At 48.7% G+C, this 144,179-nt stretch overlaps 1 long non-coding RNA gene across 1 annotated transcript; it reads right to left on the minus strand.

Annotated features, from left to right (window-relative positions):
• Positions 1 to 55,704: 55,704 nt before the first annotated feature.
• LOC115832373 lies at positions 55,705 to 93,499 on the minus strand. Its single transcript, XR_004027861.1, has 3 exons — positions 92,298 to 93,499; positions 89,246 to 89,382; positions 55,705 to 56,934 (listed from the first exon to the last, which is right to left on the minus strand). It is a non-coding gene; the product is annotated as an uncharacterized LOC115832373 (long non-coding RNA).
• Between the last annotated feature and the right edge of the window lie 50,680 nt (positions 93,500 to 144,179).

The following is a 144,179-nucleotide window of genomic DNA, read 5'->3' on the forward strand; positions in this document are numbered from 1 at the left end:
TAACTCCAAGGAAAACAGGTAGGAAAGAAAAAATTACCACAGTAATACTACTATATAATTTAGTTATGAATAGTATTGATATAGTCCTAAAATATAAGCACTGAACAGTAACCATATTATGATACAAGCCTATTAGGAGAATGGAGGGCGGGAGGAGGACTGATGGGGGGTGTGTGCGAGCAAAAGCTGAATAATCGTCATTTCCCTGGGGAGAGATGAAGAGAAAATGCCCAGTGTTGAAAAGCATTTCGCCCCTGATTGAGTGCCAGAGAGCACACCTGGGCAGAAAGCATACCCATGAGAGGCATGTGGGAGAGGCTTTGGCTTCTGTTTAAATCAGCCCAGAGGCAGCACAGCAGAGAGAAACACTGCAGTAGGGCCGAGGGCAGGGCCTTGTGGAAAGCTGTGGAGTCCCCACATTGTGGAAGCCCTTAGTGTGAGGCAAGGATGGGACCCAGCACTGGCCTCTTCAGCAGCAGGCCATCACGGTGAGGGGAGCCACACAGGAGCACCGAAGATGGGGGAACCTTTCACCTGGAAAGTATGGCGTGTGAGGGGGCCATGAGCTGCAAATGCACAGTTCAGCACCAGAGAACCTGAGGACGGGGAACCCAGTGCTGGAGAAAGGTCTCATGAGTGCAGTGAGTGTGGGAAGTTTCTTAGCCACAACTCTAGCTGCAAGCTGCATTGAATACCGGAGAGTCCACTGTGGTGCTGAGCCTTATGAGTGCAGCTGATGTGGGAAAGCATTCAGTAAAGGACTCACCTTTCTTTGGTGCCAGAAGGTTCACAACAGAAAGGCCTCATTAATGCAGTAAAGGTTGGAAAACCTGTAGCCATATTGCTAAGTTCATTCAGCATCAGAGAGTTCACACTATAGAAAGTCCTTACAAATGCACAGAAAGTGTTCCGCCAAAGGTCTGCTCTGATTTAGCCCTGGAGGATTTTCAGCTTTAAAATGGCGGTATAGAATCAAGCTGGCTTCACGCCCCCAACAGAAAACCAAAATAAATATACAGTGTGAGATTTTCACCAGCAACAACCCGGGACTCAAATAAGGGGATGAGACAGATTCTGGGGCCACAGAGAAGTGAAAAAATTCCAGGCAGATGGTAGGAGAACCAGACTTCCGCATCCATGATGCCCCTTCCCCAGATTCTGCCTAGCAACAATTGAGTGGAGAATCTTTCCCCTACAGTATTAGTACACTGCTATGAAGACTTGAGACTGGGTAATTTATAAAGAAAAGAGCTTTAATTGACTCACGGTTCTGCATGGTTGGGGAGGCCTCAGGAAACTTAACAGTCATGGTGGAAGGGGAAGCAGGTGCCTTCTTCACAAGGTGGCAGGAGAGAGTGTGTGTGTGTGTGAAGGAGGAACTGTCAAACACTTGTAAAACCATCAGATCTCGTGAGAACTCACTGTCACGAGGACAGCATGGGGAAACCACCCCCATGATCCAATCATCTCCCACCTGGTGCCCTCCTTCGACACCTGGGGATTATGGGGATTATAATTCAAGATGAGATTTGGCTGGGGACACAGAGCCAAACCATATCACCAGCTCACCGGTTTTTACACTGGGAAGAGTGAGACTGAGGTGGTCAACCAGCTTTCCCACCATGCTAGAATCCCTGGCAGGAGACCTGTCCTTGCATTAACCCACAGGCAGCAGCATGACTGCCTGAAGAGAGAAATCTCTGAGGACAGGCAGTGACAAAAGGGGGAGGGGGAACTACCATCCCCAGCCCTGGAGAGACTGCTCTGTAACAGCCACAGGAGATGCCAAATCAGAGTGGCTGTTCAGCAACAGCCACTGGAGGAGGTATGTTTCCCAGCTCACTTGGGCACAAACCCCCCACCAGCCTTTTCACACTGCTGGGATAATGCCTTTGGGACCTTCCCAGTTCAGGACATGCAAAGCTCCCATCATGTACTGGAGTTGAGGTGAGCCTGGGCTTAACGTGCCACATGGAGCTGAAAAGGAGGCAGTGACCTAGTGGTAAAGACTTGCTAAGCAAAAATATCCAATAAAACCCAAAACAAGCCAGACAGAGAAAACTGGAATAAATAATCCTTCAATGCAAGGACAGATGTGTACTCACAAGAAGCAACAGCAAACAGGGAACTGTGACCTCTTCAAAAAGGACAAAGCAAAAATCTAGTGACCCTAACGAGAAGACAGTTTGTGAGCTCTCTGACCAAGAATTCAAAATGGCAGTTTTACAGAGACTCAGGGGTCACCAAGAACACAGAAAATCACTTCTGAAATTTATCAGAGAAATTTAACAAAGATGGAAATAATCCAACAGAAATCTTGGAACTAAGAAATACATTTGCTGAACTGAAGAACTCATTAGAGGCTCTTAACAGCAGAATGGACCAAGCAGAGGAAAGAATCAGTGAGCTTGAAGACTGTCTCTTTGAAAATACACAGAGGAGAAAGAAGTGAGAAGAAATGAAGATCGCCTACAAGAGATAGAAAATTACCTCAAAAGACCAAATCTGAGAATCATGAGTGTTTAGGAGGGAGCTGAGCAAGGGCAAGGGGTAGAAAGCAGATTCAAAGAAATAATAACAGAGAACTTCCCAAAGCTTGAGAAGAAGTTAAACATCCAGGCATGGGAAGGTCTAGGACACCAAACAGATTCCACCCAAATAAGACTATCCCAAGGCATACACTACTCAAACTCTCAAATGTCAAGGACAAAGAGAGGATCCTAAAAGCAGCAAATAACATAAATTAATGGAGCTCTGATTCATCTCACAGCAGAATTCTCAATGGAGAACCATACCCTAACCCTAACCACCTTTAACTTGGGGGGTTTTGGCAGGAGGGAATGGAATGGAACTTTCAAAATGCTTGATGACTTAGCCCTGGAATGTGCATCACCCAGAATGTTGCTTGGAGTGCAATGAACGGAAGGAACCTCCTGCCAAATCCCAGGCTTGTGCTGCATAAAGCCATTCAGTACAGCCTGTTTGGAAGAGCTTTAAGTTGCAGGCCCAGCCTCTCACCCTCGGCAAACTCCCACCCAAAGAAGACCTCATGAATGCAGATACAGGGGAAGGCCTTCTACCACAGAGACCTCCTCATTCAGCACCGGAATGTTCACCAGAGACCCAGTCCTTATGAGTGCAGCCAGTGTGAGGAAACCTACAGCCAAGGGTCCCACCTCACTCTGCACTAGAAAATTCTGGCTGGAGGAGGACCTTAGGTGTGCAGGGAATGTGCACTGTCCTTGTTTGACTTAACAGTGCATGCCAGAGAGGAGATCTGAGAGCAGCCTTTGTGGGGGTGGTCTTAGCCAGAAGTTGAACTTCTATTCACACATCCACACTGGGTGCTGCTCATGCATGGTGCTGGGTCTGTGGGAAGCTTGCAGGAGCTACATGGCATATTCCAGCCTGCCCAGAGCCCTTGCCAGAGTCATGTCACTGTCCTCCTCTACCAGCTGCTGGGGACTCCTGAGCCACCCCACTATGCTCTTTCCAGTCCCTTGAGGGAAACCCACGTAGCCTGAGCCCCCATTCCCTTCTCCCTGATTGGATGGATGGGGCATGGACCTTAGCCAGGGTCTTTTGTGGCTCACAGGGATGGTTTATCTTTTTTCATGGATGTTGCTGGCCTCATGACTCTGGGTGGATTTGTGTGGCTTCCAACTCAAACTTCTAAGGGAACTGCCTGCCTCATTAGGCTACCTTTAACTTGGGGGTTTTTGTTTATTCTGTGGAGTGGCTGAGAACAGAACTGGGGTCTGCCATCATTGGAGGTAGGGGTGGGGTGTGGAGGCAGTAGGATACAGGGAAGAGCTCTCAGTCCATTTGGCTGAAGTTTTGTTGCGTAAGACCTGGGAATGACTGAAGGGCTCTGTGTGTAGCTCAGTGCTGTGGCCTGGATGGATGTCAGGATTGTTTCTGGGCCCAGGCCACCCTGAGGAGAGAGTGGTTGGTAGGACAGTCTCAGCACGTCTTGGGGCATCCTGAGCTTGGTCCCTTGTATCCAGGGATGTGTCTCACACGTTCCAGTTCCGTGTGGAGAAGCTTTTCCCTGGGACTGTCAGGAGCCAGGTGCCCTGAAGTGCAGAACCTGGTGGGTGGTGTCATTGATGGTAAGACCTGCTGGGGCCACGTAGGAGTCATAGTGCAGAAATACTAGGTCTGAATTGTCGGGAGTGGGGGAGACTGCAGCAATCCTAGGGGAGGTGCCCCTTCTAACCAGGCATTCACACATGTTCGGTAGCCGCTCTGTGAGATGACAGTGCACAGAAATGCTGAGGAACTCCAGACCTGTGTCCCACAGCCACTCTCATGGGCAGAGCGAATAATCGAAAGCAGCCTAGTCCAGGGTGGAGAAGTTCACTGGGTTCCCCTGGGCCAGGGCTTCATATTCGATAGGGTAAAGCTGTGGGCAGGAAATTACTTGCTGGGATGCCAAAGAAATTTGCGGGATAGCTGCTTGCAGGGGATGCTTTTGGACTTGCTGGGAAGCTGGAGCAGGTTGGGCTCCCGGGCAATGCTGGGCGGCTGCCTGTGGGAGGTGAACTTTTTGGAAGGCCACCTGGGACAGCCGCAGAACTCAGCCAGGATGCTCCCTGTTGGGTGCTGCTGAAACCTGCTGGAGGTAAGCTCCACTGGCATCCCACATACCCGCGAGTGCCAAGGGAGTCGGAAGGAAGGAAAGCACAGTGGAACTAGGAAGAGAAACCTCTTCCTCTTACCAGTGTACCTCCAGAGCCGCCCACCGACAGGCTCATCAGCCCTGTGCCGGCTGGCAAGGAAGGCGTGCTCCCGAATCCCAGTAGAGCACTGGGGAATGATCTGCAGGCTGGAGGAGGAGGCATGTCATGTGCTTGAAGCAGTGTTGCAGGCTTCTTCCTCAGGGGACCCAGCCTTCCTTTCAAGAATCTTGGCCTGTGAATTGAGTTAGGTCTGAGAACTGGGAGAGAGGCTGTTGCTATCCACAGTTGTGACTCAAGTCAGATTTTTGGCTCCCAGACCTAAGGTTTTCTGCTTTTTTCCGTCAATCAGTCCTCTTGTATTCCTAGGGATACCAAGTTCAATTAGCCACTGGCAAAGAGCCCCGCGGACCAAGGTGTTTTGATCCCCAGCGTGTGTCTGCTACCTCCCTTGGCAGACGCAGCCCCCTGGTCTTTGCTGCTGAAGTCCTGGCATTTGGCCTCTGCTCCTCTGGAACCCTGTCATCCCCACTGAAATCAGAGAGCCCAGCTCAGTGGCACCGTCTCCACCATCGCACCTGCCTGCCAAAGAGAGCAGTTGCAAAGCTTCTCAGGGATGCAGGTGCTCCCAGGCATTTCTCAGTGCCCAAGTGAAAGCGACAGTGCTTTGGAGCCTTCCTGCAATGTGTAGTTGAGAGAGAGGTGTGCGGGTCACACATGTTAAACCCAGTCCAATGTTCCCATCTCCCTACGCCTCTGGAATCCCTCCTCCATGCTGGGAAAACTCTAGCATCTCAACCTTGTTAAGTGTAGGTCATTTCTGAGTTCAAGTTTCAGTCAAACAATCAAATAAGCAGTTAGAGCCATGTGGCTTGTTCCTGGGGCGTGCCTCATTGATGGATCCAGTACCTGGAGTGGTGTGAACCTTCTGCTTCAAGGCGAGAGACCACAATTCGTGGTAATGTCAGGTCACGGGATTTTTTTTTTTTTTTTTTTTTTTTTTGAGACAGGGTCTCACTCTGTCACCCAGGTTGGAGTGCAGTGGCACAATCTCAGCTCACTGCAGCCTCTGCCTCCCGGATTCAAGTGATACTCAGCCTCCTGAGTAGCTGGGATTACAGACGTGAGCCACCACGCCCGGCCAATTTTTATATTTTTAGTAGAGATGAGGTTTCACCACGTTGGCCAGGCTGGTCTCAAACTCCTGGCCTCAAGTGATCCACCTGCCTTAGCCTCCCAAAGTGCTGGGATTACAGGTGTGAGCCACCACGCCTGGCTAGTACCGGGATTTCTTACAAGGGCTCTTTCCAACCCACTGCCTTTTTGGAGAAATTGATGTTGTCGGCATATTTTTTAAATCATGTCCAAATGCGGCTACAGAACATGAAGAAAATATTTTTTAGAGTGAAGTGCTACAAAGAGTGAACAAGGAATCCATCTGCTGCCATTCCCCTGATCCGCTCTGTCCCAGTCTCCAGGCTGCGAGGCGGGCCACTGTGGTGTCTGATGACGCTGTAAGTCATCCTCAGGGACGAGAGCGCCAAAGGTTTAGCATCCACGTTTGATCCAAATGGTCAGAACGTCTCACAGATGGGTGTCATTTCTGAAAACCTGTAATTGTAGGCTAAAATTTTCTGATTTAGTTTAAAAAGGGAATAAAAAAGGGTAAGCAAAGAAACTGCCTGGAAGTGAGACCTGTGCTTTAGCTGGACTTAGCCATCACTGAACCAGACACAGATGCTTTGGTGAAGGGTGCAAAGTCCCTCTCAGATATGAAAGTGAGGTAGTTGACAATAACGAAAAAACGTTTTATTTATAAAAATGGGTGATCATTAACAATGTCTATTTAAAATGAGCAGTCTGTGTTTGTGGATGCTGAAAGCTGAGGAATATTACCGTTGGTCAGTGGTTCTTAATTCTGGCTGCGCAGTGACTGAGGTGTGTTAAAAAGCTCCCGATGCCTGGGCATCGTCTGGATCAACTGTGTGTTAGTTTCCTATTGTTACTAACAGGTGATACAAGCTTTGTGGCTTAAAACAAGACAGATTTGTTATCTTACAGTTCTGTAGGTCAGAAGCCCCACCCGAGCCTCACTGGGCCAAAATCAAGATGTGGGCAGAGCTGTGTGTTTTCTGGAAACGCCAGGGAGACTCCATTTCTTTGCCTTCTCCAGCTTCTACAGTCTGCCCACATTTTTGCCTTATAGCCCCCTCCTCCATCTTCATAGCCAGCAACAAACTCCTGGCTGGGGGTCCTCACCACATCACTCTGACCTCCACTCTGCTGCCCTCCTACACTTTTTAGGACCCTGTGATGTCACTGGACCAACCAGATCATCCAGGATGATCTCCCTCTCTTAAGGGCAACTGAATAGCCACACTAATTCCATCGACAACCCAGTTAGCACAGCATATTCACAGCTTCTGTGAATTAGGATGTGGACATCCCTGGGGGCCTCTTATCTGCTGACCACAGCCGTAAAATCAGAATTTCTGGGAGTTGAGCTTGAGCCTCAATAGTTTTAGAAACCGTCCCAGTGGATTCTAATATGAGGCTGTTTAACTAGGACTGGTTATGGGGAACAGCTGGAGGGTTTCAAGAAAGGGAGTAATGCGGCCCAATCAGTATTTTAGAAATACTGCTCCAGTTACACTGTCAGGGGTGGGCTGGTGGGGGAGGGAGGACTGTGATGGGACTTGAGTCAGTGGACAAGCGACAGCTGTGGGGATCAAGGCAGTCTTGGTTTTGCTAGCCACTCCTTAAAAGGATCAGTGTTCACTACGTGAGAACTGCCCCGGGGTAAAGGAGATACACAAATATTTTGAGGAGTCTTGGACAAGACCAAGCCACAGTACAAGACACACAGTACAGCACCTCCCACCCCCAGAGGTTTTTTTTTTTTTGAGTCAGGGTCTTACTCTACCACCCAGGCTGGAATGCAGTGGCACGATCATAGCTCACTGCAGCCTTGAACTTCTGGCTCAAACGATCCTCTTGCTTCAGCTTCCTGGAAAGCTAGGACAGTAGTTGCTCACCACCACATCTGGCTAATTTTTAATTTTTTTGTTTCTAGTAGAGACAGGGTCTTACTATGTTGCTCAGGCTTGTCTCAAACTCCTGGCCTCAAGGGATCTTCCTGCCTCGGCCTCCCAAAGTGCTGGGATTACAGGTGTGAGCCACCGTGCCTGGACCTCCTCTAGAGTTCTTGAGCAAGGCCATGCCATCGGCAGCAAAGAATTACATGCCTTTGTGGAGATATAATCACACACCATAAAGTTCACCATTTTAAAGTATGCTATTTTAAAGTGTAACAGTTTTTAGCATATCCACAAAGTTGTGTGTTGACCACCACTGTCTAATTCCAGAACATTTCCATCACCCCCAACAAAAAACTTCATACCTATTTGCACTCACTCCCTAGTTCTGTCCCTGCCAGACCCTGGCTACAACTAATTTGCTTTCAGTGTTTATGGATTTACCTATCCCATTTATACTTACGTAAATAGAATCATATAATATGTGGCCTTTTGTGAGTGGCGTCTTTCACTTAGCATGATGTTTTTAAGGTTCACCTATGTTGTAGCATGTGTCAGAATTTCCTTCCTTTTCATGGCCAGATAGTATTCTGTTCTATGGATGCACCACATTTTGTTTATCCATTTATCTGTCCATGAACATTTGTGTTGTTTCTATTTTTTGGCTATTGCAAATAAGGCTGCTATGAACATTTGGGTACAAAGTTTTACATAGATACACGTTTTCAGTTTTCTTCAGTATATACCTGGGAATGGAATTGCTGGGTCATACTTTAACTCAATGTTTAATTTTTGAGGAACTGCTGAACTGGTTTTCTCAGTGGCTGAACTATTTTACATTCCCACTGTCAATGCACAAGGGTCTTGATTGCCCTACATTCTTGCTAACACTTGTTATTGTCTGTCTTTTTGATTTTAGTCCCCCTAGTGGGGATGAATTGGCATCTCACTGTGGTTTTGATTTGCATTTCCCTAGTGAGTGATAACTACCACACATCTTTTCATGTGCTCTTTGGCTGTTTACATATGTTCTTTGAGAAATGTATGTTTAGATCCTTTGCACATTTTAAAATTGAGTTGTCTTTTTATTGTTACTTAGAAGAGGTCTTCATATATTTTGGATACGATTCTCTTATCAGGTATTTGATTTGCAAATATTTTCTCCCATTCTGTAGGTTTTCTTTTAACTTTCTTCATGATGTTCTTTGAAGCACAAAAGCATTTAATTTTGAAGAAGTCCAATTTGTCTATTTTTCTTTTTTACTTGTGCTTTTGGTGTCAGATCTAAGAATCCATTGCTCAATCCAAGATCATGAAGGTTTACTCCCATGCTTTCTTCCAAGACTTATAGTCTCTTAGTTGTTACATTTTATGTGTTTGATCCACTCTGAGTTAATGTGTATATACGGTGTAAGGTGGGGGGCCTAACTTCATTCTTTTGTATGTAGATATCCAGTTGTCCCAGCAACTATTTTTGTTCAATAGTCTATTCTTTCCCCCATTGAATTGTCTTGGCACCCTTGTCAAGAATCAGTTGACCATGGCTGGGTGTGGTGGCTCAAGCATGTAATCCCAGCACTTTGGGAGGCCGAGCCAGGTGGATCACCTGAGGTCGGGAGTTTGAGACCAGCCTGGCCAACATGGTGAAACCCCGTCTCTACTAAAAATACAAAAATTAGCCGGGGGTGGTGATGGGTGCCTGTAAGCCCAGCTACTCGGGAGACTGAGGCAGGAGAATTGCTTGAACCCAGGAGGTGGAGGTTGTAGTGAGCCAAGAGTGCACTCCAGCCTGGGTGACAGAGGAACACTCCATTTAAAAAAAAAAAAAAAAATCAATTGACCATTAATATAAGGTTTTATTTTGGACTCTCAATTCTATTGATATATTTCTAACCTTATGGCAATACAACACTGTCTTGATTACGGTTGTTTTGTAATAAGTTTTGAAATCATGAAGTATGAGTACTATAAGTTTGTTGTTTTTCAAGATCGTTTTGGCTATTCTGGGTTTCTTACATTTCCATATGAATTTTAGGATCAGCTTGTCAATTTCTTCAAAAAAGGCAGCTGTGGTTTTTATAGTAATTGTGTTGAATCCATTGAGTATTAGGGGGAATATTTCCATCTTAACAATATTAAGTCTAATAATTCATTATCCCAAGATATCTTCCAATTTATTTAGGTCTTCTTTAATTTCTTTCAGTAATGTTTTATAGTTTTGGGGGTGCTTGTCTTGCTCTTTTTTGTTAAATTTATTTCTAAGTATTTTATTCCTTTTAATGCTATTGTAAATAGGATTGTTTTCTTAATTTCATTTCAATATGGGGAGCATAACACAGTGCCCACCTGGTAGGGTTGTTAGGACAGCTGGATGGGCCAGCAGGCAGGCGCCTTACGATGCCTGTCTTTTGAGAGATGCTCAGTGAGCACTGGCTGCCGTGGCTGCTCCACCTCTCTCCCCGCTCCCCGCCACACTGAGGACCCTGAATGAGGGTGGTGCTGTGGCATGCTAGTTAGAGCTTGAGGCTTTGGAGCCAGCAGGGCTAAGATTATGGCGCTAATATGCCCTAGCTGAGGGGCCTTGGGAGCGTTGTGTAGCTGACTGAGCTTCTGTTTCCTTATCTGCAAAGTGGGGCTGCCAATGCAATGTCATTTGTGGGATGTTGTGAGGGATAAACGATGCAGTGCAGCTCAGACGTGGAGCATCATGTCTGGCCCACGCTTCACTGCATCCAGGATACCAGTGTTGATAAATGACATCACTGACTATGCCAATCACAGCTGACACTGCCATTGCTGGTGTGACGCACCCTGGCATCAGAGGTGGTAAAATGTGGACCCCGTGTCTCTTGGCATTGCAGAAATGCAGGATTTCTATCATGCAGTTGCCTCTTCCACACGGTGCATGGCCTGGAGAATCCCAGCAGGCTTTTCCTATGTGACTCACTTTCATGTACACTTAAAACAATTAGGAGAGAAGCATCCTGTGACCCTCAGGTACTCCAGCTTCTGTTGGTGGAGGTCAGGAGATGTTACAGGCCTAATGGAATCAAGGCCTCAGGTATTTAAGCTATTCTTTGATTGTTTCCTACAGGAAAGAGAACTTTATACACAAGGTGGGTCTCCTGAAGATTAGATTATCAATTGGAAACCTGAGTTCCAATGTATTCCCACTGTTGGATCTCTGAATGCTGTGCTTTTAACCAGGGTCTCCTGGGCCCCATATTCTAATGCTCAGTTTCAGGCTCCTCTTCTTTCACCTCTCCCTGTGGAGGTAGGAGGCATGCAGTGATCATCACCCTCCTTCTTCCAGTGTTTTCAGTCTCTGCTCTCCAGGGACCAGTCTTGTGCATATCATGTCTCCTGGTTCCATCACAGCCATGTGAAAGCACAGTCACCCTGGAGAGGAACAGAAGGCAGAGTCAGCCCCTGCCTGTCTTACGTGCGCCAGGGAAGAACGGACTCCTGGCCCTTCTGAGACTTCAACCTGAGGGTCGGTGAATGTCAGAACGGCAGCTACAGCGAGAGCTGACTCCGGCTTTGACCTTCAGACCCTGACTCCGGCTTTGATCTTTGACCTTCAGACTTCAGCCAGTGGAGTCTAGCTCAGTCTCGGCTTTCACTGTGGACACTGAGGCTTGGGGAGGTGAGGAGACACAGCTGGCTGTGGTGGCCCCCTGCCCTGGCGGTGCCAGGACCAAGCCCAGGGCCTGTCTCATGCCATGCCCTATGTCTTCTGAGCGGAAGAGGAGCCTGTTCGTTGAGGAACTAAGAGTGGATTAGAAGAGTAACGGATGCTTTCTACAGAAGCAAGCGGCCTGGGTTTGGAACGAGGCAGCCTGTTCATTTGCTGTGCGTCCTTGTCCCTCTCAGAACCTTCCTATAGTAGGTGCTTTATCAATGCTGGTCAGTGAAGGAATGAGTGAATGATGTTTTTCAACAAAAATGAATTCATTTTGTAGACTAACATAGCCTCTGGGGAGCCCATTGCAGAGACCCTGCCATCTGCGCGCCCCGGGCTGCCTGTGGCTCTCCCAGGCTGCTTTCCCTTCAGGTCTTGTATCTGGGAGTCTGGCCATCCAGCATCCCTGGGAAGGGGTTTTTGGAAAATGTGCATTTATGGATTTGAAATCCCAAATGGGATATCCACACTGCGTTAGAAGGCACAGTTGGGCTCTGAGCCAAGCTGTGGTGAGCCCTGGGCTCCAGGGCGGCTCTAGAGGACCGAGGGGCCCGGGCGGGAGAGGTCGTGCTGCGCTGAGAGCTCACATTTCACGGCTTGTAAAACCCAATCGGAATTCCAGGTGTGCAAACCACATTTGACGTCCCAGTAACCAGGTAACATCAGGATGGAGGACTTGGGGAGAGATTTGAAAAGCTTCCTGAGAAGGGTTGCTAATCCGCTGGCCCTCGCCTTCCCAACCCATTGCTGTGGCCACCCAGCCCTGTGCCCTCTCTCCTGGCCCCAGCCATAGAGAGCTGTGCACTTCCCCTGACCACATGGCCTGCTCGTTGCACAGCTGTGCAGGGCCCTTCCTCTCTCTTGGATGCCCCACTTCAGATGTTGCTTCTGCCGGGAAGCCTTTCCCTCCCCTCCCAGCTGAGTGGTGACCCCACCCCAATCTCTCAGCAGAGGCCTGTAATCTTAGACATGCCTAGCAACAAACATTTGTGGGAAGAGTCTGAGTACAGGTTTGTCATCTTCATGCCTGGAGGAGCTGGCAGAGGTGATCAGTGAACAAGTACAGGTCAACAGCCAGGGTAGGGAGGTGTGCTGGGGTGGGGGTGGCGGGTCCTTCTTGTGTAGAGACTTGTAGCTGATATCTACCTGAGTAGCTCTAAAGCCTTCTAGTTCTTAAGGCCACTAGGAGCAGATAAGTTTTACCCTTCTGAGTTAAAACTTTAAAAAAGCCCCCAGAATGTCCTAATCTATGCGTCTTAGTCCATTCCTGCTGCTGTAGCACAGTCCCTGAGACTGGGTAATTAAAACTCATACAAAGCTATTTTTCATAGTCCTGGAGGCTGGGGAGTTCAAGATCAAGGCACTGGCAGGTTCAGTGTCTGGTGAGGGCCTGGCCTCTGCTTCTACGATGGTACCTCGTTTCTGTGTCCTCACATGGCAGAGCGGGGAGGAAGGGCAAAGGGCTTAACTAGTTCGCTGGAACCGCCCCTCCCATTTTTTTTTTTTTTCTGGAGACAGAGTCTCACTCTGTCACCCAGGCTGGAGTGCAGTGGTGCAGTCACAGCTCACTGCAGCCTTGACTTCCCAGGCTGAAGTGATCCCCACCACCTCCGCCCCCCCTGAGTTGGTATTACAGCCATGTGCCTCAACACCAGGATAATTAAAAATAAATTTTTTTATGTGGATATGGGGTCTCACTATGTTGCCAAGGCTGGTCTCAAACTCCTGGGCTCAAGCAATCCTCCTGCCTCAGCCTCCCAGCCCCTTGGCTGAGATTACAGGCATGAGCCACTGTGCCCAGCCCTGGAGCCCTTTTATAAGGGAACAAATCCATTCTTGAGGGAGGAGACCTCAAGACTGAATCACCTTCTAAAGACCCCACCTCTTAATACCATCATTTTGGGTCTTAGGTTCCAATATATATGAATTTTTGGTGGGGAGGCACATACACTCAAACCATAGGATCATGGCAATGAGGCATTTCTGAAGATGGACTTTTATTTATTGTCCGACACTGATGATAGTAGGATGGGTGGTCCCTTAGCAGGTCTTGTTGGGAGAGGAGGAGGTTCCAGAAGAGTTGTTCTGTCTAATCAGGAAGAGCTTCTGTTCTGTAGATGCTGATGACTTAAATCCTACAGGAAATCCTGTAGGATTAAATGATGCCCACTTACATTTGACTTTCAGATAAGCCATACATTTTATTATAATTATGTCCCATGCAATATTTAAATTTAACTGGGCCTCCTGTATTTTTTATTTGCTAAATCTGGAAACTGTATTTGGAATAAGCTCAGGAATAAAATTCAAATTTTTATGAGTATGTAATGTTCTCCTTGAGAAATTTGACTCATAAATAAGGACGATGATATTTTGAAAAGCAAACAAAGTAATCAGAAAGACATTTTTTCTTTACAAAACGTAAATAAGCCCCTTCTAAATTAGCTTTTTCAAACAACCTAAAAAGAATTAGTGATTTCCCAAGTACTCATTATCCGTGCATCTGTTGACAGTAACCATTGCAAGGGCCTGAAAAAACATACATGTTTTGTAAAATGTTTTCCTAAAGCCTGATTTCTTGTATTTACCCATTTTTTTTTACTCTTCTTATTGTTCTGTTTTCATTCCTGATGTTTCAAGATTCCTTCTTTTATCATTTCCTTTCCATTTCAAGAGCTTCGTTAAGCATTCTTTTAGGATAGGTCTTCTGGTGCCAAATTTTCTTAGTTTTTTTTGAATCCAAGAGGGTCTTGATTACTCCCTTCATTTCTGAAGGGTATCTTCATTGACAGTTCTTTTCTTTCAGAATTTGAAAAATTTTGTGCCATTTCCTTCTGGCTTCCATGGTTTCTCATGAGCAATCTGCTGTCATTTGAATTGTTTCTTTCACATAGGTAAGGTGTTGATTATCTCTCTCTCTTTTTTTTTTGTTTTTTGAGATGGAGTTTTGCTCTTGTTTCCCAGGCTGGAGTGCAATGACACGATCTCGGCTCACTGCAACCTCCACCTCAAGCGATTCACCTGCCTCAGCCTCCCCAGTAGCTGGGATTACAGGCATGTGCCACCATGCCCAGGTAATTTTGTATTTTTAGTAGAGACAGGGTTGCTCCATGTTGGTCAGGCTGGTCTCGAACTCCCGACCTCAGGTGATCCACCCGCCTTGGCCTCCCAAAGTGCTAGGATTACAGGCATGAGCCACCGTGCCCAGCTGATTATCTCCTATTTCTTTCATGATTTTTCTTTGTTCATATTTCTCAGGAGTTTCATTATGATGTATCTTTGATGTGAGTGTCTTTGAGGTTATCCTATTTAGCATTTGCTCAGCTTCTTGTATCTATAAGTTTGTGTTTTTTGCCAAATTTGAGAAATTTCAGCCATTATTTCTTTGAGTACTTTTTCAGTCCCTCTCTTTTTCTCTTCTTTTCCCAGGACTCTCATGACATAAATGTTACATCTTTTGTTATAATCCCACAGGTCCCTGAGGCTCTGTTCATTTGTTTTTCAGTCTATTTTTTTCTCTGTTGTTTAGATTGATTGTATTGTTCTCTCTTTCAGTTCACAGATTCCTTCCTCTGTCTTACCTATTCTGTTGTGGAATCTATTCAGTTTTTGTCTTTGTTTTGGTTATTGTATTCTTTAGTTCTGATATTTCCATTTGTTTCTTTTTCATATTTGTATTTCTTTGCCAGGGTTTTCTATTTAAAAAAAGTTTATGTCCAGTATGTTTCCAATTCCTTGTTGAAGCATTTTTATGATGGCTGCTTTAAAATCTTCATCAAGATATTGAATATTATTAACACAGAAAAATGATAAGCATTTGATGGGTATGTTATTTACTCAAATCTGATCACATTATATGTATTGAAACATCACTATGTACCCCATGAATATGTGCAATTATTATTTGTCAATTAAAAAATAAAATTAATTGGGTGGGCACAGTGGCTCATGCCTGTAATCCCAACACTTAGGGAGGCTGAGGCAGGCAGATGATACGAGGTCAGGAGATTGACACCATCCTGGCTAACATGGTGAAACCCTGTCTCTTCTAAAAATACAAAAAAAAAAAAAATTAGCTGGGTGTGGTGGTGGCAGGCACCCATAGTCCCAGCTACTCAGGAGGCAGAGGCAGGAGAATCGCTTGAACCCAGGAGGCAGGTTGCAGTGAGCTGAGATCGTGCCACTGCACTCCAGCCTGGCGACAGAGCGAAACTCTGTCTCAAATAAATAAATAAAATAAATAAATAAATAAATAAATAAAATTAACAAAAAAACCCTCATCATGTAATTCCCATGTGTGTGTGTCATCTTGATATTGGTGTCTATTTACTGTTTTTTTTTTTCATTCAAGTTGATTATTTTCCTGGTTCTTGGTATGACAAGTGAATTTCAGTTGTATCCTGGACATTTTGGGTATTCAGGATCTTATTTAAATCTCCTGTCTTTTCAAGCTTGCTCTACACTTTGTCACCTAAGAAAGTGTCAGGAGGAGTGGAAGTCCGAATTCCCCTCTCAGCCTCTACTGCCACCCAAAAGGATGAAGAAGGATGTTTTACTACTCCTGGGTATGGGTGGTGGTAGACATTTAGGCTTTACTGTGCTTCCTTTGACACAAACCCAGTGGGGAGGGGAAGGGCCCCCTTTTACTGCCAGGTAGGGATGAAGATTTGACCTACTCATGTGGCCTTCTCTGATGCTCTGCGGAGTTGGAGGCATTGCTTTTCTTGATCTTAGTTTGGGAGATGTCATCTCAGGGGAAGCCCGACATCCAATGTTGCCTTGTCACTGATGCTAAAAAGTACCTTGGATTTCAAGCATTATCTTTTAGACTCCATAGAGATTGCCTTTTATTTCTTTTTCTTGCCTAATTGCTTTGCCTAGGACTTCCAGTCCTATGTGGAATAGGAGTGGTGAAAATAGGCATCCTTATTTTTCCTGATCTTAGAGGCAAAGCTTTTATCTTTTCCCCATTCGGTATGATGTTAACTGTAGATTTGTCATATATGGTATTTATTGTTTCAAGGTATATATATCTTCTATACCTAATTTGCTAAGAGTGTTTATCATAAAGGAATGTTGGATTTTCAAATGCTCTGTGTTTATTGAAATGATCATTTTGTTGCCTTTTTTTGTTAATGTGGTATGTCACATGTGTGGATTTGCATATGTTGAACCATCCTCATGTTCCTGGGTTGAATCCCACTTGATCATAATGATCTTTTAAATGTGACTTTCAATTTAGTTTGCTAGTATCTTGTTGAGAATTTTTGCATCTATGTTCCTCAGAGATATTGGCTTATAGTTTTCTTTTTTGTTGTGTTCTTATCTGGTTTTGGAATCAGAGTAATGCTGGCCTCATAAAATTAGTTTGCAAGTTTTCCCCCCCTCTTCAGAATTTTCTGGATGGTCTCGATCTCCTGACCTTGTGATCCTCCCACCTCGGCCTCCCAAAGTGCTGGGATTACAAGCATGAGCCACTGCGCCCGGCCTGATTCAATTTTCTTACTTGTTATTGGTCTGTTAAAATTTCCTATTCTTCATAATTTAATCTTGATAGGTTATATCCAGGAATGTATTCATTTCCTTTTTGTTTACAAATTTTTTGTTGTATATGTGTTCATAATAGTCTCTTATGATCCTTTATATTTCTGTGATATTATTTGTAATGTCTCCTTTTTCATTTCTGATTTTATATATTTGTATCTATCCTCTTTTATTCTTAGCCTAGCTAAAGGTTTGTTGATATGGTTTATCTTTTCAAAGAAACTAACTTTTTGTTTCATTGATCTTTTGAATTGGTCCTTTTTTTCACGCTCTGTTTTGTTTCTTTTCTAAACTTTATTATTTCCTTCCTTCTAACAATCTTGGGTTTAGTTTTTTCTTATTTCTCTAGTTCCTAGATGTTCATGGCAGGTCATTTATTAGAAATATTTCTTCTTTTTTGATGTACAGATTTAATCACTATGAACTTCCCTCTTAGAACTGCTTTTGCTGTGTGCCATAGGTTTTGGAATGATGCGTTTCTATTCTCGTTTGTCTTAAGGAATTTTAATTATTATAATTTGTTTTTATTTTTTACAGACAGGGTTTTGCTCTGTTGCCCATGCTGGAGTGCAGTGGCACAATCATAGCTCTCTGTAACCTTGAACTCCTGGGCTCAAGTGATCCTCCTGCCTCAGTCTCCCATGTGCTACCATGCCCAGCTATTTTTTTAAAATTGCTTATAGAGACAATGTCTCACTATGTTGCCTAAGCTGGTCTCAAACTCCTGACCTTAAGTGATCCTCCCACCTTGGATCTCAGGGAATTTTAAAATTTTCCTTTTCATTTATTTATTAACTCATTGGTTATTTAGGAGCATGTTGTTAAATTTCCATGTACTTTTAAGACTTCTGAAATTTTTCTTTTTGTTGACTTCTAGTTTTCCTCGTCATTGACTTCTATTATGGTCTGAAGAAATACTTGATATGATCTCTATCTTGTTAAGTTTAAGATTTATTTTGTGGCCTAACATATGATCTATCCTGAAGAACATTCCATGTACAGTTGAAAAGAAGGTGTATTTTGTAGATGTTGGATGGAATGTTTTGTAAATGTCTGTTATGTTTATTTGGTCTGTGGTATAAGTTCAGTTTTTTGTTGTTGCTGATTTTCTGTCTAGATGATCTGTGTTCACTGCTGAAAGTAGAACCCTGAAGTTCCCTACTATTTTTGTGTGGTAGGCTATCTCTCCCTTTAGATCTAATAATCTTTGCTTTGTATATTTGGATGCTGTGATATTGAGTGCATATATATTTATGGTTGTTATATCCTCTTAATGAATTGCTTCCTTTATTATTTTATAATGACCTTCTTTTGCTCTTTTTACAGTTTTTGACCTAAAGTCTATTTTGTCTGATATCGATATGGCTATTCCTGTTTGTTTTTGGTTTATGTTTGCATGGAATATCTTTTTCCATGTCTTCACTTTCAGTCTGTTTGTCTTTAGCAGTGAGGGGAGTCTCTTGTAGGCAGCATATAGATGGGTCTGTTTTAAAAAAATCAATTCAACCATTTTATATCTTTTAGCTATAGAATTAATCTGTTTACATTCAAGGTTATTATTGGTAGAAAAAGACTTCCATTTTATTAATTGTTTCCTGGTTGTTTTGTAGACCTTTGTTCTTCTTCTTCTCTTTTTGTTTACGTCTGTGGTTTGGTGGGTTTTTTGGTGTTAAGGTTTCTTTCTCTTTCTCATCTGTGTATCTGCTGTAATTTTTTTCTTTGTAATTACCATGGGTCTAACATAAAGAGTCTTGTAGTTACAGTACACTATTTTTTTTTTTTTTTGAGACAAGGTCTTGCTCTGTTGCCCCAGTTGATCTCCTAGGGCTCAAGCGATCCTCCTGTTTCAGCCTCCTGAGTAGCTGGGACTATGGGTCCGTGCCACCATGCCTGGCTTATTTTTTGTAAAGGTAGAGTCTCACTTTGTTTCCCAGGCTGTTCTTGAGCTCCTGGGCCCAAGTGATCCTCCTGCCTCATCCTCCCAAGATGCTGTGATTACAGGTATGAGCTACTGTGCCTCATGATATAATACACTATTTTAAGCTGCTAACAATTTAAGTTTGGTTACATAAAAATATAGACTTTCTCCTCTCCGCCTACAATTTGTATTTTAGTTGCCTTAATTTACATCTTTATCTTTTGTAGTTGATGTTTTTGACCTTTTTGATTTTTAAATATCAAACTAGAGGATTGAAAGATTTACATAGCACCATTACAGCACTGGGCTGTTCTAAGTATGATAGATTTACCTACACTGGTGGGTTTTATAATTTCATGTGTTTTAATGATAGTAATTATTGTCTCTTTGTTTCTAGCTATAGCATTCCCTTAAACGTTCCTTGTAAGGCCAGTCAGGTGGTGAAGAATTCCCTCAGTTTTTGCTTGTCAGGGAAGATTTTATTTCTCCTTCATTACTGAAAGACAGCTTTTATAGATGTAGTATTCTTGGCTGACAGTTTTTTTTTCTTTTAACACATTGAATATATTATCCCATTCTCTCCTAGCTTGAAAGGTTTCTGCTGAGAAATCTGCTGATAATCTAATGGAAATTTCCTTATTTGTGAATTGATGTTTCTCTCTTGTAACTTTTAGAATTCTCTCTTTGTCTTTGACTATAACATGCCTCAAAGAGGATAATTTTTAGTTGAGTTTTATTGGGAATCTTTGAGCTTCTCAGATCTGGATATCTATGTCTCTCTCAAGACTTGGGAGGTTTTCAGCTATAATTTTGTTAAATAGGATTTCTGTGCTTTTTTTCTCCATTTCTTCTCCCCATAGCATTCCTATAATGTGAATATTTGTTCATTTAATGGTGTCTCATAAGTCTTGTAAGTTTCTTCTTTTTTTTATATTGTTTCTTTTTTCCCCCTCTGATTGGATTATTTCAAAAGACCTGTCTTCAAGTTCAGAAATTCTTTTCTGCTTGATCTAGTCTGTTGTTGAAGCTCTCAACTGTATTTTTTTGTTACATTAATTGAATTTTTGAGTTCCAAGATTTTTGGGGGTTATTTTTTATGATATCTATTTGTTAGTTGAATTTTATTTTTCAGATTGTGAATTATTTTCCCGATCTTATTGAATTGTTTGTCTATACTCTCTTGTATGTTACTGAGTTTCCTTAACGTCATTATTTTGAATTTCTTTTTAGGTATTTTATAAATATCCTTTTCTTTGTGGTCTGTTACTGTATACTTATTGTGTTTCTTTGGGGATATCATGTTTCCTTGCTTTTTCATGTTTCATGTTTCTCATGTCCCTACATTCATACCTGCATATCTAAAGGAACAGTTGCTTTTTTGAATTTTATAAGGCAGCTTTTGTAGGAACACATCGTTGTAGATGGGTTCTAGGGTATTGGTTGGGAATGGTGCATTGGCTTTGGTTCTAAGAAGTCCCTCAACTCTGAGCAGATCCTGGTGGGGGAGACAGTGTGGCAGAGGCAGGATACCTCACTCACCTCTCTATGGTACTGTCCTGGGCTTCTGCGCCCCACAGGGATTTCACCACTCCCCTGGTGCTCTCCAGTGTACCGCCTCAGTCACTGGAGTGGAAATAAGGTATCTGTTGCTTTGTTCCCTTTATAGGTGGGTGGGGGTGAGTGCCAGGAAACTCTAGCTGGCCATCTTGCTGATGTCTGATACTTGCACTGTCTTCTAACATCGTAAAAGTCCAGGGGAAAAAGTTTGCTGGTCATTGATGGAGCAACAAAGTGCAAATTGGTGTTTGGAGAGAAGGGAGATTTTCAGGTACTTTGGGAGAGGAGTCTTTGAGTCCTTTCACCTAAGTAAGAAAGTTTTTTAAAAAGCTACCAACCAGAAGCATAAGTCAGACCTGCTCTGATGAAAGACACAGTGATGAGAAAGGCCCTGGACACCAGCCTTGTCCCTAGGTGTGAGATGTCTAGACCTGCAGGCTCTGCCTGGACTGACACTGTCAAGTGGGGACTGGCCCAGTGCTGCCTGGCCTCCCAGAATTTGGCAGTGCTGCTGGCCTGAGCTGGCCTGTTTGGGGTGTGTGTGGTTACAAACCTCTGTTTAGTCTAGCAGGTACATGGTACCTACAGGACAGCCAGGAAAGGGATTGCTTCTACACCCCTACAGATATCAGGGCCTAAGGGCATCTGTCTTCTGATGGAGGAACTCTGAGCAGGAACAATGCAGGCTTTTAATTCTAGCACAAGAGGACAATTTTTCAATAATCAACTGAGAACTGATGGAAGTTCATCAGAGCCTCTGCAAGGTTTGTATAATTCTGGCCGTAGTGGGGACTGGGTAACGGAGGAGGTTGGGAAGGGGCCCGGCGGATTTTTGCCCCATGTATGAAAGTCCTTGGAGAATGACAACTTTAGCTCCAGCCCCCCACTCCATTTAATCCAGACCTTAACCAGGATTCCAGCAAGTTAAAGGTGACTTTCATCCTGAGTTTTATTGTTCAGATGTTGGGCCTTTATTATGTAATTTGGCCTGATGTAGGGCTGAGAAAATGCATTGTCTTATTTCACCCTTGACATTTTTATTGCAGGGCATTTCCAAATCTGTGGGAAAGGCTGTTCAGGCTGCTTCCTTGGGAAGTATTTAAAGGGATACAAGTCAGCTACTGAATACAGGGAAAGGAGAAAAATTAGGGAGAAGAAAGAAAGAGAAAATACAAGGGGAAAAGAATTAAACAAGAAGGAACCCAGTCACAGCATTTTATTTCTCCATTTGTTCTTTGTAATGTATCATAAGTTTCGAAGTAAGATATACTTTCCCAATAGTTTTGTTTTTTTTTTTCTGTTTGTTAATCAGAAGTGAATTGGACTTTCTGCTCCTTTTCAGTGAGAGGGACCTGTCCCTAGCTCTGTGATCTTGACCATTTCTCTTTACTTTTCTGGGCCTGTCTCTTTATCTACAGAGAGAGATCAAGAATGTCCACTGCTTAAGTTTATTTCAAGGGTTAAGTGAGATTCACTGTCATTCAACAAGCATTTATTGTCTGTATGTACCTGCCCCTGTGTTAGGAGCTGGCTCCTGATTTCCTGGGGCTTATCAAGGGGCACCCCAAGCAAAGGATGCTGTTTAATGAGGCAAGCATCAAAGTGAGGGTGGGAGGGCTCCTTGTGGGAAGCTGCATTTAGCCAAAATCTGATGTCAGGGAGGAGTTTACTAGGAGAGGGGGCAAGTTGGACAGTGGAGGAAGAGGGGTAGCTTGTACAGAGGCCTGTGGTGGGAAGTCACCCAGCCCACTCAAGGGGCTGAGAGGAGGCCGGCCAGTGAGGCTGGAGGGCAGAGGGCTGGAGAGAGAGGAGCAAAATGAGTCTGGAGAGGCTGGAAGATAGAGACCATGGAGCCTTGCTGGGTCAGGTTTAAAGCACGGAAAGTCACATGGGATTTGCATTTTGGAAAGAGCCTTCTGACTGCAGGAACTGGCCTTGATGTCTGAGGGAGGCTAAAAATCTGGCCATTGCTGGAGTTCAGCCTTGATACTGGCAGCCTGGACTGTGGTGGTGGTGAATGGTGGAGGGGAAGGAGTAGAAGGAGGCTTATGTAAGAATTAAGAGCCTCTGGGCCGGGCGTGGTGGCTCATGCCTGTAATCCCAGCACTTTGGGAGGCCGAGGTGGGTGGATCACGAGGTCAGGAGATGGAGACCATCCTGGCTAACAAGGTGAAACCCTGTCTCTATTAAAAATACAAAAAAATTAGCCAGGTGTGGTGGCGGGTGCCTGTAGTCCCAGGTACTAGGAGGCTGAGGCAGGAGAATGGCATGAACCTGGGAGGCGGAGCTTGCAGTGAGCTGAGATGGCACCACTGCACTCCAGCCTGGGTGACAGAGCAAGACTCCATCTCAAAAAAAAAAAAACAAAAAAAAAGAGCTTCTGAACTTGGTGACTGACTGGATAATAAGTAGTGGGGAAAAGGCAGCTGTCAGGACGAGGTCTAGATTTCTGCCTCAAACACTGGATACAGTCTTCTTGTTGACTGAGATGCAAGTTATCATGGGAGGCCTGGTCTTGGACATGCTGAATTTGAGGTACCTTTGAGATACTCAGTGAAAAATACGGACTAGGTTAGCAGGATGTACCATTTTGGAGTTCAGAGATGAGGTTTGGCCCCATTTTTTCATCTTTCCTGTATCCATACTGACTGCCATAATAGCTTTTCTTTTCTTTTTTTTCTTTTTGAGACGGAGTCTCGCTCTGTTGCCCAGGCTGGAGTGCAGTGGTATGATCTCAGCTCACTGCAACCTCTGCCTCCTGGGTTCAAGCGATTCTCCTGCCTCAGCCTCCCTAGAAGCTGGGATTACAGGTACATGCCACCACACCTGGCTAATTTTTGTATTTTTAGTAGAGGTGGGGTTTCATCATGTTGGCCAGGCAGGTCTCGAACTCCTGGCCTCAAGTAATCTGCCTGCTTTAGCCTCCCGAAGTGCTGGGATTACAGGCTCGAGCCACTGTGCCTGGCCATAATAGCTTTTCAGTTCCTCCCTTGAGAGGCAGAGTGAACTTTCCTCTTCTTTGACTATAGATTCAACTATCTTCCATAAAAAGGACCCCAAATCTTCCTGACCCCAAATCCCTTTTGCTATGGTCTGAATGTTTGTGTCACTCCAAAATTCATATGTTGAAATCATAACCCACAAGGCAATGGTATTAGGAGGTAGGCTTTTGGGAGGAGACTAAGTCATGAGGGCTTAGCGCCCTTATAAAAGAGGCCCCAGATAGCTAGCTCACCCCTTCCACCATGTGAGGACACAGAAAGAAGGTACTGTCTATGAACCAGAAAGTGGGCCCTCCTCAGACACCAAATCTGCTAGTACCTTGATCTCGGACTTCCTAGCCTCCTGAACTGCAAGAAGTAAATTTCTGTTGTTTTTAAGCTATCCAGTTTATGGTATTTTGTTATAGAAGCCCAAACAGTCTAAAACACTCCTGTAGCTATATTCACCTTATCTCTCCTCCCATGCATGGTTCAAATGCCTCCAAGTTTGCTGTCTTTGGGATAAAGCTCTTCGAGTACAGTTCCTGCTGTACAGTGCCTCTCCATCTTCAGTCCTGTGAAACTGAAGAGACAAATTATCTGCCCCCTGCCTAATATACCACAGTGGGACAGGCATAGTATAGCCATTATAGATATTCCTTTTGTAAAAGGGAAAAATGAGAGATAAAAAGTGGTCATTGGTCCATAACAATTCTGAAATCCAGCTGGGGAAATGTTAGAAGTTCCTTGATTAGGTCTCGAGGCCTGGAAATGACTCTTCCTAGCACTTCCTTCTGCTCTCTGAGCTCTTAGTTCTACCCCCTGAGTCATCTTTTCTTTTCTTGGTAAAATGTAGTGTGTGTTTGCAGTGGAGTAGTTTACACAGCCTTCTTGTCAGCAGATTTTTTGGGGTCAAACTGCCTCCTTTCATTGAGTTCTATCTCTATCCTCTTCAGTTTAAGCTGGCAGCATTTTTACGAAATAAATCTCTCCAAAACATTGTGGGTTACAGTGAATTTCATTGCAGGTATACCCCATTAGACAGAAGCCTCAGCACCACAGGAAAGGTAATACAAAAAAATAGACAGAAGTTACATTCACATATGTCTTCTGGATAAGCCCTTAAGCTTTGTTTTTTCCTTTTTGTGTTTAGTTTGCTGTTTTTGTCTATTTTCATAAAACGGAGACTTTGATAATTGGTTTTAAGCCTTTCCTCTTTTCTCTTATGTGTATTTAAATTGATATAAATTTCCCTCTAAGCATGGCTTCAGCTTTAATTTCACATGTTTATATGTTTTGGTATGTTATATTTTCATGTCCATTCATTTCAAAATATTTCTAATTTCCATTATTGTTTCTTTTTTGAATCACAGGTTGTTTAAAAGAGTATTTGGGAATTTTAATTTCCCCACAATTGTAGCTTAATTCCACTGTAGTCAGAAAATAGAGAACATAATCAGTATTCTTGGAAATTGAAAATTCTTTGAAATTGTTGAGATTTCAACATGTTGCTCAAATCTTCTATGTGTTTACTGATATTTTTGTCTGCTTATTCTGTCCATTTTGGAGAGATATTTGTTAAAATATCCCATTTTGGTTGTGTATTCATCTAGTTTTCTTTTTGTGTGAATATTTGATTTGCATATTTTAGGCCTATATTATTAGGTGCATATAAGTTTGGAATTGCCATGGCTTTCTGGTGGGTTGACTCTTTTATTATTATGAAATATCCCTCTTTATCTCTATTCATGTTTCTTTCTTTTCTTTTCTTTCTTTTTTTTTTTTTGACAGAGTCTTGCTCTGTTTCCCAGGCTGGAGTGCAGTGGTGCGATCTCAGCTCACTGCAACCTCTGCCTCCTGGGTTCAAGTGATTCTTTTGCCTCAGCCTCCTGAGTAGCTGGGATTACAGGCACCCACCACCATGCCCAGCTAATTTTTTTGTACTTTTAGTAGAGACACGGTTTACTATGTTGGCCAGGCTGGTCATGATGTTTCTTTCTTTGAGTTTAATTTGATATTATTGTAGCTTTGCTGGGTTTCCATTGGTTAGTGATTGCATGGTATATCTTTTCTTTTTTTAATCCTTTTACTTTCACATTCTCTGTATCCTTGTATTTAAGATCTGTCTCTTATAAAAATATAATAGAGTTGGACTTCTTATTTTTATCCATCTGTCCTTTAATTAATATATTTAATAAATTTATATTTATTATAGTTACTTTATGTTTTCTTTGCTCACATGTTAAATATTTCTTGCTCCAAATTTCTCTTAAAATGATTTTCTGTATTTTTATTTGTATTTCTCTTTCTGTATTTAATTTTCTATGGACTTATCTTCTAGTTCTCTAATTCTCTCTTCAACTATGTCTAATCTGCTTTGAAAGTCATGTATTGGACCTATTTATTTATTTAGAATGATTAGTTCTCACTTTTCTTTTTTTATGAGGTATAACATATACAGTAATCCTAAGTATTTAGCCTGATGAATTGTTACACACACACACAAACACACACGTGCATATCTGTATCCATATCTATTATATCTCCATATCCAAATAATTATCACCCAGATGAAGATGTTTTAAGTTTCTAGCACCCCAGAGTCTCCATCATGTCCCTTGTATCTGATATAAAGATAAGCAATTTTTTGACCTCTATCACCATGGATTGGTTTTGTCTGTATTTGGATTTTCTGTAAATATATCCCATACTATTAACTCTTTTGTGTCTGACTTTGTTAACTCAGCATCATGCCTGAGATTTATCCATGCTGTTCTCTGCAGCAGTTTTTTATTGCTATCTATCAACCCATTATATGAATATACTATATTTTATTTATTCATTCTGTTGTTGAAGGACATTTGAATTGTTTCCACAATAGTATTCTCTTGTGGCTTTTTTATCTCGGTGCTGTGTCCAGTGTGTCTAGTAACTTTCGACTGAATGCTGGACACTGTGATCATAAATTGTGCAGTCCTGAATGATGTTATCTTCCTCTAGAGAAGGTTTACTTTTGCTTATGCCAGGCAGTTAGATTAGGGGCAAGTAGTGGGCTGCCTTGAGGTGATTTTCAGGCTTTGTAAGGCCAAGTCTATTTCTGGATCATTGTTATTCACATGTGATGCTCCAACTCCAACTTTGCCACAGCGTAGTGAGAGTGCCCCAAGCTCTGCTTGGCTTTTCAGGCACTTGACTTTTGCTTTCTCTCAGCCTTTGGGCTACTGTTTGCAAATCAGCAGTGATTTTGAGGAGATAAGTGATACAGAGGGTTGGGCTCACTTTCCTTCATTTCCCTCCCTTGTTGCTTAAGGTTCTCAGCACATAGCTGACTTGATAATCTTGAACTCCATTCTTACTCCTCAGTCCTGTGAGACTAATGCAACTGCTTAACTTCTCTCACTTATAGTAGCCAGTTTCTGCTTGGGTTCTAATCCTCTCAACTCCATGCTGTTTAGGAATTTTCAAGTACCTGGAGGGTGAAAGCAGCACATAATGTCAGGCTCACTTCAGTGCAGTTTCCTTCTTCCAGGGACCTTTGTCTTTTTTTTTTTTTTGAGATGGAATCTCGCTCTGTCACCCAGGCTGGAGTGCAGTGGCGCGATCTAGGCTCACTGCAAGCTCTACCTCCCGGGTTCACGCCATTTTCCTGCCTCAGCCTCCCAAGTAGCTGGGACCACAGGCACCCGCCACCATGCCCATCTAATTTTTTTGGTATTTTTAGTAGAGACAGGGTTTCACCGTGTTAGCCAGGATGGTCTCGATCTCCTGACCTCGTGATCCGCTTGCCTTGGCGTCCCAAAGTGCTAGGATTACAGGCGTGAGCCACTGCGCCCTGCCAACCTTTGCCCTTTATGCAGTGTTTCTTCTTATTTTGGGCAGGGAGTTTGGTCTGATAAAAGTGACTCTGTCATACCAGAAGCAGATTGATGAAATAATTCCAGGCCACTTGTTTTAGTAGTGGTTTGCCTTAGTGTAATTGTCAATGATGTTAAAATGCGAGTATCATAATAGCTTGTGAGGTAGTTAGCAGAGTTATTGTCCCCACTTTACAGATGGGGACACCGAGGTTCAGAGGGGGTTAAGTGGTTGGTGGAGTTTGCATAGCGAATACATGGTAGACCACCTTCTTGACCCTTACTCTACGCTGAAATTCCCTTGCACTGTACCTGATGCCATCTAGTGGCACCCAAACTGTACTCAGGGAACAGGAAACAGCACTAACTGAATTGACACTTTCAGGCGTTATATGTGCTTCTGGCGACTTGAGCAATGATTTTTGATAATATTTCAACCTACCTTTGTAAATGATAGGTGTTTAATATTAGTTAGAAGACCTGTAAGTATTAGTATTTTTATTTGGTTATTAAACCTTGCTTCTATTTTCCTGTCTATTAATTTTCATAATAAACATAAATCGAGTTGCTTATCTATTATTATTTTTTAAAATTCCAGCATATGGCTTCTACAATGTCTCAAAAGAAAACAACCCCCTCCCCCCAAAATAAAAAATACAGATGAGGGAAGATTGTTCAATGAAAAGTGGACAGATGAGTACTTTTTTGTCAAGGCAAATAGTAAGGCACTCTGCTTCATTTGTAGGGAGTTTGTGCCAGTTTTAAAAGACTATAATTTGAAAAGGCATTATATGCAAAGATATGCTGCCAAATTTGGTGCGTGTCAAGGAATGTGTCGTAAGGACAAAAATAGCAGAACTGAAAAAATGTCTGTCTTCACAAAAGATTTTTTTTTTAAAGTTGCAACTCAAACGGAGTCTATTGTAAAAGCTAGTTATATGATAGCAAATTTAATAGCAAAAAGCAAAACTATTTAGTGATGGTGAGTTTATTAAGCAATGTATGGGAGGCATGGCATATATCATTTGCCCTGATAAAAAAGAAGATATTTCTAAAATCAGTTTGTCTTGCCAGAATATAGCCAGGGCGAACTGGAGAAATTGGAAAGTCTATGAAAAGAGCATAAAACTGCTAATTTTAAACTTTGTGCTGTGGCAGTGGGTGAAAGCACTGATGCTACACATGTAGCACAACTTGCCATTTTTATCAGAGGCATTGATGACGAATATAATGTCATCATTTTATAAAGCCATATCGTGAGGAAATAATAAACCCATATAATGAAGAAATGGCTTTTTTAGTGCCATTAAAAAACAGAGTAAATCAAGAGATTTATACGAAGCAGTAAAAGATGCATTAAAGCAATTTTCTTTGTCCGTTGTGAACATACCTGGTATAGTTACTGATGGTGCCCCAGCGATGGTATGTAAAAGAGAGGGACTTGTAAAATTAATAGAAAATGATGCAGTTGCTGTCCGAAACTCACGTTTGATGAAGTGTGATTGTATAGTACATCAAGAAAATTTATGCACAAAAGCTTTAAAAATGGATAACATCGTGCAAATTGTCATCAAAGCTGTGAATTTCATAGGGGCCAAGAGATTGAATCGTTGCCAATTCCAGGAATTCCTTAAAAGTATGGATGCTGACGATAGCAACATCATTTACTTTTTGGAAGTAAAGTTGAGACAAATGTTGAAAAGATTTTATGATTTGCGACATGAAATCAAGTTATTTATGGTATCAAAAACAAAATTTGTGCCAGAACTTGATGACGAAAACTGGCTTACAGATTTAGCATTTTTAGTGGATTTGACCACTCATTTAAATGAGTTAAACATGAATCTTCAAGGTGAAAACCAACTTATCAATACAATGTTTCAAACCATAACAGTGTTCCAAATAAAATTGAAATTATGGCAAGCTCAAATTAAGGCAAACAATTTTACGTATTTCAACACATTTGCTAAACACGGGCTTGTCAACAGCGAAAAGTATTCTGCCTTGCTTTTTGATTTGATAAAGGAATTTGGAAACAGGTTTTAAGATTTCTGGAAAAATAATCAATATTTTGGTATAGTTGCAACTCCATTTTCAGCCGACATAAATATGTTACCTGCAAATGCATAGAGCTGCAATGTGACATTCAACTTAAAGAAAAATCTCATCATGCTTCTTTACTGGACTTTTATAAGACCTATCTTCCCGGAGACAAATATCCCTGGCTTCACAATCATGCCTCATTCATGTCGTTGCTTTTTGGCAGCACCATAGTGTGTTTGTGGTGTATGCTGTGTGTGGTGTGTGTTTATGAGCAACTGTTTTCAAGGATGAAGCACATAAGGAGTAAAATTAGAACCAAAATATCTGAGGAGCACCTTGAGAACCCTCTGAGAATTGCAACTACTTCCATTGAACCGGATATTGATGCGTTAGTTTCTCAAAAACAATGTCAAATATCCCACTAGTTTTATGTTGTCCTGTTTTCTTTTACTTTTATAATAAAAATTATCAAAAAATTAATGACGTTTTATTACTTAGATACATACATTTTCTATGTCAGTGACTGCGAAGTTGGGACCTGCTTGACGATTTTAAAAGACCCTCCGAAAGGGGCAGCACATGGTTAGGACTGTGACATGAGGACTGTTTTGCTCATCTATGGTGGCGGATATCACGAAAATTATGCAGGGACCTTTTTTTTTAAGCTCATCAGCTATTGTTAATGTTTGTGTATTCTGTGTGTTGTACAAGACAATTCTTCTTCCAGTGTGGTCCAGGGAAGCCGAAAGATTGGACACCCTTCTTTAAAATAGCAATGCAAGAATGGACTGACATAGGCAGCGAGCCCCTTTAGCTGGGTAACATTGTTATGGACTGAATTGTGTCCCCCCAAATTCATATGTTGAGTTTCTAACCTTTCATGTGACTGTATTGGAGATGGGGCCTGTGAGGAGGTTATAAAGTAAGTTCATAAAGGCAGGGCCCTGATCCAACAGGATTCGTGCCCTTCTAAGAAGAGGAGGAGATGGGGGAGGTCTTTGTCTCCGTATGTGCCTCTCCGTGTGCTCACAAAGGAAAGGCCATGGGAAGACGCACAGCAAGGCAGCCACCTGCAAGCCGGGAAGAGGTTGTCATCGGAACCAGCCTGATGGCACCTGGGGCTCGGACTTCCCACTCCCAGAACTGTGAGAAAATGCACTTCTGCGTGTCAGCCACCCAGGCTGGGGCACTTGGTCATGGGAGGCCGAGCTGACTAATCCACCTCTCCTTCAGGACCCACCGAATCCCGAAAAATAGAGCTCTTCCTTCCCCTGCTCGTGCTGGGGAAACTACCTGCTATTTTCTGGTTCATCTTATAAAACCCAGCACGTCCACTGACTGCAAACTTCTCCCCTAGTGAGCAGAATACAGCAGAACTTCAGCTTTCATGCCTGCACACACTCCACACACAGCATAACCTACACACACTGCACCCCACACACTGTACACCACGCACACTGCACACTATACAAACACACCACACACACTGCACACCACACACACTGCACACTATGCACCACACATACTGCACACCACACACACTGCACACTACACAAACACACCACACACTGCACACCATGCACCACACACACTGCACACCACACACTGCACACTATACAAACACACCACACACACTGCACACCACACACTGCACACTATGCACCACACATACTGCACACCACACACACTGCACACTACACACACCACACACACTGCACACCACACACGCTGCACACTACACACACCACACACTGCACACTACACAAACACACCACACTGCACACCACGTACCACACATACTGCACACCACACACACTGCACACCACACACACTGCACACTACACACACCACACACACTGCACGCCACACACCACACAGCACACACCACACACCACACACTGCACACCACGCACACTGCACACTATACAAACACACCACACACACTGCACACCACACACACTGCACACTATGCACCACACATACTGCACACCACACACACTGCACACTACACAAACACACCACACACACTGCACACCATGCACCACACACTGCACACCACACACACTGCACACTATACAAACACACCACACACACTGCACACCACACACTGCACACTATGCACCACACATACTGCACACCACACACACTGCACACTACACAAACACACCACACACACTGCACACCACACACGCTGCACACTACACACACCACACACTGCACACTACACAAACACACCACACACTGCACACCACGTACCACACATACTGCACACCACACACACTGCACACCACACACACTGCACACTACACACACCACACACACTGCACGCCACACACCACACACAGCACACACCACACACCACACACACTGCACAGCACACACTGCACACCACATACCACACACATTGCACACCACACACTGCACACCACATCACACACACTGCACACTACACATGCACACTGCACACCTCACACCACACATAGCACACACCACACACAGAACACACCACACACTGCACACCACACACTGCACACTGCACACCACACACCACACAGCACACACCACACACCAAACTGCACACTACACACACACTACATACAGCACTGCACACCACACACCACACACACTGCACACTACATACACGCACACACTGCACACCGCATACCACACACACTACACACGCACACTGCACACCACACACCACATACAGCACACACCACACTGCACACCACACACTGCACAGTATACACACACACTACAGCACACACACTGTACACCCCACACATCCCACAGACTGCACACCACACACAGCACACACCACACACTGCACACTACACACACACCACAGCACACACACTGCACACTACACACCACACAGCAAACAGCACACGCACTGCACATTACACACACACCACCACACCACCCACACACCACACACCACACACACACATCACACCCCATGCACACACCTCTATGTACCCACTCCTCACAGGCATGTCCAACCCCTCGCATGTATTCCCACACTGTGGGACGCGGTCATGGATAGTGACCAAGCGCTTCCTTCCATTGCTTGAGTCCTGGTGCAGAGAGTGGACAGACGGGGAGTGGACGGACGCTCGGGGAAGGCCCTCTGCAGCCTCCTCAGCCCCGCCTCTGCGCTCATTCTTCCTGCGCAGGAGCCACTGGGGGCGGCCTTGGCAAGGTCCAGGGAGGCTGAGCACCTGAGAAGATTCCTCCTGGGGCTGGGACCACGTTCCTTCCTTCAGTCGATCGTGTAGGGGGTTGAATTGTGGCCCCCACGGGGGTATGTTGAAGTCCCAGCCCAGGTTACCCGTGAGTGTGACCTTATTTGGGAATAGGGTCTTGGCAGATGTGAGTAAGTTAAGCTAGAGTCATGCTGGAGTAGGGTGAGCCATAAGTCCAGTGTCTGTGTCCTTAAAAGGGAAAGGAGAGGGAGACCTGGAGACACAAGGGAAGAGACCCTGTGAGGATGAGGCCGAGGTTGGTACCCCGAGGGCTGCTGGCAGCCCCCAGATGTCGGAGCGGCCAGAGCAGGCTCTCCCTCAGGGCCTCCGGGAGGAAGCAGGCCTGCTGCCACCTGGGTTTTGGACCTGGCCTCCAGAACTGTGAGAGGGTGTTGTTTGGAGCCCCTTGGTGTGTGGCAACCTGTAATGGCAGTTCCAGGAAGCTAGCACAACCCCATGTGCACCTCCTGAGCGCCAGCCACAGCGGAAGGCTTTGGGCAAAAGGGACAGCCTTGATCCTGCCCTCCTGGAACTTTCCCTCCAGGGACCCACGGAGAGATAAGGAGATGTAACGTGCAGGTGTCTTGCTGGGCTGTCCTGTAGGCCCCTGAGCAGGGCTCGGCCCTGGGCTGGGGATTCTGGTTCCCTTGGTGAGGTGTCAGTGTCCTGGGGCCCACAGCCCTCATGAGGAGACTGGGCCAGGTCAAGGATGTACCTTTGGATGCTGGAATTTTTCTAGAACAGTCTAGGGCGCCAGGGATGGGAAGGATAGACAGATGGCTCCCTGCACAAAGGCTCCTGGCGTACGGTTGAACACTAGCATCCCGCACATGGTCTGAGTCAACTCGGAGGACAGGGGCGCCTCGTGCACTCCAGGCGGCTGGTTTCTGTTTGCAGGGGCCTCCCTCGCCACCGCTGCTTGGTCCAAAAGTTGCTTCTAATTGGCTGCACCCTTGGCCTACATGGCACAGGCCTGAGGTGGAGTCCACATTCTTACCAAGTGTCTAGAATTATGGAAAGGCGAGAGAGGCCGCACTTTGACCACAATTTGAGGGTTACTGGCTCTGGCCATCGTCAGTCTTGACAAACTTCTCCTTCCTGCTAACTCCCTCCCTCCCCCAGGGCCCAAGGGCCGCCTCTCAGAAAGCCCTGGAGGAAGGCAGTGACCCGGGCAGTTGTTCCTCCTGGGCGCCCTTGGCCCACGTGGCTCCTGTCACAGCCTCGCACCAGTCAGCATCCAGATGTTTCCCAAAGAATATGGACCTGGGAGAGTACGGACGCCCACTGCACTACTGCCCCCTTGGCAGGACCTGCCTGCTGATACATTGCCTGCAGCATTTTGTAGGAGGATTTGAAATGGGGAATTCGTCTGTCCCAGGGTTGACCCCCATCTGAAGGGGGGATGCGGGTGTGACTCCCATTCCAGCGGCTGATCCAGCCATGGGAACTGGGTAGATGCTGGAGCCCCGGAAGGTCCTCTGATTCGAAGGGGTGTGAATAAATGAAAGAATGAATGAATGACTGGTGGATGGGAAATAAATCAAATCGATTTTTTCTTCATGACTTTGACCGCGATGCCTGGGGTCCTCACAGACTTGAGCTTAGCGCCTTCACTGCATTTTCCCAGCCTGGAGGAAGTTGCTTGCTTTGAAGGAAGTTCTCTAGATGTCTCAGTCCCCTCCATGTGCACAGGGAGATTTTAAAAACATGTGGTCTTGTGGGACCAAAAATGAAGTGGCTATGATGTGCTCAGGTGCTCAGAGCTGTGCTGTCTGCAGGGGGCTGGCTGGACTCCCTGCATCCACAGGAAATAGGAACAACCAACTCCGGGATTCCTGGGCCCTCTTTCTTTTGGGCAAGGTTTTTCTCCATCTTCTGCCTCCTCCTCTCTCTGCAGTGACCTACTCTGTTTGTGGTTGGATGGGCATCTCTGTGTGCCAAGCCTTGCTCTAGACACTGTGCTTGTGGCCGGGCTCTCACAGACTGCTGGAGACCCTGAGGTGGAAAACGTGCCCCTACCCTGCGTCTGACGTCCGGGATCTAATGCCACGCTTCTGCAGGAGGGTGAGAGCCCCTCAACCTGCCGGGCCACCCCAGGCTTACACTGGGGCCTGGATGGTTCTTTGGCCTGTTAGGAGAGAGAGCATGAGAGCCCCCCAGCTGCTCCAGGGCCTCTCCAAGGAATCTGCGGGGTGAAGGCCGAGCTCAGGGGCACCTTGGGCCACCACGATGAGCCTCTTGGCGCGGAGATGGTCCTGCTCAGCCTGGGCTTGCAGACCTCCACGTGGAGGTAAAGTCCTCTCTGACGCCCGCCATCCCTGTGCATTGGGCATGGCGGGGGCTCCGCACTGCCTTGAGCTCTGGTCCATTGCAGATCTGCCCAGCTGAAGCTCCTTGGCTGCATTCTGGGGTATTTATCCATTTGTACCTCTTGGAAGTTGGCTTTTATGGTGCATGTGTGTGTGCATGTACCACTCTGATAAAGAAAACAAAAGTAGATTTAAAGAAATGAAAATGGCTAGACACAAACAATTGCTTAAATGCTTCTACAGCAGTGGTTCTCAAGCCCTCTCAGCCCTATTTCCCTCTGCAGCCTCAGGTTCCCCTGCAGGCCCAGGATTCTGAGCAGGGTGAGTCCTTGCTGTAGAGGGGCCCATCGGAGGAGGCCGGTCCTGGATGAATGAGTGGGCAACACATGTGACCTCTCAGCAAGTGACATTGGGGGCAGCCAGAGGAATTGCTTCTACACTGACAGAGCTTGGCCACTCTAGGACCTCATAAACCAGCTCTGAGTAGAGGGGGCCTCCAAGACCGTCCTCATGCTCAGTGATTTACCAGAAAGGCTCACAGGACTCAGGAAAAGCTGGATGCTCACAGTTATTGTTTATTACAATGAAAAGATACAGATTTAAATCAGCAAGGGGAAAAGGTACGTGGGGTGAAGTCCAGGAGAAACCAGGCTCAAGCTTCCAGGCGTGCTCTCCCAGCACAATGGGGTCATACAGACGGATCCGCTGTTCCACGCCATATTTCTTCCTGCTCTCATCCCCCTGCCTCTGAAATATTGTCTTCAGACCTGTTATCAAACCAGGGATGCTTCAAGCTTTAGTATCCTCTCTCAGCTCACCTCTTAAAAATTCAGATGCATTTTGTCCCCATGGCCCCTATTTTTTAAAATTTTATTTTGGAGACAGGGTCTGGCTCTGTCACCCTGGCTGGAATGCAATGGCACAATCATGGTTCACTGCAGCCTAGAACTCCTGAGCTCAAGACATCTTCCTGCCTCAGCCTCCGGAGCAGCTGGGAATATAGGCGTGCACCACCACACCTAGCTAATTTAAAAATTTCTTTTTGTATAGACAGGGTTTTGCTGCATTGCCCAGGCTGGTCCTGAACTCCTGGGCTCAAGCAATTCTCCCACCTCGGCTTCCCAGAGTGCTGGGATTACATGCATGAGCCACTGTGCCTGGCCTATTTTAAAAGAGAATTTGCTGTCTGAACACCAGATTCTTTGAAACTGATCCCGCCTTACCCCTATTCCCATAGGGGAAGAGTGGGAGTTCAGAAATCACCTCTCTGATGCAAGGTAGCCATCTTGTTTTGTACACAAGCCAGCTGGTGGCTGGGGAACCACTGACTGGGCTCACCCAAGATTCTGCACCCTTTCCCTTCCCCTTCAGCTACTCACTTGCCAAGACCCCTCTCCATACAATTACTCTGAATCCCTTTAGGACATTCATGCCTCACATGTCCTCTTTCCTACTCATGACTATGGGGCACTGACTCTTGCTTATTCTCATATTCTTGTTCTTCATTTGGACTATGATTCTGCTTCCCGCCACAGCAGTACCTGCACAGGGAACTCTCAGACTGACCATACCCTGAGCCCATACCTTGGCCTCAGCTTAGGGGCCCATGAATCCATGGTATCAGGATAGCCTCAGTGAGGCCAGTGAGGAGCTAATAGTAGTGACTGGCTAATACAAAGCCTAGGCAGGTGGAGATGACTCTTTTACATGGTTCCCCAGTCATTCCCCAGACAGACTCAACCTGTTGGATTCAGGGGGCAATTTCAGGCTGCCCTAGTTTCTTGTTTCCCAGGCGATGTTCAGCAAGAGGCATATGGCTTTCCCCCTGATTTGAAGAGGTGGTAGAAAGCCCTCTGCCAGGAAAAGGGATTCTACCCAGCAATGTGGGCTCTGCTCCCTCTGGTGGAGGGGGGCCTCATGAGCCCCTAGGATGGAGATTTTGACCCTTAGTAGTATGTGAGTGGGGCCACTGCCATCCTGGCACTGGATGCCAAGTTCAGACACGGTTGAACAGCTTTCTCTCTGCTAAACTGAATGAAGGGTAGAAGCCTTACTTCTCTGTATTTTCCTTTACCACTCTCCATTTTTTATAGAATTGCTTTAAAATATTTCCTTCAAATCTATTTAGAACCATATTATGCAGTGTTATAATTTCATTTCAATGATCAAACATAATTTAGAAAACTCAAGAGGAGAAGGAAAGCCTATTGTATTTATTCATGTATTTTCTTATGTGTGTTTTTATTCCTTCCTGATATTCTCAGTTTCCTTCTTTTATTAATTTCTTTCTGATTAGAGCATTTTCTTTAGCCGTTCTTCTAGGTAGATCTGCTGATGACATATTCTCCTTATTTTCGATTTTTCCTTCCTTCCTGAAGGGTAGTTTCCTTGAGTATCAGATTCTGGGCAGACAGTTTGTTTTTCCCCCAGCACTTGAAAAATATTTTGCTACTTCCTTCTGGCCTCCTTGGTTTCTTACGAGAAATCTGTTACAATTTTAATTGTCTTTTTTTTTCCTATGGTAAGATGTTATTTTTCTTCTGTTATTTTCAAGATTTTTTTCTTTGTCCTTAGTTTTCAGAACTATGATGTATCTTGGCATGTATTTCTTTGGGTTTATCCAGTTTGAGGTTTTCTCAGTTTCTTGAATCTGTTGGTTTATGTGTTTTTCCAAATTGGGGGTGTTTTTGGCCATTATATTTTCGAAAAATACGTATGTTTAGCCTCTCCCTTTTTCTCTTCTCCCTCCAGGACTTCAGTGACATGAATAGGAGGTCTTTTGTTACTGTTCCACAGGCCCCTGAGACTCTGCCTCTCTGTCTGTCTCTTTTCAGTTCATTTTCTCTCCACTGTTTAACGTGGGTGATTTCTGTTGTGCTGTCTTTCCGTTCACTGACCTTTTTCTCTGGCTTCTCCCTTCTGCTGTTGAGTTTACCCACTGAGCTTTATATTCAGTTATTACTTTTTAATTCATAAATTTCCATTTAGAAGGTATATTCTGTTTCTTTGCTGAAGCTTTCAATTTTTATCTGTTTCAATCATGTTTGTAATTGCTCCTTGAAGCATTTTTATCATGGTTGCTTTAAAATCTTTGTCAATTCTAGCATCTCTGTTGCCTCAGAGTCTGCATCTACAGGCTGTCTTTTCCTGTTTAGTTTGAGATCTTCCTGGTTCTTGGTATGATGAGGGATTTTACTTGCAATCTGGACAGTTTCATCTTATGCTATGAGGGTCTGGATCTTGTCTAACCTTTCTTCTTAGCTGGCCCTTTTTGACACTGCCCTAGCACCACTGATACTAGGGTGGGGCGGCCTTGTTTTCCCCGGGTTGTGTTAAAGATCTCCCCTTCCTGGTTGGGGAGGGAGAGGTGTGCCTCGTTAAAGCTTCTTGAGGGTGGAAGTCTGGGGCTCCCCACTCGGCCCTTGCTCTCAGTATGAGGTGGGTCCACAGTCTTCCCTGCAGCGTTTGGCTGGAGAGCAGTTATCGTCTCAGTTTTCTGCCCTGTGAGGCTGCACCTTTCTTGATTCTTTGGCTAAAGAGAGCAAGCTTTTGTTGGAGTTTTTGTGGTCTATGCCTGATGATATTTATGGGTGGCAGACTTCTTTATCTCTAAGTCTGGGATATATAAGACGAAAAGAAAAGCCAGGGAACCCACCATTGGGTCCTTCCTTGGATCCTAAGGTTCCTAGCTGGTCCACCTTCTTCTCTCTACCTTTCGGAGCCCTTCCCTCCCCTTCCCCTCCCCTCCCCTTCCCCTCCCCTCCCCTCCCCTCCCCTTCCTTTCCCTTCCTTTCATCTTTTTCTTTTTCTTCTTTTCTTGAGATGGGTTCTTGCTCTGTCACCTAGGCTGGAGTTCAGTGGCATGATCATAGCTCACTACAGCCTGGAACTCCTGGACTCAAGTGATCTCCTGCCTCAGTTCCTAAGTAGCTTGGACTACAGGAGTGCACCACCATGCCTGGCTAATTTTTTATTTGTTATTTGTAAAGATGGGGTCTTGCTGTGTTGCCCAGGCTGGTCTCAAACTCCTGGGCTCAGGCGATCCCCTTGCCTCACCCTCCCAAAGTACTGGGATTCCAGGCGTGAGCCACCGCACCCTACCCAGGGTGTTATCATGTTTGGTTTATATATAATGTCCAGGGCTTTTAGTTGTACTTAGCAGAGGAAAAGGGAAAGTAGGTCTGCTTCACCTTCCTGGAAGCTAATATCCACATACATTTCCTTGATAATCAGAAAAATTAAAATGCAATCGTGTTTCACCAAGTGCTACAGAGTAGTTAGGTTGAAGAAATTAGAGAATGAGCAGAAGGCTGAAATGCATCTGAGCAAGGACTCAATGGGCCAGTGGCAACAGATCTGAGCCACAGCACGGCTCTTTTGCTCATAAACCTCTATGTAAATATTTTGGCCAGAATTTCCCATGCAGCTTTGTATGTTTACATTCATTCAGCCCTAGGAGGGGATGCGAGGAAGGGAACAGAACAATCGCAACCCTGTGTATTTCACACAATTAATACCCGAGAAATGGAACCTGCGCGTCCCCCTTCCTATTTGGCTCTGGCTTTGAGCTGGTCCAGTGACTGTTTTTCGTACCAGAAGTCCCTCCCAGAAGGTCTGCTTAAGTGTTCAAGCAGACAGGGAAAGCGCAGGAGGTGAGTGTGCAGGTGGGCGAGGTGCAGGCTCTGCTCTCCCGGCAGCCCGTGCAGGCCACAGACTTCCTGTCTCTGCTCACCTAACCTGAACCATCCTAGGAAGGGAGGCAGCGATGAGGTTTCCAGACGCAGAAGGAAGCTGAAAACGACCTTAGCCCTTTTTATTGCACTTCCTTTTCTGGGCCACACAGGAGGGTGGCTGGGTCAGTGTATTCTGAAGATGAGATGTGGAGGTGGCAAGACCTGCGGAGTCCCCGCACCCTTGGCCCTCTCTCTGCACGCCTGCGTTTCTGCTCCTGAGTGCTTGTCTGTCTGTGACACAGGCCGCGGCCACATGGCTGAAGAGAGGGGATCCCTATTTGCTCTCCTGTCATTATTGCTGTCACAAAGACAATCCATGCCATTTGCCTCTGGGGAACAATGATGTCATTTGGGTTCCTGGATGCTCTCACGCCATTCATTCACGCATCAAACATGTGCAAGGTGCTGACTCGCAGACAAACTCTGTGTGCTCAGCATGCTGCTCTCACAAGATTCTCGGTTCTTCTCTGTGCCTCTAGTGACATTCTCATGGGAAAACATACAGTTGCCCACCTCATATTCACAGAGAGGGTCTTTTCCATTGCCTCGTGGTCAAAGGGAGGCAGAGACTGTGTGATGGCACAGAAAGGCCAAGCAAGCCCTTCCCCAGACTGGGCCACTCCAGGGAACACTGGTTTTGATTCATGCATGGTGGAGTCTCCACATCCCAGGTCATTGTCCTACCACCTTTTTCAAAACTGGGGGAAAAATATGTGCCTGGATATTACCCCTACCACATATCCACACAAATGAAGGAACCGGGTTCTATTTTGCCTGCATGTCCATGTCCGCTTCCTCCTCCGCGGCGTCTTCCTCCTTTCCCTGCTCCAAGCTGAGCAAAAGCAGATCAGTATTACGTTCCAGTTTCTTCCATTCTGCTTCCACCTATGTTACTAAAAAAAAATAAAATAGAGGAAAAAAGGGAATCACCCTCAAACTCCAGCTTTAATCCGATTCTGCCACTAGGCAGCTGTACTGGCTTGGGAAAGCCAGCCACCCTTTCTGAACCTCAGTTTCCTAATCGTTACGATTAAAGGGTTGGACCTTCCAGGCAGCCCATCCTAAGGGCTCCCACGCTGGGCCTCAGTCCAGATCTTGTTCTCTTCACCAGGACTTGGAATGAACACTTAGAAGACCCTTTCTTGTGCATAGAATATCTTTCAATCACTCAGATTCTCTTCACACAGGTTTTAAGAACATTGCCCTCCACTGCTCCTAAGAAAGGTGGTGGGCGTTAGTCTGTGCAATTTGGCATAAGTAGCCAAGCGTCTACTTGGAGGACGGTGTCTGGATGGAAGGTGCTGGAGCTGATGCCTTGGGCCTTTTCTTATCACGGGTTCCTTGCAGAGAACTTCTTTTCTCCACGGATGTATCTCATTCCTGGGGCAATCTGAGCTTACTTAGCAAGGAGGACGTTCAAGGAGGACAAAGTGGTTTTTTTTTTTAATTATACTTTAAGTTCTAGGGCACATAGATTCATAGTAAATTCCTGACTGGAGATACTGAGAGACTTGTTTCTTTTTCAAAAACTAACTAAACATTTGGACTTTTATCCTGTGGGTGAATGGGAGCTCACAGGATGGTATAACCCCCAAAGCGCCAGGTCCTGTTAACCTAAATAACAGACAGAGACTCTGAAGGAAAATGGACCGTATCTGGGAATGGAGCACTGCAGTGGGAGTACGTGTGCCAGAGTAAGCCATGTGCGCACTCAGGGAGGGAAAAGACACTGGTTACTAAAACGAGGAGGATTATGTCATTGCTTTGGGATGATTATCCATGCTACAAAGATCAGTCACAAAGGTGATGCCAGTCCAAGGCTGGTCAGGCAGTTGCTGGGCAGATGTCCTCACAGAATTATTTTTTTGTGCCACAGCCTTTGTGCAAGGTGGTGGGTTTCTTTTCTTTCTTTTTTTTTTTTTGAGACAGAATCTCACTCTGTCGCCCAGGCTGAAGTGCAGTGGCACGATCTCGGCTCCCTGCAGCCTCCACCTCCTGGATTCAAGCTATTCTCCTACCTCAGCCTCCCAAGTAGCTGGGATTACAGGCGTGCACCACCATGCCTAAGTTTTTGTATTTTTAGTAAAGACAGGGTTTTGCCATGTTGCCCAGGATGGTCTTGAACTCCTGACCTCAAGTGATCCACCCTCCTGAGCCTCCCAAACTGCTGGGATTACAGGTGTGAGCCACCGCGCCCGGCCTGGGTGGTGGTTTTCGCTGTCTTTTGTGATAGTTTCTGTTATCAGGCATTTGTGCAAGAGAACTCTCTCTCCGTGCCCTTCTCTGGTTCTATTTGTCAGGGTTATTTTAAACACAAGCAACTCCATTTTGCTTCTGACAACTTTCACGGTGCTTTACCATGGACATAGGTCTCTGTGAGGACCCTTTGGGGAGGAGGCTCTGAAAAGGAGCGAGAGATGGGGAGAGGCTGCCACAGTCATGGTGAGATGCCAGGTTTGGGTTAGGGCAGGGCAAGGAGGGCTGGGTGGGGGATCCCGGAAATACATAGGAGCTAAGTGAGCAGGGCTGGAGACCTGCTGGCTGAGGGTTGAGAGGTGCTGAAGATGAGAAGGTTCTGGACTGGACGGCAAAGCAGACAGAAGAGTGGGTGTTGCTGAGGATCAGATTTAGGGTGTGATGGAGGATGGCATGCGGGTCCCTGGCATGGGACATCTGGGTGCCTCTGCTCCAGAGGACCAGGCTGGTTCTGAACAATGGGGGGCAGCGAGGCTAGTGTGTGATTTTTTTGTGTGGCATCGAGAACCGGTTGGGCTTATTGACCTTGTGTGTGCCCACTGGCATCTTGGGAACAGGTGAGTTGCTTCTCCACACAGCTGGAAGGAAGAGGGTGTCAAGGAGGTGGCAGATCCCACGTGCTTCCCTTCCTGGCACCATAACCACCAGCATCCCACAGAAAGGCAGGGGCATTTATGGAGAGAAGGAGGCAGTGAGCCTGTCCCCACCCTTCCCCTGGCTCTCCAAGGGTCTCATGTGGCCATCGGTCCGGAGTAGACTCCTGGCTTCTTGTGAGGGTGGTGCTGGCCCAGGCACCCTTGAGGCAGCTGGTACCCTGATGGGTGAGGACCGCAGCTTTTGGAGAGCTGTCGCTACCTGTCCAGGCGGGAGCAGCCACGGCCCGGGCAGGGTTTGAAATACCTGCTGACTTCAGCCTGTCCCGTAAGCTCATGATAATGTGTCCACCCCAATCCAGTTTAATATCCCCTCAAAAACTCTCCTCAGGATCCCAGGGGGCTCAACTGTGGACATCACCGAGCTCCCTGGAGAGAGCACGCAGGGAATGGGTGGACCCTGGGGACACTGCCACTTAGGCAGCTCCACTCAGAAGACAAGAGGCTGGAGGAGAAGGCAGCAGAGGCAGACACAGCGAGAGGGCTGAGACCCTGAGTGGGCCGAGACCCTGAGTGGGCTGGGGGAGAGACCCAGGACGGGGAAGCATGGAGACGGGAAGGGGAGTGGATGGAACTTAGGGAGACTGGTGAGTGTGGGTGGAGGCTTGCGACAGAACAGCCCCTCAGCCTCTGAGACACAGGCACCTTTGCACATGGGGATGGACATGGGACACGTGGGGCTCTCACTGTCCGACTTCCAGGCTGTGAGGGGCAGTGAAAGTCTGGGCCTGCAGGGAGCTTATATTTTACTGGAAGGACAGAGGCTTCACGGAAAATAAGTGAAGATTGACTATCAGATGGGATTAAGAGCTAGGAAGCAGGGTACAGGGTAGAGATGGAGCGAGCGGGGTGCTGAATGGAGGCGTGGTGGAGGAAGCCCCTCCGAGTTCTGCCCTCAGAGAGGGGCAGCCCTACAGAGGCCCGGGCAGTTCCAGGCAAGGCCAAGTCCTCAAGGGGCCACTCGGGAAGGCGGTCCAGCGGAGGCTCCTGTTTCTGTGATGAAGGGGAGGCAGGGGGTTGGGGAGGAACATGGCAGCATGGGGACTGGGGGAAATGTGAGTCCTTAAGGGCGCCAGGAGAGGGGCCAACCAAGGAGGTCTCGGGACTGTTCCAGGGAGGAGGCCGGCTGGACACGAGGCCTGCGATCCAGGCTCCCTGAGGCCACTCTTCACTTCAGGGAGTTTCTGACCTTCTGGACCCAGTTACCAGCAGGGGCAGGTGCTCTGTGCCAAGCAGGGGGGTGAATATGGAGCTGAGTGTGGCGGGGACAGTCTAGGGCAATGGTGGACACTGCACATAAATGCAGGCCACATCTGTTAATGGCACCTGCTGTGGCTCCTTCTTCCTGTGTCTATGCTGTATTAAAACAGTACAAAGAAACGGGCCATCCACTCTAACAACGTATTTTATTAAACCCTCTGTTTAAAATGCTATCTCAATCTATGATAATATAAAATTGTGAATGTCATACTGTGCTTCCTTGTCGTCCCGAGTCTTTGACATGTGGTGTGCTTTTGACATTGGTAGCCTGTGACAGCTTCCTTGTCTCGTGCCTGGTGGCCTCCTGTGGCTGGCGGCCGCTGTGTGGGACGTGCAGGTCTGAGGGTGAGATGGGGCTGGGCGAGAGGCAGCAATGCTCAGGTGGCTCCTGGGAGGGTGTGGTCCCGATGAAGAGAAGCAAGGCCAGCCTCCATCGGGCGGGCCCCCTCCCTCTGAGGGTCAGAGGGCACTGTGTTCCAGCTGGATGAGTGGCCTCCTCCTGGGTGAGCTAGCTATGGGGCCGTGTTTCCTGGAATAAGCCGTCATCTCTGGGGACAGCGGAAGAACTCGAGGGAGCCACCTCAGCCTCCCCAGAGCCCACAGCCGCACAGGAAGCCCCTTCCCACTGGGCTCTGGGCTCCTGCACGAGGGTTCTTGCCTCAGGAAGAAAGCGGGTCTCCCTTCGTCCTGTGGGGCAGAGAGATGGGGCTGTGAGAAGTGAGTTGTGGAGGTGGGTGAGGCTGGAGGCCCATGCAGCTGTAGGGGCATAAGCTCCACGTCCCCAGATAAAGAAACCTGGACACTTCCTGTAAGTCTCTCTGACTCCTGCAATACTGGGTGTAGGAATGTTTGCTTTGACTGTCCAGGTAGGAGAATCATGTTAAAAATGGCCATTTTTCTACCAAAAAGCAGGAACAGACCTGCTGTAAACTTGATAGCTGTGGGATCTTGTCTGTGTCTCATCTCTTTTTTTGAGATGGAGTCTCGTTCTGTCGCCTAGGCTAGAGTGCAGTGGTGCCATCTCGGCTCACTGCAACCTCCGCCTCCTGAGTTCAAGCGATTCTCCTGCCTCAGCCTCCTGAGTAGCTAGGATTACAGGTGCCCACCATGCCCGGCTAATTTTTGTATTTTTAGTAGAGACGGGGTTTTGCCATGTTGGTCAGGCTGGTCTTGAACTCCTGACCTTGTGATCCGCCCGCCTCGGCCTCCCAAAGTGCTGGGATTACAGATGTGAGCCACTGTGCCCGGCCTATGTCTCATCTTTAAATACCTGGTGTATGTTTCCTGGTGCGCCGTCTTTCTCCAGCTTGACCCTCCTGCAAACCTTACTTGTGAGTAAGATTCCTTTTCTCGGTGCGTGGTCTGTGTCCTCCTTTGACATCATTAGGGGCTGGGCAAGGCGGAAGCAGCCCAGCCCAATGGTGCCATTGGCACAGCCAGGACACACTTAGGGGACCTGACCACACGCATGTGCCCAGTCCTGGGACCCGGTACAGGGGTGGCCTCGTTTCCTTCCTGTGGAATGGGGGTCCTGCAGTGCCATCCATAATGGCTGTTTTCTGTGACTGGAAGGTCGGCCACTTAGAACAGACGGAAAAGAGGTTTGATGCCAGGATGCGGCCGCTGCAGCCAGGCTCACTATAGGGACCCCCAGGCTGGCTCCCCTGGGGTGAGGACTGTGGCTGGAGGGCCAGGCTGGGAGGTAGGAGTCATCCTCCAGCGGCCCCTGGGGCACAGTGAATGGACCGTTTGTGTTTTATGAACAGCCCAGTATCACAGGAATGCAGCCCAGCCCCACTTTGAGGGCAAGAAGGAGCTGAGAGCTGAGAAATCATAATAAAACACCCCTCCCGGGAAGCACTCGCATGAATCATGGTTCAGGTAATAATAACCCTTTTGGCAAAAGCGTTTTCTCTGCCCCAAGCCAAAGTATGTGCAGTCACACAAAGGGCCCTGTGACCGGTGCGGCTGCTCCGCCAAGTGCACGCTCTTGTGGTTCTTGAATTCTGCTCTTTTCACAGGGCTGGGGCTGGCGAGGAATTTAGAGGACTCTGAAGCTTCATGAAATAATACTCCGGGGCTGCATTTATTTAACAGATACATATAGTTATTGGGGTCCTAGTCAGAGCAAAATAAACTTTAAAAATCTTTATATTAATCTCATTTGTAGTTTCATATTAAGCGATTCCTCTCTCTTTTTTTTTTGACTAAGGGAATGGAAACTGCCCTGCAGAATGCGATGTTGGCAGCCTGAGTGGGTTTAGGGTATTGAAAGAGCTATTGACCGTTTCCTTCATATCGAACCCCATTCCCTGCAATATGGTAACTACTGGGTGGCGGAAACCTGCCCAGGCGGTACAAGATCCGCTGCCTCTATTTGCATGTGCCAAGCTCGGACTGGAGACATTCGTCTCACTCCTGGGCTGCTGAGTTCCTGGAGTGGGTGCCATGCTCTTCCTTCTTTCTCCACTCAAACCAACGTGGGCTCACCTTCAGGATCTCACTTTTCTCTCCGGGCCTCAGTTTTCTTATCTCTAAAATTAGAAGGGCTATCTGGGCTGGCATAGGTGAAGCCCTCTCTTGCCTTGGCCACCTCCCACACCAGAATAGTCACCATAGCCCATCAGTGACCCCACGGCCACCTCCGATACCCAGGACGGATACCACCAGCCTGTCAGCGACCCCACGGCCACCTCCCATGCCAAGAGAGATACCACTAGCCCATCAGCGACCCCATGGCCACCTCCCATGCCAGAACAGACCCTGTCAGCCTGTCAACAACCCCGCAGCCACCTCCACACCAGGACAGAGACCACCAGCCCATCAATGACCCAACAGCCACCTCTCACACCAGGACAGACACCATCAGCCTGTCAGCAACCCCTCTTCATGGAGGACAGACTCAGCCTCAGGAACACCCTCTACAGAGCTCCAAGCTGGTGTGGAGACAAATCCTATTGGCTATGAGGACACCACGCCATTCACTCATTCATTCACTCATTCATTGGCACAACCACTTTTCTGACGCCTTTACTGTATGCTCAGTTCTGTGGGGGCTTTAGAGGTCGCTCATCTCTGAGCATACAGTAAATGTCCTGTGGACAGCTTCTGGCCTCGGGTTGTTGGTTAAGTTAGACTGTATTAGAAATAAAACAAAAATATGTATGTTAAGTCTCAGATTAGTAAAGGATGCAATTACAAAGCAGGACAAGAGTAGAATCTCCTGGGGACTTAACAGATGGAAGAAAATCATGATGTAAAGAGTGTATTATTCATTTATTTATTTAAGAAATATCTGTTTCCTGCCTGTGATCTTCAAGGCCCACGTTTGGGCTTTGTAAGAAACACAAGTGTAGAGTATGGATTGTGTTCACTGAGAGGGTGTGTGTGTGCACACATGTCTGCACACATCTCTGCATGTGTGTGTGCATGTGTGTGTGCATAGTGTGTGCATGTGCCTGTGTGTGTGCATGTGTGTGTGCATAGTGTGTGCGTGTGCATGTGTGTGTGCATGTGCGTGTGTGTACATGAGTGTCCGTGTGTGCGCATGTGTGCATGAGTGTGTGCATGTATGTGTGTGCATGAGTGTGTGCGCATGTGTGTGCATGCATGAGTGTGTATGCATGAGTGCGTGCATGAATGTGTGTGCATGAGTGTGTGTGCACGCATGAGTGTGTGTTTGTGTGTGAGTGTATGTGTGTGCAGCCAAGCACAGTTGTGCATGCAGGTGCAGGAGAGGGGCAAGTCGCTCCAGAGGCCTGTGAGGTATCAGCTGGGTGCTGGGCCAGGCTCTTCACATGCATCATCCCATTGACACAGAGAGTCTGTCCCCTCTGTTTTTTTGGTGAGAAAACCGAGGCACAGAGAGGTTAAGAAACTCACTGTAGTCACTCAGCAAGTGACTAGCAGAGCCTGGATGCAGCTGGACTTCTCTCACTGTGTGTCTATAAAGAATTCGGGCCAGGCGCAGTGGCTCATGCCTATAATCCCAACACTTTGGGAGGCCAAGGTGGGTGGATCACCTGAGGTCAGGAGTTCAAGACCAGCCTGACCAATATGGTGAAACCGTGTCTCCACTAAAAATACAAAAATTAGCTGGGTTGTGGTGGCATGCGTGCATGAGTGCATAATTCCAGCTACTCAGGAGGCTGAGGGAGAATCGCTTGAACCTGGGAGGCAGAGGTTGCAGTGAGCCAAGATTGTGCCACCTGCACTGCAGCCTGGGTGAGAGAGGGAGACCCTGTGTCAAAAAAACAAAAACAAAAACAAACAAACAAAACAACAAGAAAAGAATTCAATGTGCACCATCTCATCACAGTGAGTGCCACGAAGGGGTGCAATGCAGTGCTGTGCAGCTCGGGGTGGAGACAGGGATGTGAATGGTCTGGGTGGGGTGTCTTGTAGGTTTTCTCGGTGGCCCTTCTCTGGGCCTGCTTGGATGGGAGGGCTGTTTCCAAGCGCAGGGGACTCTGGGCTGAGGTGGCAGAGGCCAAGCTGGGCTTTGTAGACGTGTCCCGAGGCCGGGGCTTGCTTGGATTTTTATGGCTGTTTCCAAGTGCAAGGGCCTCTGGGCTGGGTGGCAGACCCTCTCCCCACCCCCGCAGCAGAGCTGCGCAAATGCATGGCCCACACAGGAGCCCGGCCTACCTTGTGACTTGGCACTCAGGGTGGGAGGCGGGCTGTGTGCGCCTGACCCTGACCCTCCCGCCCAGGTGCTGGGTGAGGGCAGAGCACACATCCTGTGGGGGTGGGGCTGCTGGGAGCTGCGAGCTCCACTGTCCCACCAGACTTTATTTACGAAACACATTCAAAGAAAATTATGAAGAATCTCAAGACGGTGACCACAGAGCTGTGGCCACCACGTGCGGAGCCCCTTCCAAGCATGGGTACTGCGGGGCCGTGTGGTCGCCCGCCCAGGCAGCTGGCCCTGTGGCTGAGGTGTGGACACAACGCCCCGGAACTCAGGCCATTGGGGTGGCTGGAGTGCGCTCAGCTCTCAAACCTGGAGAGGTGACCGCTGAGGCCCCCCCACTGAGGCAAGCTTCTGTCACGGGCCTGAAGCAAGGCCCCCCATCAAAGGAAGCCTAGAGAGAAGCAACTTCCCTAAAATACCTGGGTTTACCTACTGGACCATTTTATTTTGCTATTCTGTTCTTTTACTACCTTTACAAAAACCACTTTTGCAAAACTGTAGAGAAAGTGCACATTCTAGAGTGAGGGAGGGGTGGATTGAGGAGCAGATTGCCCACTCTGTCCACAGATCTTCATGGTATTCCGCATCTACCGTGAGTGGGAAAAGCTTGGGGGCTGCCACCCCTGAGGATCAGATATTTATGTGACAGAGGAACCCTCCTGCTAACCCTGCTGTATTTAAAAGTCCCAAGAAAGAGCAGTCCCAAAGGGAGTCCAGCTGGGCGCTGGGACCTGCACTGATCCCAAAGCTGCCTGAAAGAAAACGCCTGGGGTGCACCTATAGCTCCAGGAGGAAAATGGCCAACGGCGTGCAGCAGACTGCCGACGGGAAAAACCTGTCCTCTGGGCTCGTGGGGCTGGCCAGGCATTGTTCTCTATTTGCATGTTTTCCTTTCAGCTCATTCAAACTCAATATAGTGGTGAAATTAAGTACATCATCAACCTAAAGCTACCAAACCAAATACATAAATGGAAGGATTTGAAAAATCTGTAATAGCTGGGGTGAGGCTGGCCTCGGGCCAGCTGGGCTGCCCGGACAATGGAGGCAGTGTGAGCGCTTGGGCCACAGCGGGAGGGCGAGTTTCCACCCCGGGGTGGCCTGGGGAGCTGATCCAGCCTGAGGAAGGGCTTGGGTGGAGCCCCGAGGGGGCTGGAGGGCTGCCGGGGTTGGGGGGGCTCTAACCTGCAGACGTGAGCCCCCAAAGCGGGCTGTCATCAGGCGGGCCGCGGGGGGAGTCGCACTGTGTGGGAAGCAGGGGCGGCGGGATCCGGAGGGGGAAGGTGTGGAAATTTGACACAAACGCAAATGTTTTACCTTCTAAATCACCTTGGTCTTGCAGTTGAAATTCTCCCTGAACTTCCCACCCCAAATGTCTCATGGAGGGGGAATCCGGGCAGCTTCTCACTTTCCAAAGTCACAAGTCATAATTCTTTCTTCCTGTTGCAGCCGGCGCAGGCTGAGTTCTGAATGTGCTGCTGAGATGGCGTGAAAATCTCCGAGAATATCTGGGGACCTTGCACCTCCACCCCCGCCCAGACCCTGCAGTGACTGGGTGGACTTTCCAAGGTGGTTCCGTTTGGGGTTCTGTGCTCCTAAGGAACTCTGTTAGCCAGGAGGGCCCAAGGCCCCTGCGCCTTCAGATGTGATTCACTGACCACCTTCAGCCTAAAATGACTTTTGAGAGCCCAAGGCCAGGTAGTGTGTTGACCGAGGCCACACTGAGCGCCCCTCACATCTCCCCTCTGTGCAATGCCTGTGCACGCTGGTCACTGTGGCTTCCAAGGAGCCGGCCTCCTTTCGCTGCCAGGTGTCCCGGATGCCTGGATGCTCCTGGTGGACTCAGGGACTGGGAAACGTGACCCTGCTTGGCACCCAGAGCCACCCCTGCACTCAGGAGCCAGAACCACCCACAGGCACAGCCCAGCCTGTCTCCTGGTTCCTTCTCGGTTCTCAGGCCCCTTAGTGCCCCAAGGCAGCTGCAGGAAGGCGCTATCCGAAGGCCACATCGCTTCCCAGGGTTGTGGCCACAAATTACCACACAGCCAGTGGCTTAAAACACACTCATTTTCTCTATTACGCCTCTGGGGTCAGGAGTCCACAGTGGATCCTTCTGGGGGCTCTAAAGGGAAAATACATTTCTTTGCCTTTTCTGGCTTCTGCAGACACCTTCCTTCATCCGTGGCCCTCCCCCTCCATGAGTCACTCTAACCTCTGGCTTCTGTTGCCATGTCACCAACTGCAGGGCTGTGGTGGGCTGTGTGGCCACCTTCAGAGATATTCTCACCCTAATCTCCGGATCCTGTGACCGTAACTTTAGATGGCAAAAGGATGTCTTAGTCCAGTGGTCTCCAACCTTTTTGGCACCGGGGACCGGTTTCGTGGAAGACAATTTTTCCACAGACCCGAGGGGAGTGGGGATGTTTTGGGATGAAACTGTTCCACTTCAGATCATCAGGCGTTAGATTCTCATAGGGAGAATAAGGCAACCTAGATCCCGAGCACGTGCAGTTCACAGTAGGGTTCATGCTCCTGTAAGAATCTAATGATCTGACAGGAGGCAGAGCTCAGGCAGCTCAGGCGGTAATGCTGGCTCACCTACCGCTCACCTCTTGCTGTGTGGCCTGGTTCCTAACAGGCCACAGTCGGGTACCGGTCCACGGCCGGGGGGTTGGGGACCCCTGTCTTAGTCCATTCTGGCTGCTCCAACAAAACGCTGTAGGTTGAGTGGCTTAGAAACAACAGAAATGTATTTCTCACAGTTCTGGAGCCTGGCAAGTCTAAGATCAAGGAACTGGCAGAGGTGGTGTCTGGAGAGGACCCCAATTCTGGTTCGCAGGCTAGTTACACACCTTCTCACTGTGTCCTACACGGTGGAAGGGCCAGTGCAGTGCTCTGGGGCCCCCTTCATGTGGCTCTAATCCCATCCACGGGTCTCCACACTTGTGACTTCGTCACCTCCAAGTCCTGCCTCCTAACACCATCACACTGGGAGTTTGTGTTTCAACACACGAATTCCGGGAGGACACAGACAGTCAGATCATAGCAAGGGTCTTTGCAGATGTGACTGAGTCAAGGATTTTGGGATGGGGAGATCATCCTGCAGGGGCCCTCCAGGCTGGGAAAGGCAGGGAAATACATTCTCCTTCGGAGCCTTCACAAGGCAACTTGATTGTAGCCCAGCGAGACTGATTGTTTTATTTCTGAGCTTCAGATTGTAAGAAAATGAATTCCTATTGTTTTAAACTGTGGTAATTTGTTACAGCAGCAAGAAGAAACTGGAACAGGTGGCCTCAGCATTCCACATAGGAGGGACTTAGGGAGGCCGCTGAGATTTTGGCCTGAAGCTGCCTGTACTTACGAACCATTTTCACGGCGAATCTGTGTGATTTAGGGTGCTGGGGCCGTGCGTGTGTGAGATGAAGGTCCAGGGCCAATGCCCTCCCCAGTGCAATTGCCAACACCCACCCCCAGACGTTTGCACTTTCCTGCCAAGGCATATATTAAATCATAGCCATTGCTGAAAAGGCTCAATCTTTATCCTGGCTCTCACTCCACACCTACCTACATTTTTGAAAACATTATTTCTTTAAAAATTTGCTTGTGCTTTTTATCAGTTATACATACAGAGAATTTAAAGGCAAAACAGCAGCCCTTCCACGGGGCTGTCCTACAGTTCCTTCTCTGGGGCAAACGCTTTTAGTCTTTCAGCCAATTATTTTCGTATTTACCTGGATGTCTTAGAATAACATGTTCATGTTGACACTTCTGATTTTTCACCTTGGGCATCGTCTGCTGGCTTCCCTCAGGGCGGGCTCCAGTTCTCTCTTCACCCTTGACCCATATTCTGTCCTCTGCTGTCTCTCTGTCTCTGTCTCCTTGTGTGTCTCTTTCTTTCTTTTTTTTTTTTTTTTTGAGATGGAGTTTTGCTCTTGTTGCCCAGGCTGGAGTGCAGTGGCGCAATCTCGGCTCACTGCAACCTCCACCTCCTGGCTTCAAGCAATCCTCCTGCCTCACTCAGCCTCCCAAGTAGCTGGGATTACAGATGCGTGCCACCACACCTGGCTAATTTTTGTAGTTTTAGTAGAGACGGGGTTTCACCGTGTTGGCCAGGCTGTCTTGAACACCTGACCTCGGGTGATCTGCCTGCCTCAGCCTCCCAAAGTGCTAGGATTACTGGCATGAGTCACCATGCCTGGCCACTCTGTGTGTCTCTTTCTAACACATACACACACAGACACACACACACACACATCCCATCCCTCCATTTTTCCAGCAGCATCTCACCATTTCACCAAGATGAATAGTTAGCGTTTACTATTCACAGCCAAGCCATTAGAATAATATTACTTCTCCTTACCTGAACAACTTTTTGTTTTCTCTGGAGTTAATTATGTTTTCATTTGCATTGTTTTTATGTGTTTATCACCACAACAACCCCAGCCTCTCCCATAGTTGTATAAATGTCCTTACAAACCATGTCTCTGTTTCCTCTTCGTGAAGAGCGCACTCCTGATGCCATGGACCCTGCTCCAGGGAAGGTGGCTGTTGGGCGGTGGTCTTGTCTGGGGATGTCCCTGCCCCCTGCAGCCCCTCCACTCCTGGCTGGGGCTAAGTGTTCTCCATTCTGTCTCTCAAGTTCCCCCTCTGCTGGTTGACCTGTTGGCTCTCTGGTTCTGGCTATCCTCCAGGAACCTCTTGAGAAAGGATGCATAGGTGGTGACTTGGGAAGATGTAGCAGTTCTGAAAATATCTTTCTTTTCTACAGTTTGGGCTTAGAATTCCAGATTGGAAATCATTTCCCTCGGAATTTTGCGGGCACTGCTCCTTGGTTTCTGGCTTTTTTTTTTTTTTTTTTTTTGAGACAGAATCTCACTCTGTCGTCCAGGTTGGAGTGCAGTGGTGCGATCTTGGCGCACTGCAACCTCCACCTCCCAGGTTCAAGCAATTCTCATGTCTCAGCCTCCTAACCTAAGTAGCTGGGATTACAGGGGCACACCACCACGCCCGGCTGATTTTTTGTATTTTTTTTTTTTTTTTAGTAGAGATAGGGATTCGCCATGTTGCCCAGGCTGATCTCAAACTCCCGAGCTCAGGCAATCCACTCTCCTCAGCCTCCCAAAGTGCTAGGATTACAGGCATGAGCCACCGTGCCTGGCTGGTTTCTGGCTTTTGAGGTTGTGGCTGAGAAGTCCCAGCATCTTCCTAGTTCTCAATCCATTATGAAACCTCCTCGTTTTTCTCTGGAAACTTGTAGGAGCTTGTATTTGCACCAGGGTCCTGAATTGCCACAGGACGAGTCTCCGAGTGGGTCTCCCTGCATGCCGCCCACAGGGCATCACTGAGCCCTTTGATGCCGAAAAAAAATGCCTGGGCTTTTCTTCCAGCTTTGTCTTTCCTGTAACTTGCTGCTCGTCCCTCTTTTGTTCTCTGTCAGAGCTTTCCTCAAAACTGGGGTGTTCCTTGGCTGTCTGCTCTCACCTAAGAGAGAGATGTGAAAAAAACATGTATAAGGTGTGTGTGTGTGTGTGTGTGTGTGTGTGTGTTGGGTGGGAGTAAAGTTGCCAGATTTGAAAACAACAAAAACTACAGAAAGCCCAGTTATATTTGGAATTTTTTTTTAGTATAAGTATGTTCTAAATATGACATAGGGCATAGTTATACTAAAAAATGATTTGTTGTTGATCTAAAATCCACATTTATCTGGGTCCTGTATTTGACTTGGCCACCCTGGGTAGGGTTGCCGTTCAGTAGCTTCAGGGTGGGGTGTTGCAGCAGCGCCTGGGGCTGGAGGGCTGCGGATGCAGCCACATCTTTAGGTCTTTCTTTATTGGAGGGGCGAGTCTGACTCAGCCCTGGGGAGCCCGCTGGAATGGAGGTGCGGGTCTGTGCACAGTGTGTGTAAGATCTGTTTACTTTGCTCACCCTGTCCGCTGACCCTCAGTGTCACCCTCTCTGGGGAATGAAACAGCTGGTCTTCTGGTCGGACACAGTCAGGGGACAGAGAGAGCCTGAAGTGTCTTACACAGGCCTCCGACCACCCCTCTGCACGTGGCCCCCTTCCTGACCTCCAGAGGCAGCGGAGCCACCCGCGCCTGCACCTCCCAGGCCTCTTCCAGGTAGCCAGGCCGCTTTTGGGCTGTGTGGGCTCCTGGCTGAGGAGTCAGCTTTCTTGGATCTGCCGGGAGTTCCCCTTGCACAACCCTGGTTGCTGCAGCCTCTCCTGGCTCTCTTTGTCTTTCTGGATTAATGCCATTAAAAGTTCCCTGCTGCTCCCTGCACTGGGCTTCTGGAGCGGGTGATTAAATGCTTTTGTTCCTTCCACCGTCTTCTACAGGAGCCCACCCTGGTTTCATTCCTAAGCTGGCCTGCTCTTCCCAGGGTGTGTTTCCTCAGCTGCATCTCCGAACAGCAGTAACCGCAGCCGTGTCGCGGCACTTCCCTCAGCCATCCTGGAGGTAGGACCCAGGTCCCCAGTTTTTAGGTGAGAAAAGTGGCTTCAGTGAATCTGTGGCTTCAGTCACACCCCGAGGTCCCACAGTGAGGGAGTGGGTGCAGGGCCCCTGCACTTGACCTCTGAGCTGCTGCCCCTCTGGGGGTCTCTGTTGGTTCTCTCTGGTTGGGGCAGTTGGTCCTCCTCAGTTTCCGATAACACAGCTGGGTGGGCCTGCCTGGTGCCCGCTTTGCAGCTTGCTTGCTGGGGCAGGTGGTGGAGCGCCAGCACCCGTTTAACCTACTAGAAAGGGGTCCCTGGAGGTGGGCGCCTCAGGGAGTGAGGAGAGGCAGGGGCTGTGCCCGCCCTCCACCTCCCGGCCACCCCAGGCCCTTCTCTGCCACGGCCTGCTGGGGTGGGGGTCAGCACAGAAGATTTCGGAAGGTCTCACCACTTGGCTGCCCTCCTTTGGGTGTTTTTTCATCTTGATTTCTTTTGGGAGGAGTCTAGATACTTTTAGTTTTTAAATAAGCCTTGTATCTTCTCACTCTTTATACACCACAAAATGGGTGGCATTATTAAAATATAAAAAACCTCTCCAAACTATAACTTTCCTGTGCACAATGGAGAAGACTGATTTTAAAAGTGGAGCAGGTGTTTTTTATGTTGTGCGCACTTAGTGTAAACAAACTGAGCAATCTGAGTAAGCCCGGGCGCCCCTTTGCTCTCATATTTGTGTCTAATGCTGACAGTTTGGTGGAAAAGCTGTTTTTACGATTCTGAAGTACCTACGCCCCTCCCTCGTGTAAAATTTAATCACATCTTATTGCATCGGGTATTAACACTCATAGTTTATTGAGGAGTTTTCTCTGGGGCTTGCTGAGCACGGGGTTGTGAAGTGATGCTTGGGTGCCTGGGAGGAGGGATATGAAAGTCCAGACACCATGTGCAGGGAATGAAATATTCCCCCGAATTCCGGGAACACACCAGCTCCCAGGGTTGAGGTTCCCATCTGGGGGGTCTCACCTCCCAAGGTAACAGCATCATTTTCCCAGCTTGAACAGCGAGGTGTGGGACTCGGAGCTGGCCTTTCCTGTCTCTCCCGCTGTGGGGGGCATCCATGGAGCTGTGTGCAAGCTGCTCGTGGAGCTCCTGGGATCAGGTCCCGGGGGATGTGCTCCAGCCCAGTGGGGACAAGTCTGCAGGGCCACATTCAGACGTGACAGCACCGGGGAGGGCCACACCATGCATGGCCCCGTGGGGCAGGACACCCCTGATAGGCCACCTGAGGTTGGCTGGCAGATAGTTCCATACTGCACTCATCAGCACCTCTTGGGGGAGGACTGGGCCCTGGGAGTGGCTCTCGCAGGGAGGAGGGACTCTGGCATACTGTGAGGGACAAACAGTGAATTGGCTGCACCTGCAACATCAGACTGGCCCTCCAGAAGAGTGGCCAGGACCCCCGCCCGGTGTCCAGCGGCAGTGGTGAGGGCAGGCCTGGGTGTCCAGGAGCAGGAGACGTGGGGCAGAGGAGCCCTCAACGAGACCCATGTTCTCTTGCGTTGGAGCAAGACCCCAGGCCGCGGCATGGAGGTCGGTGAAGCTGGGCAAGTGCTTCCGTCCGGAGCTGGGAGGCGTAGGGGGGGCCCTGTCTGGAGCTGGGAGGCGGGGGGGCCCCTCCGAGGGTCGGAGTGTGATGACCCCGTCTGGAGCTGGGCAGCCCCCGATTCCTGGCATTTCTGGGCTTAGAGGACGCCTTGGCTGCTTCAGGGGTTGGCCTCAGCTACTCTTCTGGCCGTACTGGGAGTGAGGCAGGCTTGGTGGGGGGCTGGCTCAGGAGCCCTGCCTGATGTCCTATGATCATCTTGGGAACAGTCCCCTCGGCCAGGTTGGTGGCCACCCTGTCTGGGTGTTGGGTGCCAGGCCCTCAACTCCACTGGGCAGCAGAGGGGACACAGCTTGTAGGTCCAGACTGCTGCACACTGATGAGGCGGGTAGAATGGCGGCCCTGAGAGTGATGTGTATCCAGAAGATGAGAATGTGACCCCATGGACAAAAGGGTCTGCACAGATGAAATTAAGGATCTTAAGATAATCTTGGATGAAGGTGAGCCCTGAATCCAACGGCAAATGTCCTTGTAAGAGACAGAAGAGGACAGACACGGACAGGAGAAGGCAATGTGAAGACAATGCCGGGTATGGGAAAGATGGGGCCACAGCCAGGAGTGCCGACAGCCCCCAGGAGCCAGAAGAGGCAAGCAGGACCCTCGCCAGGAGGGCGCATGCTGTCCACGGGTGTGCTCTCACCTGCAAACCTGCAGTCATCCCCAGGCCAGGGACCACTTCCTGGGGAACCCAACTTGTGACAGGCTGTAACTGGGCTTAGGGCTGGAACCACGCTGCGGAAGGTAGGGTGGGCTTCTGACCACCGGCGGAAGTGTTCTGCCTGGATGGCTGGGCAAGGCCCATCGTTCTACCGATGCACAGACGCCCAGCCCCGCCTCGTGCCAAGCCCTGCACTTTGGCGTCTGGAACTGCTCCCATCCCACTGTGGCTGCTGGCTGAGGGCAGTGAAGGTGCTGGAGGAGAACCAGCACCCAGTGAGGGGTGATGTCATTTGCAAGGTTTCATGTGGGCAGATCCTTTTTTTTTTTTTTTTTTAATCTGCCACATGTTTTGCTCACCCTTTTACTTTCAGCTTTTCTCAGTTTTTGTTTGTTTGTTTGTTTTGTTTTAGGGCAGGAATCGGCAATGTTTTCTGTAAAGGGACAGATAGTAAATATTCTAGGCTTTGTGAGCCATTTGGTCCTTGTCACACATACTCAACTCTGCTGTATTTTGAGAAAGCCACAATGGGTGTGGCTGTGTTCCAATAAAACTTTATTTACACAAGCAGGAGGTGAGGCTGGATTTGGACCAAAGGCAGTTGGCTGAGCCTTGTTTAACGGCTGTAATTTTTATTTTTATTTATTATTATTATTATTATTTGAGACAGAGTCTTGCTCTTGTTGCCCAGGCTGGAGTGCAATGGTGCAATATCAGCTCACTGCAGCCTCTACCTCCCTGGTTGAAGCGATTCTCCTGCCTCCGCCTCCCTAGTAGCTGAGATTACAGGTACCTGCCACCATGCCTGTCTAATTTTTGTATTTTTAGTAGAGACAGGGTTTCGCTGTGTTGGCCAGGCTAGTCTTGAACCCCTGACCTCAGGTGATCCACCCACCTCAGCCTCCCAAAGTGCTGGGATTATAGGCATGAACCACCGAGCCCAGCAGGGGCTGTAATTTTTAAATCACAGTGCTGATTTTCAAGAAGGTTGAATCTGAGTGTTTTTTTTTTCTTTAAAAAGTTTAGTGTGGCAGATTAAAGATGGCCTCAAAGTCTTTGACATTCCTTCTATCAGGAGGTGGGGTCAACTGCCAACTCCCCACAAGTCTGGAAAGGTTCTATGACTTTAAAAAAATAATGGCTTTATTGATATATAATTCACCACATATGTCTAAGCTGATATCTTATACAACTTAGTCTGCTGTGGTCTGAATGTCCATGTGTCCCCAAAATTCGTATATTGAAAACCTAATCACCAAAGTAATGGTGTTAGGGGTGGAGACTTTGGGAGGTGATTAGGTGCATGGGACTAGTACCCCTTTAAAACAGGCCCCAGAGAGCTATTCTTCTTCCTATTTTCCACCATGTGGGGCTGCCGCTAGAAGGTGCCATGTGTCAACCAGAAAGTGGGCCCCTAGCAGACACTGAACTTACCAGTGCCTTGATTTTGGACTTCCCAGAACCGTAAGAAATAAATTTCTGTTGTTTTTAAGCTACCCAGTTGTTGGTATTTTGGTATAGCAGCTTGAACAGACTAAGATGCACCCCTTTAAATAATACAATTATGTGTTTTTTGTACATTCACAGAATTGTGCAACTGTCATCACGGTTCTTTTTCAAACATGTTGATCCTCCTTATGAGAGACAGGACTAGCTGGCTTTCCTAGGCTGAATAAGAATCTGTAAGCCTAGCTGGGAAGGTGACCGCATCCACCTTTAAACGCAGGGCTTGCAACTTAGCTCACACCTGACCAGTCAGGTAGTTAAGAGAGTTCACTAAAATGCTAATTAGGCTAAAACAGGAGGTAAAGAAATAGCCAATCATCTATCGCCTGAGAGCACAGGGGGAGGGACAATGATCGGGATATAAACCCAGGCATTGGGGCCAGCGATGGCTACCCCCTTTGGGTCCCCTCCCATTGTATGGGAGCTCTGTTTTCACTCTATTAAATCTTGCAGGTGCACACTCTTCTGGTCCGTATTTGTTGCAGCTTGAGCTGAGCTTTTGCTTGCTGTCCACCACTGCTGTTTGCCGCCGTCACAGACCCGCCGCTGACTTCCACCCCTCTGGATCCAGCAGGGTGTCCGCTGTGCTCCTGATCCAGCGAGGCACCCATTGCCGCTCCCGATCGGGCTAAAGGCTCGCCATTGTTTCTGCATGGCTAAGTGCCCGGGTTTGTCCTAATCAAGCTGAACACTAGTCGCTGGGTTATGTGACCCACAGCTTCTAATAGAGCTGTAACACTCACCGCATGGTCCAAGATTCCATTCCTTGGAATCCATGAGGCCAAGAACCCCGGGTCAGCATGCAAGAGGCTTGCCACCATCTTGTAAGCATCCTGCCACCATCTTGGGAGCTCTAAGAACAAGGACCCCCACCCCCACCCCCACTTAGTTACCACCTCCTTAGCTTTACCCTTCCTCACAGACCTAAGCAACCACAAATTTGCTTTCTGTCTCCATAGATTTCCCTGTTTTGAATCTTCTATATGAATGGAATTATGTAATATACAGCCTTCTGTGTCCAGCTTTTTCTGCTCAGTATAATGTTTTCAGGGTTCATCCATTTTGTAGCATGTATCGATACTTCATTCTTTTTTATGGTGGAATAATACTCCATTGTATGGACAGACCACATTTGGTTTATCCATTTGTCAGGTGATGAACATTTGGATTTCTAGAAATCCTTGTAGGTGTGAAGTGGTATCTCCTTGTGGTTTTGATTTGTGTTTCCCTGACGACAAGTGATTCTGAATATCTCTTCATGTGCTTATGGGCCATTTGTGTCTCTGGTTTGGAGAAATGTCTACTTAATCTTCTTAACTCATTTTAAAATTGGGTTATTTGTCTTTATTATTGAGTTAGAAGAGTTCTTTATGTATTCTGAATACAAGTCTTTTATCAGACATGTTATTCGTAAGTATTTTCTCCAGTTCACTGAGTTATTTCTACTTTCTTGATGGTGTCCTTTGAAGCACAAAAGGTATCAATTTTGATGATATGAGGGAGAAAACATCAAGTCTTTCACAATCAAGTATGAACTTAGCTGTACGTTTTTTGTAGATGCATTTTATTAAGTGAGGAAGTTCTCTTCTGTTTTCTAGTTTGTTGAGTGTTTTTTTTTTTATCATGAAAATGTGTTGAATTGTGTCAAAAGCCTTTTCTGGTTCTATTGAGAATATTATATGACTTTTGTTTTTTATTTTATTGATATGATGTATTATATTCATTTATTTTCAGATGTTGAACCAAGCTTGCATTTCTGGGACAAATCCCACTTGGCCATGGGTGTATATATAACTCTTTTTATATGTTGCAGATTTAGTTTGCTAGTATGTTGCTGAGAATTTTTTTGTTTATATTCATATGAGATATTGGTCTGTAGTTTTCTTTTCTTGTAATGTCTTTTCTGGTTTTAGCATCAGGGTAATAGTGACCTCATAAAATGAGTTAAGAAATGTTCCTGCGGTTTTTCTATTTTTTGGAAGAGTCGTGAAGAATTCATATTAATTTTTTAAATGTTTGGCAGAATTCAGTGATAAAGCTTGGGTGGGCCTGGACTTTTCTTTCTGGGTAATTTTTGAATTACTAGTTCAATCTCTTCACTTGTTATATGTCTATTCACATTGTCTTCTTGAGTCAGCTTCAGTAGTTTGTGTCTTTCTAGGGATTTGTCCATTTCATCTAAGTTATACAATTTGTTGGTGTATAATTGTTCATGGTATTCCTTTATAACACTTTCTATTTCTTCAGGGTCCTTAGTTATGTCCCCATTTTCATTTCTGATTCTAGTCATTTGAGTCATTCCTCTTTTTTCTTAGTCAGTCTAGCTAAAGGTTGGTCAGTTTTGTTGACCTTTTCAAAGAACCAGCTTTTGGGTTTCATTGATTTTCTCCATTGGTTTTCTATTCCCTGTTTCTCTTATTTCTGCTCTAATCTTTATTATTTCCTCCCTTCTGCTTGTTTTCAGTTGGGTTGGCTCTTATTTTTCTTATTTTCTTAGGGATTATCTACCACTGGGGTTTGCAAGTGGAAGGTTAGGTTATTGATTTCAGATCTTTGTTCTTTTGTGATCTAGCATTTATAGCTAGACATTTCCCTCTAAGCACTGCTCTAGTGGCATCCCATAAGTTTTGGTATGTTGTGTTTTTGTTTCACTCACTTCAAAGTATTTTCTAGCTTCCCTTGTGATTTTTTTCTTTGACCCATTGGTTATTTAGGAGTGCATTGTTTATTTTCTTCAGTTGGTTTCCTCCAGAGCATTGTAGCCTTTCCTGACTTCTGAGTGACTTTTTTCTTTTAAAAGATAAGAATGGCAGATTAAAGATGGCGACAGTCCTCTCTTCAAGAGTTGGGGTCTATGGTTCCCTTCCCTTGGAATTTAGACAGGCTCTATGACTGTTTTGATCAGTGGAATGCAGGAGACTTGATACTGCGTGACTTCTAAGACCAGATTGAGGAAACTTTGGTGCTTTTGCTTTGGTATCTTGGTGCTCACTTGAAAGGGGATGAGGGTAGGCAGCCATTATGTGAGAAGTCCAACTACCTTGAGGCCACAATTCTATGATGAACCCAAGCTAGCCATGTCAAGAAGCCACTTGGAGAGAGAGAGAGAGAGAGAAAGTGCTGTCCAGCCCCTAGCTATTCCACTCATATCATCCCAGGTGCTGGGATCACTAGACCGGCAGTGAAAGAAGTCACCTTGGTAATTTCTGTCACATCAAAGCTCTTGCTTCATCTAAACATCCATCCAGAGCTACAGGACTGGGAGATTCATCGGGAAAAAACTGTATTGTTGGAGGTTCAGGAAGGGCTGATGTAAACCAGTAAACTGTTTCCCTAGAATCCTTCAGGATTTCATGGAATTAAATAGCCTCACAGACTCAGAAAGTTTAAATGGAAACATAAACAGTTCATCATACATACTTGATAGGATAATGGTTAGCTTCTTTTAAAAATGCACCAAATCTACAGAAGTTACTGAGAATCCCCAGAGGATGCCATGTCAATAAGAATCAAGGCCCACACATGGGGCACAAGTTGAGCTGTCCCTGCTATCTCCTATTTCAGCAGAATGAGGCTGCCAACATGGTAGGGCAGAGACAAGCTTTCCTCTCTGTGCCTGCCCTGACTCCTGACCTGTAGAATTGTGAGCATAAATAAAATAGCTTTTTTTTTTTTTTTTTTTTTTTTTTTTTTTTTTTTTTTTGAGACGGAGTCTCGCTCTGTCGCCCAGGCTGGAGTGCAGTGGCGCGATCTCGGCTCACTGCAAGCTCCGCCTCCCGGGTTCACGCCATTCTCCTGCCTCAGCCTCTCCGAGTAGCTGGGACTACAGGCGCCCGCCACTACGCCCGGCTAATTTTTTGTATTTTTTTTAGTAGAGACGGGGTTTCACCGTGGTCTCGATCTCCTGACCTCGTGATCCGCCCGCCTCGGCCTCCCAAAGTGCTGGGATTACAAGCGTGAGCCACCGCGCCCGGCCATAAAATAGCTTTTATATTGCTAAGTTTTAAGGTGGTTTGTTGCCCAGCAAATAGAAACTGGAACAGTGTATTTGTCCCATTTATATTTATTGTTATAATTATCAATTGACTTCAATTTCAGGTGCTTCAGTTTCTTCCTGTGTAAAATGGAAATAAGACTGTTAATTCAATTTAAGGATTAGGTAAGATAATATATATACATTACTTACATATATATTTATATGATTTATATAAACATATTTATATAAATATATGTGCTTTATGTATATAAATAAACATATATACATATATAAGGTACTTAAAAAGTTAGCTGGATGAAAAAGATATCTACATGTCTAAATTTTTACATGTTTTCTTTCATTTACTTGAGAATATGAGAACAGTTTTTGTCTCCACTTTTCTTTAATTTTTTGCTATGTTTTGAAGTGCTCTCTTTATCTGCTTTTTTACTTTGCTGTATTTTCATTTTGAAGTTTTGTATAGCTTAAGGTGCTGGAATTCTTTTATTTACCCATCTTGGAGTGACAGGAGTTTCATATGGGTTTTCCATTTGCCCAAACTAAAGAGAGCAAAAGTCCTTGTCCTGTATGCCTGGGCCCCGCAACTCCTTTTAGTCCGGACTTTGTTCTCTGTGCACCCCCAACAGCGGGTTTCCTCTAGAGCATGTCATGAGCTGACGGTTTTTGGTGATTTCAGCATCCTTGAACTTTTCTTTGTCTTTATTTTTGGTAGTAGTGGGTAAGAGGGAGTATGTTCTGCAGTGCGATTTGTGTAAGAATGTATGACATGTTGGTAAGTGTGCAGCATTATGCCATTTTTCTTTCTTTCTTTTGCCATCCAGGGTGAAACAAAACCCTGCCTCAGCCCTGGAATTTACCGGAGCTCAATTATGGTAAATCTCCTTGGTCCCTTTGAGGGGCAGCTGTGTCTGTTGGCTCAAGCACCGGCACTTCTCTCACAGCAAAGCTCTTGCTTCATCTAAGCGTCCGCCCTGCTACGGGGGTGGGAGGCTCATCAGGAAAGAATTCTCGTTTTGTCAGAGGTTTGGGAAGGACTGACGTGAATCAATAGACTGTTTCCTCAGAATCCTGCAGGATTTCAGTGGTTTCCACAGAATTAAATACCATCTTAGACTCAGGGGGTTTAAATGGAAACATACACACTTCGTCCGACGTACTTGATGGGATAATGGTTAGCTCCTTTTAAAAATGCACCAAACCTACAGAAGCTACTGAGAATCCAGCAGGGGTCATCTCAGTTCCTGGAGAGGGGAGGTGGGAAGCTTGTTTTAATTAGACTTGGACTTGCTGTCATACACATGTCTGCATCTGATTTTCACTCTGAGCACTTCCGCCTCCCCAGGCAAACGGAGGGTCGGAACGCTTGATGTGAGAACACATTTCACACACACGCTGGTGTATTTACTTACACAGACACGCACTGCACACACATGCAGACCTACATGCTTTCCTGGGCTCATCATGTGGGGGGCACATTGCAGCTCCTCCTCCCACTCTGCTCTTTGTGGAGAGCTGGGTCATCATGCTATTTGTTTTTACAGAGAAGAATTCATCAATCAAACATCCAACTTTGAGATCCGGCCTATCAGGAACTATTCCTGCAATGCCAACTCAGTGCTTTCATCTCCACCCTTGGCCTCGTTGTGCTATTTGGACAAAGATCCTGTAGCCTTTCTTATCCAGAGGGAGCAAAGGAGAAGTTGGGGTGTTCTTACCGTCCTGTGGGTTCCCTGCCGCTCGGGGGTTGGATCTGCTCTCTGGAGGTGCCCGCTCACCCCCCTCCCACCCAGGGACTCTGCACCGGCCATGGTGGTTGGGCCACTAAACTTGGAGGTTCTTGGGGATTATCTACCACTGGAGTCTGTGTTCAGTCAGTTTTCAGTGCTGGGTCCCTGGAGATCTGCTGGAGATCACAGAGCCCCTCCCTGGAGGTTTGTGCACACACCTCCTCACATGTGCGTGCACATGCTACTTCTGGTACATGGGCAGTGCTGATCTGGCCTTGCTGTTAAAGGCCGAGAATCCAAGGCCCAGGGTGGGTAAATCAATCTGTTGGTGCTTAGTGATGTGGCCTGGACTGGAAGCCAGCTGGCCAGGCAGCTGTACACCCTGCCTTTTGCACGCTGGGGCCGCCGTCTCTTAGCCCTGGCTTTTCTTCTTACCTTGAATGAGTCTTTCCTTGCTGCCATTTCAAGAGGCCTGGCTTGGCACCCAGTGAGGGTCGGCTGGGCCCCTGGCAAAAGCTTGTAGGGAGGCTTTACTCAGGCCAGGTTCGACTGGTCCCAGGGGTCCCACCCACCCCACCTCACAGAGCTCCCATTCACCTGTGGCCCTGCCATCTGGGGGCCCAGCCACTGGCAATCCTGGGCTGCAGAGGCGACCCCAGCAGCAGGCACTGCTCTCCCTGTGGGCCTCCTCCTTGGAACCTGCCCTCCCTCAGTGGAGCTCACAGGGAGATACACATTTTTAGGCCCTTCTTGGGAGTGAGGCTATGTACCAGGTGGTCATATGGCCTCCTTTAATTCTCAACATAACCATTTGGGGAAACTCAGGCTCAGAAAAGCTAAATGACATGGCCAGGTTGATACAAGTCTAAGTAATATAGCCAGGCCTGGGGCTCCAGAACACTTACTCCCCCTTCTCTATTCTTTGTTTGAAAAGACACAAAGCAGGGACTTTTTGTCACACCGTCCTGTGCCCTGATCACAGGGGGAGAAGGGAGGCAGGGTCTCCTTGCCTTGACTCCCAAGGGGAGATGGAGGGAAGCTTGCCATTCCCCTGAACTTCTCAGCCTGCATAACCATGGGCTAAAGAAACCTCTTTTTTAAAAAATAATAAATTATCCAGCCTCAAGTATTCTTTTCTAGCAACACCCAACAGACCATATAGATGGGAAGGCCAATTACAATGGAAACAAACAAACAAAAGAAGCAAAGAGCTGTCTATTAGCAAAACTGTCCGTAAATGAGATGGGCTGACTCAGAGAGTTGCATGTTCTCTGTCACGGGGAGACCATTTGAGAGTGATGATGGTTGTGGTGGTGATGGTGATGGTGGTGATGGTGATGGTGATGACGGTGATGTGGTGGTGATGGTAATTATGGTGCTGATGGTGACAGTGATGGTGATGGTGATGGTGATGGTGATGATGGTGGTGATAGTGATGGCAGTGATGGCAGTGATGGTGATGATGGTGATGTGATTGTGATTATGGTGGTGATGGTGGTGATGGTGATGGTCATGGTGATGGTGGTGGTGATGGTCATGGTGGTGGTGGTGGTGATAGTGATGGTGGTGGTAATAATGATGGTGGTAGTGAAGATGGTGGTCATGATAGTGATGATGGTGGTAATGGTGGTGATGGTGGTGGTGATGGTGATGATGGTGATGGTGATTATAGTGGTGATGACAGTGATGGTGGTAGTGATAATAGTGATGGTGGTTGTGATGATAGTGATGATGGTGGTAATGGTGGTGGTGATGGTGATGGTGATGATGGCAGTGATGATGATGGTGATGGTGACAGTGAAAGTGATGGGGATGATGGTGATGGTGATTATGATGGTGACATGATGGTGATTATGGTGGTGGTGGTGATGGTGGTGATGGCAGTGATGATGGTGATGGTGACAGTGATGGTGATGGTGATGGTGGTGATGAGAGTGATGGTGATGGCGGTGGTAGTAGTGATGGTGGTGGTGACAGTCGTCGTGATGATAGTGATGGTGGTGATGATGGTGATGGTGATGATGGTGATGATGATGGTAATGGTGATGGTGATGAAGGTGATGGTGATGGTGATAGTGATGGCGATGGTGGTGATGGTGATGGTGACAGCGATGGTGATGGTGATTGTGGTGGTGATGATAGTCATGATGATGGTGGTGATGGCGATGATGGTGGTGATGGCGATGATGGTGGTGATGGTGGTGATGGTGATGGTGACAGTGATGGTGTTGGTGATGGTAACAGTGATGATGATGGTGATTATGGTGCTGATGGTAGTGGTGATGATAATGATGGTGATGATGGTGGCGATGATAGTGATGGTGGTGGTGATGATGAACTTAAACATTCTTAACATCCTTAATGTTCATGTTATTTTAACAATGAACAAAGCATTCCTTTCCATACCCAACTGATACTTACACCAGCCCTCTGTGCGTGTGCTCAGGTGTGTTAACACCCAGCAGAGTGAATGAGGCTGAAAGATATGGTCACTGGTGTACCAGAGACAGAGCTCAGACTTGGCTCAGGCCTTTCACTCCCAGCCCAGGGCTTTGTCCCCCTTGATCTGAGAGTGGCAGCACCTTGTGCAAACTGAAGGCATCTGGAAAGGCTTTTTCTGTGGATCCCACGGCACAGGGCTGTGGTTCGGGAAAATGTGGCCACAGCCTGCACCCTCAGGCCTGGGACAGTGTGGGGTGAGGAGGGGGTTTGCAGGACCACGGTGTGGGCAAGAGTGTTTCCGTGGTGGGAACCCATGGTCGTGTATCTTGAGACCTTCCCCTCCCACAGTAGCAGCAGGGGAACAGGTGACTGTGTTTCCCCAGGATGGGCCACACCAGTCTCCAAGACCTTATCCTGGCATTCTGCGGACTTTTCCACTTTGCAGCCTGGCCCCCGAGTGTGGAGGCTGCCCTGGGTCCCTCCATTCCCAGGCTCTGCTTCCCCACGTTTGCTGTGGCCTCCTCCCCTGCCTCTGGCCCAGACGGCCCTCCTGATGTCTGACACCAGCTGGCTGTATCCGCCTGCGCTCTGCCTGGTCATTCCTGCCACCTGTTTCAGTCATGGTACACTAAGTGCCACCAAAGCAAAGCCCCTCCCAGATGGCACTCATGTTCCTGCCAGGCACCTTGTCTGGAGGGGCCTGCATGCCACCACCTGCTCAGGGGTGTGCAGTCCTAGGTCCCGGTGACTGTTCTTACCTGTTCTTCTCAGAGCTGCCTCCCCCTCCTCTTCGGCTGTGGCCCCCCCTCCGATTTTGGGGTACAGCAGCCTCTGCACTAGCTGCTGCCTGCAGCCCCCCAGCTGGCCGGTCAGCCTCTCACACTTTGCAGGTAGGTCCCCTCCCTACTGTCTGCCCTGCGTGGCTCCTGGGCTCTCAGGGGGATGCACAATCCCCTTTAGTAAATCTTATTTCTGCCTCTTTGAGGTTTTCACTCTAGCCACATGGGCTCCTGAGTGGTCTCCAAATGTCCTCAATCTCTCGTGTCTCCAGGTACCCCCAGGCTTCATCCTCTGCCTGGACTGGTCTTCCTTTTTCCTTTACTTGAGAAACTCCCTCCATCCTTTGGGCTCAGGTGGGTGTCAGCCTGGGAAGCTGCCATCCTGACGCCCATTCCTCCCTCTGGTGGGACAACCCAGTGTCCTTCCACAAGGTTTCTGTCACAGCCCTTGTTACACTAATTACAATTGAGGGCAGGGGTGGAATCCATTTATTGTCTGGCATGGAGCAGGTGATCAGGTTGCTTATGGAGTGTGTGAATACAGGAGGGAGGGAATGAAGAATAAATGGAACTGGCCCCGGTCACATGGCTTCTCATGGCAGAGCTGGGATTTTCGTCATTCTGCAAGTGTCTGCTGCATTCCTGTCTGGGCCCAGCCCTGAATTCAGAGCCAGTGCCACAGAAGCCAACCAGGCAAGCAGAGGTTCAGCCTGCCTGGGGCATGCAGGCAACTGGAATGCAGGCCTGCAGACTCCTAGTTCAGTGCTCTTCCTGACATACTGCAGGAGGGTGGGGGGCTGCCACGACCTGCGGGGGACGCTGCACCTTCAGCTTGAGTGAAGTGCAGTCGAGGGCCCAGCAGCCCTGGTGACTGGTTGCACTGTGCTCCAATCTGTTGGGGACCCCGAGGGCTCTGCATTATCTGCTTCTTGTCTCTAAGCGGCCACTGTGGCGAGGCGGAAGACAGTGGGCCGGCTCTCCATGCATGGGGTGAAGGCCTGCGGGAACAGGAGGGGGAGCTGCTGAGCAGCTCTCAGAGAGCTCCTGGGCCAGGTCCCTGCCTTGCTCCCATCAAAGGGATGGCTCTGCAGTGACGGCACAGAGCATCAGACACATGCCGGCCCAGCAGGGCCAAGCCAGCCACGCTATTAAGCAACAGCACCAGATCCCTTTGTTTCTCCGCTTCTTCCAAAGTGGCAAAAGATCAAGGCCCTGAGCTTGAAATAACAAAAGGGAAATAGCTTGCAGACTGCGCATCTGGAGGCCAGAAGGGGTTTAATAGCCGTGCTCAGGAGGGAGAGGGGAGGGGGCTGGATGCCGATTCATAAACTCTTCTCTGTGGCTCCCCAACCTGCTCTGCTCAGGCTCCCCGCGCCCGTCCCTGGCCCCACGGCAGCCTCCCTCTTCGTCATTCGCAGGGCAGGTGGCATACCTTGCCCATCAGCATGGGCACAGGACGTCTGGGCCTCTCTGCAGGTTCCCCATCCCTGCCAGCGCCCAGGTCTCCCTCGCTCCTCTCGGCCCCTTGCTCCTCTCAGAGTCCCTGAGTCCCCGGGTTAATGAGGATCTACTGCAGGGTCGTGGGAGTCTGACCAGTGACATGTGCAGACACATGTCTGTAATTACTCAGGGCTGAGGAAAGCCAGCCCCCAGAGCTCTGTGGCCTTCCCCATAGACAGAGCTGAGCCGGGCGGGCCTCCTGGGGGAGGAGAGCCACGCAGGGCATCACAGCACACACGGCCATGGTCAGAGGCCTGACCTCAGAGGCGGAGGCCTCTCGTTCTCCTGTGGGTCCCCTGGTGTCTGACCTTTGGGGGTGTTTGCAGTGAGGGGCTTACACAGCACATGGTTCTGTGGGCTGTCGTCTTCTCTGTACAACTGGTGAGAGGGAAGCCTGGAGTCCTGGGGGATTGGGGTGGGTGGAGGGGGCTCCCTGCTGCCGTGCTTGACGGCATGAGACACCACCATGAAACTCACCCAAAGACACCAGCTAACAAGGACCAAAAGGAAATGTTCACGAGGGGCAGCAGCCCATGCCAACATGACACGGTGCCATCTCACAGCATCTGCCCAGGCCGGGCCCACTGGGGTTATATCCCTGAAGAGCCTGGCCAGGTGGCATTTCCATCCCTATTGGACAGAAAGCGGGTGGGTTGTTGTTTGAAGTCACACAGCTTGTCAGAGTCAGCGCTGAGATTCAAATCCACACCTCCCTGACAACTCGGGCTTTCCTGAACCCCTCATCCCCTGAGATCCCAAGCAAAGGAATTATCCAGCCTGGTCCAATCCTTTCTTGGTGCATATTTTCATAAAAGGCAATTTGGAACCCGTCACTTCCCACCTCAAGAGCTGGCTGAAGCTCCCCTTTCTTGGCGGTTCTTTTGGATGGCTGGAGTGGCAGATGACCCAGGAGGCTGGAGTTGGTCACAGTGCAGCCCCCAGGGGCAGGCGGGCAGAACCGATGGGCACGCGTGCCCTCCCTCCTGAGCGGGTGTGTGAACCCCAGCAGCTGGCTGTCCAGGCTCCTGGGCGGTGCTGACTGGTGGCTCAGGTCACCCGTTGGCCTTCATTTGTTGGGCACAAATGATCAGTTTGGCCTGTCTCTAAGGTGCTTTGGTCAGGGGAAGGGGAAGGAAGTGAGGGCTGACACGTGGCTCATCGATACCACTCGAGCTTCGTGGACTGGAGTTGCCCTGGGCTCCGCTGGACACATTGTACATTTTCAGGCTCCTCCAAGGAGCAGGATGTGTTTCCCCTTGCCTAGAATGGAGCTCGGGGCTTGTGCTTGTTCAGCCAATAGCTCAGTGGGGCCAAGGGGGAGGTTGGCCCCGTGGGATCCCCTGGTTCCTGAACTGCAGTTCTTGGGTCCCTTTTTACTAAGCAAAATTACTGGAACGTCCTGGATGTTAGGATGTCCTCGGAGGCTTTATCCTGGGGTGACTTTGCCACCCTCCCAAGCGTTTGTTTCCTTCCTTTGTCAAGCTGGTGACCGGGCACTCCCTGTGTCCTTTTGTGGTCGCAGGTTCTTACTATGGCTCCCAGGCAGGTCACCCCATGACTTAGGGAGCTGTCGCTAGCTGAAGTCTGGTCGGGGGCAGGGTGGGTAGTTCAGCCAAGCTCTCTATATCTATTCTAGAGGTCCTAGGAGGTCTGCGGTGAGTCCCATCGCAGTCCCATGCCCCTTCCTGCTGAAAGTCACAAATGTTGCCACGCATGAGTTGTTGCCGAGGTTCCTCAGGGAAAGCCCGTCCCACGCCAGTGCTGCCCTTGGCTTCTCCCTCTGTTTTGTTCTGGCATCAGTGTGATGGGTTCTACTTACATCCTCCAGAATTAGGCACCATTCTCTATTTCTAGTGCTGTAGGAAATATATTCATAGTTCCATACTTACTTTGTTAATTTAATGGGATTTGTGGCAGAAGATGTAAACGCTTCAGTCTGCCATTTTGAATGGGAAGTCAAGTGAATTTTAAAGACAGGAAGAAAGGCTACAATTTGGCTGGGCGTGGTGGCTCATGCCTATCATTCCAGTGCTCTGGGAGGCCAAGGGGGGAAGATCGTTTGAGCCCAGAAGTTTCAGACCAGCCTGGGTAACATAGTGAGACCTTGTCTCAAAAAAAAAATTATATTAAAAAAAAGAGTACAGTTTAAGGAACCACACAAATGCAGATTCTCTTAGACAACTACAATTATTGTGGTCGAATAATATTTTGAAATATTAAGTGATTTAACTTGCCCAGCATGTCCTGTTGCCTTTTTTGCATCAAGGGTTTTTTCTACCCTGTTACTGGAAAGAGTGGTGGCCTGAGGAAGAGAAGACACAGCTGATCTTGAAAAGGGAAGTCGTCAGTCCATGGCTTTGTGAGCTGCCGGCATGGGGTTTCCTGGGATACTGGCCAACAACGGCTGCACTTGCAGCTGCTCTTGCCACACCCAGCCCCCCGTGTGGACCATGGCTCAGGCCTCTATCAGTGTCTGGAAGGTGCCGGAGAGCAGTGCAGGTCTGATTTGGGCTTGTGCCCCTCTTTTTTTTTTTGAGATGGAGTCTTGCGCTGTTACCCAGGCTGGAGTGCAGTGGTACAATCTTGGCTCATGGCAACCTCCGCCTCCTGGATTCAAACTATTCTCCTGCCTCAGCCTACAGAGTAGCTGGGACTGCAGGCGCTTGCCACCACACCTGGCTATTTTTTTATTTTTGGTAGACATGGGGTTTCACTGTGTTAGCCAGGATGGTCTCAATCTCCTGACCTTGTGATCTGCCCACCTTGGCCTCCCATAGTGCTGGGATTACAGGTGTGAGCCACTGCGCCTGGCCCCTGGGCCTGTGCCTCTCAACAGTCTCAAGCGCTGTCCTGGCATGAGCGATGGTGCCTCCAGGACTCTGCTTCTTGGTCCTGGAGCTAGAGATTTTCAGGGGCCAATGGGCTCTGCCCTCTTCTGCTCTCAATTTTTGTCCATCAAGTGGGCTTGGCAAGTCCCCTTGACCTTCCTCAGGAAAGCTTTGGTCCGTCTGGTCCTCCCCAACCTCCCCCCAGTGTCTGCTCCCTGCAAGGTTTCTCATGCCTTCCTACACACGCTCACCTGGAGTGCAGCCCTGCCTTTTTGTATCATGAATGTCCAGAGTAGGCACTGGCTCGAGGAGAATTGGTGAACACGCTAAGTAACTTCCCCAAAACTGACAACAGGCATTGTAATTCCAGTTAGTGCACTGATCCCTGTGCAGAGATTCCAGATCTGGAGACCGTATATGGCAGAATTTATCATTTGATATGTGTGGCATTTCAAATAAGTAGGGAGAATTCAATACAAGATTTTAGATCACTGGCTATCCATAGGGAAAACAATGTTACCGAAAAGGTAACGTCCTTCTGCCAGTCCATATGTACAATACATTCCATACGTACAATACATTCCAGCTGCATTAAAGATTTAGGTGTAATAAAGACTGAAAAATTCCAGAAGGACATATAGGAGAGTATTTTTGTCTCCTTGGGGAGGGCAAGGTATTTTTAGCCAAGACATAGAAATCATTGATATTAGGAACACGTTGGAGCCAGTCCTGGTGTCCTGGAAACTGACCCAGCACAGATTGCTTTTTCAGGCTACGTGTTTTGTGGAGGTTGGCAGGGGCTCTGCTCTACTGAGACACCCAGGACCCAGGCTGATCGAGACTCCACCATCTGGGAGAGTAGAGCAGCGGAAGGGACCCCTGGGGGCTCACGCACTGTTTCTTCTATATTTTGGCCCAGAGGTGACACACACCACTCCTGCCCAAACTGGTCCAGAACCAGTCACATGACCCTGCTCTGGCTGTGTGGTAAGAAGGCAGGACAATGTGGAGACTGGGTTGAACTCTGAGGAATGTTACTGTCCGTGCCACAGACTCTCTCCTGATACATTCTGACGTCAGAGGGGTTGGTGACTTTCCTGGGAAGTGTTAACTAGCAGAATTGATCTGAGATGTAAGAATTCCAAAGAGATGCGTAAGAAGACAAGGGAAAGGTTTCTAAGATTTACCTTCCAGACTGGATCCCATCCAGATGGTTTTATTGAAAGGATATCCAGTGCATGTGTCTGTCTGGGGGAGGGACAGGATGCTCCCAGAATGGACTTGAGGGCTGGGTGCCAGGTGTGGAATCAATGAAACTCAGGGGGCAGGAAGTGCCATAGCATGGCGTTAGGGGCTGGGTGGTGGGCCACCAGACCTGCTCTCTAGTTCTTCCAAATCTAGTGAGAGGCTGCTCAGGCCCTGTCACTTCTGCCATAGAAGCTGATTACCTGGAATTGTGCTCCCAACAGACTAAATGTAGCAGGGGAGCTGTGATTCCCCATAAGAAACTGGGGAACATGGGGTGCTGTCACAGGCTGAGAAAATGAACTCTTGGAAGCCAAAGAGGAATTACAGAAAGCAGAGAGAGGCAGAGAGAGAGAGAGAGACATCCATGGGGCATAAGACTGGAAACTGTCAGAGAATATGACAGGGAGGCATGACAAGCTAGCAGTTCATAGAACGAAGCTAAGGAATCACAGGAAAATGGGTGTTATTTCTAAATGTACATACTTGGTCCAGAACAGTGGCTCACATCTGTAATCCCAGCACTTTGGGAGGCTGAGGTGGGAGGATCACTTGAGGTCAGGAGTTTGAGACCAGCCTTGGAAACATAGCAATACCCCATCTCTATTAAAATAGTAATTTAAAAAATTAGCCAGGCATGATGGTGCACCTGTAGTCCCAGCTACTTGTGAGGCTGGGGTGGGAGGATCGCTTGAGCCTGGGAGGTTGAGGCTGCAATGAGCCATGACTGCACCACTGCACTCCCACCTGGGTGCCAGAGTGGGACCTTATTTCTGAAAAAAAAGTACATACTTAAAATTAAAGAGGCTTCTTGTTAATCATTGGAAATGGATATAATCCAAAGTCCGTAGCTACTAGGCACCTGCCACCTTCATCATCACGGTACCATTTGAAGCTCACCTCTGTGCTGGGGACCAATGGCTCTGAGACCATCATGGCTGTGCCTGGCAGTGCAGGAGCAGAGAGCTGACATGTGTGTCCCTCAAGCAGAGACATGGATAAGATGGCGCCCTGACGGGAGGGTGAGGGTCCAGAGAGCCAGTAAATCCACAGCCACATGGCTGGTCATGGAACAAGATTGGCCGAGAAAGAAGGTTTTGGAAGGTAAGAGGTTCATTTCAGATCTTCTCTTAAAGGTGCCCTGAGGCATCTTCTTCTTTAACAAGAGCACCAAAGAGGAGGTTTCTGGAAGGCAGCCCTCTCCTGAATGCTGAGCAGAACGGGCCGGCCATGCCAGGCGCTGCTTTGCTTTGTTTGAACAAAGGTCCTGGGGTCCTCACAGTGAGACACGGTTCTCACTTCCCATCTCTGCTCTCAGGCCTTTGTGATCTTTGTGCTATCCTATTGAAGACAGGTAGAGGAGAGGAACAGAGGACCCCAAACAAGTCCCTGTTCAGCCTGGACACCTGGGAAAGGGAGAAGTGTGGAAGAGGGAAGGAAGCTAGCTGGGGGAGTTGAACACCGATGTATGTGCAGATTCAGTCAGCAGCGATCTGTGAGTCAGAGGCTCTCAACATGCTCCAAAGCAAAGCTGGGTAAACACTGCCACTTTTTGTTTGCTTTGAGAGTTAGCTGCCTGCAAGCACGTTAGGAAACCCTGGCAAAGAGCATTCTAAATGCATGTGGTGCCTTTGAGGTTATTTGTCTCAATTTATTCCAGTTACATTTGAGCATGGCATGATTATACATCTCACACTGATTGAAGACCATGGGCCTGTGTGGCAGGCAGGGGAAGGAGGGGGGAGGAAGAGGGTTTCCTAGCGCCATCTAATTTAAAGCACCTTTAGCTGAGTGGTGCAGTGAAAAGGATGTGGCTAAAACAAATAAAAATCATAGCAGGATCAAAGTACACGCACAAATTTATTCCTTCTGGAAGCAGCTTCTCTTTCCCTCTCCCCCTCTCCTTTTCCCTTGTTTTCCCCTCCTTTGAGTCCCAGCGATTCTTTCATGGCAGAACTCCAGGATGGCCTCGTCTCCTTGCAACGCAATCACAGTTTCATCTCTGATTGATGGGGCGAAGGCACCGGCACCGCGGGTTTGAAGGAGATCTAAGGGCCTTCCTAATTTCATGGTGGGTATGTGAAGTGTCACATTAATCAGTGCTCTTTATGAGCAGTTCAAAGACAGTCGTAGATGTTGGGAAGGTGCCTGTTTAAAGCACAGAGCCAAGGGATTTCAGGATTTTATCAATAACCTGCGGGTTCCACCTCCTCTCCCCAGTGCACCTCTTGCCTGACTGCTGGGTGGAATTTTACATGAGAATCATACAGAGCTAAAGGAGCCTATGATACCATCCAGTTCCAACCCACACTTTACATAGGAATCAGCAGAGGCTGGGAGTCTCTCTTGGGGTCACACGGAAAGCCATCTAGTCTGGAAGCAGTGGGTTATTCAAGCCTCCTGGTTGCGTGTGACAACTCAAATGAGGTTAAGCACTGATATAGTTTGGCTCTGTGTCCCCAACCAAATCTCATGTCAAATTGTAATTCCCAGTGTTGGGGAAGTGGACTGGTTGGAGGTGATTGGATTCTGGGGGCGGATTTCCCCCTTGCATTCTTGTGATGGTGAATGTGTTCTCAGGAGACCTGGTTGTTTGAAAGTGTGTGGCACCTCCCTGTTTGCTCTCTTCCTCCTCCAGACACATGAAGACGTGCCTGCTTCCCCTTTGCTTTCTGCCATGATCGTAAGTTTCCTGAGGCCTCCCCAGCCCGGCAGAACTGTGAGTAATTTAAACCTTTCCTTTATAAATTACCCAGTCTCAGGCAGTTCTTCATAGCAGCATGAGAATGGACTAAAACAGTAAATTGATACTGGGTAGTGGGGCACTGCTATAAAGATACCAAAAAATGTGGAAGTGACTTTGGAACTGGGTAACAGGCAGAGGTTGGAACAGTTTGGAGGGCTCAGAAGAAGACAGGAAGATGTCTTCCAGGAAAGTTGGAACTTCCTAGAGACTTGTTTAATGGTTTTGACCAAAATGCTGATAGTGATATGGACAACGAAGTCCAGGCTGAGGTGGTCTCAGATGGAGATGAGGAACTTTTTGGGAACTGGAATAAAGGAGACTCTTGCTACATTTTAGCAAAGAGACTGGCAGTATTTTGCCCTTGCCCTAAAGATCTGTGGAATTTTGAACTTGAGAGAGATGATTTAGGGTATCTGGCAGAAGAAATTTCTGAGCAGCAAAGCATTCGAGATTTGACTTGGGTGCTGTTAAAAGCATTCAGTTTTATGTATTCACAAAGATATGGTTTGGAATTAAAACTTATGTTTAAAAGGGAACCAGAACATAAAAGTTAGGAAAATTTGCAGCCTGATGATGTGATAGAAAAGAAAAACCCATTTTCGGAGAAGAAATTCAAGCCAGCTGGAGAAATTTTCATCAGTAATGAAAAGCCAAATGTTAATCACCAAGACAACGGGGAAACTGTCTCCAGGGCATATGAGAGTTCTTCACAGCAGCCCCTCTCATCACAGGCCCAGAGGCCTAGGAGGAAAAAAGAGTTTCATGGGCTAGGCCTAGGGCCTTGCTGCTTTGTGTAGTATAGGGATTTGGTGATAATGAGTTCCAGCTGTGGCTAAAGGGGCCAACATAGAGCTCAGGCTGTTGCTTCAGAGGGTGCAAGCCCCAAGCCTTGGTGGCTTACACGTGGTCTTGGACCTGTGGATGTACAGGAGTCAAGAATTGAGGTTTGGGAACCTCAGCTCAGATTTCAGAGGATGTATGGAAATGCCTGGATATCCAGGCAGAAGTCTGCTGTAGGGGCAAAGCCCTCATGGAGAACCTCTGCTAGGGCATTGAAGAAGGGAGATGTGGGGTTGGAGCCCCCACAGGGCGTCCCCACGGGGGTGCTGCCCAGTTGAACTGTGTGAGGAGGGCCACCGTCCTTCAGACTCCAGAACGGTAGATCCGCTGACAGCTTGCACCGTGCACCTGGAAATGCCTCAGACACTCAATGCCATCTTGTGAAAGAAAGCCACAGGGGTGAAGCAGTCCAAGGCCATGGCAGCCCACCTCTTGCATCAGCGTGACCTGGATGTGAGACATGGAGTCAAAGGAGATTATTTTGGAACTTTAAGTTTTGGTTACTGCCCTGTTGGATTTTGGACTTGGGTGGGGCCTGCAGCCTCTTTGTTTTGGCCAATTTCTCTCATTTGGAATGGGTGTATTTGTCCAATGCCTGTATCTCCATTGTATCTTGGAAGTAATTAACTCACTTTTGATTTTATAGGCTCATTGACAGAAGGAATTTGCTTTGTCTCAGATGAGACCTTAGATTTGGACTTTGGGGATAATGATGGAATGAATTAAGACTTTGGGGGACTGTTGGAAATACATAATTGTGTTTTGAAATGTGAGGACATATTTTAAAGTGACCGTGAATGGAATAACATGGTTTGGCTGTGTCCCACCCAAATCTCATCTTGAATTGTAGTTCTCATAATCCCCATGTGTCATGGGAGGGATCTGGTGGGAGGTAATTGAATCATGGGGGTGTTTATTAGTCTGATCTCACACTGCTATAAAGAACTACCCAAGACTTGGCAATTTATAAAGAAAGAAGGTTTAAATGACTCATAGTTCTGTGGGGCTGAGGAGGCCTCACACAATTTACAATCAAAATGGAAGGAAGTAAACACATCCTTCTTTACAGGATGGCAGGAAGGAGAAGTGCCAAGTACATGGGGGAAAAGCTCCTTATAAAACCATCAGATCTGAAAACTAACTCACTATCATGAAAACAGCATGGAGGTAACTCCCTCCATGATTCAGTTACCTCCCACAGGGTCCCTTCTATGACATGTGGGGATTATGGGAGCTACAATTCAAGATGAGATTTGAGTGGGGACATGACCAAACCATATCACTGCACCTCAGGGATGATCCAAGACACCTCCTGGTGCAGTGCTCACACCTCAGGAATGACCCAAGATATCTCCTAGTGTAGGGGTCCTACCTCAGGGATGATCCAAGACACCTCGTGGTGCAGTGCTCACACTTCAGCAATGATCCAAGAAACCTCCTAGTGTAGTGATCCTACCTCAGGGATGATCGAAGACACCTCCTGGTGCAGTGCCCCCACCTCAGGGATGATCCAGGACACTTCTTGGTGCAGTGCTCACAATTCAGTGCTGATCCAAAACAACTCCTGATATAGTGCTCACAACTCAGGCATAATCCAAGACATCCCCTGGTGCAGTACTCCCTTCTTAGGGATGAGCCAAGACAACTGCTTGTGCAGTGCTCACACCTCAGGCACAATCCAAGGCACTTGCTGATGCAGTGTTCTGACCTCAAGGATGATAAAATACGCTTCCTGGTGCAGTGCTGACAATTCAGGCATCATCCAAGAGACCTTCTGGTGCAGTGCCTACACGTTAGGTTTGATCCAAACATCTCCTGGTGTAGTGCTCTGACCTCAGGGATGATACAAGATACCTCCTGGTGCAGTGCTTCCACCTCAGGGATGATCCAAGACACCTCGTGGTGTGGTACTCCCACCTCAAAGATGATCCAAGACTCCTCCTGGTGTGGTGCTCCTACCTAGGGATGATCCAAAACACCTCCTAGTGCAGTGCTCACATCTCAGGCATGATCAAAGACACCTCCTGGTGCAGTGCTCAAGCCTTAGGGATGATTTGTGATGTCTTTTGATGCAATGTTCACACTTCAGGGATGATCCAATACACCTCCTGGTGCAGTACTCCCTCCACAGGGATGATCCAGGACACCTCCTGGTGCAGTGCTCACACCTCAGAAGTGATTTAAGACAGCTCCTGGTGCAGTGCTCACACCTCAGGGGTGAATCAAGACACCTCTGGTGCAGTGCTCACCTCAGGGATGAATCAAGACACCTCCTGGTATAGTGCTCACACCTCAGGGCTGATTCAAGACACCTCCTGGTGCAGCACCTGCACCTCAGAAATGATTCAAGATACCTCCTGGTACAGTGCCTGCACCTCAGGGATGATCTGAGACATCTCCTGGTGCAATGTTCACACCTCAAGGATAATCCAAGACACCTCCTGGTGCAGTGCTCACACCTCAGCGATGATTCACAACACCTCCTGGTGCAGTGCTTACACTTCAGCGATGATCCAAGACACCTCATGATGCAGTGCCTGCACCTCAGAAATGATCCAAGACACCTCCTGGTGTAGTGCTCCCTCCTCAGGGATGATCCAAGACACCCCTTGTGTAGCGCTCCCACCTAAAGGATGATCTGAGACATCTGTTGGTGCAGTGCTTGCCTCTTAGCAATGATCCAAGACACCTTCTGGTGCAGTGCTCACAAGTCAGGGTTGATCTAAGACACCTCCTTGTGCAGTGCTTCCACCTCAGCAATGATACAAGACACCTCCTGGTGCAGTGATCCTCCCTCATGGATGATTGAGGACACATCCTTTTGCAGTGCTCACACCTCAGGGATGATCCAAGACACTTCCTGTTGCAGCGCTCACACCTCAGGCTAGATCCAAGACACCTCCTGGTGCAAGTACTCCCACCTCAGGGGAGATCCAGGACACCTCCTGGTGCACTACACTGTCCTCAAAAATCATTCCAGATACCTCCTGGTGCAGTGCTCACACCTCAGCGATGATCCAACACATCTCCTGGTGCAGTGCTCCCACATCAGGGGTGATCCAAGACACCTTCTGGTGCACTGGCTGCATCCCAGGGATGATCCAAGACAACTCCTGGTGCAGTGCTTATACCACAGGGATGATCCAAGACACTTCCTGTTGCAACTGAGACATGATCCAAGATGCCTCCTGGTGCAGTGGTCATGCTTAGGCATGATTCAAGACACCTCCTGGTGTAGTGCTCAAACCTCAGAGATGATTTAAGACACCTCCTGGTGCAGTGCTAACAACTCAGACAGGATCCAAGACACTTCCTGGTGAGGTGTTCACATATCAGGGATGATCCAAGATACCTCCTGGTTCAGTGCTCACACCTCAGGGATGAATCAAGACACCTCCTGGTTCAGTGCTCACAGTTCAGGGATGATCCTAGACACATCTTGGTGCAGTGCTCACACTGCAGGCATGACATAAGACACTTCTGGGTGCAATGTTCACACCTCAGGGATGATCCGAGACACCTCCTGGTGCAGTGCTCACACCTCAGGGATGATCCAAAATACCTCCTGATGCAGTGCTCACAACTCAGGCATGATTCAAAATACCTCCTGGTGCAGTGCTCACACTCAGGCATAATACAAGAAACCTCCTGGTGCGGTGCTGAGACCTTATGGATGACCCGAAACACCCCCTGCTGCAGTGCTCACACTCAGTGATGATCCAAGACAATTCCTGGTGCAGTGCTCACACCTCAAGGGTGATCCAAAACATGTCCTGTTGCAGTGCACACACAACTCAGGCATCATTCAAGGTACATCCTGGTGAGGTGCTCACACTCAGGCATCATCTAAGACACCTCCTAGTGCAGTGCTCACATCTGAAGCATTATCCAACACACTTCTTGGTGTAGTGCTCCCACCTTAGAGATGATGGAAAATACCTCCTTGTGCAGTTTTCACACTACAGGGATGATCCAAGACACCACTTGGTGCAGTGCTCCACCTCAGGGATGCTCCAAAACACCTCTTGGTGCAGTGCTCCCAACTCAGATATGATTTAAGACTCCTCCTGGTACAGTGATCACAACTCAGGCATGATCCAAGATACCTCCTGGTGCGGTGCTCACACCTAGGGATGATCCAAAAAACCACGTGATGCAGTGCTCACACTCAGGCATGATCCAAGACACCTCTTGGAACAGTGCTCTCAACTCAGGGATGATCCAAGAGACCTCCTGGTCCAGTGCTCACACCTCAGGGATGATCCAAAACATCTTCTGATGCAGTGCTCACATCTCTGGCATGATTTGAGATACCTCCTGGTGCAGTGGTCACACCTAGGAATGATCCAAAAAGACACCTGGTGCAGCGTTCGCACTCAGGCATAATACAAGATGCTCCTTTGTGCAGTGCTCACACCTCAGGGATGATCCAAGACATCTCCTGGTGCAGTGCTCGCAACTCAGGGATGTTCCAAAACACCCTCTGGTACAGTGGTCACAACTCAGGTATGATACAAAACACCTCCTGGTGCATGGGTCATACCTCAGACATGATATAAGACACTTCTGGGTGAAATGTTCACACCTCAGGTATGATGATCCAAAGACCTCCTGGTGCAGTGCTCTTACCTCAGGGATGATTCAAGACACCTCCTGTCACAGTGTTCACCCCTCAGGGATGATTCAAGACACCCCCTGGTACGGTGATCACACCTCAGAGATGATCCAAAACATCTCCCGATGCAGTGCTCACAACTCTGGCATGATTCGAGATATCTCCTGGTGCAGTGGTCACACCTAGGAATCATCTAAAAAACCACCTGGTGCAGTGTTCACACTCAGGCATAATACAAAACACTTGCTGGTGCAGTGCTCACACCTCAGGGATGATCCAAGACAACTCCTTGTGGAGTACTCACACCTCAAGGATGATCCAAGACACCTCCTGGTGCAGTGCTTACACGTTACAGAGAACCCCAAACACCCCCTGGTGCAGTGCTCACCCTCAGGGATGATCCAAGACAATTCCTGGTGCAGTGCTCACACCTCAAGGGTGATCCAAAACACGTCCTGATGCAGTGCACACACAACTCAGGCATGATCCAAGGTACATCCTGGTGAGGTGCTCACACTCAGGCATCATCTAAGAGACCTCCTGGTGCAGTGCTTACACCCCAGGTATGATCCAACACACTTCCTAGTATAGTGCTCCCAACTCAAGGATGATTGAAAACATCCTGTAGTGTGCAGTTCTCACACTACAGGGATGATCCAAGACACCTCCTGGTGCAGTGCTCACACCTCAGGGATGCTCCAAAGCACCTCTTGGTGCAATGCTCAAAACTCAGATATGATATAAGACACCTCCTGGTGCAGTGGTCACAACCCAGACAGGATCCAAGATACTTCCTGGTGCAGCGCTCACATCTAGGGATGATCCAGAAAGACCACGTGGTGCAGTGCTCACAACTCAGAGATGATACAAGATGCCTCCTGGTGCAGTGCTCACACCTCAGGGATTATCCAAAACACATCCTGTTGCAGTGCCCACAAAACTCAGGCATGATCCAAGGTACATCCTGGTGAGGTGCTCACACTCAGGCATGATCTAAGACACCTCCTGGTGCAGTGCTCACACCTCAGCTATGTTCCAAAACATATCCTGGTGGAGTGGTCACAACTCAGAAATGATCCAAGACACCTCTTGCTGCAGTGCTCACACCTCAGGGATGATCCAAAACATCTCCTGATGCAGTGCTCACAACGCTGGCATGATCTGAGATACCTCCTGGTGCAGCGGTCACACCTAGGAATTATCCAAAAAACCACCTGGTGAAGTATTCACACTCAGTCGTAATACAAGACACTTCCCGATGCACTGCTCACACCTCAGAGATGATTGAAAGCACCTGGTGGTGTAGTGCTCAACTCCAAGGGATGATCCAAGACACCTGTTACAGTACTCCCTCCTCAGGGATTAGTTAAGACACTTGCTGGTCAGGCACCATCAGGCAGGATCCAAGACACTTGTGATGCAGTGCGCTGACCTCAGGAATAATGCAAAACAACTCCTAGTGCAGTGCACACACCTCAGGGATGATGCAAGACCACCTCCTGGTGCAATGCTCACACATCAGGGATGATAAAAGACACTTCCTGGTGCAGTGCTGAAACCTCAGGCATAATCTAAGAGACCTCCTGGTGCGGTGCCTGCACCTTAGGGATGATCAAAAACACCTTCTGGTGCAGTGCTGCCACCTTGGGGATGATTCAGGAGACCTCCTTGTGCAGCGCCTGCACCTCAGATTTGATCCAAGACACCTCATGGTGTAGTGATCCCATCTCAAGGATGATACAAGAGACCTCCTGGTACATGGGTCACACCTCAGGCATGATAAGACACTTCCAGGTGCAAAGTTCATACCTCAGGGATGATCCAAGACACCACTTGGTGTAGTGCTCTTTCCTCTGATGATTCAAGACATCTCCTCTTACAATCCTCACACCTCAGGGATGATTCAAGACACTCCCTGAGACAGTGATCCTACTTCAGGAATGATCCAAGACACCTCCAAGTGCAGTGCTCACACTCAGGCATAATACAATCAGGCATAATACAAGACACCTTTTGGTGCAGTGCTCACACCTCAAGGATGACCCAAGACACCTCCTGCAGTAGTGCTCCCCCCACTCCAGGGATGATCCAAGACCCCTTTGGTGCAGTGCTCTTACCTTAGGGTTGATTCAAGATACCTCCTGGTGAAGTGCTCCCACCTCAGGGAAGATTCAAGGCACCTTCTGTTGTAGTGCTCCTACCTCAGGGATGATGCAACATGCAAGACACTTCCTGGTGCAGTGCTCCCACCTCAGGGATGCTCTAAGACACCTCCTGGTGTAGTGCTCACAATTCAAGGGATGATCCTAGACACCTCCTGGTCCAGTGCTCACACCTCAGGTGTGATGCAAGACACCTCCTCTTGCAGTACTCCCTCCTCGGGAATTAGCCAAGACACCTGCTGGTGCAGTGCTCACACATCAGGCATGATCCAAGGCACTTGCAGGTGCAGTGCTCCCACCTAAGTGATGATCCAAGACACCTCCTGGTGCAGTGCTCCCAACTCAGGGATGATAAAAGACACTTCCTGGTGCAGTGCTCAAACCTCAGGGATAATCCTACAGACCTCAAACCTCAGGGATGATCCAAGACACCTCTTGGTGTAGTACTCTTTCCTCTGATTCAAGACACCTGCTGGTGCAGTGCTCACATCTCAGGGAGGATCCAAGACACCTCCTATTGCAGTGCTCACACCTCAGAGATTATTCAAGACACTTCCTGGTGCAGTGATCCTACCTCAGGGATAATCCAAGACACCTCCTGGTGCAATGCTCACAGCTCAAAAATGACCCAAGACGCTGCCTGAAGTAGTGCTGTCTCCCCAGGGATGATCCAAGACATCTCCTGGTGCAGGGCTCCCATGTCAGGGATGATTGAAAACACCTTCTTGTGCAGTTCTCACATTACAGGGATGATCCAAGACACCTCCCGCTGCAGTGATCACACCTCAGTGATGATCCAAGGCACCACCTCGTGCAGTGCTCACACCTCAGATATGTTACAAAACACCTGGTGCAGTGTTCCCAACTCAGGCATGATCCAAGGTACATCCTGGTGAGGTGCTCACACTCACACATGATCTAAGACACCTCCTGGTGCAGTGCTCACACCTCGGGGATGTTCCAAAATACTTCCTGGTGCAGTGGTCATAACTCAGGCATGATCCAAGAAACCTCCTGGTGCAGTGCTCACACCTCAGGGATGCTCCACAACACCTCTTGGTGCAGTGGTCACAACTCAGATATGATTTAAGATAACCCTTGGTGCAGTGGTCACACTCAGACGTGATCCAAGATACTTCCTGGTGCAGTGCTCACACCTAGGGATGATCCAAAAAACCACCTGGTACAGTGCTCACACTCAGGCACGATCCAAGACACCTTCTAGTCCAGTGCTCAAACCTCAGGGATGATCCAAAACATCTCCTGATGCAGTGCTCACACCTCTGGCATGATCTGAGATACCTCCTGGTGCAGTGCTCATACCTAGGAATGATCCAAAAAACCACCTGGGGCAGTGTTCACACTCAGGCATAATACAAGACTCTTCCTCATACAGTGCTCACACCTCAGGGATGATCCAAAGCACCTCCTGGCGTAGTGCTCAACCCACAGGAATGATCCAAGACACCTCCTGATGCAGTGCTCCCACCTCAGGGATGATCCAAGATACTCCCTTTTACAGTACTCCCTCCTCAGGGATGAGTTAAGACACTTGCTGGTCAGGCACAGTCAAGCACGATCCAAGACACTTGCGATGCAGGGCTTTGACCTCAGGAATAACGCAGTACAACTCCCGGTGCAGTGCATACACCTCAGAGATGTCCGAAGACACGTCCTGGTGCAGTGCTCACACTTCAGCAATGATAAAAGACACTTCCTGGTGCAGTGCTCAAACCTCAGGCATAATGCAAGAGATCTCCTGGTGCAGTGCCTGCACCTTAGGGATGATCAAAAACACCTCCTGGTGCAGTGCTGACACCTCAGGCATGATTTTAGACACTTCCTGGTTCAGCGCTCACACCTGAGGGATGATCCAAGACACCTCATGGTGTGGTGATCCCACCTCAGAGACGATACAAGAGACCTCCTGGTGCATGGGTCACACCTCAGGCATGATAAGACACTTCCAGGTGCAATGTTCACACCTCAGGGATGATCCAAGACACCTCTTGGTACAGGGCTCTTTCCTCTGATGATTCAAGACACCTCCTGGTGTAGTGTTCACACCTCAGGGAGGATCCAAGACACCTCTTGGTGTAGTGCTTTTTCCTCTGATGATTCAAGACACCTGCTGGTGCAGTGCTCATATCTCAGGGAGGATCCAAGACACCTCCTGTTACAGTGCTCACACCTAAGGGATGATTCAAGACACTTCCTGATGAGTGATCCCACCTCAGCAGTTATCCAAGACACCTCCTGGTGCAATGCTCACACCTCTGAGATGATCCAAGATACCTGCTACTATAGTGCTCAACCTTCAGGAATGATCCAAGACACCTCCAAGTGCAGTGCTCACACTCAGGCATAATACAAGATGCCTCTTGGTGCACTGCTAACATCTCAGGGATGACCCATGATGCCTCCTGGAGTAGTACTCCCTCCCCAGGGATGAACCAAGACCCCTTTGGTGCACTGCTCTTACCTTAGGGATGAATCAAGATACCTCCTGGTGAAGTGCTCCCACCTCAGGAAAGATCCAAGACACCTGCTGGTGTAGTGCTCCTACCTCAGGGATAATGCAACATGCAAGACACTTCCTGCTGAAATGCTCCTGCCTCAAGGATGCTCTAAGACACCTCCTGGTGTAGTGCTCACAATTCAGGGATGATCCTAGACACCTTCTGGTGCAGCACTCATACCTCAGGTGTGATGCAAGACACCTCCTCATGCAGTACTCCCTCCTCAGGGATGAGCTAAGACACCTGCTGGTGCAGTGTTCACATGTCAGGCATGATACAAGACACCTTTTGATGCCGTGCTCACACCTCAAGGATGACTGAAGACACCTCCTGGAGTAGTGCTCTCTCCCCAGGGATGATCCAAGACATCTCCTGGTGAAGTGCTGCCACCTCAGGGATGGTTCAGACCCCTTTGCTGCAGTACTCTTACCTTAGGGATGATTGAAGACACCTCCTGGTGAAGTGCCCACACCTCAGGAATGATCCAAGATACCTCCTGGTGTTGTGCTCCCACCTCAGGGATGATGCAACATGCAACATACTTCCAAGTGCAGTGCTCCCACTTCAGGGATGCTCCATGACACTTCCCAGTGCAGTGTTCCCACCTCGGGGATGATCCTAGATGCCTCCTGGTAAAGTGATCACACCTCAGGCGTGATGCAAGACACCTCCTGGTGCAGTGCTCCCAACTCAGGGATGATAAAAGACACTTCCTGGTGCAGTGCTCAAACCTCAGGGATAATCCTACAGACCTACTGGTGCAGTGTCTGCACCTCAGGGATGATCCAAGACACCTCCTGTTGTAGTGCTTCCACCTCAGAGATTATTTAAGACACTTCATGGTGCAGTGGTTACAACTCAGTTATCTTCCAAGATACCTCCTGGTGCAGTGCTCCCTCCTCAGGGTTATCCAAAAAACCCCCTGGTGCAGTAGTCCCTTCTTGGGGATGAATGCAGACACCTCCTTGTGCAGTGCTCCCACCTCAGAGATTATTTAAGAAACCTCCTGGTGCAGTGCTCACACCTCTGGGATGATAAAAGACACTTCCTGGTGCAGCACTCAAACCTCAGGCATAATGCAAGAGACCTACTGGTGCAGTGCCTGCACCTCAGGGATGGTACAAAACACCTCCCGGTGCATGAATCACACCTCAGGAATGATATAAGCCACTTCTGGGTGAAATGTTCACACGTCAGCTATGGTGATCCAAAGACCTCCTGGTGAAGTGCTCTTACCTCCGGGAATATTCAAAACACCTCCTCTTACAGTATTCACCCCTCAGGGATGATTCAAGACACCCCCTGGCACAGTGATCACACCTCAGGCATGATCCAAGACATCTCTTGGTGTAGTGCTCTTTTCTCTGATGATTCAAGACACTTCGTGTTGCAGTGCTCACACCTCAGGGAGGATCCAAGACACCTCCTGTTATAGTGCTCACACCTCAGGGATGATTCAAGACACTTCCTTATGCAGTGATCCTACCTCAAGGATGATCCAAGACACCTCCTGATGCAGTGCTCACACCTTTGAGATGACCCAGGATACCTGCTGGTACAGTGCTCAACCTTCAGGAATGATCCAAGACACCTCCTGGCACAGTGCTCACATTCAGGCATAATACAAGATACCTCTTTGTGCGGTGCTCACACCACAAGGATGACCCAAGACACCTGCTGGAGTAGTGCTCTCTCCCGAGGGATGATCCAAGACAGCTCCTGGAGCAGTGCTCTCACTTCACGGATGATTCACACCCCTTTGGTGCAGTGCTGTTACCTTAGGAATGATTCAAGACACCACCTGGTGAAGTGCTCCCACCTAAGGAATGATCTGAGATACCTCCTGGTGAAGTGCTCACACCTCAGGGATGATCCGAGATAACTCCTGGTGTAGTTCTCCTACCTCAGGGATGATGCAACATGCAAGACACTTCCTGGTGCAGTGCTCCCACCTCAGGGATGCTCCATGACACTTCTCAGTGCAGTGCTCCCACCTCAGGGATGCTCCATGACATGACACTTCCCAGTGCAGTGCTCCCACCTCAGGGATGATCCTAGACACCTCCTGGTGCAGTGCTCCCAACTCAGAGTTGATAAAAGACACTTCCTGGTGCAATGCTCAAACCTCAAACATAATCCTACATATCTCCTGGTGCAGTGTCTGCACCTCAGGGATGATCCAAGACATCTTCTGGTATAGTGCTCCCACCTCAGAGATTACTTAAGACACCTCCTGATGCAGTGGTTACAACTCAGTTAACATCCAAGATACCTCCTGGTGTAGTACTTCCTCCTCAGGGTTATCCAAAAAAACTCCTGGTGCAGTAGTCCCTGCTCAGGGATGAATGAAGACACCTCCTTGTGGAGTGCTCCCACCTCAGAGATTATTTAAGACACTTCCTGGTGCGGTGCTCACACCTCAGGCATAATCCAAGAGACCTGCTGGTACAGTGCCTGCACTTCAGGGATTATACAAAACATTTCCTGGTGCATGAATCACACCTCAGGCATGATATAATGTGTGAAATGTTCACACCTTATATAAGGTTCACACATTTAAGGGTGAAATGTTCACACCTCAGCTATGATGATCCAATGACCTCCTGGTGAAGTGCTGTTACCTCCGGGAATATTCAAAACACCTCCTCTTACAGTATTCACCCCTCAGGGATGATTCAAGAAACCCCCTGGTACAGTGATCACACCTCAGGCATGATCCAAGACACCTCTTGGTGTAGTGCTCACACCTCAGGGATGATCCAAGACATTTCCTTGTGCAGTGATCACACCAAAGGGAAGATCCAAGACACCTCTGTTACAGTGCTCACACCTCAAGGAGGATCACACCTCAGGTATGACCCAAAACACCTCTTGGTGTAATACTGCTGATGATTCATTCTGGCACAGTGCCTGAACCTCAGGGATGACCCAAGACATCTCCTGATGCAGTGTTTTTACCTCAGGGATTATCCAAGACATCTGGTGCAGTGCTCACAACTCAGGCATGATCCAAGATACCTCCTGGTGCAGTGCTCACACCTCAGGGATGATTCAAGACATTTCCTGGGGCAGTGCTCCCACCTCAGGGATGAATCAAGACCCCTTTGGTGCAGTGCTCTTACCTCAGGGATGATTCAACATACCTCCTGATGATGGGCTCACACCTCAGGAATGATCCAAGACACCTCCTGATGCAGTGCCTGCATCTCAGGGATGATCCAAGGCACCCTTAGGTGCAGTGCTTACACCTCTAGTATGATGGGTGGAATCTCACAAGCACCTAGTGATAAGAAAAGGATCATTTAGTAAAGGAACTTGTGAGGCTGGCCTCAGAATTATCTCAACATTGTGTTAGAAAGGCCAGTATTTGTAATTCTTCAGATGAAGAGTCTGTGAACCCAAGATTTTCTCCTAGCCAAAGTTCCTACTTGCATAATGCAGCAGAAGACAATATCTCATGTAGGAGAACTTGTTTCCTGTGTATGCACTTTCTCAATTAGACGATGTCATCAACAGCAACAGCTATTACTACTACATGAAGATTTATTTCAACCAACCAAAAGATGAATCCAAATCATAAACTAAACATGGATTGGACAAAGAAAGGGCAGATGGTGAGCAGGGAATTCGTTTAAATTTGAAATTAAGTCCAAATAATAGTCTTGAGTCTGGACATACATCAGAACATAAACGTTTCCCTGATCACTAATCTAATCAGGTTTCCATGTGGCTGATGGAGATTGTAAAGTGCCACTAATGATAAGGTAAGTGTCACTCTCAAGCTGAAAAGTTTTATATTACAATCTGAATGTTTGTGACCCCCCCAGCCCCTACAAATTCATATATTGAAATTCTAATCCTTAAGGTGATGCTATTAGGACATGAGGCCTCTGGGAGGTGAGTAGGTCGAGGATGGTGCCTTCATAAATGGGATTAGTGCCCTTTTAAAAGGGACCCCAAAGAGCTTATTGGTCCCTTCCACCATGTGAGAACACAGGAAGAAGACACTGTTTATGAGCCAGAAAAATGGCCCTCGCCACACAGTGAGTCTGCCTTGATCTTGGTCTTTTAGGCTCCACAACTATGAGAAATAAATTTTTATTATTTACAGGCTACTTAGTTCATAGTGTTTTGTTATAGCAGCTGAACAGACCAAGGCAGACTGCACGTCTATTGTGGAATTAGTCACCTAACATCTCTCTTCCCTTCTAGACTGCAGTCTCTCTGAGGACAGATTATTTATTCTGAGGACATATTTTGTTTTGTGTATGACTGAACCACCAGCAGCAACAGAACCTGGAACTTAGGGAATAATCAATAAGTATTTTCTGAATAAATGTTAATAATTTTAATAAGATAAAAATCACAACAGATTAACCAAAATGGCAAAAAATGTGCAGAGAACACCAACCAAAAATAGGTAGCTGGGGAAGTTGGAATAAGTGTAATTCTGCTAATTTATTCACTTTGTTTTGTTACAGTAGATCATAACGTTCAGAAACACAGGATAAGAAGTATTTTTAAAGTTATAAAAAGAATTAAGGCTGGGTGTGGTGGCTCATGCTTGGAATCCCAGCACTTTGGGAGGTCAAGGTGGGAGGATTGCTTGAGGCCAGGAGTTTGAGACCAGCCTGGGCAACATAGAGAGATCCCATCTCTACAAAATTAAAAAAAAATCAGCTGGGTGTAGGGCTGTGCACCTGTGGTCCCAGCTGCTTGGGAGGCTGAGGCAGGAGGACCACTTGAGCCCAGGAGTTCTGGGCTGCAACGTGCTGTTATGGGGCCACTGCACTTTAGCTTCCTCATGATCCTTTCGACATCCCACTCCACTCAGCAGAATTAACTTTTCCCCGTATTCATTTCGTTATATTTATATAAAAAAGAATTACAGTGAAAACAACAACGATGATGACTGTATTCTTCCAAGGTATAGGAGAGGACAGAGAGAAAGAAAACAACCTAACAATATATAAAACAACAATGGAAGAAAACCCCCAGGAAGCATTCCACCAGGAGATTGAAATAAGATCCTGTAAGACCAAATGTATCAATTATAATTATAAATCTACATGGGACAAATTTACCCATTTTAAGAAAAAGACTCTCAGGGGCCACATAAACCCAGAGACTTTTTGTGTGTTTACAATAAGAAAAGTGAACACAGAATCATGAGAATATTTCCAAGTAAATAAAAAAGAAAATAAAACCCAGAGTGAAGTAGGAGTCACGATATTAATACCAGAAAATTAGAGTTCAAAGAAGAAAAACTGCATGAAGAGGGTTTCTTTTTGTTGATAAAATATTCAATCCATAATGAAGTTATACACTTCCATAAAACTAAATATAATAGACAGTATTAATATTTATTTGAGAGGCCGGGCATGTTGGCTCACGCCTGTAATCCTAGCACTTTGGGAGGCCAAGGCGGGTGGATCATGAGGTCAGGAGTTCAAGACCAACATGGCCAAGATGGTGAAACCCCATCTCTACTAAAAATACAAAAATTAGCTGGGCGTGGTGGCGGGTACCTGTAATCTCAGCTACTCGGGAGGCTGAGGTAGAGAACTGCTTGAACCCGGGAGGCAGAGGTTGCAGTGAGATCGCGCCATTGCACTCCAGCCTGGGCAACAGAGCGTGACTCCGTCTCAAAAAAAAAAAAAAAAAATATTTGAAGAGGGATTGGAACCACAAGGAGAAACTGGCGGCACTACAGCTGTGGACACTCTCAATCTCCTAGTCCCTGGTAGGTTTTGGAGACGAAGGTAAGTGGGCTCCATATTACGCAGAGTGTGGATGATGTCACACTAACTTTTCCCTCCAAATCAAATAAAATTTAGCCAAAACGTCCCTATGCAAAGACTGGTAGGAAGTCTGACATTAGTTTTTTTTTTTTTTTTCAATTGAAGTCTCACTCCTCCCTTGAACTCCACATAGGGACTTCTTTCCGGACAAAGGGGAGAGACCTGGTCGTCTGTCCAAGGTGCCTTCTGCCACTGCTGCCCCCTCCCAGGCCAGGCCTGTCCACTCAAAGCCTGGCAGCTCCAGCAGTGAGTCAAAGCCCCTGTGCCAAGTGGGGCCACAGGGATGCAGCCCCCCGTCACCCCCACAGCCCCTCCGGCAGCCCTTCTACCCCAGGCCTGCAGCTGAGGACCTGTCTGTTAGCTCTGCGGGTGGGCTGGAGGTGCGGTCAGTTACCTTTAGCTCCCATCTTGGTCCATTTGGGCTGCCGTAACAAAATGCCGTACACGGGGTGGCTTAGGAACATCAGGAATGTGTGGCTCACAGTTCTGGAAGATGGCGGTCCGAGGTCGAAGGTCCAGCAGCTTCGGTGTCTGGTGCGGAACCGCCTTCCAGCTAGTAGGTGTCTCTCAGGCCTCTTTGATGAGGGGCCTGATCCCATTCCTGAGGTTTCTGCCTCTGTGACCTCATCACCTCCTAATGGGAGGCCCCGCCCTCACTTGGGGATGAGGATTCCAGCATGTCAGTTTGCGGGGGACACATTCTGACCGTTGAACTCTTTAAAGCAAAGCCCTAATTTCTCCCCTTTCTTTCCTAGTGGGGCTGATGGCGCAGTGGGAAGAGTTTGACGGTCCAGATAGCCTAGCCCCAGACCCCAGACCGCCAGAAATCCTGTTTAGGGACTCAGTATTGAGAAAGGCAATGTCTGGGTCCCCCTCCCTCAAGGCTGGGCAAGCGGCCCTGCCCCTGTGAGAGGTGCTGCCCCTGCTACTCAGCCCTGCCCTGCGGACGCAGTCTGCTGCGGGGGTTTCTTGGCAAATTAACCAGCACATCAGGGTCTCGAGTATGCAAATAATGGAAGACTGACATGGAAGTCTATGTTGTAACCATCCTTGCAACAGAGCCCACCTTACTTCCTGTGTCCCTGGATCCGCAATACGTTCTAAATGCTGGAGATAATAGAGGTCACATCTCCTAACTACAGTGTAATGACAATCAAAATAAAAATTCAGGAATAAATTGGAACCAGAAGACCCACTTCCTGGGAACTTAAAACAGTCATCTCATGGATAAAAGAGAAAAACCAAATCAGCAGTGATACAATATTTAGAAAAGAACAAAAAAGAGAAAATTACATGCTAGAGCTTATTAGATGTAGCTTGGACTATACTGAGAAAATAATTCCACAGTTTTAAAATTGTCAAAGGAAATTAAGAAATCACTTGAAATAAAAGACAGACAAACCCAAGGAAAGCAGAAGTAAGGACTACAGATAACAGCAGAAATAATGAATTCAAAAATGGAAACAAGTGAATTGATAAATGAAGCCTGAGAGCTGACTCTAGAAAAGTAGAATAGAGAATCTACTAACTCGTTAACCAAGAAGAAATGTAAGAAAACACGAATGCCCCTCATAAGACTAGCCTTGGATAAATCAGAATTTGCAGAGAACAATTCTTACCGTTCTAAGTTAAAAGAGTTTGAAAATATAGTTGAAGAAGGTAATTTTTGAAAAGTATATATTATTAAAATTAATTGAAGAAGTGATAACATATTCAAATGCATCAACATCTATAGAAACATTTGAGAAAGCTGTAAAAGAATCAACGCAACAAAGTGTAGCTTGTGTGTGTGTGTATGGTGTGTGAGAGTGTGTGCCTTTATGAGCATGTGTGCATACATGGGCATATTTTTGGGGTGTGTGCATGCTGTGTGTGTGCCTGTGTGTGCATGTGTGCACATGCATATGTGTGTGTGATGTGTATTATGCATGATGGGTGTGTACATGACAAGTATGTTCCTGTCTGTGCATGCATGTGCATGTGTGCGTGTGTGTGTGTGTGTGTGTGTGTGTTTTAGCCTTCTGTAATCTTCCTCATGCTTTCCAAGCTCCTTCAAATGCAAGCAATAATAAAGGAAAACGAAGTCCCGTATGTTTAGGGACAGTGCCATGCTTTGCTGACTGGTGAAGCTCTGTATCTTTAGGGGCGGTGTCATGCTTTGCTGACTGTCAAAGGCCCGTATCTTTAGGGACAGTGCCATGCTTTGCTGACTGCTGGTGAAGCCCTGTATCTTTAGGGACAGTGCCATGCTTTGCTGACCGGGGTGCTGGCTGTCTACTCCTGGTCCAGACCCACCTCCATCCTTGCCATGCTCTGTGTTGCAGGAGGCTGACTGCATGGGCCAGACCCCAGTGGCTTCTCTGCTCTTCGGCCTCTGGTCAGGTTGGCAGCCAGGGAGAGAGAGTAGAAGGGGGCAGGAGCTGGGCGAGGCCGCCTGGCTCCCACCGTGTCTGTTGCTGTCATTTGCCTTCTACTTCTGCCTACACCCAAACTTTGTCTCAACTTCTGCCCTTCTGCTGATGTCTCGGCTCCTCTCAGCCTGTGTGACAGACTTGGACATGTGCCACCCAGATGCCCCTTCCAGGAAGGACTTGCTCCCAGCTTTGGGGAGTGGTCAGAACACGGCTTCCACTTGTTAGCTCTTCAGGATCTTCCCAGTGATGAGCCCCAGCCGGCCTGGGTCAAGCTTTTCATGCCCAGCTCACACCCAGAGACTGGGAGAGGGTCTTGGGAGACCCGAGGTGGGACGCTGGATGGGTACTCTGCACTTGGGAGCTTCCAGACAGGCCTGTACCACAGTTGAATGTCTCCCTCCACCCGCTCCTCCCTCCTCCCTCCCGTCCAGGTGCTGGACCCTCATAAACATCTTGTATCCTGACTTTGTCTCAACTCCTGCTTCTGAAAAACCCAACCCAGGACAGGCGGGTCTGTCTCAAGCTGCCATTAGCTACTCCTGCTGCCCCTTGCCTTTCAGAACTAGGGGTGTTATCTCCCAGCTGTTGCCAGCCCCAGGATACTGTGGAGGGTCATCTCAGAGATTCCCAGCACAGGCTGCTGGCTGACAGTGGCACAGTTCAGGTCGTCCACTAGCTTTCTCTGCACCCCACGATCCTGAGACAAGCTTGGCTTGGGGGTCCCATAGAACAGGACAGCCTGTTGGAAACTGGCTCCCAGGGATCATACACTCACTCCCTAATGCTGGTCTGTGGGGTTGGAGGGGGCAGCAACATGGTGGGTGGGAGGAGACCTCAAACGAATGCATGCTTCACAGAAGTCTCCACGACGTTTTGTTTAACTACTGCGTTCTGAGCAGTCGCCCTGCTGGAAGAGAAGACCCTCGCTCCGGGCCCCACAGCTTTCCCACAGAGCCGGGATATTGGAATAGCGTAAATGACCTTCCTTTCCCCAAAATGCCCCCAGAAGGCCCTTGCCCTCTGCCTTGTCTCACTTGTGTCAGAGGGCCCGCTGCCAGCAGGGCTGCCTCCCAGGGTCTGTCCCAGCATGGGGCACCCTTTAGCTTGTGTGTTTCACACTGCAACAGGCAGGACCTTGCAGGCAACAGAGGAGCTTGCAGATGGGGTAATTTGGGAGCATTGTGCCTGGGTGTCTCTGGGTCAGGCAGGAAAGTGGTCAACGCAGGGAGGCCCCACGAGGACAGTCAGGCTGGGTGCATGGGAAAGACCCCCCCGAAAGGGGCAGGCTGGCCTGGGCTGTGGGGATGTGAAGGAAGGAATGAGGCTGGAAGAAGAAGCTCATCTTGGTTTGACTGGTACTTCACTGGTTTTATAATGGAAAGTCCTGCATTCGGGGAAACAGTCCCCTCTCCACCCCGAGGCCCAGGCAAATGGGAGGGAATTGGTCACTCTGAAGCAGGGCTGGGTCTAGTGTGGTTGGAGTTGGGGAGATGCTAGGGGAGTGGCTCTGTGGGGCTGGGTGTGGGGTGAGGTCAGGGGCTGAGCTGTACTCCCGAGGAGGTCAGGCTGGAAGGGCAAGTCAGGGTGGGGTCGCAGAGGGCCTACTGATGGACCCCGACTTCATTATACATCGATTAAACATGGCTGGGCGTTGCCCTGCCCAGCTTGGCGCGGCGTTCACACTAAGCTGTTCACATTGGGAGCAGCCAGTTGCTTGCATTGCATTCCTTAACTGGTCCAGCCTTGTGCAGATTGGCCTGCTGGAGTGGGCTCTGCCTTGAGGTGTAGGAACCGGGTGCAGACCCCAGCTCAGCCCCAACTCCACATAAAGAATTGGGGGCCATGCCTTGCCTGTCTGCCCCTTGATTTTCTCCTTGTAGAATGGGCGCTGGATTCTGCTGTCCAAGGCCCTGCCCAGGACAGCACTTCCTGACTCTTGCGCTGGGTCTTCCTCTGGCCCAGCTGAGGTCCCTGAGCCCACACCTGCCACCTGCAGGGCTCCATTGCCTTGGCAGCTACCAGGGCTCCAATCTGGCGCTTGGCCCTTCCTCCCCTGGCCTCCCTGTTTGTGTCCAGGAACTGGCTTCCCTCACCTCACCTCTAGTCCTGGCCTCCCTGTTTGTGTCCAGGAACTGGCTTCCCTCACCTCACCTCTAGTCCTGGCCTCCCTCAGGGAGTGAGGGTCTTCTGGGCCCCTCCAGGGCTCTGGGGCTGGTGTCCTGCCCCCACTCCCCAGGCAGTCACCTGGTGCCCTGTGGGTTTCCGTTGCCCTCCCATGGCCGGTCCTCCAGGAGAGCCCATCCCATCGCCAGCTGAGCCAACCCCGTTTTCTCAAGAGCTATTAACACACAGCGGAAAAAGTGTTGCAGATGACGGAAATGACGCGAAGTGAATTCAAGAGCCTGCTTTTAGAGGCTGTACTTTCAGAGGTCAACTCAAGTGTTTCTCTCATCTGCTTTTCAAAGTTAGAACAGAAAGTATTTAAATAATCTTGGATTTCATCCCTCAACTGAGGCTCTCTTGTGGGGCTGGCCCCTGAGTGCCAGGTTCTGCAGGCTCTGCTGCCCTCTGTGTCCTGGGCCCATCCAAGCACAGCTGGCAGTGATCCGGACAGAGGGGGGTGCCCACCATGGAGAAGGCTCAGAGCCCACAGCTTCAGCCCCTCCCCAGCCACAGACGCAGGAGACTGAGGCGCAGAGAGGAGGTGCCTCACTAGGGATGGCTTGGGTTTATAGTGTGCCCTCGGAAAGCTCTGGAAGAATGGAGTCCACGTTTCATCTCTAGCTGCAGCCAGAAGCAGCCATGGGAACCCAGCACCCAGCCAGACCCGAGCCTCCCGGGCCGCTGAAAAACAAACCAGACCAGAGCCCCCAAGAGGGGACCCGTGTCAGCAGAGCTATGGGGAGAATTGCATGGAGCGTGCCTTCTGCTGCTTAAATCCATCCCGCTAAGTGCTGGGGGCTTTATGCGCTATGGGACTCTCAGTCCAGGGAAAAGCCTTTTAATAAGTCATTATTAAAACCATTTGCCTTTTCACTGTTTGCATATATAATTCTTGAAATATCTCCTTCCTAATGAGCCCGGATATTGATATTCAACAGAGTTCTCTCCCCTTCGAGGCCCATCATCCCTGTCATAAAGCTGCCCTGGCGAGGGCCCACCTGGGAGGGGAGAGGGGTTTACAGTCCCCCCCACCAAACTCGAGGGGCAGGCGCTGTAATGTGTCCATGGGACGCTGCAGGGCGTGTTCCTGGAGTGGCCTGGCTTTTCTCAGTACATAGAGGGGGCTCCACAGCAGTGGGGGGAGAAGCAAAAGGTGCTGAGGTTCTCCACCACTTGCCTCCTGTGGCGGGGGTGGCCGATGGCCGCAGGAGTCCTCAGGTGTCCTCAGACTGTGAGGAGTCAGGCCAGCGGCCCCTGCAAGTCAGCCCTCAGCCCACAGCTCTCTTTCATAGGCGCTCTCAGGCCTGGGTGTGCTGTTTATGGCGCCCAGGGTGAAATGGAAGTGGGGACCCCCAGTTCAGAAGGCCTTCAGACTTCCAAGGCAGCGAAGGCCAGGCCTTGAACAGAGCATGGGGCCCCTGTGGGCTCAGCCGGCCCCTATGAGTCTGCCCAGGCCTCACACCTGTGGAGCTGGCCCTGGGGGTCATCGTCCTCCTCTTCCTCCCCTTTGCCCATTTTTTAGGTTCAGAAACGGTTGGAGAGGTCACAGTCCTCTCCACAGTCCTCATCAAGCAGGTCTAGTCCCTGCTTGGCCTGGACCAAGACTAAGACCAGAGTGGCCTCTGGGCCTGTGGGGTGTTGTCTGGACACCCAGCATGGGAGGGGCTGGGAGGACGCCCGGCCAGCAAGGGAAGGCCCGAGGTCCTGGGCCTGCACTGCCACCTCCAGGAGACACCAGGATGGCTGGGGCCGCCTCCTTTCTCCCACCCTCCCTCTCCTAGCACACAACACTGGCCATTCACGTCTCAGCTGCCAGAGGGCAGGAGGCCGGAGGAGTGTGCCAGTCATCAGTACTTACAGCTCCTTCCTCATGCGGGACACTGCTGGGGTTGGGGCGTGGCGGACGGTGAGGTGGAGGGGCCCAGCTCCCGAGCTCCAGCCTTTGAGGGAGACTCATGAATCATGACTGCACAAGTGCTAGGAATATTCCTGGGACGGGGAGCACACATGGAGGCCTCTCCACGCCCAGGGAAGGGAAGGGACAGCACTGGAGGCCATGAGAGGCACCAGATGGCCAAGAGGTCGGTGCAGCTCAGAAACTGAAACAGGTCAGAAGGGCAGGACTGGGCCAGGAGGGCATTCGGGTTTTGGAGAAAGGAGGTTGGAGGGGCTGGTAGGGACAGACCCGGACAGTGTGGTAGGAACATTTCATTCAAGCACAACCGAGAGATGGTGTCGTGATCCGAAGTGTGGTTTCAGAGGCTCCTGCTGACTGCAGTGCACGCGATGGATGGAGTGGCAGAGTGGGAGCCGGGGGACCCGAGAGGAGACCTGTGCACGTGTCCAGGCCTCCCGAGGACCGAACGAGTCCTCAGACAGCACCAGGGAATGGACCCTGGTCTGGGCCAGCCTCTCCTTCCTGAATGAAGAAATGAGGAAAATCCAACAGTGGAACTCATACCACTCTGAAGACCAGGAGGAAAAGAAATGTTTCCCTGAAAATGCAAAGCGGCTTTGTCTACTTACCTTCTCCATTAGCTTGAATTCAACCTGAAGGGTCTTTGCATTTTAATTTTAGTAGCAGTTGCAGCTTCCTAAAGAGGCCAGGATCTTAACACGCCCCTCAGCAGTGTATTAGAGACCTTTCTCCATCTCCCTGCCAGCAAAGTGTGTTACAGTTCTCTTTAAAGTTTTTTTTGTGGCCTGATGGCTGTAATGATGTCTCTCTGTTGTGCAAATATGCTCTTCCCTGGCTGCTCGTGACTTCAGGTATCTTTTCTTTTCAGGTTTGCTGGATTTATTTGCTCTGACTCACTTCTGCCCATTCGTATCTCTTGCCCACTTTATTGCTGGATGTCTGGCTTTTTCCTGTGGGTTCATAAACGCTTACTGTGTATTTGAGGCATTAACACCTTAGTGGTCATCTATGTTAAAAATATTTTTTGTCAGCTACTCGGGAGGCTGAGGCAGGAGAATCGCTTGAACCCGGGAGGTAGAGGTTGCAGTCAGCCGAGATCGTGCCATTGCACTCCAGCCTGGTGACAGAGCAAGACTCCGTCTCTCTCTCTCTCTCTCTCTCTTTCTGTCTATATATATATATATATATTTCTTTTTTGTGATCTCTTTTGCCATAGACATATTTTGAGTTTGCTAAAGTAAACTTTACAAATCAAAGCATATACAAATACAGATAAGTACACACTTTGGAAGTGTATACTGTGATGAATTTTGACTTACTGAACACACCCATGTGATCTCCAGCAAATCAAGACTTAGAAAGAACATGAGTGCCTCTTCCCGCCCCTCACGGCGATCAGCCCCTGGAGGTGAACCCTGTCCTGAACTCCTGGCTCCAAAGATTAGCTTTGAGCTTTGCCTAGATGAATTCACACTGGCTGTACTCTTTCCTGATTATGAAAATAACATGGGCATTTACAAAGTTTAGAAAACAGCAATGTATAAAGAAGAAAACATTTGTGTGGTTTAATATACTTTCTACACTCATCATCCATTTCTACTTTTTTTCTTCCGTGAGTTGCCTATGAGGTCTTTACCTCTTTTTCCTACTGAAAGCTTGGCTTTAAAAAATAATTGTGTTAAAGCACCCTTCTTAGAGTAAGGATATGAACTCTCTGTTACCTTTGTTACTTGTATTTTTTCCTGACTTCTTATTTGCTTAATTTTATTATTTGAGGTATGAATACTTTCCCATTTTAGATAAAATTTTCCTTTGTTATTTGTTTTCATACTTGCTATGAAATGTTTCAAAGGGAAATATGTTTGTCCCTTGTGAAACTCATGTTGAAACTGAATCCCCAAGGTAACAGTATTGAGAGGCGGGGCCTTTAGGAGGTGGGTAATCCTTTTGTGGATGGGTAGATCAGTGGGTTCTCACAGGAGGGGTTGGTTACCACCAGCATGGGGCTGTTATAATGACCATGCTCTGATGCAGCACGAGGCCCTGGCCAGAAGCCCATCGGATGCGGCACCTGAACCTGAGGCCTCCCAGCTTCCAGAACTGGCAGAAACAAATTCCTTTTCTTAATAAATTCCCCAGCCTCAGGTACTCTGATATAGCAGCAGCAGATGGACTAAGAAAATATAATACTTTAAGAGATCTTACCCAACTTACTATAAAGTCGGTTAAATGTTCACCTCTATTTTCTTTGAAAGATTTTATGGCTTCTTTTCAATGTTCAGCTCGTCAATCTATTTGGAATTTACTTTGGGATATGGTTTGGAGTGACACTCTTAACTTGATTTTTTTCCCAAGGAGTCACACTTTTAAGCACTATTAATTGAAAATTCCATCCTCAGTCTAATCGTCCGTAACGCGACTTTGTCCATGTGTTCAGCCTTTGCTAGAAGCGTCTTTTTCAGGGGCATCCTCTACCTGTCATCAGCTGCACCATGAAGTTCCTGTTTTGATTGCTTTCTCACTTGTTTTAATACCCTCGAAGGCAAGCCTCCTCCACTGCCCCTCTTTCCAAAAATGTTGAATTGTTCTTATCCCTTTCTTCTTTCATCTTCAGAATCACTTAGTTAAGGTTTTGGAGTCACATTAATTTGACTTATTTACAGTGTAGTTGGTCAGAAGCACATCCCATCTCTCCTCATTGTTTCTCCTTCATCACATCTCATTTCAGCGAATCAAAGTTTTCTGTTTGCTGCAGCATCTTTCCTGCTGGAGTCTGTCAATACTCTGAGTGCAAGATGAGATGGTCTCAGATATTTGTGTCCTCAGGGACTTGTGCAGTGCTTGGCACGTTGTGGGACTCCATGGACAGATGGAGCGACGCACTGGGGACTGACGAGGGTGCCCCCCACCCCGTTTTAGAAATTACGTTGCTGTGTAAAATTTTATTTCACAAATGGCTCTCTTGCTTAACAATGTTTGAGAACTCATACCTTTGTGCAAAACACTAAGCCGCCAGTAGTGAGATGAAGCTCTCAGCTCCAGGAAGGGAGATATTGGAAATCGGGGAATGTTTCTGGCAACCTCAGCTTCCCAACACGTGGGTGGTCTTCGGATCCACTTACACATAAAACCCAGGCAATGTTGAACTCTTTTAAAGGGAAAGGGGAGTAACGCGGGTGGAAGTGATCATGAAGCGTCTCCTTTCATCCGGAACATTCCAGTTGAGCCGTCTCACCATTCTTAAGGAAGAAGGTTGAGGGAAGCAGTGGCGGACGGGTGGTCTGGGCAAGGTGAGGTCACCTAGGGGGCTCCCCCACCAGCTGATGTAGGTGGAGAGTCAGCCTTCACCTCCCTAGAAGCAGCAAATGGGGCATATTCTCTTTTCTTGGTGGCTTCAAAGAGCACATAAGAGTATATTTCCTGGTGCAAATTCACTCGCAGGACTTGATTCTTTTTCCGCCTGCCAAAGGAATTTCCATTCAGTATCTTCTGTTGGGGCAGAGTTTCTTTCAAGCCGTGCATTTCCTGAGGAGTGAGACTGGCAAACTCTATGGTCTTTGATGAGCCTCACTGTTGAAGGGAAAATAGCCCTTTTCTTTCTTGTTCCTTTAACCCTCACTGATAGTAATTGGCTGTTGCCTCTTATGATTTCTCCAGAGAAATGGAAATAGCAGCTCAGAGTCCTAAAACAATGTCCTTTGATCTAAAAGTTCCAGGAAATAAAACACCTTTGCAGTTATGGAGTCCAGACAGGGACGCATTTGCAGAAGGTCCCGGAGCTGGGCTGCTGCCCCTTGCACATCAACTGTGGCGTCCTCAGGCCACCACGGTGAGTCCTCCGTGCAGTCTGGCTCTCTTGCTGCTTGCAGACATCTGCAAATGACTCCACGGATGACACACACCCTCACAGGCCACACCTCGGTGCGGGTCCCAGTGACCTATTCCCAGGACTGTTGCGACAGCCTCGAAGGGCCTCCTTTCCCAAACCTCTTCCTGCTCGAATTCACCTTCACTTGCGTGGCAGAGCCTCCATGTGAGGTGTGGAGATTTCTCCAGAAGCAGCCAGGGAAAGCCAGCCGGAGCAGGGGCTGCTGGCAAGGTCTGGTTTTCTGGGTGCTGGAAGGCCAGCTCATCCAGAGGACGGCCCATCACACTGCGTTCTCAGGAAGACAGCATCCCGTGTAAGGGGCTCCCCTGACCCCGTATTCCCAGACCTGACACCAGGCACGTTTGCTAGTCAGGTAGGATGTATCTGGCTGTTATGGGCTGAGCTGTGCCCCACTCAATTAATGTATTTTCATATATTGAAGTTCTAACCTCAGTACCTCAGAGTGTGACTGTATTTGGAGGCAGGGTCTTTAAAGAAGTAATGAAGTTATAGTGAGGTCACTGGGGTGGGCCCTAGTGACTGGTGTCCTTATAGGAAGAGGAAATTAGGACACAGCACCCAGGGAGGGATGCCCAAGTGAGGACACAGCGGGAGGATGGTGTCTGCAAGCCCAGGGGAGAGACCTCGGAAGAAACCACTCCTGCTGCATCCTTGATCTTGGACTTCAGGCCGCCAGAACTGTGAGGATACCTGCTGTTCAAGCCCCTCGTCTGGGGTACGTTGTCATGACAGCCTGAGAAGGCTACCACACAGGCTGACTAGACCTTGGGCGGTTCTTTAACTTCTCGCATAAGATTAAAGGATTCATTTAGATTGTCTAAACCACCGGTAGGATGGGAACTAGGTGCAGTGTGTATTTAAACCAGTTAGTTACACAGATTACACAGTGAACTCAAGTCATGGTCCTCAGGCTGGGCTGCCTGTGGGGCTCTCTGGGGAGCTTTCACAAACACGATGCTTGGGTCCCGTTTTCATGGTTCTGGTTAATTGGCCTGAGGTGCAGCCAGGGCTCTGCAAGTTTCACAGATAATTGTCGTGCATGGCCATTCTGTGTGTTCTACATCAGCCCCCAGGTCCCCATGAAGAAAAGTGCTAGACACTCTCCTCCTGGAGGCCCACGTGCTCTGCTTGGAGGCTGGGACCTCTCCGGGCGGCATGTGTCTGTGAGGGGCTCTGCAAGGGGATTAAAGGCCCTTGTTGGCAGGAAGACTCATTTCCTGTGCGGTGGAACAATATTCTCCTCGGCCACACACGCAAAGTTTAAAAAGTATTTTTTTATGGGTATCCCTAGTTCATGAAAAAAATTCACTGAGCCCAACACTTATGATACGCACACTTTTCTGTCTGTGTATTACACTTTAATAAAAACTTTCAAAAATGATGATTATTTTTCCATAAGCAAGCTTATTTTTGGAATCAAGGCTCCATGGAGCCTGATAACACAAGCGTAACCAAATGTCTTCCGGATCAACCCAGTTGTGAAAACTCTGCCAATTCTGGGTTTCTTCCCCGTCTTTCTGGGCTGGGTCCAGACTCTGCTGGGATGGGGTGGCCCCTGCCTGGTGTGGGCGGGGGAAGCATCAGGCGCATCTCTCTGGGTCTCAGCTATTCTCTGCCATGCCCGTTGCCAACTGGCATTGATCCTGGCTGGGCTGCAGGCCCCACCTCCAAATCCCAGCTTGGGAATCACATCTCTCTGCATCTCTATCTGGGATGAGCCCAAGCTACTGGGTGGGGGCCCCAGAAAATGGCTGAGTTCCAGCCAGCTTGAAGGCTCCTCCCAAGGGGAAGGCAGGAAAGATGGGAGAGTTGGGCCATTGGGGCCGCGAGCTGGGGTGGGTGGGCAGCGGTCAGCTGGCACAGCATGAGGACAGGCAGCGCTCGAGGTCCCCATGGCGAGCGTGTGGGCAAACGTCAGGGCAGGGCATCAGTGCAGGCGACAGCAACCCCTTGTCTCCCTTCCCACTCTCCTCCCACCATAGAGAACCTTGGTGGCGGGTGGAGAAGGAGAAGCGTCGGGGGAGAAGCAGATGGCCTCCTCGACTCTGCCCTGCTGTGCAAGGACTTTGTGCATCAGGCCTGAGCTGAGGGTGGAGAGAAGCTTTAAACTGGTGAGAAGTTCAAGTTTTAATTTAGATCAGAGTGGACAGGGATGGGGACAGCACCCATCTCCCAGGCCTGGCCGTCCCCGCCACCGCCCCAGCCTAGCTCATTCAGGAATGCAGTGGCCCCAGTTTCCACGAGGGACCTTGTTTGTGGCCTGTGGGATCCAGGAATCTGAGGCCTCTGCTGACTCCTCAGCCTCTGGATGTGCAGAGCCTCCTGGGGCTCCTGAAGCCCCCGAAAGTTCACCTCTCCGGGCGCCCTCTCCTCCCTGGGCTGCTGCGTCGCGCCCCTCATCTGCATTAAACCCTGTTGGTGCAGATGCCAGGCCCAGCACCTCCTCGAGCCCCTCAGAACGCACTGCAGCGCAATGTGTGCACGGCATAGACCTTCCTGGGAGAGTCCTCGTGGACGCAGAGGAAGGTGTGACAGTGTGGTGGCCAAGCCCCCCTCGTAGGCTCCCTGCTGGGCATCTACCTGCTATCCCATAATTTGTCCCAGGCCCTGGCTTCTTGCTGATGTCAGGGCGAGGACACTGGAATCCCCTGGGAATCAATGCTTGTGCCACTGGGGGTTTCTGGCCTCTGGCAAGTGCTGGTCAGTGGGAGATGGAGTCAGCTGTCACCCTTCCTCCCCGGCCGGGTGGTCCTGGGCCCATCTGTACACCGCCCAGGGTGTGGCCCGCTGCACTGCTGGTCTCCGATGAGCTGACAACACGCCCTGGTACCGGTTCTTCCTCCTGATATGGGAGAGGGGCAGGGAAGTGCTGGGTAGGGAAGAGGGCGGGTCCCTGGTGAGGGCTCCACCCCCGGGCCTGTGCCCACGGACCTAGGTGAGGACAGGCACCCCTGCCTTCACACCCAAATGTTGCATTTCCCAAGACCCTGGCTTGCCACGCCCCCATCTTGTGCCTATGAAAAGCCCTGAGACCCCAGCAGGCAGGTGCACAAGCAGCTGGATGTGGAGAGGAGCACATCAGCGGGGGCACACACGGGTGGCCGGATGTGGAGAGGAGCACATCAGCGGGGGCACACACGGGTGGCCGGATGTGGAGAGGAGCGCATCAGCGGGGGCACACACGGGTGGCCGGATGTGGGAGGAGAGGAGCGCATCAGCGGGGGCACACACGGGTGGCCGGATGTGGAGAGGAACGCCCGGACACACACCGGCATGCCGGCAGGCCACCGACGGGCAGAAGCAGAATGATGTGGAGTTTGGCTGGGGCAGTCAGAGGAGAGCCCAGGCCACTGAGCAGCCCAACTCCCGGGGAAAACCTTCCCACCCCGTCCTCCTTCTGGCTTCCCCTCTGCTGAGGGCTACCTCCACTCAATAAAACCTTGCACTCATTCTCCAAGCCCACATGTGACCTGATCCTTCCAGTACACCAAGGAAGAACCCGGGATACAGAAAGCCCGTTGTCCTTGCGACAAGGCAGAGGGTGTAATTGAGCTGGTTAACACAAGCCGCCTAGAGACAGCAAAACTAAAAGACAACACTGTGACACACGCCCACGGGGGCTTCAGGAGCTGAAAACATTCACCCCAGACACTGCCTGGGGTCAGAGCCCTACAGCCTGCCCGTCTATATGCTCCTCCAGAGGTCTGAGAGCGGGGCATGAAGAAGTGAGTCACACCCCCATTGCACACCCTGCGAGGGGGATGAGGGAACATTTCCCGTTTCACTCCCACTCTTGCTCTTACTCCTGTTAGTGGGGGTCACAGCCCCCAGCAGAGGACGGCCTGGAAAGCTCTGCGTCTTAGGCTCTGCTTTCAGCAGAAGCCGGCTGATGTCGTGCCTCCTGCCATTCTTGATTCAGCAGGTGCAGGGCAGCAGCTCCATGGCCGGGGAGTGCTGGGTCTGGGGAGTGCTGCATCTTGGGGGCTGCTGCGCCTCAGGGTGCTGCGTCTGGGGGGGTGCTGCATCTTGGGGGGTGCTGCGCCTGGGGGGTGCTGCATCTCGGGGGGGTGCTGTATCTCGGGGGGTGCTGCATCTCGTGGGGGTGCTGTATCTCGGGGGTGCCGCACCTGGGGGGTGCTGCATCTCGGGGGGGTGCTGCATCTCGGGGGGGTGCTGTATCTCGGGGGGTGCTGCATCTCGGGGGTGCCGCACCTGGGGGGTGCTGCATCTCGGGGGGTGCTGCCTCTCAGAGGGTGCTGCGCCTGGGGGGTGCTGTGCCTGAGGGTGCTGCATCTGGGGGGTGCTGCATCTCAGAGGGTGCTGTGCCTACGAGGTGCTGTGCCTGAGGGTGCTGCGTCTGGGGGATGCTGCGTCTCGGGGGTGCTGCGCCTGGGGGGTGCCGTGCTTGGGGATGCTGCGTCTAGGGGGTGCTGTGCCTGGGGGATGCTGTGTCTAGGAGGTGCTGCGTCTAGGGGGTGCTGCATCTTGGGGGGTGCTGCATCTTGGGGGATGCTGTGTCTTGTGGGGTGCTGCGTCTGGGGGTGCTGTGCTTGGGGGGTGCTGCGTCTGGGGGGTGCTGAGTCTAGGGGGTGCTGTGCCTGGGGGATACTGCGTCTAGGAGGTGCTGTGTCTAGGGGGTGCTGCGTCTCAGGGGGTGCTGCGTCTCGGGGGGTGCTGCGTCTCGTGGGGTGCTGCGTCTAGGGGGTGCTGTGCCTGGGGGTGCTGCATCTAGGGGGTGCTGTGCCTGGGGGATGCTGTGTCTAGGAGGTACTGCGCCTGGGTTTCCTGTTGTCCCACAGGCACTGAAGGTCCCAGGGCTGATCTGTCCACCTGGAGCCAGCTGGGGCTACAGCCACACTGGGCTCTGCTCTAGCCTCTGAGGCCTCTGCTGGGGAGTCCCCGAGAGCCCTCTGAGCTTTGCCTTTCACACGGTCTCCCTAGCAGGTGGAGAGGGGATGCTGGGGCTGAGAACCCCTGCAGGGCGGGGTGGACAGTGTGAGCCTGGGCTCTCAACACCAGCCATGCATTTCGGCATCCTTAATTCTTTGTTTTACCTTTAATCTTTATTAAATTACTATCGAAATTAACTCACTCTTCATAATTTTCACAAAGTAGCTAGGTGAAATAAAACAGACTTTGGAGCCAGGAGAATTGAAATAAAATTCTAATTTCCCAATTACTTGCTGTGCTACCTGGTACAAATGACTTGGCCTCTCTGAGCCTGTCTCTGCATTTTTAAAAGGAAGTAACAACACCTGCCTCATGGTACAGCTGAAAGGATTAAGTTAGATGAAATGTCTCTGGTCCTGCACGGGGCACCGTGCGGGTTACTAGGGTGAGTGTCACTTGTGTTGAGCTGAGCAGGGGGCCAAGTACCAGTCCTGGGCTGTATCTGTATCTCCACGGAAGATCAAAACGTGGGGGCCGAGGAGTCCTCTATGGATCATTTCTTCTGAACAGCAACAGTGTGTGAAGTCAAGCGGGGGAGCCCTCCCTTTCCAGAAGCCAGTCATTGAAGCAATGCCCCTGTGCGGACTCCCCACACGTTAGCACTGGCGGCCAGGCCGGCCTCCCATGGAGAGCCCCTCTTCAGAGCCACCTTGCCCCCATTTCCCCCTCAACCGCTCAGCTCACTGGGGAGGAAGGCAGCGAAGTTGTAAAAACTTACTTTTTGGAAAAATAAGAATTATGGGGAATGACATTAATTTAAAAGCTTTTAAGGAGCCAATTCACCTGTGAAAGTGCTCCCCAGGTGAGAGCCTTCCTGTGTGGAGAACAGCCCGGTCTTTAAAAGGATTTTAATTAATGTTGCTGAGAAACACGCCGATGGCATTTAAGTCTGAAGCTAAAGAGCAAAGGTACCAGCCAAGAGTTTTATGACGTGGAGCTAGTTTTCTTAAAGGCTGTTGAAATAATATTCCCGTGCACTCAGCCTCCCCACTTAGTGCTGGTGACGGCCAAGAGTAAGTGCTGGAATCCTCGGTGGCCTAACCCCGGCCCTCGGGACAGAACAGAAGGTAGGCGGCCCCTGCCAGGACATGCTCCGTGGAATTTCAGAGGCACTTTCAGGAACACAGCGCCTTCTCACCTTCTGCACGGTACACACCTTCGAGGGGTGGCAGCCAGCTCTTGGCGGCCCACCCAGCACCCTGAAGCCTGAACTGCCTGGACTGTCGCTGAGCAAATGCCAGGGCCCAAAGAGGCCCTGGCTGCAGGCGTGTGGGGCCTGGATGATCCCCTCTGGACGACGAGCTGGGAACCGCAGACTGGTGTCATCCTGGCTGGAGATGGAGGTCACCACGTGTCTCCCTGTGTGGCCAGACCACTGTGGCTGGACCAGAGTTTCCCGATGGCCTCTGGGAATGGCAGGGACAGTGGGGGAGGAGGTCCCAGGGGATTTTATTAACAGAGGGGGAAAGAGGGTAGAGAAAGGTAACGGGAACAAGTGGCTGAAAATATGCCCTGGAGAGCAGGGGAGGAGGCTGAGCAGGCAACTTCAAAAGGGATGGAAGAAAATGGGGGCTGTGGAGAGTTGAAGAGTGACCCCAAAAGATATGTCCATCCAGAACCTCAGAATGTGACCTTGTTTGGAATAACGGCTTTTGAGGATATAATTAAGGTAAGAATCTTGGGAGGACATGGTCCTGGATTAGGGTGGGGCCTAAATCCGAGACAGTTGACCTTATAAGGGACAGAAGGGGACACAGCAGCACAGGGGAGGAGGCCACGTGAAGATGGAGACAGCTCAGAGTGATGCGGCCACCAGCCAAGGGATGCAGGGGGCTGCGGGAAGCTGCAGGAGGCGGGAGGGATGCCCCTTAGAGCCTCTGGAGGGAGCAAGACTGTCTGCACCTGGATTTCAGACTTTGGAGCTCCACAACTGTGAGAGAATAAATCTTTGTTGTTCTGTGTGACAGCAGCCCAGGGGCACAGGCACGCAGAAGAGACTTTCCCACAACGGTTCCCAGAGCCCTGGATGAGGTGTCCTCCAAAGGATTATGTCACCAGAGTTTCTGCAGGCGATGAGTTTGGGAGCTGTTGGGTCAACTGAAGGTCATACATGTGAGTGTGTTGCAAATCTCCAGGGGGCTTTAACAAGATGGCTTTGTTTCCATGGCGTGTCTCCTTGTCCTTATGTTTCTCGCAATGTCCTTGGGAAATGCTGGTCTAGACCACCGGGGGTCAGGGGCTTGGGGAGGGAGGGCACTGCAGTGGAACGAGCCTGGACTGGGAGTCAGGAGGCTGGCCCTCCCAGCTCTGCTGGTGACACGGAAGTGACTCTGGGCAGCCCCTGATTTTTCTTGACTCCACTGTCTTAGCCCAGGTCCTCCAGAAAACAGAGCCGTAAACCAAACTTCCCGCATCACTGCTTTAGTGGGATGGTGAACCCAGGGAAGGAGTGAGGAAACAGCCGGGCGCGGTGGCTCACGCCTATAATCCCAGCACTTTGGGAGCCGAAGTGGGCTGATCGCTTGAGCTCAGGAGTTTGAGACCAGCCTGGGCAACATGGCAAAAGCCTGTCTCTACAAAAGTACAAAAATTAGCCAGGTGTGGTGGTGTGTGCCTGTAGTCCCAGCTACTCGGGAGGTTAAAGTGTGGGGATTGCTTGAGCCCAAGGAGGTCAAGGCTACAGTGAGCTGAGATTGTGCCACTGCACTCCAGCCTGGGTGACAGAGCAAGACCCTGTCTCAGAAGAAGGAAAAAAAAAAAAAGTGAGGAAACAGAAGTGAGCCATGATGGGAGAGGCCAGAGCTGCCCCACCCAGCTGGCCTAGCTCCACAACCACCTCGGCTGGTTGCTTGGTCCTTGGGGGACGCCTGCATCGTGGCAGGACCAAGCACCTGCAGCTGCGGCAGGAAGAGTGGGCCATGTACCTGCTGGGAGCGGGCCACTGCTCTTTGCCTCCTTCTGCCCTCCATATTTTATCAGCCATGGTCTGGCCCATGGGGTATCGACTGCCCCGTGCTCCTGGGCTGTGTTGCGGGCTGCTCCAGAGCCTCCGGGGGGCCATCCAACCCTGGAACAGGCTTGCTGATGGGTCCTCTTCCATTGCTGTCATAAGAGGGGCCCTCAATTGTGGGGTGGAGGCCACTCTGACAGCAGCAGGTGAGCGCAGTGACTATGGACTGATGTGAGCTGTTGCTATGGTTGTCTCACCTGGGATGAGCAGCCGAGGTGGGAGGGACTGAGCAGGCCCAGAGGATGCAGTGACCGGCCCAGGACGGTGTCCTTATCCCTGAATTATCAAGGCGTGAGAGGAGCCTCTGGGCTCCCTCCTGGCTGTAGCACTCTGGGAGTTGGTTGGATCTGAGTCTATTATTGCTGTCCTGGGTTCTGGCAATCTCCCAGGACAGAAATCAAGAGAGATCACCAGACAAAGCAGCAAGGAGGACGAGAAAACTTTATTTTAGTTTGTGCACGAGAAGTCGGTACCACGAAAGGGAAGTGCAGGCGGGCCTCTCCCTGAGAGTAGTCTGTGGGTTAATTTCACAGGGAAGGGTGTCACCAGGCCATGCACAGGAGAGTTCTCCAGCGGCTCTACATGCTTCTTCATACATCACATGGAACAATCTCCACCCCTAGGCATGATTTCTAGCATTAAAATGAAGGAGGGGTCACTACACGTGTTGGATCCCGGGGAAGTCCCTAGCTTCCTAATGCAGCAGCTTCCGGGGTATTTTGTTGCTGATTGGTTGGAAGTTACGTAAGCCACAGCTTGAGTAAGGGGCTTTTGTTCTTTTTCTCTAAACCACATCGAAACAGGAAACCCACTAGCCTGCCTGCCTCAAGTCCACCAGGAAAGTACCTTGGTGAAGGCCAGAAGCCCTCCTGTGTTTTCTTAGGAGGCGGGAGGCCTCCAGGGACTAGCACGGGCCTGCAAAGGCACCTCATTTATTCAATGGACAGATAAGCACTTTTGAATGTTTCATGAAGAACAAAATGAAATTACCTTTCCCTGAAATTCTTACCACCAGCTCTCACTTCCCAAGAGACAGCAGATCTCAGTGGTTAAGCTGAACCACTACTAGGTATGGAGCCAGAGGGCCCAGGTTCAAATCCTGGCTATGCCACTTAATAGCTGGGTGACCTTGGGGAAGTTACTTCTCTCTGTGCCTGAGCTTTCCCACTTTTAAATAGGGATGAGAATAGTACTCCCTTTATAGGACTGTGGTGAGAATTAAGGGAGTCAATGGTAAGTAAAGTCTTTCAAACAGGACCTGGCGTGTCCTTTGCAAATGCTATTTTAAGTATTTGCTAAATAAATCTTGCTGATGGCACTGTTTTGAAGAAAAATAAAGGTTGACTGTTCCAGCAGTGCCCTCTTTCCTTTTGAAGGCAGAGGCAGGTATCCCTGTGGAGGAGTGACAGAGGGGATGTATCAGTCAGGAGTGGGCTAGTTTGTGTGTGGTAACAAGCACACCTCAAGTCTTGGTGGCTCGAACTCCAGAGATCTCTCTGCCATTCACTCTTCACGTGTTGGTGAGGGGCTCAGGCTGACCCAGGGTTATTAATCCAGTGTGTCATGGGTTGTAGTTGCAGCTGGAGGGGTAGACACGGAGTCACTCTCCGTCCCTTCCTAAGGGCCGGGCACACACCTCATTGGTCAAGGTGAGTCAGTGGCTGCTCGTGGCTTCCAGGTGCAGGGAGGTGCAATCCTCCTGCATGGCCAGTAGGGGCAGCAGCAGACACGCCTGTGAGCACCCTGACGCTGATGTCCCCTGCCCCAGGTGCCCTTGCCCCAGCTGACCTGGCCTGAGGTCTGCACTGAGGGCCAATGGCTTGCACCATGACGGCCCTATGCCAAGGGCAGGCGAGTGGTGGGGCTGGCTCAGCAGCTGTGCTGGGGGCTCTGGATCCCAGCTCCCAAGCTTCTCCTCATCCCAAGGCCCTTCTCTCACTGTCTGTTACTTGGTTCAGGTAGCTGCGCCTGTCACCGGACCCGCTGACATCTCCCTGCTGGCGGACCTCCCTCGCATTCCCTGTGCACACCGCCTGTCTGATACACAAAGCTCATCCCAGAGCTTTTTTTTCTTAAAACTCCCAATTGGCTGCCTGATGTGCTTTGTCCCACAGGGCCCCCCGTTGAGCCTCTTGGGGTCTCCCAGAGTTGGCCCTGCCTTCCCTGAGACGGAAGTATCCTGCCAGCCTCCCTGTGCCCCATGCACACTCACTCCCCGCCCTGCCCACTCGTAGCCGCCAGCTCCCTCTGGCTACGTCACCCTCATCTTTCCAGTCCTGCCTTCAGAGTTTATTGGATCTCATTCCCGGGCAGCCAAACCTGGGTCCAGCCCTCACTGCTTCCATCCTGCCCCAGCACAGTGTCAGACTTGCCCCCTGGCTGGCTACACACTGTGCTGGACATCACAAGAGGACAGGAGACTGCAGCTCGCATGCTGTCCCGAGGCCCGCATGGGCCAGGGAGGCTGTTGGCACGCCACCAATGCCAGCTGCTGGCTGAGCAGTTGGTCTGTCGGGTTCTGCTACTACTTTTCTCGTCCTACCTGATGCCTGAGAAAGACAACTTTTCTGCTCCCTGAAACAGGTACCCCACACGTTTTTGAGGTGCTAGATTTTTCTCTCTTGAAATGTCCTTTGCCCCTCCCACCAAGAACCCAAGTCTTACACAGTCTGAGCACTGGGGACATTGTGTCTGATTTCCACAGGGGCTGTAGTCAGTCCCCTCTGTGGTGCCTCTTCTGTCACTGGGGTCGCTGTTCAGGGCTCGTGGTCTAGTGTCCAACAGGCACACTGGCCCACACAGAGGTGAGGCGCCTCCCGGGCTCTGCTCCCAGGAGGCCTCGCCTTGTTGAGGCAGCACTTTCTACTCCCTCTGCACTAAGCTGGGTCAGGGTCACCCCCACGGATGCTCCCAGAGACCTTGGTCCCCAGTGCTGTCAAGCCCACACCCTGCCATCTCCAAGCCTGATCCTCCTGGGCCTACGAGGGTCAACTCTGGGCAACGGGACCCAGAGCCACAGTTGGTCCCTTTTCTTACCTGAAGATTTGTGCCTGCAGGGGTTGGGAAGAATTTCCTTTTCTCTTCCCCCCAACTTTTCAAACTTGCAGAAAGTTTGAAAAAATGAAAGAGTGAAGGCTGAGATTGCCCAGTGGTGAGCACTTTGGCCAGATTTTCTTTCTCAATCTGAGAGCATAGAGTTTCTGATCATGCCTTTTTCCTGGGCAGTGGCGTCCCCTTCTCACCCTCTTCCAGGTCAGTGCCCCATACTGGTCCGAGGGGATCCACATTCCCGGGACGACGCCAGCTGTCCAGGACCACCTCCCTCCGTGTGCTTGTCTCTGTCTCCAAGCTGTGTTGTTCTCTCCTTCCTGAGTGTTCTTTCCTGGGTGCTCAGTCCTTTTCTCTCCTCCTCCGCTTCTTAGGGACATCTTTTGAGTGTTCTCTGCCAGGCGGTGTCTCCCCTAACTCACTTCCTCAGTCACTTCCCTGTCTCCAAAGGGCTTACCACCCTTCCTCACTTCTTTTCTTCTTTTTATAGGAGCGTCCACTGTGTCACCCAGGCTGGAGTGCAGTGGTGTGATCTCAGCTCACTGCAGCCTCTGCCTTCTGGGTTCAAGTGATTCTCTCACCTCAACCTGCCCAGTAGTTGGGACTACAGGTGCGAACCACCATGCCCAGCTAATTTTTGTATTTTTAGTAGAGACAGGGTTTCACCGTGTTGGCCAGGCTGGTCCCGAACTCCTGGCCTTAAGTGACCCACCCACCTCGACCTGTCAAAGTACTGGGATTACAGGCGTGAGCCACCATGCCCAGCCCCTTATTTCTTTTCAAACTCCTTATTCTCTTTCTATTCTTCAATCTCAGTTGGTGTCCTCACTTCTTATTTGGAAGACTTCGTTATCAATATCTCCCAGTTTGCAAACCCACTGGCATCTATACCCATGCGTGCTTCCTGCCTGTTGAGGATGAGCTACCCCTGCCAAGAACGAACCCCCTTTTCACACATGCCTCACCCCAAGAACTTCGCTCCTCAGTCACCTTCTACATCATCACGTTTTCTCTGGTCTTAGATCTTGCGCATTACCTTAAAGACATGCATAACGGCCGTACTGTTAAACACACCTTCTCTTAATCCCCCTCCTCCTTCAGCCGCTGCGCCATTCCCCTGCGTCCCTTGAGCCGCTGCGCCATTCCCCTGCGTCCCTTGAGCCGCTGCGCCATTCCCCTGCGTCCCTTCAGCTGCTGCCCCATTCCCCTGTGTCCCTTTAGCAACATTTCTTGCAAGTGTTCCTGATCTTCCTCACCTCTCTCCACTTCTTCACTTCCCACCCGTTCCTCAAGCCAGTCTAATTGGCTTCCACAGCCTCAGGGCCACTAAAACTGCTGTCAAGGTCAGTAATGATCTCCCCGCCAGCTTCAAGGGTGAATTCTCACCCTCATCCCACTCACCCTCTCAGCATCTTTGGTCACAGCCTTTTCTTGAAACCTTTCATTTCCTTCAAGGACACCCCCCACCGCAGTTTCTCCTCTCTGCTGTCTCCCCTCCGAGTCCATGCAGGTGGCTGCCCCTCCTCCCCCTCTGACCTCTCCAAGTTAGTGTGTCCCGAGCTCAGCCCTTCGCTCTTCTCTGCTCCAGCTATGTCCATTCTCTGGGAGACTTCACCCAGTCCATGGTGTAATACAGCCTCAGCACAGTGATTACTCCTGAATTTTTATGAACTTTCCTCCTGAACTCCAAACTCAGATGCTAAATCGTCTACTCTCCATCACCAACTGAATGTCCAACTGACTTGTCAAACTTAAAATACTCAACCTTGAATGCTTGATTTCCATCCCTGAATAAAACCCGGCTCTCTCCTCTGTGGTCCAACCACAGCACCAGTCAGCTAGTGCTCAGGCCCATGATCTTGGAGTCAGTCTTGCCTCCTCTTTCCTCTCCCACCTGTAGGTTCAACTACCTGTTGCTATGCAACAAACTATCCCCAAATTTAGTGGCTTAAAGCCTAGTATCCATTCATTATCTCTTGAATCCTGTGGGTTGATTGGGCTCAGCTGGGTGGTTCTTTAGTTTCTTGTGGTTTTGGCTGGGGCTGCAGTCACCTGGAGGATCACCTGGGTTGGAATCTCCAGGATGGTTCACCTCATGGCTGGCAGTTGGTGCTGGCTTTCAGCTGGGGGCTCAGCTGGAGCTGAGTTCCTGGTGGTCTTCCATATGGCCTTTCCACATGGCTTGGCTTCTTTATGGGAAGAGTGTCAGATAATGTGGGGCCATCTTTAATCCAGCATAGTCTTCCCTATGGCCACAAATTATTTATATCTCTCTCCTAAGCAAAGTCCTTTCATTCTATCCCATTACAGCATCAGACTCAGGCTTGAGGTCCAGGATCTCATCTCTAAATCAGGTCCAGATATGGGTGGGGCTCCTTGGTTGAAGCTACTTGGATGCTGCTCCTCTACATTAGTAAACTATAAAGACAATACTTGCCATAGTTAAATAACAGCCAGCATGTATTTTCTCTCATGACTCTTTGGGTTGATTAGGCTTAGCTGGCTGATTCTTCTGTTCCACCTAGTATTGGGAGGGCTGTAATTGTCTGAAGGCTGGGACATTCATTCACATTGTTGGAAGTTGGTGTTGGCTGTTGGCTGGGAGCTCAGCAAGGGCTATCAATCAGAGTTCCCTGGTTCTGCTCCAGGTGGCCTCTCCATCTTGGTGGCTGCATTCCAAGAACAAAGGTGAAAACTACAGATCTTAGGGCCCAACCTTGGAATTTATGCAGTGTCACTTCTGTCACAGTTTATTGGTCAAAGCAGGAGCCAACCCAGATTCAAGGAGAAGGGAAGAAGACTCCATCACTGTATTAGTCGGTTTTGCATTGCTGGGAAGGGATACTGGAGACTGGGTAATTTATAGAGGAAAAAGGTTTATTTGGCTCACAGTTCTGCAGACTGTACAGGAAGTGTGGTGCTGACATCTGCTTCTGGTGAGGCCTCAGGAAGCTTCCAATCATGGTGTAAGGTGAAGGAGAAGCAGGTGTATCACATGGCAAGAGAGGGAACAAGAGAGTGAGGGGTGGGGGGATATGCCACATTTTAAAACAACCAGCTCTTGCATGGAGGAAAAGAGTGAGAACTCACCCATAACCAAGGGGATGGTGCTAAGCCATTCATGAGGGATCTGCCGCCATGATCCAGGCACCTCCCACCAGGCCCCCTTCCAACACTGGGGATCACATTTCACTGCAAGATTTGGAGAGGACAAACATCCAAACCATACCAGTCACTTTGATGGAAGAAATGGCAAAGAATTTGTAGTCATTTTTAACCTACCACACGATCTGTCAGTACGTCTTTTCAGTTTCACATTCAAAATATAGATGTAATTATAACTCTTGTTTTTTTCACTACATCCACCTGTCACCCTGACCCAAATTATCAACAATTCTAGCTTGGAGCATTGCAGCGGCCTCCCAGTGTTCACCCCCCCTCTTCCTTGCCACCTTATCCCCATCTCCACACAGCACATGGACCTGGGGATTGGCTGGGACTCTGATGGTCTCACTTGAGGTCAGAGTAGCTCCAGGTCTGCTCTGGGCACCTCCTCATCCTGGGACTGCTGGCTGCCCAGGGCATGTTCCTCTCCCGGCAGAAGTGCAAGAACCACTTACATCCTCTGCTGCCCTCATGCCTGCTTGCACCCCAGTGGCCAAAGCCAGTCACACAACCCAGTCCAGCACCAACAGGATGGGGAAGCTATACTCCTCCATGGATGGGTGGAGTCATGGCAGGGCAGGGGAGGAAGAGAAGAATGTGGACAAGCAGCACAGCCCAGTGCAGACTGCATTTAGATTTGCTTATTCCAGCAGTCAGCACTATGCCAACTATCTGATAGGTCCACACATCTCTCTCTATATATTTCCCTCTTTTTCATGTCTCTGTCTCTGTCTAATGCCAATGTCACCCAGTATCCATAGAGTTAGGGACTAGATACGCAGTTCTACTGACAGTTTTCTAGACAGCAAGAAGTCTATAAACTCTTGAGAATGTTTGTGCCATTAGACTCAGTAATTCCACTTCTACTTATTTTTTTTTTATTTTTTATTTTTTTTGAGATGGAGTCTCGTTCTGTTGCCCAGGCTAGAGTGCAGTGGCATGATCTTGGCTCACTGCAACCTCCGCCTCCCGGGTTCAAGCAATTCTCTGCCTCAGCCTCTTGAGTAGCTGATATTACAGGTGCCCATCACCACGCCCGGCTAATTTTTGTATTTTTAGTAGAGATGGGGTTTCACCATCTTGGCCAGGCTGGTCTTGAACTCCTGACCTCATGATCTACCAGTCTCGGCCTCCCAAAGTGCTGGGATTACAGGCATGAGTCACCGCGCCCAGCCTCTACTTACTTATTTTTAAAAAACAATCAGAGACACACAGACATTAACATGCCAGTAGGTTCCTGGCCTCGTTGTTAATAGTAGGAAAAATCTGGAAACAACTTCATTCTCACTGCACTGTTTCACATTTTTCTTCTGTGTGTCTGGATTTTCTTGCAGTGTACAATTAATTGAGTACAGGAAGAACTCCTGACATGCAGATTTTCTTGATTTGTTTATTTCTTCCTTCACTTACTTTCGCTTACTGAGGGCATTTTCCTGAGCACTTACTACGTACTACATGCCAGATATTAAAAAGTGTTATGGAGTCTCAGGAACTTATGTTTAGAGTGAGGGAGACTTTTAATAAGTAGGTAAGCAGCCAGTAACATGCATACTTGTAATCTGTGATAAATGCTATAAAGGAAAGACAATGCACAGTAAAAACGATGGGACCTCACCTAGGTCGTGTGCTCAGGGCTGGCCACCCTGAGGAGGTAGCATTGAGATTAACTCATAAAAACTCTTCCCAACCATAGTAAGACCAGAGGAAAGCATGGCCAGAGGAGGCAGGACATGCCAAGGTCCTGGGGCAGCACAGACCTGGGTGTGGGGGAGAAGCCGAAAGGGCTGGGGGCAGTTCTGCAGAGTGATGTCCATTCTTGGCAATTATCTTTTATCTGAGGACACTTGCCTGGAGACCCTGCAGACATGAGCATGGTCCAAGATCCCTGCCTCAAGGAAGGGAGGGCCTCCTAGGACAATGGAAAACAAAGGAGCCTATTTTCAGCATTTGGACTTCAAAATCAACTTTTGAAACTTCCCACATGAGATAGTATATTGAGAACAGGTTTTTGCAGTCTTAGAAGGTTAAATTTTTCTGTCCCCAATGTTATAAACATATTCACACAATAAACAACAGTTTTGGAAGAATGCAGGATGAATGTGAGGCAGTTTCTCCACCTCACAACTTGATACACACTCCACAGGCTGGGGAGAGAGAGGAGATTCAGAGCAAAAGCAAATGAACCAGGACATGCAAACAGGGCATGGGTCCTACCCAAGGCACCGTCTTCCAGAGTGAGCTGAAGACTGTCATGGAGGCCCTGCAGAGGTGGAAGAAAACCAGTTTATAACCTCAGTGGACCACCCATTTCCAGTCTACAAAAGAGGTGGAGAGGCTGAGGAGAGATGGTTGGAGACTGGAAGGCGATTCCTTTGAATAGTGCTGTGCAGGGGTTGGGGAGCCCTGCCCTGGAGGAGGGTTTCATTCTGACTCTGGTTCCAGGGCGGCACTGGAGATGAGTCCCCTGCACTTGGGAGACCCTGAGACAGGCTGGAGCTGCAGAGTGGGGCCTTCATCTGGGAAACACTGCATCCCCAGGGTGCTTTGGGGAAGGTGGGGTGCCCACATGCAGGCCCTATACCATGAGAGAGCTGGCTTGGAGTCAACTGACATCCTGTCCACCAGGGGCCACCCAGAGGCTGGAAAGACCTAGGCAGACAGGAACTGGAGATGGGGCCACCAGCCTGGGCTAAGGGAGGGTTGAGCCACACTGGCCTTGGCCAAGAGACTGAGATGAGAGATCCAGTAAAGGGATGGGAGGGGGATCTTGGTGAACTCACCAAAGGTGAAGCCTTGGATTCAAGCTCCAAGCACTCTGACCCTATGTCCACAGGACAGGCCAGCCAGGAAGGACTGTTCCTAGGCCCCTCTGTCTCCTCCCTCCCCTGACCCCTTAGACCTGGCAGGAGCCTTCTCTGCTTCCATCATCTTCCTCCTCTGTACACATCCTCACCCTGCCCTGAGGAATTCATACTCATCCTTTGGGACTGAGCTTGGCCATCAGTTCTAGAGACCTTTTCCAATCTCCCAGAGTCAGGCTTCTGCTCTAAGGCTTCCTAAGTCTGCTATGTTTGCCTGAATACATCATGTTATCCTACAGGTGCCTGCGGACCTGTGCGTGTCCCTCACTGGATTACAGACTCAGGGGACAGACAGGATTGCCTGTGGCTGAAACATGGGAGGCAGTGACATTTACTTTTTAAAAGACTGAGTGGTTGAAGGGGGTGTGATGAAATACATTCATACCATTAGTAACATGTGGCCTATTAAAATCATGCCTTAGAAAAATACGTAGCAGCACTAGAAAAGTTTCCTTCTATATACAATGCTGAATGTGGTGATTTCTACAGCAGTCTGCATTTACAAGAAGGACTAAAATGAAAAAGACTGACAACACCCAATGCCAGCAAGGCTGGGGATGCAGGATGCGACCACCCTTGTGGGTGAGTACCTGGTGCAGTCACTTTGGGAAAGTTCTGGTGGCTTCTTATCATTTGACCCAATGATTCTCTGCTAGGTATTGATCCAAAGAAAGAAAAACAGGCATTCACAAAAAAACATGTACAAAAATGACCACAGCCATTTTGTTCATCAGTGCCCCAAACTGGAAACAGCTCAGGCATACATCACTAGTTACCTGGTTGCGCAGGTTGGGGCATAGCCCTGCAATGGGATACTCCTTTGTGGAACAAGGTGTGACCTGTTGATACGTACAACATAGATGGACTTCAAACTATTATGCTGATTGGAAGAAGCCTTACCTACAAGTTACATACTTATGGTCCAATTATATAGTCTTTTAGAATAGCCAAAACTATTTTATGGTAAAATAAATCAGGCCAGTGATTGCCTTTGTGGAATGCAAGAGAGGATTGGCTGGGAAGGGTGAAGTGCTATTCTATGTCTTGACAGGAGGTTGGCTCACACGTTTGTCAAAACTCAGCAAATACACATGTAAGATTTGTACATTGTATATAAATTTTACATCAAAAGAAAAAATTATTGAATTATAATTAATGCTAAGCATGCTGAGGTATTTAGAAGTGCATGAATATCTGTAATTTACTTTGAGTTGCATAATAAAGAAGATAGATTAGTGCATGGCTAGAGGGGTGATGGATGGATAACTGGTAAAGCCAGTGTAGTTAAGATGTGAGTGGTAACTGAGGTAGAGTATCTGGGTAGTCACTGTGCATGAATTTTCTGTGGTTGTTGTAATGCATTAGATCAACAGATGGTTGTGGTGGCTTAAAACAACAGAAATTTATTCTCATTCTGCGGGCCAGAAGTCTACAAGGCCACATTCCTTCCAGAGGCGTTAGGGGAGCATGTTTCCTGCCTCTTCCAGCTTTTGCTGTCTGCTGGCATTCCTTGGCTTGTGGTCACATCACCCAGGATCTGCCTCTGTGGTCTCATCACCTTTTCCTCTGTATCAAATCTCTCTCTGCCCCTTTCTTACAAGGATACTTGTGATTGCATATAGAGCCCACTTGTATAATCCAGGTTAAGCCCCAAGCCCCATCCCAAGATCCTTAATCACAACTGCATGAACCCTTTTTTCAAATGAGGTAAGATTTATAGGGATCCACAAATTAGGACCTTAGTGATATGTTTTCAGCTCATCTGGATAAATGCCAAGGAGCACAGTTGCTGAATCATATGGTAAGATTGTGTCTAATTTTGTAAAAAGCTGCCAAACTATCTTCTAAAGCAGCTGTATTAGTCCATTTTCACACTGCTATAAAGAACTGTCAGAGACTGGTAATTTATAAAGGAAAGAGGTTTAATTGACTCACAGTTCAGCATGGCTGGGGAGGCCTCAGGAAACTTACAGTCATGGTGGAAAGCAAAGGCGAAGCAAAGCACTTTCTTCACAAGGTGGCAGGAAGGAGAATGAACACAGGAGGAACTACCAAACACTTATAAAACCATCAGATCTTGTGAGAACTCACTATCATGAGAACAGCATGGAGGAAACCACCCCAGTGGTCCAATTACCTCCACCTGGTCTCTCCCTTGACATGTGGGAATTATGGGGATTATAGGGATTATAATTCAAGATGAGATTTGAGTGGGGACACAAAGCCTAACCATATTAGTAGCTATACCATTTTTTCATTCCCACCAGCAATGAATGGGAATTCCTATTGCTCCACATCCTTGTCAGCATTTGGTGTTGTCAGTGTTTTGGATTTTGGCCATGCTAATAGGTGTGTACTGGTATCTCATTGTTTTGATTTGCGATTCCCTAATGACATATGATGTGGAACATCTTTTTATACACTTATTTGCCATCTGTATATCTTCTTTGGTGAGATATTTGCTCAAGACTTTTGCCTGTTTTTTAATTGAGTTGCACAATTTTTTGTTGAGTTTTAAGAGTTCTTTGTATATTTTAGATAATAGTCCTTTATCAGATGTATGTTTCGCAAATATTTTCTCCCAGTCTGTGGCTATTCTTTTCATTCTTTTGATAGGTTTTTTTTTTTACATAGTTTAAGTTTTAAATTTTACGTAAGTCCAGCTTATCAACTTTCTTTCATCGTTTGTGTCATTTGTCTTATATGTAAAAAGTCATTTCCACACCTAAAGTCACCTAGGTTTTCTCTTATGTTATCTTCCAGGAGTTTTACAGTTTTGTGTTTTACATTTGGGTCTATGGTCCATTTTGAGTTAATTTTTGTTAAGGGTGTGAGGTCTGTGTCTAGATTAATTTTTGCATGTGGATGGCAGTTGTTCTAGCACTCTTTGTTGAAATGACTATCTTTGCTCTATGACTTGCCTTTGCTCCTTTGTCCAAGGTCAGTTGTCTCTATTTATGTGGGTCTATTACTGGGCTCCCCATTGTGTTCCATTGATCTAGTTGTTTTTTCTTTTGCTAATGCCACACTCTGTTGCCCAGGCTGGAGTGCAGTGGCATGATCATGACTCACTGCAGCCTTGACCTCTCAGGCTCAAGTGATCCTCCCACCTCAGCCTCTTGAGTAGCTGGGACTACAGATGTACGTCACCAGGCCCAGCTAATTTTTTAAAACATTTTTTGTAGAGGTGGGGCCTCACTATGTTGCCCAGGCTGGTCTTGAACTCCTAGGCTCAAGCAGTCCTCCTGCCTCAGCCTTCCAAAGTTTTGGGATTACAGGCTTGAACCTGTTTTGACTTACTTACTCATAGTAAGTCTTGAAGTCTGGTAATAATTGTCCTCTAATTTTGTTCTTCTGCTTCAGTATTGATTGCATTGGCTATCCTGGGCATTTTGCCTCTTCATATAAACTTTAGGATCAGTTTGTTGATATTCGCAAAACAACTTGCTGAGACTTTGATTGAGATTGTGTAGAATCTAAGATCAACTTGTAAAAAACTGACATTTTGACAGTATTGAGTTTTTCTATCCATCAATGTAGAGTATCTCTCCATTTATTCAGTGCTTTTTTGATTTCTTTCATCAGAGTTCTATAGTTTTTCTCATAGAGATCTTATACATATTTTGTGAAATTTATACCTAAGTATTTTATTTTTTGGGTGCTAATGTAAATGATATGTTTTTAATTTTAAATTCCACTTGTTCATTGCTGCAATATAGGAAAGTGATTTACCTTTGTATATTATCTTTGTACCTTGCAATCTTAGTATAATCACTTATTAGTTCCAGACTTTTTTTGTCAATTCTTTTGGACCTTCTACACAGATAATGTCATCTATGTACAAAGAAAATTTAATTTCTTCCTTCCTGATGAGTATACCTTTTATTTCCATTTTTTGTTTTATTGCATTAGCTAGGACTTCAGTACAACATTGTGAAGGAGTGGAAAGAGAGGGCACCTGTGACTTGTTTCTGATTTTAGTGGGAAAGCTTCTAGTTTTAAGTATGCTATACATATTCCATATATACATACAACATCATTAAGTATGATCTTAGCTGCAGGTTTTTTTGTAGATTTAAAAAATCAACTTGAAGGAGTTTCTCTCTGTTTCTAATTTCCTGAGAGTTTTTATTTTATTTTTTATCATGAATGGGGTTGGATTTTGTCAAACGCTTTTCTACATCTATTGATTGATCAATATCATATCAAGGAAGGAAGGTGATTTTCCTTCTTAAGCTTGTTAATGTAATGGATTGCATTAATCGATTTTCAAATGTTGAACCAACCTTGCCAACCTGGGATAAATCTCACTTGGTCATGGTGTACAATTCTTCTTATACATTCTTGGACTCAATTTGCTAATATTTGTTGGGAGTTTTTACGTCTATATGCATAAGAGATATTGGTCTGTAGTTTCTTTCCTTGCAATGTCTTTGGTTTTGATATTAGAGTAATGCTGGCCTAATGCGGAAATGAGTTAGGAATAATGAGTTAGGAAGTATTAAGTAGTATTAGAATGAGTTAGGAAGTATTCCTTCTGATTCTGTCTTCTGGAAGATATTATAGAGTCTTGGTATAATTTCTTTCTTAAATGTTTGGTAGAATTCACCAGGAAATCCGTTTAAGTCTAGTGCTTTCTGTTTTGGAAGGTTATTAATTATTGCTTCAATTTCTTTAACAGATATAAGCCAATTTATATTGTCTGTTTCTTCTTGTGTGAGTTTTGGCAGATTGTATCTTTCAAAAAACGGGCCCATTTCATCTGGGTTATCAAATTTGTGGGCATAGAGTTGTTCATAGTATTCCTTTATTGCCCTTTTAATGTCCGTGGGCTCTGTAGTGATGTACCCTCCTTTATGTCTGCTATTAGTAATTCATGTCTCCTTTCTTTTTTTTCCTTAGCATATCAATCACAGTTATTTTAAATTCCTGGTCTGAGAATTCCAACATTCCTGCCCTATCTGAGTCTAGTTCTGATGCTTTGTCTAGCTCTCCAAACTGTGTTTTTTGCCTTTCGGTATGCCTTGTAATTATTTTCTTGGTAGCCTAACATGACATCCTGGGTAAAAGGAACTCTGGAAGACAGGCCTTCAGTGATGTGGTGTAAGGCATGGGGAGAGAAGTGAAGGGAGCGTCCTATAGTTCTATGGGTAGGTCTTGGTCCTTTGGTAAGACTATGTCTCTGGACTGTGAACTTCACAAGTGTTTCTCAGTTTTTCTCTCCCCTCCTAGCTAGGACATAATGTGTAGAGAGGGGTTGGAGCTGGGTATTTCCCTTCCTAGGTAGTTAGGCTCTGCTAAAATCCCAGCAGGTTAGGCTCTGGTAACGTAGTTTCTTCTGAGGGCAGGCCTCAGAATGCCCCAGTGTAGTTTAAACTGGTTCCTTTTTCTCTCCCCCTGCCAGAAGCACGAGGAGATTCTCCCCTGATTTCATTGTGAGAACCTGGTGGAGCTCCTGGAGGTAAAATTTACAAAAGAGGCCAGGGACCCCTGTGATTGGGCCTGCCTGGAGTTTTTAACTCTCAAACTTGCCCACCCTGAGCCTCTGGCAATTGGTCAATTACAGTTCAGGATTTTGACCCCGCCCTGATTCCTGCAGATGTGTCTGCTCTGGTGGGCTGGGATTCTCTGTATCCACCTGTTTTTTATTTTTTCTTTCTTTCTCATAGTTCATTTTTTAAAAAAATTATGCTTTAAGTTCTGAGAAATGTGCAGAACGTGCAGGTTTCTCACATAGGTATAGACGTGCCATGGTGGTTTGCTGCACCCATCAACCCATCATCTACATGAAGTATTTCTCCTAATGCTATCCCTCCCCTAGCCCCCCACCCCCCAACCTGTTTTTATCTTCAATTTGGAAAGCAGCAGTTTGCCCTGTGACCTCATTTCTCTGGTAGACCCAAGAATAGTTGTTCATTTTTCAGTTCACTAAGCTTTTCACTTGTTGGGGTAAAGGGATGACTTCTAAGCTCCTCACATGACGAACAGGCAACCTGAATTCTGACACTATTTTAAAATTTAAAGTAGAGAATAGAAACCAGCAACCACGGAAACCACTTTCCCCCGAATAGATGGACTTGACCAAAAAATCATCATACAAAATTTATTTTTCTATGATGAGAATGTGTTATTTCTATAAAAAAATTGTTATTTAAATATTAAATTTTGAGGGGGGATCTTACCTTTGACCCACTACTTACGCTTTTATGTATGACGCTAAGCCCAGAGTGGGGCTGGGACCTGGCTCCCCCTCACCCTTGAGACCGTGCTCCTTTCTGAGAAGGAGAATAAAATTCATGTAAAGGGAGATAAACTTCATGAACAAAGATGTCCACAGTGGTCAGTCTTCAAGAATAGTCTGGAAACACCGTATGTGCTCTGATGTTAGAACGGAATGAGGGCAGCCGACGTGAAACCTAGGTGTAGAAAGAGCCTGAGAGCAACACGGAAAGGCAAGACCTGAGCTTGTAAATTCAGTGTTTCAACGTTTTATAGATTCCAAATTTTCCGTAGTATAAATATTTGTTACATTTATATTTAGAAAAACTGTTATAAAATGTCACTGAGTGAAGGCCCCCTAATCTTTCAGCACTGCTCACCCCTCTAGTGGTAGCCAGGCCTCTGCCCTAGAGCTGAACCTTGGTGAGACTGAACTTTCCTGCATTGTGTTGGCTCCCAGCTGAGCCACATTTGGTTGGTAGCTGATTTTTCGGTCAAGTTGGTCTATTTGGGGGAAAGTGGTTTCCGTGGTTGCTGGGTCTACCCTCCAGGTTCCCTTGTTCAGTTCAGCAAACTTCCTCATTTCCTGCCACTGCACTGTCAGTCCGGCTTTCACCTGCCCATGGCATTTACATTCTTCCAACGAGAAACTAAAAACAGCAACAGCAAGAAGCTGCTTTGCAGAATGACTGAAAAGCCATGAGGGTCTCCCGGCCAAGACAAGCAGGCTGATGGGCCCAGCCCTGGAGTGGTCGTCAGGCGGCAGGGCCAGCGTGGGGTGTCCAGGTGGAAGTGTGGCAGCCTCTGGGAGATGGGAGCTGCTGGGGGTGCGCTGGGGCGGATGACCAGACCACGAGGCTCTGTGCACTGGCAGGCACAGTCCCCGCCACATGTGGGTCCAAGACACTCCACGGCAGCACTCCTGCTTTGACAACACGTTTCCCACTTGGAGTGAAATCAGTCCGTGAAAATCTCTGCCTGTGACTGCCTGCTCTCTGCCCAAGTGCAGCAGCCACAGAACAAGCCCGATTCTCCGAGCCCCGTGAGCTGTCCATGTGAATCCTTTCTAACATGAAAAGGAGGCGCGCTGGCCTCTGGCTTGTGTCTTGAGCCTTTGAGTGAGCAATTCCCCTGCCAAGAATGTGTTCTGAATGGCTATTTTGTGTGGTGGGGGACAGTTCTTTGCAGATTCAGAATCTAGATGACTACTAACCAGCGTAAAGTGCCTGGTGGTTTTGGAAGTAAGCCTTCCCAGACTTCATTTCAAGACCCATGTGAGTCGTCTGACTACAAAGCATATTTTAGCTGCTGAGTGAGGGAGCAGTCAGTGGAATCCCACGGCCGTGTGTTAGTCTGGGCTTCCCTGAAAACAGGGAAGGAAGACTTGGATGCAAGTGGTTTAGTTGGAAGGAGACGCCAGGTGAGACTTGTGACCTGGGAGACAGAGCAGGGAGGAGAGCTGAGGGGGAGGTAGGTCAGTGAGCAGGGTCCTGCAGTGGCCATTGGGACTCAGCCCCAGGATCCCCTGAGGAACTGTTATTCCTCCAAGGGACTCTAAAGCAGGCTGCATGCTTCATTGGCTCTGGCTTTAAGTCCCTGGTACTTCTGGGCTGCCCTACAGAGGGCTAAGCAGTTCCTTTGGCCAGAGAAAGCCCCCAGGCAGGGAGCAGAGAATGCAACACGTAGCATTCCATCTGGTTCCTGGATGCAAACTCGATCCCCCATTTCATCAAGCTGGTGTGTCACAGAGCACCTGCCACGTGTCGGGCAGGGTCCCAGGGACCAGGAATGTCAGGGAGAAAGAGACTAAGCAAGCTTGTCTCTTGGAGCTTCCATCCAGAATATAATAAATATGAAAACCTCATAGTATACAGCATGGTAATGAGAGCTACAGAAAAAAGGAAGAGCGAGGGTGGGTGAGGCAGGGGTACTGCCGGGGGGACCAAGGGGACACTGAGAAGGGTACATTTGAGCCAAGACTTGAAGCTTCCATTTGAGGGCCATTTGGGCAGTGGCTGTTGGCCACAAGAACCATCACCAATGTGGCATCTCCTGGGCTGTGCAGGGTCACCTGGTGCCATCACAGGACCCGCTGGTCACATCGGAGCTTCCTGCTGCAAGTGGGGCCGGGAGCCTGGGCCTCTGATGCCCACATGGACCCATCCAGGACTTGGCCCACCCACTGAGCAAACCCAGGCATCTCTTCCTGGTTTCAACGAGTCATGCACCCACCTCGATGACTCCTCCCTCTTTTGTCCTCTTGCAGAGCCCGATCACAAGAGAGTTCAAAGAAATCAGCAGGTCAGTCAGTGGGTGGGCAGGTAGAGACTCTCAAGATTAATCAGAGAAACCGCCCACTGAATGGGTGCTCTTAGGTCTGTGCCAAGGGCTTCTGTAACAAACTGCCCTGACCTGGGGCCTTAAACAACAGAAATGCATTCCCTCACAGTCCTGGAGACCAGCCAGTCCAAAGCCAGGGTGTCCACAGGGCCATGCTCTTCCCACAGCCTCTAGGGGAGAACTGGTTCCTTGCTTCTCATCCAGTCTCTGGAGATGTGGCCACCCTTGGGGTCCTAGGCTTGGGGATGCGTCAGCCGCCCTCGTGGTCCTAGGCTTAGGTATGTGTTGCTCCAACCTCCGCCTGTGTCTTCACGTCACCTTCCCTTCTCTGCATCTGTCTCCTTCTCTTTATGAAGCCTCCTGTCATTGGATTTAGAGCCCACCCTAATCCAGGAAGATCCCGTCTCAAGATTCTTAATTGCATCTGCAAAGACCCTTTTTCCAAACAAGATCCCGTTCACAGGCTCTGGGTGGGCATATCTTTTAGGGGCCACCATTCAACCCACTACAGCCTGCATGGGAGACTGAGAAGTGACAGGCTTTTGGGGACAATTTACACGTTTCAACCACGTATTATAATGCCAGCTTTCCTGCTGCAGGTGGGGCTGGGAGCCTCGGTCTCTCATGCCCACATGGGGCCCAGCCAGGACTTGGCCTACTGAACAAACTACAAAACTCTCTCTTCTTGTTTCAATGGATCACGCACCTCCCTTGAAGAGCCATCCTTTATTTGTTCTTCAGTGGCATCCCATGGCAATTGTTCTGAAGTATTTACTGACAAAATATCCCTGCCTGTTGGTTCATCTTCTAGCTTGTCTCCATAAGTGACAATGATTTGGGTGAGCCAGGGTGGATTTCTGCAGGCTCCTGGACTCAAGCCTTCCTGAACTCATCCCCTCACTCTCTCTCCCAATCTCAGCCCGTGCATTTAGGTCCCGCCCTGGAATATGGTAAGATGGAAGACTTTCACCATTTCCGATGCACTGCACTGAATCTGGGATTTGTAGCCTATACTAGCATCCTTTCTTTAATTTAAACGATTAGCGTTTCAAATGTCACCAGGAACTGGGCACCACGAGATAACCCCTGACCATGACTACTCAGCCCCTTGGAGTTTCCCTTAAGGGGGGAATGGGGTGTAGCAGCAGAGCCCTGGGATTGGAGGCCTCTCCTGGTCAAGTGTAGTGTGAGGGTCAGAGGTCATGTGCCAGGTGTGCATTCTGGAGGGACAGAGGCATCAAGAGGCATTCACATCCCCATCCTTTGGTCGTGGGGGTGGGGGGGTGGGTGGTGTCCTGCCCCAGGGTCCTTTTGTGTAGGGACAAGGCATGTAGCTGTCACACAACAGTGACAGAAGAGTGGATGACTGGCCAGGCTACCCCGAGGCAGCCACTGTCTGAAGTTTTCTGTCCTAGAGCTTTGAAAACCCAAACTCCTCATGCCAAGCCCCGCTTCAGTGGGCATTTGGGAGGCAGAAGGCAGACTGCACCCCAGTCTGCCTATGTGCTGTTTAGGGCTCGTTTAGGACACCCAAGAAGTGCTTCTTCAGTGAGAGGATTCCAAATAGCTCTTACGTTGGTAAAACTTTTACAGAAAATGCTGTCATTAGCATCCTAAGAATAGTCTACTGTCTGGAGTAAAAGTCCCGAACCAATAGCCCACATGCCATTACTGACTTCTGGCCAGGGGCCACGTGGGTTTTAGGTCTGCAGACCCTTCTCAGGGCCACCACAGGGAGGGCAGGCTGGCTTCCCACACCTGGCAGCTTCACCTGGAGGATAGGGTGCCAAGCTGCCACCTGCAGGCTTATGCTGTCCAGCAGGGACACCTCTTCCTAACCCGTTCACGGGCCGTTTTGCCTAGCAGTGGGTGCTGCCAAGCTCTCCCTCTATACACCCCCCTTACTGGAAGCACAGGGCAATCGGGGAAGCCCTCTAAGATCCAGCAGGTGACCCTGGGCCCTGCTTTGGGGTCTTGGCTGGGCTGGACCACAGGGTCACTAAGGAGACCAGGAACAGCCCTTGCCTCAGCTTAGCTTTGTCCTGAGGAAGGGCCTGCCCTAGCACCTGGGGGAGGTGGCAGCTGCATCATCCCAGAGCAGGAGTGGGTGACCCTGAGCTCCCTGGGGGGCTGGGGGAGGACTGGAATAAGCAGTTCTGGGTGGAGACCCGCCAGGCCCGCTCACTGTGTCAGCCGAATTCGCAGGTAGATGGACACCTCTGTGTGGCCGGAGCCCCTGACCGCTGAGCCTGGCCCAGGTCCTCACAGATGCTCCATTTGAGCATGGGGGCATGGAGCAGGGAGGCTTGTTTTGCAGACTGGACCAGGCAAGGAGGCAAAGGTTGGCTTCTGGAGGGCTCAGTGGCTGGCTTAGCCCCCGAGGAATCTGCTGGTTTGTCACTGGGCCCTGCACCACACTACCCAACCCCTGGGGTGTCAGAGGCAGGCTGGGGGCCTGTGTGCTGATCCACTTCTCGTGGTCTACACCAGTGTTTCAACTGCTGCTTCTTCTCCCACTTGTGAGATGGGCAGGTGATACCGTGAAGCCAAGAAGCAGGACCACTAGCCCCATCGGTGGCATTGGTGATGGCAGGGGCAGGGATTTTTAACTTCTGTGCACCTGGGTTTTCTCATCTGTAAAAAACAGAGATGACAATTTCTGCTTTACCCACTGTATCTACGTCAAACATGCAAAAAACCTGTGTGTTAATGTGTTCTAGAAATGAGGAGGTGCTATGAAAGCGTGCTGTAGTTAGAGACCAAGCCTGGATGGAACTCAGGCTTTTTTTTTTTTTTTTGAGACGGAGTCTTGCTCTGTCGCCCAGGCTGGAGTGCAGTGGCGCAGTCTCGGCTCACTGCAAGCTCTGCCTCCCAGGTTCACGCCATTCTCCTGCCTCAGCCTCCCGAGTAGCTGGGACTACAGGCGCCCGCCACCACGCCTGGCTAATTTTTTGTATTTTTAGTAGAGACGGGGTTTCACTGTGGTCTCGATCTCCTGACCTCGTGATCCGCCCACCTTGGCCTCCCAGAGTGCTGGGATTACAAGTGTGAGCCACCGCGCCCGGCCGGAACTCAGGCTTTTCAGTGGTGAAATGGGGAAAGTCTTTTTGTTATTTAATTCTCTGATGACGGAATAGGATAATCTGTGTGATGGCAGCTAATATATTGAAGGTGCTTCTGCAATATCAATATAATAATTTTAAAAAAGTGTTGCATTTCCAAGATAATGTTTTGGCTTATAAAATTTTAACTATTATATACGTATAAGAAAAAAAGCAGAAAATAGAGATTTAAGCAAAAATAAAATATATTATTCACAGATAATCTATAATTAACGTTTTGTTATAGATCTTTTCAGATTTTTTCATATATATGACTATATATTATTTTTTACAAAAATTGGATCAACACATATTTTCATATCACTTTTATTTTTTTATTTTTATTTTTATTTTTTTTGAGGTGGAGTTTTGCTTTTGTTGCCCAGGCTGGAGTGCAGTGGTGCGATCTTGGCTCACTGCAACCTCCCTCTCCCGGGTACAAGCGATTCTCCTGCCTCAGCCTCCTGAGTAGCTGGGATTATGGGTATGCACCACCACCCTGGCTAATTTTTGTATTTTTAGTAGAGACGGGGTTTCTCCACGTTGGTCAGGCTGGTCTTGAACTCCTGACCTCAGGTGATCCACCCGCCTCAGCCTCCCAAAGTGCTGGGATTACAGGCATGAGCCACTGTGCCTGGCCTCATATCATTTTTAATGCTTGCCCAGAATTCTCATTCTTTCTTATTGCATATTTAGGTTGTTAAAAAAATTTTAAAAATAATAATATGGATAAGAACCTGCTTGTAGCTAGAACTCTGGAATTGAAAATCAATCAGGTAAAATAATAAACTACAAGCAGAGCAGCCCAGACAAGATGGCGAAACCCCATTTCTCCAAAAGTACAAAAAAATCAGCTGAGCCTGGTGGTGTGTGCCTGTGGTCTCCGCTGCTCGGGAGGCTGAGGTGGGAGGATTGCTGGAGTTCAGGAGGTTAAGGTTGAAGTGAGCTGATATGGTGCCACTACACTCCAGCCTGGGCAACAAAGCCAGACCTCGTCTCAAAAAAAAAAAAAGAAGTAGAAATGTTAGGTCAAATGATGTGCATTTTTTCAGGTTGTGATATAACCTGAATATAACATAACAAAAATTTACCATCAACCATTTTTAAGTGCACAGGTCAGTGGCATTAACTATGAATACATTCGAGTTGTTGCACTACCCTTATCAGCACTCCGCCATTCCTCCACAGAGGAGAGCTGGCTTGCTTCTAGAATGCGCGTCAAATGCCTGGCACTTTGCCAAGGTTTCACATGTCTTTGCATCTTGGACAGCAGAGATTCTGTCCCCATTAAACACTAACTCCCCATTCCCTCTCCCCCACAGCCTCCGGCAACCACCATCCTGATTTTTGTCTCTATAAATTTGACTCTTCTAGATATCTCATATAAGTGGAATCATATAGTATTTGTTTTTCTGTGACTTACTTCACTTGGCATGATTTCTTCAAGTTTAATCATGTTGTAGCATGGGTCAGAATTCTCCTCCTTTTTAAGGCTGCATACTATTCCACTTGGGTGGTGTCTACCTTTTGGCTGTTGTGAATAGTGCTACTATGACCATGGATGTACAAATATCTCCTCGAGACCCTGCTTTCTATTGTTTTCATACATATCCAGAAGCGAAATTGCTGCATCATCTGGTAATTGTACGTTTAATTTTTTGAGGGACTGCCATACTGTTTTCCACAGCAGCAGGACCATTTCACATTCCCACCAACAGTGCACGAGGGCTCCAGTTTCTCCGCATCATTGCCACCACTTGTTATTTTCTGTTTTTTTTTTTTTTTTTTGATAGTAGCTACCTTAATGACTGTGAAGTGGGATGTACATATTTTTAAGGCTTTGAAATCAATTGCTGAACTGTACAGTGGAAAGGTAATACTTGGCACTTTTACCAACAATGGATAGAGCACTATTTCCACCGTCCCTATGAATGCAGAGTACCCCTGCCAGTTTTTTGATGAGTATTTGAAAGAGGAAGCGTGCACGTGGTGTGGTAAACCCAGAGGACTGTGCCTACCTGCCCGAGAGGAAGACCTGGGTTTTCTCTGGCTGAGACCACCAGCTGACTGGCCCTCTCAAGTTTTAAAATCCTGCGTTTAGACCAACTCTGAAGCTCAGCTTCACGCATTACCTGATGTGGCCGATATAAAAAGAGAAGAATATCAGATATGAAGAAACCGTATATCTACATACGATTAGAAGCAAATATTTAATGCAAGCAAATGTTTTACAGGAGGTGAGAGAAGCTCCTGTGAGGACCAGAAAAATAAGCTGAGCACTCCCAGGAAACAAACCTGTGTCTCAAAATTTGGTGTTAGCCTTTGATGGGAAAGAAAATGAGTCAGTTTCTGCTTTTCCTTTGTTTCATTTCTATTTTTTTTTTTTTTTTTGAGATGGAGTCTCACTCTGTCACCCAGGGTGGAGTGCAGTGGCTCACTGCAATTTCTGCTTCCCAGGTTCAAGTGATTCTCCAACCTCAGCCTCCTGAGTAGCTGGGATTACAGGCATGCACCACCATGCCTAGCTAATTTTTGTATTTTTAGTAAAGATGAGGTTTCGCCATGTTGTCCAGGCTGGTCTCAAACTCCTGACCTCCGGTGATCCACCTGCCTCATCCTCCCAAAGTGGGATTACAGGCGTGAGCCACCGTGCCCGGCCCTTTGTTTCATTTTCGAATTCGAATTATGATTGTAGGGCTCTGATTCCCCAAACCTCCCAAACTTTCACAACTTAAAACCAAGTGCCCATCTCACGTACCCCTCCTCCCCCAGCAGCCGGGGCCTCCCTCCCTCCTGGCCACACTCTGTGGCGCGACCCTCTGAACGTGGTCTTCCGTGTCAGTGGGGCAAGCCCTGGAGGCAGGGTCTGTGTCTTGCTCTCCTGGAATGGCCTGAATCTCCTCAAGTCCTAGCCCAAAACGTGATTCACAATCTTGGCTTAAGGTAATCCTAATGCTTCTAGAATGTTCTTCAAATGCCTGGCACTTTGCTAAGGTCTCCCACTTAAATTATCCCATTCCATCCTTTCAACCAGCTTATCAGGTGAGCACTACTATTCCTCCTATTTTATAGATGAGGACGCTGAAGCGCAGAGAGGATAAGAAACTTGCTCAGTGACACACAGCTGGTAAGAGGGATCTGGGTTTGAATTCACACCTTCGGGCCCTAGTGTCAGTGTTCTGAACCTACACCCAGCAGTGCCTCTGACATGATGAACAGATGAGACGTTCAGTGAGGAGGCAGAGCAGGCACCAAAAGCCTGTATCGACTCTAACCAAGTGAGAGCAGCCTTGCTAAGTAGCAATTGGTCTAGAAATCAGTTCTATTCGAAGACTCCTAATTGGGCTTTTCTGGGCGATGATAACCTTCTTGGTAAAACTGAACCCCAAGTTCTTTGGCCTGGTTGCCGTTCCCCGGCAAGCACCACATATTTATACCTTTGTGCCTTTTCACGTGCCTCGGCTTCTCCTTGGAAATCCTGTTCGTATCACCCTTTCCTTCTGCAACTGAAACTTGCTATCTGTCATTCTAGGCTTAGCTCCGATTTCACCAGTTTTGTGGCTCCATTCTTAGCCACTGCATCCCTTCTCCTCTCCTTGGTCTCTCAGGCACATCTCCTACCTCAGTTAAAATTCTTCCCACTAGTCTTGAGTGTAAATTAGTTAGACCATTGTGGAAGACAGTGGGGCAATTCCTCAAGGATCTAGAACCAGAAATGCCATTTGACCCAGCAATCCCATTAGTGGGTATATGCCCAAAGGATTATAAATCATTCTACTGTAAAGACACATGCATACATATGTTTATTGCAGCACTATTTACAATAGCAAAGACTTGGAATCAACCCAAATGCCCATCAATGATAGACTGGATAAAGTCTACCCCACTTCCAGAAAGTTTGTGAATAAGCCACCCCTTATTTAGCATATAATCAAGAGTGGGTATAAATAGAGCCAGCCAGCAACCCACAGGTGCTACTCTGGGCCCCTCTGCCTGTGGGATAGCCCTGCTCTGCCAATGAAGCAGCCATCTTGCTGTTCACTATGCTCTATAAACTTGCTTTCTTTCACTATTGGCTTGCTCTTGAATTCTTTCCTGAATGAAGCCAAGAACCAAGCCAGGCTGAGCCCCCATTTTGGGATTTGCCTGCATCACCTGCAGTGGAGATGGGTGGTTGTTTACCAAAATCATTTCTCCCTTCTCTCTGGACACACTGCTAGACTACATTGCCCATCCAACATGGCAGGTGGGCATGGCCTGACGGCTGGATTGTCCAACAAAACACAGAAAGTGTAGACAAGAGAACAGCAGAAAGCGATGCCTGCAGCCACACAGATGTGCTCCCAATCTCCCTCTTTTCTGACGCTGGGGGTGCACATCACAGCGAGGCCCAAGGGCTGTGATGGAGGCATAGGATGGAAGGTGGCTGGTCCCTGAATTACTTCTAGGAGAGGCACCATCTCCTGAGCAGGAACCCCTGCCTGGGACAGTTGCAAGAACAAGAAATCAGCTCCTTTTGTGCCAGAACCAGTATGCGTGTCGAGGTCCAATCCTGCAGTCAGTGATGTGGTAACAGAAATGAGCTTTGTGCTTCCATGCCCCGGGCAACTGCGGGCAGCCGTGGGCCCCATCTGCAGGTGGTCTCTGCAGGCAGAGGGTTTCTGGTGAGGGCCCCACAGAAACCAGAATCTCTTCCCTGCTGCTTATTTCAAATTCTGCTCGGTTGTCCCTTCCGGGCCAGGCAGGTAATCCTGCTTGTGGCCACGCTCCTCTTCCTGGGGCCTGAGCCTGCCCTTCTGCTCCTGGGTAGTTCATTGTGCTGCTGTCTGCTCTGGCTGTGGAGTGCTATGCGCCAGCCAGCCTGAGGGTGACCTGTACCGCCTTGGCCAAACCCTTTACCCCACTGAGACATACCTCCCTCATCTGCAGCGAGAGTCCCTACCTTGTAGGGCAGTGTCAAGGATTTCCCGAGATGGTCAGGACTTAGCACCCTGCAAGCACAAGAGCTGTTCTTCTTGGCGGCATTATGATCACGTGGCCAGCCAGGAGGACACTCGGGCAGGCCTCAGTGTCCTCCTGGCTGGCCACGTGCTACGGATGTCCCCATGCACCTGATGTGTCAGCAGCAGAAGGACCTTCAGGAGGAGGTAATGATGGGATGAGATGAGGCTCAAAGGAGGATATTGCCGTGCAGAGACGTTTCGGGAATATGAGGCAGGTCACCACCTATGATTCTTGTAGTGGAGGAATGGTGGTGGCTGTCATTGTGACACCCACTTTAGAGACAGGAAACAGATTCAGAGAGGGGGAGTCCAGGCCCCACAGCACACAGCCAGGAAAGGGCCAGGCACAAGGGCCTTTCGGTTTTAACCTAGCTCACCCCGACTGCCTACTTCTTCACCCAGCCATCACGGAACGTCTCTGTGCCTCTTCCCGGCTCTCGTGGAGGCCTGGGTCAGGCAGCTGCCCAGAGGCAGGACATGCACTGTGACCCTAGAAGACTGTTCCAGATAGGCCAGCCCAGGCAGAGACAAAACAGGAACCTGCTCCTCACTGGTGTCACGACCAAATGCAGGGGATTTGCTAAGGGAGGCGCAGCCATGAATTTGGAGCCGGCTTCGTGCTCTGCCGCTCCTTCTTGCTAATCCCTCGAAAATCCAATCAGAGCTGTTTCCCTCCATGAAATCAACTGGACACAGCACATACTGGCAGCATACTCTGCCAGCATGGAGTGGATCTTTTTTCTGTTTAAAGAACCAGGTTTCAAATGTTCTTAATAAAACGTTTATATATATCATGCAGGGTGCAAATAAATATTTTAATATAATTGGAAGAATGTAGAGAATTGTAAAAAGTTATGGAAGTTTTACTTCTGATTGGCCAAGACTCAATAAACTCTGGTTTGATGTACTTTAATTTATAGGCGTGCAAAGCCAACTCTTTGGCATCGGAGAGGCCGTTAACGTTGTAATGATGTTTAAACGCTGACAAATGAGCTGCTTGGGCGGCACCTTCAGCCCTGAGAAAGGAACTGTTGGAGCTGGAGGACTTGCCTGTCCCCAGCTTTCTCCCTTCCTCCCGTGCTGGTGGAGCAGGTTAAGGGCGGGGGGACTGTTCACTGGGGCGACTGCTCCCCATCGGTTGAGGGGAGGGCACAAAGGGGACCCATGGCTTCTTTTTCACTGTTGTCCCCAATTATGGTCTTTCTCATTAAAATAACAAGGACCATGTCTGCTAGAAACGCCGGCACATGTTTTTACTTTTCTGGGCCGATGGAAACCACATGTAGAATCCATTCCTTCCTTTTTTCCCTCCAAAATGCAAATGGAAGAGCTGGTCCAGGGGGTCCCCTGTTGCCCAGCCCTGAAAGAGGCTTGGGGAAGCCCCCTACTCCCACGCCAAGACGTGACTCGCGCTTCTCTGGGCACTTTGTGCCAGTCCTACCAGGGAGCGCGGCCCCGCTCCCCAGGTCTCCCTCTGCTTGCTGGCACTGGGCACTCCCAGCGGGCATAACCCGAGCAGAGCTGAGTGGTTATTTATAAACTCTCCTGAATGCCAAAGCGCCAGGAACAATCCATTCCCCCCCGTTTGCAGGAACATACTTTCAGCATAACTCATCACTTTGAAGATGGGTCCAAACTTTTGTTCACATTTATTGACAGGAAGTTGTTTTTCAAAGCTCAAGTCAGCAGGCAGGCCCCGGGCCAAGAGGCTCCGCCACCTTCTCAAGCTGGCGCGGCTCTGAGGGCCCATAAATTGTGTTAGCCTCCCACCCACCTCTCTCTCTCTCCCTTTTTCCGCTAGAATTTGCCCAGAGGTTGAACATTACTTTTTCCCTTTGTAAAGTTTCTTGCTTCTTAAACTTTTTCTTTTTTTTTTTTTTTTTTTAAGAGAAAATCACCTATTGGAAGTGTTAAGAGGTTCTTTTCCCCTCTGAGATTCTAACCTTTTATGATGCTCTTGAACTTCCTCTTTCCTGCATGAGCCACTCTGAGCCCTCCTTACTGCATGAAATTTCTCGGCCAAGGGTCCCCCTACTTGAGCCTTGAAGGCTTCTCATCCCCCTACTTGAGCCTTGAAGCAAGAATGTCCTCCCAGGCTCTAAGAGCTCTGCCTCTCCCCAGACCTCTCTCCCCTCAACTGGGAATCAGGAATTCTAGGGCAGGTTGTCCCAAGGCCTGGAGGGGCCATCAGGCAGGAGGACTCAGTGATGTGGGGTCTCCTGTGGCTTCTTAGCTCTCTCCTCACTCCACACATTCGCCCTTTGAGGCTGACCTGGGTATCCATGACTTATACATCTAATCCTCCTGGAACATCCCACTAATGTTCCCAAATCGTCCCGCCCCCAGTGGGACCCCTCCATTCCCCTTTAAATAGACTCTTCTCCCTACAGCCCTGAGCTCTTCCAGTTACCCCAACCAGGGACCTGGGGGTCATCCCAGACCTCTCCCAGATTCGTGCCCCTGGTTGGGCACCCAGTCCTAAGTGTTTCTGGACCAAATTTGTCTTCCTACCCCCTCACCACTGCCTGGTTTCAGGCCCTGCTCCATTTTCGGGGTCACTCCCAGACCTCAGCAGGCCGACTTCTCTGTGTCTCAGATGCCTTTTCTCAGTGCCCACCCCACTGCATGGTGACAAGCATTTCATGGGCTCATGTTTATAAAGCACGCAGGACGGCTCCGGACATCTTAAGTGCCACAGGTTGTTCTCCTGCTGCCGCTTTTCTTGGGTCTCTGGTTCACCCTGTCACTCTGAGTCAGTCCATTCCTTACACAGCCACCGAGAGGACCTTGAAGCAGCGCACAGCACATTCTGCCATGCCTGTGCTTGAACCCTGTGCCCGGTCTCACTTCCCCGTAGGATCCCCCATCCCTGGCTCTGCCTGTCTGCCGCCTGTGCCCCGCTGTGTCCAGGGGCTCTGGCCTTTGGAGTTGGCTTTGTTCCTTTCTGTTTCTTCCCTGGTCATTCCCTCCCTCTCCTTCCCTGCGAGCCCCTCTGGAAGGTGTTCCTGACCCTCCACTGTCCCCTCTACCCTGTCCTGGCTCAGAGGCCCCTGCCTGTCCCCACACAAGCATGCCGTGTACTCTGCCACGAAAGCTGCAATTCTTTCCCACGATCTCTGTGTTTTCCGTGTTTGGAGACAGGGTCTGTGCCTCAGGGATCTCTGGGCCCACGGTGCCCAGCACAGATTATGGCCATAGTAAATAAATGCTCATCTAAAACGTGTGAATGACAAAGACCAGGAGACAGACCATGGCGCATATGTGAGTTAGGAACTCCCCATGACGTCACCTCTTTGACTATTCTGATTTTGTCTAGTGATGGGTCAATCCATTTTTTGGTTTTTAACCTTGACAAGAGCCCAAATACCAAAATGAACTGTCTTTGTGTACTGATAGCATGTGAAAATTTCAAACCCAGGAAGCACTGGAAGCTCACACTTTTAGTGGAACCAGGGAGGAGAAGGGAGAGAGGGACATGATGGAAAAATGTGAATGGGTCCATTTTGTCTTGGAAGAAATAGGAAACGCAGCAGCCCATGGAGGAGCCTCAGGGGCCCAGGTGTGGAAGAGAGTGCATGAGGCTTGGATCTGCTTGGGTGCTGCCCCTGCCTGGGTCTGCCTGGGAGTCCTGAAGTCCTTGCTGCTGGAGAAGAGGGGTTGTTCTGGAGCTAATGGCATTGGAGCAGTGAGGCCAGATTGCAGGCACTAGGCACGGCCAGTGCTAGGAGGGCTTTGCCCTTCCTGCGGCTTTGTGCATCTGTTTTCAAATACAAGCAATAAGACTCTGGGCTGTTCAGAGCCCTCACCGGAGCCCCTCAGACCAGGAAAGGAAGAGCTGCTGGAGGCAACGGATACTAACCCAAGCTAGTTGATGCCTAGCTAAACACCTGCATTTTGGTTTGTTTGTGTGGGAAGTGGTGGTTGGACCGGGTGGTCTCTGGTGTCTTGTGGGGGTGCCTCACCAGCTGCAGGGCAGGGCTCCAGGCCGGCAGAGCCTGCGGATGCCCCCCCCAATGCTGTAGTGATGGGCTGCCATGGCTGCTGGAGCAGCAGCCGCGATGAGAGCCTGGGGGTTGGCCTCCTTGGGGTAGCCTGGTACCTGCCAGCCCTGAGTGGCAAGAATGTGCAGTGGGCCGGCCCTGCACCCCACTGCTCTCCTGTTGCCCACCTGCCTCCCGCTGGGGGTCTGGAGGCTCAGCAGCGGCACTGACGGCCGCCGCAGGACCCCCTCCTGCCTTCTCACACTGGGGGCTTCTCTGCTCCTCTTTTCCTGGTGGGCAGCGTCCTGCTCCCTGGTCCCTTTCATCGCATTGGGGGGTGTTCCCGCCACATTCTCAGGTGGAAGTGTTTAAGGCCAGTCCCACAGCCACCCCTCTGGATCTCCCCCACCCCAGCGCGGTGCCCCCTGCAAATGGGGCCCACATGTACAGCAAAGCAGGATGAGACAGGCCCCTCCTGCCAAGAATGTGGCGCAGCCTCCCGGGCGTGGGACATTGAAGGAAGCGATGCGCGCAGGACAGCGTCCTCCTCTGCCTGGAGTCCATGGAGGAGACCTCCTCGGAGTGGGAGGCTCCGCAGGCCGCCAGATGCTGGGGAGGGCGCTGGGAAGCTGGGAGGAGGTGGCGGGACGTGGGTGGGGCGGGGGCTCCCTGCTGGGGCGTCCCATCCTGTCCCGGGGGCTGCAGGAGTGGTCCCACCGTCGTGGTCTCACCTTGGCCCAAACAGAGGTGGTGTCACCCAGGCCTTGCTGGGGAACGTGGAGCTCGAGGTCCCTGGGACACCGCGGAGGGCCCACGTTTCCCCGAGTCCATTGGCAGGCGTGGGCACTGCCTTTTCCTTCCTCTTGCCTTCTGCTCGGCTGTCTCTTGAGATGACTTTAGAAATGTAAAACCTTGAGAACACTGTATGTTCACTTCCCTTTGAGCCTCATGACGACCTCAGAGAATGAATGCTCCCCCCACGCTGGAGGCTCAGGTGGCTAAAGCCGTCCCTGGGTGGCGATGCCAGGTGGGCCTGGCACCCGCCTGGTCCCCTGTGTGGTTCCACGCTTACTCCCCCCTCCTCAGTGCCATGTCTATCTCACAGACTTTTTTTTTTTTTTAACTGGTAGTTCCAGATTTGGGGGCAGGAGTTGGTGATTTGGGTGTGAAATCCGCTGAGCTGGGATTGAACATGATAGGGCTGGAGACTCTCAAACGGGATAGTGGCTCATCCTAGCTCAGGCCCCAGGACAGAGCCCAGCCCACACCTGCCCCCAGCACCCAGCACCCAGCACCGTGCCCCACTCATAGCATCCCCAGCGCTTACCCGACGGAGGGTGGGAAGACAGGTGAATTAGTGTAAAAAGGAATAAGGAGGAGTCCCATTCAGCGGAGAGCAGGCTGTGCACCACCCCACCGTGGAGAAGGGCTGCACAGGCACCTCCAGGGGCGTGTTCTGGCCACTCCATGCTGCAATCTCGGGGCTGCCTGCCCATCCCTAACATGTTAGACTCAGACTCACTGCCCTTGCATCGTGCCCCAGCCTCCAAGGAAAGCCAGTCGGCAACCACAGCGCCGGTTCTAGGGACCCTCCTGGATCAGGCCCATGCGGTTCTTGCCCCTTGGGCTGCAGATCTGTGGTTCTATCCCCAGCTCACCCGTCCCTGCCCGCCCGTGGTCTGACTTCTGCTTCTGGGCTTCTGCGCTTCTGCTCTTCCTTTGGGCCTTGCCCTGCGAGCCGCTTTGCTCTGGTTGGTCTCTGAGAGGAGACCCTGTCCCTGGTCCAGTGCGGAACGAGGAGGCTGGCAGCCAGCGCTTTCTCTCAGCTCAGTTCCTGTCTGTGGGCCGACATGAAGTTCTTCATGGGGAAAGCCAGGAAGCCAAGACTCACATAGCAAAGCCTCTGTTTGGAAGCCGGTGTTAGCCTTTTCTCCTCGAGGAGCAATTTCAGTCAGTGCATCACTCCAAATGGGTTTGGTAACACTGAGTTTATGGTACAATGAAAATCACTCTTGCCAAGAGAGCAAATGCAGATGAAAGGCAGGGTGAGTCACACGGGCTCTCCATGTCACTGGCAGCAGCAAGACACCTCTTGCTGCACTCCCAGCAGCCTTTGACACAGGAGCCAGCCACAGACAGTGCTGGACATTGCCCCAGACTATGCAATGTCCAGTTTCTCCAGGCCTCACCTTCTAGGACCCACTTCCTGATGCCTGGACATCTCATTGTTCTTTTCTGGTTTACTTCCAAGCTCTGGGGAATCCACCCTTGGCTAGCATCACTCAGAAATTGCACAACTACCATTTTAAGACAAGATTTTAAGAGCTGTTTAATTTAACTTTTAATGTTGCTTAAGCTCCTATAGGTAGTGTCTGGGACAGTGTAGCAGCAGGAGAGCAAATTCTGGCACCTACCCTTATGAGAATTTATGAACAGTGTTTTCTGCTAAAAATAGTAAAGTTCTGGTTCTGCTGACGACACAACATTGACCAGGGCAAGCAACTTGCTTAATCTCCTCAGTCTCATATATTTTTTTTTCATTCGTCAGAGGTGGACACTCAACTTTCATAAGATAAGTGGCATGAAAATGCTCTTTGAGCTGTAAAAATATTGGCTGATTTACAAATGACTGTTTTGACCAAGGTATTGGAAAGAACTTTTATTAGAAGACAGTGAGTACTTCCACAGGCACTAACCTCTCTCGTGTTTCGAAAATGCTCCAAAGGGCAAATTCTAGCACTGTGAAAGATTTGAGAGACTGCTACCTCGCTAGCTGTTCTATTTCCTCATTATTATTTTTGGCATCTCAGATGACCACTGACAGACATAGAGAGATTATTTCTCCCGTATACCCATCTCTTTTTCAGGAATTAAAACTATAGACAATCTCAGTGGCAAGACTGGGGCACAGGAGCCAAGGAATGGGATGAGAAATGTTCCTTGCCATGCCGGAAGCCCTTTCCCGAAGTCATGAAGACAGTACCAACTGAAATGGCGCTAAAGCGTTCATGAGAAATCTGCCCCCATGATCCAGTCACCTCCCACCAGGTTCCACCTCCAACACTGGGGATAACATTTCAATATGAGATTTGGGCAGGGACAACATCCACACTATATCGATAAGGAACTTAAATAATTCAACAAGCAGTAACAAAAAACATTAAACAGTGGGCAAAAGATGTGAAAACACACTTCTCACACTTGATCTTAGCCAAAAGGTTGAAAAGTGATGAACACACACTTCCCCAAAGAGGACACACAGGTGACCAACAAACATGAAAAAATGCTCGACGTCATTAATCTTCATATAAATGCAAATCGAAAGCACAATGAGCTACCATCTCACACCAATCAGAATGGCTCTTATTAAAAAGTAAAAAAAAAAAAAAAAATTCGCTGCTGGCAAGCAGCAGAGAAGAGGGAATGCTTATACACTGTTGATGGGAATGTAAATTAGTTCAGCCACTATGGAAAGCAATCTGGAGGTTTCTCAAAGAACTTAAAACAGAAATACTATTTGACCCCGCAATCCCATTCATATCCAAGGAAAAGAAATCATTCTACCAAAAAGACGCATGCGCTTGTATGTTCATCGCAGCACCAGCCACAATAGCAAAGGCATGGAATCAACCTAGGTGCCCATCAATGGTGGATTGGAATAAGACAATGTGGTACATATGTACCATGGAATACTACACAGCCATAAAAAAGAATGAAATCATGTCCTGTGCAGCAACATGGATGCAGCTGGAGTCCATTATCCTAAGTGAATTAACATAGAAACAGAAAACCAAATACCACATGTTCTCACTGATAAGTTTGAGCTAGACATTGGGTACACATAGAAATAAAGATGGAGACTCTTAACTACGGGAGGATGGGAAGGAAGCAAGTGTTGAGAAACCATTGGGTATAGTGTTCACTACCTGGGTGGGTGGGATCATTTGTACACCAAGCCTCATTGCCACACGATGTATCCATGTAACAAACCTGCACATGTACCCCCTGAATCTAAAATAAAAGTTGAAATTATAGAAATAATTTCACGTCATTAGGTTTTCATCTAGAACATTTTATTTTATGTTTTTGAGATGGAGTCTTGCTCTGTCACCCAGACTAGAGTGCAATGGTGATCTCTGCTTACTGCAACCTCCGCCTCCCAGAATTCAAGCTATTCTCATGATTCAGCCTCCGGTGTAGCTGGGATTAGAGGCA

This window comes from Nomascus leucogenys, chromosome 22a (assembly GCF_006542625.1).
Source record: "Nomascus leucogenys isolate Asia chromosome 22a, Asia_NLE_v1, whole genome shotgun sequence".
NCBI classification, from domain to species: Eukaryota; Metazoa; Chordata; class Mammalia; order Primates; family Hylobatidae; genus Nomascus; species Nomascus leucogenys.